Here is a 144,179-nt window from a genome sequence, read left to right as displayed (position 1 = left end):
TCATTTCCAATGTAACCACAAATATCATAAAAAGATATTTCATACATATTTTCTATGTTGTTATACTTGTCATTATACTGTGTTATCTTATTAATGAATTGCTTTCATTATGCGTCTCTTTTCAAGGTGATGGCGTTACCATTTTTGCCTGCAGAACATTTAGCCCTTGCCTTTGCCCATCTTGAGGATGAGTCCAAGATGATTCCCTTGTTATATAGTTGGGTTGACTATGTAGAGTCAACCTGGATTACGAACATCACATTCCTGTTTGACTCATGGTCTGTGTTCCGAAAAGCTGTACAAACCAACAATGATGTTATGAGTTGGCATCGTAGGATATATGCGAAAGCCGGCAAAGCCAATCTTCCATTCTATGTGCTAGTCAAGTCTTTTATATGATGAAGCCACTTCAGTTGTAACACAGATTCAACTGGTATTGAAAAAAGCTAAGAAGATACCAGAAAAAAAACAAATGCAGGCGAGAATATTCTCGGTGTGGGAAGAGTATCAGAACGGCATCATCTCCTTCTCAAAATTACTGAAACGTTGCAGCAGTATATATGGCCCGACAACTGAATGACAAGGCAATTTAATTGCATTATTATACCATGCATATTGTAATTATATTTTCTTCATGTAGACATGTAATAAAACTCCAGAATGTACATTTCGGAATAATGTTGTTGGTCTTTTGTTATTTATGAAACCTTTTCGAGCTATTCTTTCGTCTTACTGAGAGATCTCCTTCAGTTATTCTTTGGATGGTAATTTTTACTGTTCTAATCTGGGAAAAATATATGCCGTATTACATAGGGTGCTGTATTGAATATATTTCAATGCTGGCTCAATTGAATATATTTCAATGCTGGCTCAATCAAAGCATGCATACATATCTTCGATTATTTTAATAATTAAATCTGTTTCAAAACAACAAAAGTAAATATATGTAAAATGCAGTGTCAAATTAAATCTCTCTCTCTCTCTCTCTCTCTTATTTATGTGGAGGATAACAAAAGTCAGCAAAATTGTGCAAAAGTATGCCAATGCGATCGGCTGTCTCCCCCTCCCACCAAAAATGGCTTGATTGCCTGCATAATATACACGTTCAACACCTTTAAAAGCAAGCGACAAAAATTGAAATTAACACCAGTATTGGGTCTTGGAGAAGAGAAACTTACACAAACGACACTATTGTATCTGCATTCAGCTCCATTATCAAAAGATCGCAAAATGTATAGTTGTTTTGAGGGGATAACCATTTGTAATTTATCGGACACGTTAGTCATTACTAAATAATACCAAGAAATATGACAAGTAATTGTTAATTGGAACTATACAAAAATAATGGACTTATTCAGTTATTTAAACCTGGCGAACGTTTTTTTCTTCTTACTGGCAATGTGAATATTTTTTAAATTCCGTTTTTCTTGTACACTTGTAAATTAATTGGTGCGAAACAACAAGCACCTTGGGGTACGAAAAGACCAATTTCCAGTGGGTACAAAACGACTTTGGTACGGAATAACCAGGTACCGATTACCTGTACCAAGGAAGAACATACCTGTGTGGAACAAATCGTTAAGATCATCCTAAAACCCTGGTACAATAAAATCCTGCTGCAAGAAGAATATGTAGAGGAATATCAGACTGGCTCATGAATGGGCCATTGCTAGCATCCTACTGGAAAGACAATCGCATTGTCTACTATCTTCCAGTCAAAATACAGAGCGGCTGAATAAAAACGGAACAAGGACTCAGCTTCCTTGTACACATAGTGACAGATTATGTCAAATACATGGGAGGTGTGGACAGGTTAGACCAGAGCACAAGTCTGAATAAAGAAAAGAAAACCATGAGATGGTATCGTCGGATAGAGATAAAACTGAGAGAGTGTGCATTGTACAATGTCTTTGTCTTGGAGGGTTCAGTTATGGATCATAAATCACCCGGAAAAAGGGCAAGAGACTTGTCATTTCGCATGGATGTAGCCCATGAGTCGATTGGAAATATTCATCAAGTAAGAAGAGCCTTCAAAAGACCAAGACAACTGAACATTGATGAAGAAAGACTGGATGAGAAAGCACACTGACCTGTGCGAAGTGAAAGTGCTGACAGACTGTGTTAAGTTAAACTGTGTCGTAATGCAAGGAGCACCTGTTTTGTGGACTTTCATACAATTTTGTTGTTGTGGGGTTTAATGCCATTTTTCAGCACACGATAGGCCATGGACAGTATTAATAGTGGAGGAAGAACCCAGGAAAACGCTGGAAAGAACAACCGACCCACAAGAAGCTAATGGAAAGCTTTCTCACATACCAGCATTGGCCGAATCCAAGACTCGAACCCACGCAGACAGAGGTGAGATGGCAGTGATCCATAATGGAGAGCGCTCTAGACCACTCGGTGACCCTTAGACTTTCATACAAAGGTGTATTACTGGCAGTGAAGACTTACCTGTGTAGTCTGCAGGTGACAAATGAATAAATATTACATGTACAGACATTATAAATGATAGATTCTTCTATAAATTCAATTATTATGCTGGTGTTATTAGTTTAATTTAGTTGGAGATAAAAGAAAAACAGCTTTGTTATATTTATTGTTTTACTTCCGATTAACTTTAACTAGAATATGACTAGCTTCTACCTGTCAAATACCTGAAAGAAAGACTTGTGTTGCTACTGGAATTAATCACGAGTACATCTAGGGCCAATTGAACAAGTTTTGGGAACTTTCTAAGTTTTCTAAGAGGTAAATAGATAATTACTTGTATTTTACATGTTGTGTTACCCGTTTGCACCTGTATTTTAGCAGTTGTAATAGATATGCACATTTCAGTCAATTAGTCAGAAATTTTGTATTTTTAACCTTGATTTTGACACCTAATCCAGCCAGATATCTTTAAAATTGGCAAAGTTGTGTCATTTCGAAATCCACAAGTCCTTTTGCTTTACAACTCCAAAGGTACTTAGTGTTGAGGACTCTATGCTCCCAAAGTTAGTCAGTGATGAAAGTGTTAATATTAATGGGTGTAAACAGTGATTTATGAAACTTTGGAGCTACGTGATTTTGAGATATTTGATAAAGCCTTTAAAAAAAAATATTTGGATTTGATCATTTACAGATCGTGATGATGCCCCAAGTTTCATTGTGGAGAAGTTACCTGTGGCACCTTTTAGTCCATTTTCAGGAACCAAAGTATAAAACCATCTTTCTAAAACCAACTGCAAACGTTTACCTACTTGAGCATAATTTTTTTAATTGTATAATTAAATTTAAATTCTTTCAAAACTTTATGAAGGAGATTTTCATATTACAACATTTTGCATATATTTAAGGTAAATTTTGGCTTTTTGAATTGGCTTGTTATTGACGATGCAAAAATATTAGATGCATAAATCAGTTTGGGGGACTTAAATTTTTTTTATTTTTTTTAGCCTGGTGGGGAAAAATTTTTTTTATTTTTTTTAGCCTGGTGGGGAAAAAAGTACTTGAGTCAGGAACAAAAGACAGCAATAGTCAGACAGGAATCTGAGTTCAAGATACACCTGATGTTCTGGCTGAAAGACATACTGGATGTAATTCCAGCAACAGAATTGGATGTCCAGGACTTACAAAAACATGGCAGTTAAAGAAAGGTCAGTTACACTTAGTTTCAGTGCGTAACAAATAATTTCATCTTCAAGATGATTGATAGATATTCTGAAATGCTTTGAATAATTACTTGAAAATTCATACTGTAGAGCTTAAGTGTTTCCAGAACAACTCGTCTCATTTTAGATCATTGTTTTCCATTACCCGAGTAGGTGACATCCAAAGGTTCTGTCACATGTTTCTCCCATATTTAGCAGGTACAAGACTACTTGTTAAATTCTTTTCATCTGCTAAATTAGTAAAGTAAATGGTTCCAATGTCATGTGAGGTTTTTGACTATTAACAAGGAAGATCATATCAGATGCATTAAGATTTAAGGATTAACATTATTCATATAATGCATCATTCCATTGAAATGTTACATTCTGGCCAACATTATTGGTAAACAAAAGAGCAAAGAAAGCTTATTGCATTCAGGAGAAACTAAAGTACATGAAACCTCCATCTAAATGTTAAAACTGCCAGAACACTGGATCCAATTATTAGACTTAACCCGTTACCTCATAGAGCATAGTTATAAAGTGCAGCGCACTATAAATAGAACACCTGTTACCTATTCGACTCCATAACCGTAGGCCTGCCTGTTAACTGTTAAGCAATGTAGTGTATGTTAAGTTTAACAGCAATTTTAACCATTGTAAGAGTAAAGTCCGATTGTTATAGCTGTGTAACTATTTTTCACGGAGGAATTTTTTTATGTGCTTTAAAATCTTGAGAGAACTCGTTCACCGTCAAGTCAGTGAGGCCGCGTGACCAACCGTAGTTGCCATTTCTCATGCTCGAAATTTACAAGTTTTCGTCTGCATCTACATCACTAAGTCATCTGAATTTAATAATTTATAAAAACCAATTGCTGCTTACATCAATATCAGAGCCTTTACCTAAGTTATTGAATCTTTTGTAGTTGTGATTCTACTCATGAAAACTTTGTAAGTACTCAATGAAATCCGCGACCTCCATTTTGGAGAGTGGAGATTACAATCTAGTTACTTTAAATAGCAGATATCGACCAGTGCATAAACAGTGACCACATAATCTGACGTAATTGTCATTCGCAGAAATAAATGTAGCATCTAATAGGGTGTTTACTAAGAAGGTGGCGCTACGAAAACCAACTTAAAATGGCTGATGTGTACAGCAAGGGCAAGGCACTTCCATGCGAATGGAGTAGAGGCTTCCAAAGATGCTTGCATGAGGTAAAGAGTTAAGCCACATTATAAAAGTGGCGTGCAGCTTTTGCACGTCATGCCATTTCACCTCTGTCCAAATCCCATGTGACCTTGATGTGTCACATGATATAACACCGTTTTCTTCATGCACTCGACAAAAAGACATTTTGTTTTAGTCTGTCCAGTTTTGTAACAACTTTTATTAACATGATTGCTTGATATTCCAGGGCATGGTTAAGGAAGAAAAAACTCAATCCCAAATAAGGACCACAGGTATTGCTGTGCTCTTATTGGGTAACTTTTGAGTAAGAGATTTGAAGGAATGAAAACATTGAAAAAATTTGGGTCTGACGTTTCTTGTATTTTGTTGGCTGACTTATTTGTTAACATTTATTTACAGACCTGCAGGTGTTGATCACAACAGTACGTATATGGTAGCCAGTGTGTGTGTGTGTGCATGATTTAGGTGTTCAGTAATGTAGCTTTAACACATTAACCCCTGGAGGTTTTTGCCATTTTTGCCTGAAAATAGAGTAGGAAACACATTTTGAAAGCCATTTCTGAATAGACTCGAAAACACCAAAATCCCCGGTCAACTTTCAATAACATACTGCCTAGTTGTGTTAGAAACATAGTTTTTCATTGGCTATTTGACTCACGCATGAGCAGAAGGGTAAAAGTTTGACTTTGTTGGCTAACCAGAGATTTTATTTTCATATGGAGACCACTCTTTATTCCAAATGCCCATCTTATCCTGCTTTTTGCAAAGGCTCATCTATCTGTTTGCAGTTCATACCGGTTGGCCTTAGATCTGAGACCAAAAAGTCTAAAATTCATACATAAAATGGGATTCTGACCACGGGCGAATTTTGCGTAAAATAAAGTCGGGTCCAAAAAATGAAGTTTTTCTATCTGTATTTTGTAGTGCAACTAGATATTCCAGATTATTTGGTATCATTGTAGAGCTACATCTGTCTACCTTTCTATTATACCATCCACTTTAGTGTATCATGCATGACCAGGACTCTACAGAGCTCGACATTAGGCTATCTCCTGCCCCATAAAGGCGTCGCTAGGGGTTAATGTGTTAAAAACATTTTAGTCATCGCTACGATGTCTGCAGTGTGGCAATTTATAGTGACGTCCAGCACTGGGATATCATGCCACAGACATGTAGCACAGTGACTCCCACCCAGTCACATTATCCTGACACCAGGTTGACCAGTCCTAACACTAATCTCTTAATGCTGAGCCCCAAGTGAGGCAGCTACTAGTACCATATTTTATAAATCTTTGGTATGACTCGGCTAAGGGTTCAAACCTGCCACCTCCCACACCCGCAGCAGGCACTCCAACTACATTGGTCACAGGAGCAGTTACGTAGTCGGTTGAATTTGTGATGGAAACCCCAGGTTTTCAAGTCTTTTAAATTAATCATAAAGCCGAGTGCCTCGTTAGAATTGCCAACCTCAGAGATTGAAAAAGTACTGTAATTGCATGAAATGTTTCAGGCATAACTCTTATTCTCTCTCTTTCCCTCTGTATGTGTGTGTGTGATTGAATTAAATTTGAAATCTTGCTTTGGATTCTATAAATTGATTTGTATCTGAGAAATCAAGAAGTTAAAGCATCAGGAGTACCATCACTTTCACAGACTCCAGTGGTGACAACAGAAACATGAAAAATTTGGATAATGAACTTTGAAACAACACTTGTAACATTTTTTTAAAAACCTATTAAAACTGAGATAGAAATTAATGTAATTTCTGTTATTTTGTTGTTAAGATTACTTTAGAATAAATTCATACTATAGCTAGAGAAAGTATTTATAGGAACTCGGATGATATAAGGAGCAGTGTAATGACATTTGATAGAACTTAAGCCACGTTATCCACTGAATACCTATTAAGCTAACCTATGACATGTATAGTATTTAATTTGTTTCCTTGTTTAAACGTTATAAACACCTCAGTCCATATAAGGAGTTGGATGGGGTAATTTGGATCATGTTCCTCTTGAAATTATCAAACAAAAGTCGCATTGCTGTTTTCGTGGGGAAACAAAAATCTGCGATTTTCAGCAAACTTTTAGTGTTGTCCAGAGTTTTCCATTCTAGAATTGCTCAGGGTTTTCCATGCTAGAATTGTCCATGGTTTTCCAGTCTACCCTGGACATAGCCTGGAATATTAGTCCAAATACTCTAGCGTTTTCCATGTTAGAATTTTCCAGCGTTTTGCAGCTATATTTGTCCAGGTTTTCCAGCCTATCCTGGTCATAGCCTGGAATATTAGTCCAAATACTCAAGCGTTTTTCATGCTAGAATTTTCCAGCGTTTCCCAGCTAGAATTATCCAGGTTTTCCAGTCTATCCTGGACATAGTCTGGAATATTAGTCCAAATACTCAAGCGTTTTCCATGCTAGAATTTACCAGCGTTTTCCATGCTAGAATTGTTCTCAGTTTTCCAGCCTACCCTGGACATAGCCTGGATTATTAGTCCAAACTCTACAGCCAGGAGTTCATCTCATCAGTCTTTGTGTAATAATGAGGAACCTACATCAGAGAGTGGTTTGTTTGGGATCAGCTCCCAAAATGCTTGAATACTACAACTCAATTTTAATTTTAAAAGATTTTATACTCTGGGACAGTATGGGTATATATTTGTTAGGGGCTGGAACTAGGCAGGGCAGATACAATGTAGACCAATGCCAGAGAGGGTAGAACAGGAGGAACTGAGCAAGGCATCAGCTACCCAAATATCAAGCATTCTAGAGCCACAAATAAATCAAAAAAGTATTACTATATCGGGTAGAAATTGTCTTGTCTAGATGAAAGGGAAAAAAAAACTGACAGATGACCTCTGGATATTGTAAAAAGCAAGTGTTTGTTTCATTTAAAACTTATAAACGTCTATCTCAACAGTTACTATAAAAGATGGCTGAAATGTGGGAATTGATACCAAGAAATTCAAAGCTCAATCTACAAGAAGTGCTTCAACTTCTAAAGCCTATAGCTGATGACTGACTCTAATAACCATACTGGATGCTGCCAAGACATTTCATGTATTTGATTGCAGAAACGCATACAAATCTAAAGCCCGGATATCCTTCTGTTGATTGCTTTGAGATGCTTACAGTCCAGGATCAGACTGTAATATAATAATCTTATTACGACTACCCTTTTATTGACAAGCTATGAAGTATGCCAATTGAACCTTTAACAATTTTTATCGTATAGAAAATAATGGACCTTTCATCTGTGCATTACTTTCAATACCTGACAAAGCTAGAAGGGTTCAATTCTCACCCTTTGAAGACATTATTTATACATACATAGACAACTCCAGTGGCCTAAGTGAGCATCTGCCTCAGAAGCAGGAGGTCGCGGGTTCGAACCCCAACCGAGTCATACCAAAGACTTATAAAAAATGGTATTTCCAGCTACCTCGCTTGGTGCTCAGCTTAAGAGGTTAGTGTAGACATCGTTAGCTATATGACTGAATTTATACTTAGCTGACTGAATGTTTTCATCAACAAAACAGATTTCTTTGAATAAAGGATGTGACATTGGCAACGCTGGGTTTTACAGTGGCAAGGTGAAAGGGTAAGTCAAAGGCATCTTTTCCTTTCAAATCTTCACATTCAAAGAATGTCCCTCATCCATTATATTCTGAGGATTGCTCGGATGAGGGGTCCATTTTCCTGTTCATTAGGTAAAGAATATCAGCACAGCAACTACTGGAGGGTACCAAGAGTTTCAGCGTACTCATCAATACATTTTGTTGGTGTTTTTACAAGCCACAAGTTTACTGAAAAAAGCAGAAGATCAATCATACATCCAGCATCAATACTTAACCCTTAAAGTGCTATATTGTTTTGCAGCACAAGATCCCTCAGTGCTGAATTGTTTGAGATAAGAAAATTAATAAAACTGCACAGTTTTTAAACTGCATGCATTTCAATAAATATAGACAATAGATACACAAACCCTATATGAAAAATGATGGTGGATATATAAACTTTAAGATCAGCATAAAGGTATATGCGCAAGTTCAACATATTTGCATGTACATGAGCAAATACAGGTAAAATTGCAAGTTTTGACTGTATTTCATCTGTATTTTTGTTTGTTTTTGTAATGAAAAGCTTCAATCTATCTAAGAAATGTAATATTCTTTTGTAGTTCAACCATGTACATGCTACGCCTGTCACAATGTTATATCTAAATTGTGAAAATCACAGGTAAAGAAAAGGTAAGTTTTGTAAACATGCAATCCATGGATGTCAGGTAAATTTATACCCCCAGAGTCAGTAGTAAATGTTCATGATTTTGTTTTAGATTTGGCAGGTTATAAACTCGAAATTTCAGACGACCTTTCCAAGGGCAGGTAGCTTCATCAAAACTGAGGTTCATATGTGGTGAATAAACCTCAGCAAATGTTTTTTTTTGAATCGTTGGGCGGATCTTGTGTAAAGTGTCACCTTGATTGTTCTCGTTGTCTGGCAGGTGTAAATGACTTAAAATAGCTAGAAATCTATCCCTACACGTTTTTTTTTCTGAAGTATGGGGTTGATATCACATCATCAATAGCCCAGTATGAATCGAGATCAGATTTATGTACCAAAACCATTGCTATAATCAATGAGAGAGTTTTAGCTGCTCAGGTGTGACAGGCTGCCATCTTTTCATGCGACTGTTCTCCTTCAAGTCTGCCCCATGAACTCTCTGATCTGTAAAACGATTTGTTTGATCTACTATCAAATGCAATAACTCGTCATAAAAAAGTCTTAAGTAGTCGATAGGTTCATTATTTGCCATTTCAACGTTTAATTTTGAAGTACCAGTGAATGGGGGGCCATCTTTTCTTGTCCAGCCAGCATGTACATCCGACTCCAGTTCCATGTCGATTCCTTTCTCAAAATCACTCATGGGTATTTCCGTCAACACTTCACCAACTCCAATATTTTCATCCTCCTCAAATCCTTCAAAATCATTGTCGTCATCACAATCAGAATTCAGTATTTGTTGATAGAAATCACCATCGTATTCAGTGTCAGCCATTTTAATTTTTTTCAGGTACCATGTGCTGAAAAGCGAGTATTTGAAAAACTTCTTTGCTCAATGTTTAGTAATGTACAACAGAATGCTTGTTCCGGGCCTTTATAAACCAATCAAATATAGTTTTACAAGCAGTCATGGCAAGTTGAAGTAATAGGACCCGTACGTTGTTGCCTACCTGGAAAACAACTTAAGTCGCGACAAGCACTACGAGACCTCAAACATCAGTGCGACTATTGTCGTGACTAGCACTTTACGGGTTAGTTTATGTTTATATCATACCTGTTATTCTATCAGCAGTTGCACAAAAATACCATTTTGAAAGGTGTCTACCACACACCTGTTTATAGTTGAAAGTACCACTGAAAAATTAAAGACACTTTTAAAATCAATAAAGAAAAGTAACAAAAACTTGATTTTTTACTTCGTACTCTAAATCCACATTGCAGAAACCAACATGAACCAGTCTATTGTGAAAGGAAATTTTCCAAGTCTGCAAACTTGTAATAATCAGTCATGAAAGTAGAAAGACGGCAGCTGTACATCAGATCAGTACTCCTGAAATGTTGGGACTATATTATGTGCAGTATAAGAAATTAAAGTCAAATTAAAAGATGTTTGTTTTTAATTCACATAATCTGATCATGCACCCGAGTTAAATAATATTTATTTTCAATGTTGCAAAAATGCAAAAACCTTTAATTACTTGTATTTGGCCATTTCTTTAAATTAACGTTGAACATTATTAATATATTTCAAAATAAACTGATTCCTTGTCATATGCCAGAATCTGAGAGATAATTTGAAATCAGAATTATCACCTTAGTGAGTAAAAGTTTGTCAGTTTATGGGACTGCAGTTTGGTGGCAGTGTACTGTTTCACTTCTATGATTTAATTGCATCAAAAGATGACATTGTAATGTTACTTCACACAATCAATAGGGTCACAAGATTATAAAACTACAAGCACGCTTGTTTAGCACATTAACCCCTGGAGGTTTTTGTCGTTTTCGCCTGAAATTCGAGTAGGAAACACATTTTGAAAGCTATTTCTGAATGCATTCTAATACATCAACTTCCAAGTGATTTTCCAATAACCTAATGCCTAGTTGTGCTAGAAACATCATTTTCCATTGGCTATTTGGCTCGCACATGAGGGGGCGCTCACCAGTTAATATGTACTTTTGCGAGAGTGACGTATGTAAGGTGAAGTAGTTCACATTTAAAACATGCACAATGGAGAGAATGTTGGCATACCTCTATGCTACATTAATGTAATGTGGATGATATTTCTTTCGATATTGTACCTTTGGAAATTTTACATGATTTAAGCACTCTGCTAACTAAAATGACTGCTACCTTGTGTTAAAAAATCAGACTGAATTAGTCTAAAATACACTATACTTAGCAGCTATTAAAATAGGGAAAATGAATTTTGCCAGACTAGACAATCCCAGCTTCTGAAAGTGCAATGAATGAATAACCAAATATATAAAATGTAAAAAAGTTATCAGCTCTTTTTTCATACAATTTACTTCTTAAGTTCAGGAAGTGAAAATGACCAAGTGGAGCTAGCACTTTTTTGAAAGGTGCCCATTTGAAGTAAGTAAGGCCAAGCTGTATACTCTATAACCCATAGTACACCCATCAATCATACACCAAAATAAAGGGAATTAAAGGTTTTTTAATTATACCTAAGATATGCAAGGTCTTTTTTTAAATAGACAGTATAACCAATGAGGAAAGCTAGGGAAATTCTTTTTCTTTAAAATCCTAACCCTATGCAAAATATGAAACTGTAGAGTGCCACCTGAGAAGAAAGGTAAAAGTTGGAGTTCGTGGCTTTTTGTGGGTTTCCAAATGCCCATCTTATTCTAGGTTTTGCAAAGGTGTCATCTGTCTGCAGTTCATACCAGCATGCCTTAGATGTGAGACCAAAAAGCCTAAAATCCATACACAAAATCAGATTCTGACCATGGGCAAATTTAAGGTGGAAAAAAAATCAGGTCCAAAAGATGAGGTTTTGACCTCTGTATTTTGTAGTGCAACTAGAATGTCCAGATTATTTGGTATCATTGTAGAGCTACATCTGTCTGCCTTTCTATAATACCACCCACTTTAGTGTATCATGCATGACCTTGACGTTACAGAGCTCAGCATTAGGCTAATACCTCCTGCCACATAAACTCGTCACCAGGGGTTAATGTCAATCTCAATTCCATTATTCTTAGGATCTTTTTTCTCCTCTTGCGTATCAAATTCAACAATTGTTCAGAGGTTGTTGTATCTAATTCCTTTCATTCTCAAAGAAGATGGCAGTTATTATATTTTAAAATGTCTTAACCCGTTACCTCATGCAGGTGTCTTTGGACTCCTCTACTCCATTCGCATGAAGGCGCCTTTTGACGCCTCTACAAGATTCGCATGGAAGTGCCCTTTGATGCCTGCTGTAAACATCAGCCATTTTGAGTTAATTTTCGTAACACCACCTTCGGGGACCCCCCCCCATTAGATACTACATTTACTTCTGCGAATGACAATTACGTCATATCACGTGGTCGCTATTCAAGCACTGGTCGATATCTGCTATTTAAAGTAACTGGGTCGTAATCTCCACTCTCCGAAATGGCATCCGCGGATTTTGTTCAGTACGTAAAAAGCTTTCATGATTAGAATAACAACCACGAAAAGATTCAATAAATTAGGTAAAGTCTCTGTTATTGATGTAAGCATCAATTAGTTTTTATAAATTATCAAATTCAGATGACTTAGTGATGTAGATGCACACGAAAACCTTGCAAATGTTGAGTATCGGAAGTGGCAGCTATGGTTGGTCACGCGTCCTCACTGACTTGACGGTGAACAAGTTCTGTCAAGAATTTAAAGCACATAACAAATTCTTCCGTGCTAAATAATTACACAGCTATAACAATCGGACTTTACTCTTAAATTGTTCTACATGTAATAGATGTGTACCAAAAATGTAAAATGGTTGAAATTGCTGTTAAACGTAACATACACTACATTGCTTAACAGTTCACAGACAGGCTATGCGTATGCGGTCGACTAGGTAACGTGTTCTATTTATAGCGAGCTGCACTTTGTCACTATGCTCTATGAGGTAAAGGATTAATGTATCAAGTTTCAATGGATTTTTTTGTGTTTTAAAGCTCTAAAGTATCATTCCTTTGATACGTATCACAGCCCTTTTCTATTTCTAGACTTAATTGTTATGTGATTTTTTTAAAATGCTTTTGCCAACGAGATAAATAGCCTCCCCCCACCCAGATACATAGATTAAGAACACATTGATGTAATCTATTTCAGTGGATGATACTGAATTATACCAGACCAGGAGCAGGATATAGTATTAAATTGAGAATTTTTTTTTGAAAAGGTGGTTCACTGTAATTCAAATCAGGCTAATACTCTCGTTTTTTAACCAATAGTGATTCATTTTGACAGATGAAATGGGGGAACCTAACCATTTGACACCATCCTCCCCCAAATGGATTTCTTTATGGAATTGAATTAGTAAAATGTTTCTAAAGCCACAAAAAACAAAAACGTAAACAGTTTCCCCCACAGATCTCACCTATATGCTCTTGTTTTGATTTGACTAAATATTATTAAATGATTTGATGACTGTTCTATTATTTCATTGTGATATTACAATCTAATTAATTAATGTACACCATATATTGACGTTTTCATTTTCATTTTAATATTTGATATTACATACTTTTCGCACATTAAAATGTATATAATAATTTAATTGATGCTATATCAGTTCTTTGTAATTAGCATTACTTTGCACAAGCTGGTAAAATTAATATGCTTGCAAAACCTTTTAATTAGTGTTACTTTGTACAAGATTGTAAAATTAATATGCTTGCAAAACCTTTTAATTAGTGTTACCTTGCACAAGCTTGTAAAATTAATATGCTTGCAAAACCTTTTAATTAGTGTTACCTTGCACAAGCTGGTAAAATTAATATGCTTGCAAAACATTATAATTAGTGTTACCTTGCACAAGCTTGTAAAAATAATATGCTTGCAAAACCATTAAATTAGTGTTACTTTGCACAAGCTGGTAAAATTAATATGCTTGCAAAACCTTGTAATTAGTGTTACTTTGCACAAGCTGGTATAATTAATATGCTTGCAAAACCTTTTAATTAGTGTTACCTTGCACAAGCTTGGAAAATTAATATGCTTGCAAAACCTTTAAATTAGTGTTACTTTGCACAAGCTGGTAAAATTAATATGCTTGCAAAACCTTTTAATTAGTGTTACTTTGCACAAGCTTGTAAAGTATGCTTGCAAAACCTTTTAATTAGTGTTACCTTGCACAAGCTTGTAAAATTAATATGCTTGCATAAGCTTGTAAAATTAATATGCTTGCACAAGCTTAAAATGAATTAGGCATGCTTTTGCAAGCTTGCCACAATCTTAAAATAAGTTTGGAATTTTGTTTTGTGGAGACCAACAATTTAAATGTTTTGGTATTAATTGTTACTGCATTGTTCAAGGTCTTTTTAGAAGCTCTCATATACTGTATATTTTTAATTGATCTCAAACTGAGCAAGCAAGCACTTCCTCCTAATGCTGAACAAAAAACCTACTGCTTAAAAACTACGAGACTTTTGAATACATCTCAAGTCCCACTAAAGAACTCCTTCCTCAGAAATATTGGAAAGTACTCTTGAGGCATTCAAAACCCATCCATAGGAAAATTTAATCTGAAAATATGCTGGCTGAATGTGTTTACTTTTATATTAATTCCTTTGTTTTTTGTTCTGGATGAAACTAGTAGACACAAAGGGATTTATTTCAATTTTCTGGGAGAGTTGGACCCACCAGAGTGTTCGAAAGCTCCAGAAAAGTTTTGGAATACAATGCCTGCAAAGTTACTTAGTGGTGAAAGGGTTAAATGTGAAATTCAATAATAAAAATGAAGGTTACGAGTGGTTATCAGTCGGTGATATTGTGAAGAAAACTATAAATTCTAGTGGGTTTCATTTTAAAAAAATTCTTTGCAATAAACTAGGATAAATGCAACTCTTACATTTTCATTTCATTGATAATATGCCAGCTTGTATTAATTATTCTTGCAATAGTTTCTGTTTTGTTATAGCATGAGAGAATGCATATCACAGAAAATGCACTTGTCTTTTCGATCCCCTAAACAAATACATGCTGATAAAAAAATCTAATGATTCAGATGCCAGTCTACTGATCATTGTATGCAAATCTAATGGTTCAGATGCAGTCTACTGATAAATGTATGCAAATCTGATGATTCAGATGCCAGTCTACTGATCAATGTATGCAAATCTATGATTCAGATGCCAGTCTACTGATCAATGTATGCAAATCTTCTGATTTAATCTGTTTCTGTTATATATTTCTATGCCTGTCTCAAACATTACAAAATTAGGCTAAAATATATTATTAAAGCAGAGAATATCTCAACATACAGTATTGTAAAAAAAACTTTCAAAACAACACCATCTCAATATATTGCAAACTATTTTTAGAAGCACATATAAGGTGAATGCACTTTGTATTCCTAATGGAAAGTTTAAAAACTAATATTAGATTCTTTTAAAGACTAATCCAAACTTGCAACTGAAGGACTGACCAAAATTTTGTACATAATCTTGCAAATCCCTTCATTTGTACAATATCATAATCACATCCGCATTAAAAACAATTTGACAATTCTAGAACTTATCTAAGGCAGCTAATTTATTTGTTTTTTCTTCCCTCTAAATTTTTTGTTTCTATGCAGGTCAAGTTGGAGGCTTTGCAATGAATTCCTTCAGTTTGAGAGCTGAAGTATTGAATCCTCCCTGAAATGTCTTGTCTGCAGTGTATCACAAGCAAGATGTGGAGTTTTAATAGCCTATCCCTATTCAAACCAATCCACTTGCAAAACCCATTTTATCTGTATCAACCTTGGAGTTTGAAAACCATTTCATAGAAACAACTAGCAATATGACAGCACAGACATTGGTGAATTTACTGAAGAATGATCGAACTTACTCCCTTACTAAATTGATCTTTTCATTTTGTTATTGTGGCTTTTCTTAAGGTATTTTTACAAATTTCTCAGATTTAAAAAACAATCTATGACCAAAAGTTAACTGTATAAACGTTTCCACAAAAGTTGCTTGTCTGCTGATATTTTGGTTTGCTTGTCGCATATCTCCACATGAGACCAACATGAAAATCTGACCAGACTGAATGTGGAAAAGGCATCTTTAAATCCTACCCCCAAATTCAACTGGACATTTTGATGGACTTAAAATCACCCGTTTGTAATATATATTCATTTATAATAAAAAAATTGCAACCCCTAAATATGACTCTTCAAATAGGAGCAGCAAACACAAGTTTATCCCTATTATTTTCGATCCATTTTTAGACAAGTTTTTTCTTTCTTAGCAAAATCTATTTATAGTCTTTCTGTCAATGATCACTATCGCCACATCTGCACTATTGTGAATCTACTCGCTTAAAGCTCATCAGTCAAGTGAAAAAGTTCTCTTGCTGTGTTGTTATGTACATCAGTTTCAACTTAGTTTCCACTTCCTCAACACCTACAAGGTTTGTTCTCTAAGTTCAAGAGGCTAAACACTCAGCCTGCACTGCAGAATTGTTTCAACAAATTTGGGGTGTGAAAATCTGCACTGCATTCCATGCTTGACACTGGCAGTACTTGAAGTTTTTAATGAAGCACATTAGGGTATTGTCCTTTCACTGACTGCATTCCATGCTTGACACTGGCAGTACTTGTGAAATTTGTAATGACACACATTAGGGTATTGTCCTTTCACTGGAACTGTCCATATTTCAGCTGCTGTTGTCCACTATTATTCTTTAACGCAATGTACTTGAGAATCATTCACTCATTCCTTTGTCGGCACAGATGATTCCATCAATGTTGTTTCCTGGTTAACCATAATCAACAATGAAGTGTCAACATAGCGATTTTAGGCTCACAGTGAAAGCATTAAATTTAAATTACAAGGTCCTGGAATCTGTCACGTACACTTGCATGAATAATCTGCATAAACTGCACTGCTCTGACAAGGCTGTCAACAAACACTTCAGTTCTAAATCTTTGACGTGACTTTCTGTCACACTGGACCGGAAGAAACACTGCAGGAGCCTAAATTATGGTTCATCTCCCAAAAGCACAGCATCCCATGACATAAAAAATCCATCAATGTGTTGCATCATGATAATGTACTGTACAGTGAATCTCATCTGACTACAAACAATGGTCCAGAATTACATTTCTCTTGGTATGCTTATGCCTTGAATTGAGTATGATCTCTGAAGCAGCAGACCTGATACATATATTTATTATAGACTAATTGTGGCATATATATGACTACCAATTTTAAAAAAAATTAAAATAATGAATGCAGCAACTAATCTTTAAACATACTGCACTATTACTGACTGAAGTGCTTGGCCGTGATCATGGGTCCCAAAAGTGTTACATATATGCCAAAAATTAAATTAAACATTTTGTATGCACTGGTTATATATCTCAGAACTTATATTTAATGAATATTTATAAAACTGACCTCAGAGATTCATATTTTGACTTAAATCACATACTGAAAAAGTTAGGCATTTAACTTGGATGTTGATTTTTGCACAAATTACAAGTGGGTATATTGGCACAAACAATCATACTAATACACAATATCTCATTTCACAGCATCTTTAACTGAAGCTTTCTGTGCAATTTGACATAAAGGGGTAACGTGACATATAATGAACATATATAATTGGATATTGTTATCTGCAAAACATACACAAGATGAACATTTTCCTATTCAAATCTTCTGAAGTTCTTTTGCCAGTGATCTGTGGTCAGGTATATGTTTTTTAACCATATTTTGTTTAAAAACTACATTTCTTGCGCATATAACTTGGACACCAAAATCCCAACTAAGATGGCAAATAATCAATAAATTTTCAAATAAATTTAAATAAAACATATCTGATGTTGGAAAATGCTTAACTTTTTTATAAAAAAAAGTAAATAGAGGCAAAATAAATACATGGATGAAGAAATATATGTATTTATGTCAAATGGTTCTGCACATAACAGGAGATAAGAGAGATAATGTATCTTTGTCTTGGTTATGAGCGTTACCAAAAACGATAATGCTGCATTGACTGTATCTTCTGGACTAAGTACAAGTACCAAAGCCATTACTAAAATCCAAGTTAAATGCAGCTCTTATAATGCTGATGTAAGAAAATGGCGGTATAAAAATAGCAAAATATTAAGATTTATTTTATCCTCATCAACGCATGCAAAAATTATGATAGCCAATTCATGCTGGAGGTATTTTAATTATTACTGCAATTTTATACCTAAGTCGGGCTGCTCTAATATAAACTTTATTATAATTTTTTCACTTTAAATTGAGTAGCAGAGCAAGGTGCCGCTGATCTCGGCCAAGCACTATAGAATTAACATGACCTTTTCTTATCCCATTTAACCGTATGAAAGCAGTACAACCAAATGGTAAACAATCTAGTCATTTATATCTCTGATGACTAACAAAGAAACTATGTAAAACAAGATCTAGCAACTTGAGAATTTAGTCAGCGACCTTTACTGATTGTCCAAGAAGAAAAATGATTTGTAAACAAGACAATTATAGTGACATCTGATTTTTACTTCATTTGGGTTTATTTGAAAGTGTAATGGATAAACAAATCAAAGACAATGTTTAATAATATAATATTTGGGATATCCTATGACTGATGTCAGGTTGCTCTGACTATGTAGCAGTCAAAACCTTCAAAATGTCCGGAACACAGAAATTCAAGTGTGTGTGTGCGTATGTGTGTGTGTGTGTGTGTGTGTGTGTGTGTGTGTGTGTGTGTCCTTATCAGCAATTAATTAATTTGCAGGCCTAATATGCATACAGTATCCTTCAATGAGGCATTTGTACTATACTACATTATTTTTTAACATGATAGTGTACACAAGACTGACTTCAAACGACTGCGCCAAAACCAAACGTTTCGCATGAAGTTCCTTTGTTTCTGCCTTTTTACAAACTGAGCGCTAGCTGACATTCAACTGTATTACAATCAGAATGAGCTGTTATTCCAGTCATAGTGTATTCAATGGGACTGATGCATTCATGCCATCCCCTGGAGAAGCAAAATCCAAGTGGACGAAAAGATTAATCCAAGCAGAAAGAGTAATCCATGTATAACATTCTAAAAATTCAATGACCATTTGTACCAAGTGATTTATTTGGTCTTTTAACCTCATTTACCGATTCAAGTTTTCATATGTAGATGGCAACAGACTGTCATGCCGCAGTTCAAAACACTCTGTACCAGCTGCTACCATGAATGTTTTGCACACCACTAAGCACTGGGTTATAGAATCTGGATCTGAATTCAGTTTTATTTTTCTTAATACTGAACAATCTTTTACAGTCGGCACTAAAATGATAAAGAAGCTATATTCCTTTCATAACCTGACATCTTCCAACTGTGACTGGGTCTTTTAGCTGGGAAATAAGGTGCCATTGCACATCAACTTTGTCTGCGTGAAGTACATTGTCAGGTAGAATGCCAACTTGATACTTCTGAAATTCTCCTTCCAGATGATCCAAGGTAGACATTAGGGTGGCAACAGAAAGGGATATATATCTCTTTACAAAGAATCCTCACTTTATTGACTGTCTAATTTACATGTGCACCTGTAGCACTTAAAAACACTTCATCTCCATATAGGAATTTATGGAGCACTGTAACCACAGACCGTAGAATGATAATCTCTAACACCTTCACAGCAAGAGTAGAATTGTGTTCAGTGAGTTCTCTTGCTTCTGTACGAATAGCAATATCATTTTGGCTTACATGAGAGTCTATATCAGTTAAAAGCTTGGCTCATGATAATATTTGCTGCATCAAACAATGAAACGGCACTCTTCATAAACAAGCAATACAGCTTTGTAACTGGATCATTGTCAACATTTTTGAAAACCATTTCACTTTTCTTGCAAAGAGTGAACAGATTTTGTTTCTTTTGTGTGACATCTTAGTATCCATTTTGCTAGTTTTGAACTTGAAGAATGAGAAGATCCAGCATGCTTCTTACTAACTATATTGGTACTAAACATATCCTGTGAAGATCCAGCATGCTTCTTACTAACTACATTGGTACTAAACATATCCTGTGAAGATCCAGCATGCTTCTTACTAACTGCATTGATAATAAACGTATCCTGTGAAGAACCAGATCCAGCTGGTTCATTTAGTTTACTAACAGATTGGAGTTTTATGGAAGGAAATAGACTTCTCAAATAAATATACCATGAACGTAATTTCTTCCTTCCTGATGAATCAATCCTGTTTATTGTTAGTATTTCTACCTATACGTTCATTATGGTTCACTGTCCTAAACGGTCTGATGTACACTAGGTTCAATAAACTGACAATCTTATATTTATCAATATCTGTCCATTATCCGGCATTCTTGCAGTGACATGAACACTTCTAAACTTTAAAAAATACTACAGCATGCACTGAGATTGTGCATGATGATTATAATACAACCAGCTATCATAAACTCTTACTTATGGCAAAAATGCCAACCCTCAAGTTGTGCAGACTTCGGGTTAATCTTCTGAAACTTGAATAAAATTCTTGCTTTCAAATGTTTGGATGATTTAATATATTTTACTCACAATAAATACAATATTAGATATTCATAATTATTAGTCTAAAAAATTTAAACCTCGTCATTATCTTAGCACAAATTTGTAGATGCGCCAGTGCCAAACAATGAAATGAGCTACCTATTCACTTTAGAGCAAAATTTTAATTCATTCAGACCAATACTTCCACCCTGGAGTGGTAAGAACTGCAGAATGCAATATTTGCAAATAATATACCTCACCCCCTCCATTCATAACAAGAAGTATTGATTGTGCTACCATTGTTTTTCATATCTTTGTCCCGTGTTCTATCAAGTGCCTTACTGTTAGCGTTAAACAAATGCTAGTCCTACTAAGTAAGATACATCACCCGATATTTTTGTTCCGGCAATAAAACAAAACCAACATGTGCTATGTCTTACACTGTAGGACTAAAAGTATTGCATATGCTGTATCAGAGCATGCGGTTTAAATTTAAATTGTGGTTTTAATTTATTCAGATTCTTAATTTAATTTTAATCACTGCCTTTTAATATGCTTTGCTTGCTCATGTTTAAACTTGTGTGCTCTGTGTTTTATCCAGATGTGTTTTATAACAAACTAATCAGTGCTCATCTTGAGTTGTTGTTTTAAACCATGCCTACTTCAAATCTGGTCTTGTTCCGTACAAAAGCGAAATTTCATGTTCGAAAACTAATTCTCATATATATATATATATACAGGTATATCGAATAAAGAACTTGATTTGAGTACAAGTAAACGACAGTAAATTTTGTACGCGTTGAATTCGAACCTGTTTCTTGCATTCTGGGCACTTTTTCACAAGAGTTCTATCGAATCTTCGCCGCACAATCTTTCCCATTTTTTCACACGTCAAAGATTCATACTCAACGCATTTTGGTATAATAGTTTCAGCAAATAAAACAACCGAAGGCAAATTTCAAGGGAGATTAAAAAAATGTAAAATAAACAAGGTATTAACTACGAGCTAATGAACTGTGCGGAATCAGAGGACGCGGAACATATATTTCACTGAGGCTTCAAAGTCGAATTAACGTCAGGACATATTTTTTAAATTCCTTCAAATGTCATAAACATAAAATGAATACTTGCACAAAATACATTTACTACAAAAATCAGCATCATAATTACAGAAATTTAGATAAAATGACCATTGAAATGTTGATGCTTTTATAAATAGCTCACCTCCCATTTATTTGTACCCTCTTTGTACCCTCTTTGCTTTTAAAAACACAAATTCATAAAGGACATTTTTTAAAATGCACAAAACGTAGTCATTTCATTCACTGATTTGTAATTTCTAACTGATTGTCGCCACGAAGTCGCCAAACTGTCGAACTATTGGCTTTTCAACGCAAACTGAAGCTCCCGATATAACAAAATAAATAAACAAAAATAACAAAAAATAAACAATCCCGCTATCAATTTCCGGTTTCTGGAATTGTCACTTTCAGTAAAACCTGCGTCGACTGCGTCAATTATCTATGATGTCCAGTTGTAATATTTCTAAAATAAATGAAATAAGAGGAACTATTGTATGCATATGGTCAAAGATATCTGAATCCAAATTTTACGGAATTATCGAGATTTTCCAAGACGGTGAACGACATATGTTACTTGGAAAGATAGACTGGCCCAAGCAAACATGGCGATTGTGTTGCTAAATAATCCCGTCCGAATCGAAACGCCAAATATTTGAGAGTTTGCTGGAACCCCCCTTTAAAAATAAAAAAACAAGCAATTACAGCATAACTAAAGATGCATTAATTAGGATTCCATAATTAGGTATTAAAAAATTTGGCTTTAAAATGACAGGAGTGTTCGTTTGTTTTTATATTCATGCTTTCACACAAACATACAATCGCACACAAGGAAAGGAATTGCTTATAGACTCACCACTATACTCTCTCATTCACGCAAGCATAATACCACACAGAAGTGACAAGGGGTGAAAAAGGTATCAAAATGTAAATTATTAACAATAAAGACACAGAATTACGTGCACAAAGTTTCAGCAAATATGGTTATTATCTCTGCTTCAATACTTCTGAGTGATACCGAAAGGCCCGTTAGGGTTCGATCACAAAAGGCGATAACATAAGTGTCTTCGCTTCACTGATTTTTTCCTCTTTGGATCGAGTTTCGTCAACCAGCAGAAATAACAAGTTTAACATCACCGATGGAAAAGTGAATCTTCACATGCCCCACCTTTCACATCACACAGGCAGCGGACCACGTAGAAAAGTGTAATTAGTGGCCGGAATTTGCATTTCTAAGCTCAGTATTGTTCAAAGTAACTACTTACAAGACTATACGTGCTTAGCCCGTACCATAGTCGTGGAGCGAACATATGCAGAAAACAACGAGACCGCACAATTGTGTGCAAAGCATCATGGGAGGCCAGTATAGAAGGCTAAAATCTGTGGCTAACAGCTAGGACTAAGATGCGAAACTATCATCCTAGGGTGACAACGATAGTAGCTTTAAAAATGAATCCAGTTTGTAACAATAACGATTGACATTTTCAGAACACGTTGATTACACTATGCAAAACAATTGTTTTCCTGGGTAGTAAGCGTTATTTCGTAATTGCTTATGCCTAAAAAGAATGGAAATTGGTATTATTCCCCACAAACTTTGCTTTTGTGATCAGGACAGTAATATTTTGAAGTTTACATATTTTCAATGAGAAAACGGGCAATTTTGTGTCTTTTCGTTCACATAAAGTCAGAAAAAGCAATATATGAATACAAATTGACATGTATTTATACTAAAGTAAAACAAAAATAACCAAAACAAGATTTAGAAGTGAGTAGTTTTTCGAGATTTGCGATTATACTGTAGATCAATTTCAGGAATCAGCCCCAAAATGTAGTCTCCCATCAGGTTCTCGTTATACTGTCCATGGCTGCGGCGTTCAAAGTCAAATGTATCCTGGTGGAAGCGCTTGCCTTGCTCCACTAAGTACGCTCATATGTTCTCCTTGAATTTATCAAGATGAGCATCAATGATATGGACTTTGAGGGACATCTTGCAGCTCATTTTGCCGTAGTTCTTCAGAGCCAATCAGCTCCAGGTAGTTTTTGGCCTTGTGATTGCCCAGGAAGCCCCGAACCACTGCGTCAAAGATGTTCCAAGCCGCTTTCTCCTTACCAGTGAGCTTCTTATGGAATTCATAGCACTCCATGATCTTCTTAATATGTGGTCCGACGAAGACACAGGCGAAACAGACCAAATTAACTTCTGCCCAGATTAAACCCGGGTATAGTTTGGCCCAGGCCAGAGTATACGCCGATGGAAAAAGTATCCTAGGCTAAACTATGCCCGGGGGTGTAAAATAGCCTGGGCCAGACCATACCCCTTCAGGCCAGAATATGCCCCACTTGTATATTAAATTAATATTTACTTTTCAATTGTCAACCATGGAAGAATGCCAAGTCTCATTTCATGTCTACGTAGGCATCCAAAACTGATATTCGTAACCGTGCCTTTTCTTCTACTTTAATTTTTTGGGGGGTTGGGGTGTTTGGGGTTTTTGCTTTGGGTTTTATTGTTGGGGGTGGGGCATCTTTGCTAATATTCGGATGATTGTTTAATGTAAGTGCAAAATAGCAAAAACAGAAGTTTCTTCAACTAAACTCTTTAGAAAAAATATGAGACTTTAGCAATATTATGTTGTTACTTCTTGGGTGTTACCATCTGAAGATATACATGTTTTGCCATTAACGGGCACTACCGTCAAAAGATAAAATTTTTTTGCCACTAACTAGATACGACCGTCAGAAGTTATAAATGTTTTGCCACTAACTGAGGATATAAATATTTTGCAGTTGATGTTGTACTTCTGCAAATAAATACACACTTCTATTTATGTGAAATATCTTATTCATTCATTTAGCTACGCAGGATAATAAAAGCTTGATTTTTTCAAATTAATTGATAATAGTATACAACTAGCGTGTGTAAATTCACCGATGACACTTTGCATGCATTGTGGGTATGTTAATTAAGTGAAGACATTAAGTATACAACGTGTGAACATGCAGATTGACAAAGATACTATGTAGGCGATCTGGGACTGTAAATTAAAAGAAGATATTGTGTGGTCGATGTAGGTACGTAAAATAGGTGAGGACATTATGCGGGCGATGTAGGTATGTCCAATAGTAAGGACATTATGTGGGTAATGTAGGTATTTTCTATAAATGAGGACAATATGTAAGCGATGTATGTTTGTAAAACAAGTAAGGACATCACGTAGGCGATAATCCATACGAGCAGCTAGTGTCAACCCTTACACTCGGGGAAGTAACCGGTTAGGGGCTAAAACGCTGGGGAGGGTATCAAAACATGTAGGCCCAGGAATACGTAATTTTATTGCAGTTTTCGGTATATTATTGCAGGTAATTTCTTATCGTTCTGGTCTTTACCTGTACCAGGAAAACATGAACAACAATTATCACCGCCTTTTCTGAGTTTATTGAAGCATGTTTTAGCTTCAGCTTAATAAATAAGAATACCATTGTGATTTAAGAACTAGAACATATTGTTGGGAGTGTTGGAAATATAACAGTTAATCAATATAATTGGACTGGAAGAATGTGAGGTATATATTTATTAGGACAGAACTTTTAAGTAAAAGTATTACGATTGAAATTTATTCTAAATTGTATTAAAAGTAATTTTTCATTAATTTGCATTGAAAATAATTTTGCACTAAAATATATGGAGATAAAATTGATATGTCTGTGTAATATAACTGTATGCTATTTTATAAAGATTGCACTTTACAAGCAGGTGTAGAAACCCATACAATAATACAATACATTTCGCTCGTAACTAAATATCAACAAATTGTCAGCACAAAATATACAATACATTTCGCTCGTAACTAAATTTCAACATTTATTAGCACAAAGTACATTTTGCTCGTAACTAAAATTCAACAATTGTCAGCACAAAATATATTTCGCTCGTATCTAAATATCATCAATTTAGATTTGGAGGGAAGCTGCAGAACATACAAATTATTATTATATCAATATTGGATGCATTGAGCAGATGGTTCACACGATCGCCATGGAAACGTTCAAAGGGGCATGTTCTCACTAAGACTGAGCAAACGAAAAACTATAAATAGCGAATCAGGCTTTCGAAGAATTAATTCGTTGCTCGAATCAGAACAGCTCTGTCATTTCCTTACATCGATTCCTTACCTCATTCCCCAAGATGTAGTCTTATCTTCACGATTATTGGTGACACCCTTGTTATGATACAACACATATCATAACAGTTGGTGGAGAAGAAACAAAAGAATAGTGAAGATTATCACGAATAAGGGTGTCACTTCTCATAATTATAATCTACGGAACAGACTCACACCGAAACTCTTGCAACCATCAGACTTCACACCGCCGCCCAGCTATGCTGCTGCATCAACTCCGGAGCGACTGGACAACTCTTCTGTCATTTTCGTTCATTTTGCCCACAAGAAGGGTCTATTCTGAAACATCAACACCAGGTACATCAGAATTACTTAGACGATTTCCAGGATAAAATTTATACATCGCCGGTGATAATTCTTCTTGCAGTAACACCTGAAATTCCCAACATATCGTATGCATACTATTCCTAGTCCAGCCCCGAATTCGAGCTACCTACAACCCAGGGTGAAATACATATATCCATGCAAAAAATAGATTTCCATGGGTCCAACAGCTACATCTACGCCAGGCCCCAAGTCAACGACAGCCGCATTGACAGTTTTCTCCCCAGTAATAGTGACTTTAACTTTTACCCATTGTACTCTTTCTATATTACAGACAATACGTGTATTGTTTACTGTCCATTAATATATAATTCGTTTCTTAGGAAGAATATTTCTGGGCTGTGGTTATTTTCACATAGGTATGTTTTTGTATCATCATATTTTGTTTCTTGAAATGTAAAATTACAAGGTTAGTGCGTTAAGTTCAAAATATTTCCAAAAGCGTATCTACTATATGCTGTATTTAATTTGTTATTTAGTATTAATAACATTTTTTATACCTACTTCAGTAACATTTATCGCGTTTGCTAAGGTTTCTACTACAATGAGTGTACATGAACCCACTTTTTTAACACGCATTCCATAGACAAAGCTTTTACATCAAACCTGTTCGTACTGAAATTTAAAACCAGTGTATACATATTTCGCTGCATAAACACATGACAAGGTCGTACCGTATTTGCCTATCTTATGGAGAATTGTAATTTCCGCAAAGCCGTCTCAAACATATTGATGCAGATGTTTATTTTGTCAGCCCAGTTGGGTTCGATAATGTTATTGAGGTTTCTTTCTCATGTTTTCATACGAATCGTATGAATGTGTACCTTATGGTAATGTGTCTTGGCGATACCGCCATAGAAATGGCTCGAATGTCTTCAAACCAGTCGGAAGAGGTGCTTCCTTCCCTGGCTTGGCAACATCGAATGATGTTGTCGTGTTGTTCATTATATATGTAGATATGTATGTTAAAATGCTAAATTAGTCAAAGTGCCGAAGTGGTTGCTCGAAACCGAGTTTTCCGCGTTGCATAGCTCTCATAAGACATGAGCAGCTATTGGCCTAGGGGGCCCCGAGTGGCCGATTTTCTAAAGCGTACTCCGTTACGGATCACTGCCATCTCATCTCTGTCTGCGTAGGTTCGAGTCTCGGATTCGGCCAATGTGGGTATGTGAGAAAGCTTGTCAGTAGCTTCTCGAGGGTCAGTGGTTCTTTCAGGGGTTTTTCCGGGTTCTTCCTCCACCATTAATACTGGTCGCCATGTATAGCCTTTCGTGTGCTGAAAAATGGCGTTAAACCCTACAACAACAACTACAAAAGCTATTGGCCTACATACGGACAGTTTCTAAGGCAAATTTATTTGAAACGATAACGGCGATACATTCTCTTTCATACGTCACAGGTAACGTCGGTAATGTAAGTCCATTTCAAAGTTGCACTGGACCTCACCGAACCAGTGTTACGATTATAATGATATGTTCACTTATTACTCTTCGGTTGGTTTAAATGTGATTTCTATTTCATGCACGCGCAGGTCCAGGTTTGATTGCAAGTGAACAGAGGTCATTGTTATTAGGGTAGGACTAACACAACACTCACATTTTCACTTTCCTTACTCTTGGTTAATATCAAACGGTTAATACACTCAAATTTTCACTTTCCTTAATATTGGTTAATAACAAATTCTTACGCCATTCTGTTCGCAAACATTTTACTTCAATGTCGCTGGTATCTCATTGTTAATAGTATGTATGCATTAGGACGATAAATTCAATATCGGTTCACTAGTAATACCCAGAAGAATGAGAATTCATTTCACAACACGTGGCTGAAGCAAAAATAATTACAGCAGTCACCCATAAATATGTTCTGCTGATGTGACACAAGTAAAAATGATAATAACAACAACAAAAACGAGTAAACTAAAATATAAAAAGAAAAATAAAGAAAACAAGAACTGCATATTAATATTAGTTTAATAATTATTTAACAAGACAAAGTCGTAATGTAAATAACAGAATTTTATTGTAATATTTAAAACTTTCTTTTGTTGTCATTGTATCTTTTCAATTTTTATTTCTGTCGTGCCATGCTTTTTTGCTTGTAATTTTGAATTTTATTGAATGTCGTGAAGTGTCTTTTCCATTCTATTTTTATTTGAATTTTACTAAATACTTTGCAATGTACTTTTCAATATATCTATTTTCTTCTTTTTTGGTTGCATTACAATGAGTATTTTGTAGCTTTCTCGTTTTATTTCTGAACTTCACTAAATGTCTGGCAATGTTTTTTCCATTGTATATTTTGGATTTTACCGACTGTTTCAAATATTATTGTATATTTGATCTTTCACCTTTTTGAATATAATTTATTTTTCCTCTGTCGAGCCTCGAGGACTCGGCTCAGACCCTGAAGGTATTATTAGGACAGAACTTTTAAGTAAAAGTAATACGATTGAAATTTATTCTAAATTGTATTAAAAGTAATTTTTCATTAATTTATATTGAAAATAATTTTGCACTAAAATATATGGAGATAAAATTTATATATCTGTGTAATATAACTGTATGCTATTTTATAAAGATTGCACTTTACAAGCAGGTGTAGAAACCCATACAATAATACAATACATTTCGCTCGTAACTAAATATCAACAAATTGTCAGCACAAAATATACAATACATTTCGCTCGTAACTAAATGTCAACATTTATTAGCACAAAGTACATTTTGCTCGTAACTAAAATTCAACAATTGTCAGCACAAAATATATTTCGCTCGTATCTAAATGTCATCAATTTAGATTTGGAGGGAAGCTGCAGAACATACAAATTATTATGATATCAATAATGGATGCGTTACGCAGATGGTTCACACGATCGCCATGGAAACGTTCAAAGGGGCATGTTCTCACTAAGACTGAGCCAACGAGAAAACTATATAAATAGCGAATCAGGCTTACGAAGAATTAATTCGTTGCTCCAGTCAGAAAAGCTATGTCTTTTCTTACAGCGATTCCTTACCTAATTGCTCAAGATGTAGTCGTATCTTCACGGTTATTGGTGACACCCTTGTTAGAGAGTCTGAATTCCTTCTCTATCTCTCTATCTCTCTCTCTCTCTCTCTCTCTCTCTCTCTCTGAACGTGGTCAAAGACATGTCTTATCTTATGAGTAAGCCCTTCTCATAGCAAGAGATGAGAAGAAGGTTATGATGAAAATCATATTATAACATATCGTATCATGATTCTTGATTCCTTCTTCATGTTATGTATGTATGTATGTATGATCATTCCTTCTTTAAAGTTTCCGCGAATATCGATAAATGGCTATGTATTGACACTACCTTACCGTGTGCCACATGATTAACCCTGTCTCTGGACATGAAGAGTATATATATATATATATATATATATATATATATATATATATATATATATATATATATATATATATATATATATATATATATATATATATATATATATATATATATATATATATATATATATATATATATATATATATATATCCGTGCATGCCTCAACCAAGTGCACTCCATTTGAGGTCATGTATGGACGGAAGGCCAAGCTTCCTATAGACCTCAAACCTTCAGAAGATGACAATGTTGGCCCCATGCTCCTTTCAGATGATGCCTTCACTGATGCTTGCTACGTTGACAACCATCCATAAAAGCTCCGTTCAACAGTCAGTACCAACATCCTCTCTGCCCAGGAACACCATAAGCGTGCCTTTGATCGCTTACACAACAGAACAAAGACTTCACTGCTGGTTCCACTATTTATATCAAGAATCAGCGCCGTATTTATCGCATGTGTTCAAAGATGGAACCACCCACTGTGGAATCCTTGAGCAAGAGACGAGTAAAATTTAAGAACAATAAGACTGACAAGATACTGAGCAACACCTACCACGCCAGCAACCTTAATATTTACCAGTATGAACAGGCTTCTCCACCACTCCAGTGCCCCGATGATTGTCCGAGTGGCCCTGCCAATGACTGCCCAAAGCAAAAGACACTCAAAAGACCACTTGAAGAACCAGACAATGATGACATCTATATCTCACTGAAACACAAGCAGACCAAGACTTTCAACCCACTACCAAGTTCAGGAAGAAAGTATCTTAGCACCACTCTTGGCCTTACGCTTGGTAAGGTTGTGTACTATGGACGAACAAGGGACTTTTGACAACCACGGCGTATATACAAAAAAAGGTGATGGCAACTGCTACTTCCGGGCCATCAACTACATCTTAACAGGATCAGAAAAGAACCACTCCCTTGTCAGAGATAAAGTCATCCACCACATGAACACAGACTTGACAAAGAACTACAGGAATACTTGAACCACAATGTGAATGAATATGTAAATACCTCTGGCATCTCTCGTGATGGAGTCTGGGAAACAAATGCATAGGATCATGGCCACAGCGAATCTATTGAGTTGCGACATCGTCATCCACACAAAAGTCGGCAACTCCATGGATTGGTTGACTGATCCCGCAAGATTCAATCTGCAGTCAACAACAGAACATGCACTTAAACAAGCATGATCATTTTGATGTTGTTATCAGTGTTTAACTTTGAACATTTATAATATAGCGAGGACTTGCCAGTCTTAGTAGTTGAAGTTTCAGGACGTCATGACTTTTATTATATTATGAATAGTCAAATTAATTGAGCACTATGTTACAATTGCATTATAATATTTTAGATATGTGATTTTATTTTAATGTGTAAACACTACTGAGAAGTGTGGTAGTAATCTTTGATCTTTGTGGAAGTCTAATATTTTTTACTGATTAAAGTTTTTCTGGTTGACGTAATAAAAGTCTGTGTGTAGAGTTATACGATTTTAGTTCAGTTAGCTTTCTCACTTAACTTATCTGACAAAGCGGAATCCTTGTGTATATCGCTCAACACTATTGATATCATGGGGGTATAATTTGGCCTGAGGGGTATGAATTGGCCTAGGCCATAATATACCCCAGGGGTATATATTGGCCCAGGCCATACTATACCCGGGTATAATCTAGCCCAGGACGCTTTAACCCCAGGTATACTCCTGACTGGGGGTGTATACTATTGCATGTTACACTGGCTTTGACTTTTGCCCAGACAGCTTTGTGAAGAAGTCTCGAAAGTACTTGAAATCTGCCGGCTCCTTATCTAGAGTTCTGACCAATTGTTTCATAAGGCCCCGTCTGGTGTAAAGTGGTGGCACTGCCCCTTACATGGGTCCATCAGTGTCATCCATTGGACTTTGTTCCTCCCCATATATAACTCGGTCCGCTGTGGCCAGTTCCGCCTGTGGTAGTGCGCCTTGGTGTCACTGCTATCCCAAAGGAAAATATATCAGGGAAACTTGGTAAAACCGAATTGGAGACCCATCAAGAATGGCACCATTTTGAAGTCTCCGATGATCTCCCAGCCGTAGGCATCATACTTGAAGGCGTACAGCAAATTCTTGATGTTGTTGTAATCCTCCTTGAGGTGCACCGAGTGAGTCAGGGGAAGGGATGGGTACTTGTTTCTATTATGGAGCAGCACGGCGTTGAGGCTCCTGGATGAGCTGTCAGTGAAGAAGCGCCACTCATTCTGGTTACAGACGATTCCAATTGCTTCGAACATACTGGTCATATTGTGGCAGAAGCAGAGCCCATCTTGATGGGTGAAGAAGCTGAAAAAACCTTTGTGACCCTTCCTCTGATCTGCTACTTGCACACTTTCATCCTACAAGTTCCACTGTCTGAGCCTAGACGTCAAAAGCTCGGTATTGGACTAGGTGAGACCAAGATCTCTGATCAAGTCGTTGAGGTCTTTTTGGTTGGGATAGTATGAATTTCTCTCCTCTAGCTCCACCGCTGAAACTGTCACCTAGATCTACAACATATTCCTCGCTCTCTGACTTGCTGGTCTTTTTTAAAGACGACTGTTCTCTCTCCGGAGGAATGGGTACGGGGAGCTCAGGGCAGTGTGGCGCCGGGGAAATGGACGATGGAAGGTCCGGAAACTTGATAGCAGTGCATTTTTTCCAGTCCGATGTTTGGAAGGGTCCACTATGCAGAAGTAGCAGTTGCTTGAGTGGTCAGTGGGTTCCCGCCAAATTTTTGGGATAGCGAACTTCATGGTTCTCTTTTCCCCTCTGTACCATCCTACAAAAATACATTTATTTCACCCATGGCTAACGTGTAAGAGATTCTCGTAAAAATTTTCATATATGATATATTTTTTCAATAACAGTGAAAATTGCAAAACATTTCAAATTTAAAATCTTTTACAATTGTAAAGTTTTAACAAATTTTATAACATAAAATTCCGAGCAACAATTGTCAATCTTACCTTCCAGAGTTTTTGCAGTGCTCGCAGGCAGGTGAAATGAGGTGCCCAGGGTTTTCTTGATCCTGGACTGGCATGCCAAAATATGCCTTTTAGGCTTCAAACATCTTAGCAGATGTCTCCACGGAGTACTTTTTCACTCTTGTCTTGATAAACTGGCCACAGACATAGCAAATTGTGTCTGCCGGATGCTTGAAGCCACTTAATGTTATATGAGGAAAATGCATCTATGTATCCACTTATGCAGCTGGAACTAAACTGAACTGGTTGGCTTAAGGCCCTTGCATTTATACTACTGGAATGTTCTAGAAAGTTCTGGAAGTTACCCCAAGTTTACTCAGCACTGAATCTATCTGGAATGTTCTGGAAAATAGGTGAATTTCAAAATATCACTGTCCTTGTTACAAAAGCAAAATATGTGGGTATTAATAGCCATTTTCTATAATTTTGAGGCATAAGCAATTAAGAAATAATACTAACTACCCAAGTAAAACAATGTTACAAGGTATCATTATTATTATTATTATTATTATTATTATTATTATTATTATTATTAAACAACGTTTCGTCAGATGACGTCATAATATTGGAATGTAAGCATGATGTTTTCCTCCCAATGTAGGTATTGTATACATTTTTGTTGTCGTTGAGTTTAATTATAGTGACGTGCGCACAATTGTGCATGTGCCACTTTTTTCTGACTGCACCACAGCATGCTAGTTGTTCCTGGGGAATGGAATGGTGTCACCTCCCCCAGGCTTTTATGGGTTCAAGGAACCCTGATAGTTTGGCCTCAATATGTGGGTCCATAAAGATCCCTTACAGTTGAATGGTTGGCTGTCATTAGTGGGAAGGAGAGCTAGGGAACGGTCCTGGTTGCTTCAAATCGTTGGTTTCTTGTTGCATTTGCCTGATGTTTTTTGCGTTTTTTATGTACTATTTTTCTTTCTTTTTTTTCTATTCTTAAAATGTTCTAAAAAGGGGGTGGGTGGTGTTTTATGCTGTGTATAGAGGTTGTTAGTATAAATCATGTCTGAAGATAGATTTTCAAGGTCATTGTGGTATTACTAATCGAGGTGTTTAGTGTGTGCTTCCTACGTTATGTTATGTATAAGTTTTTAGATATTGCCTCATTAAGTTAGTTATTTATTAAAGTTATTAGAGATTGAATGTTATTTATACTTTATTTAGCAAGAGACCGGAGTCGTTAAGGACATCTAGGACCGGAGTCCTAGCTGATTACTTGGTTCGTTAAGGACATCTAGGACACCCGATTTTGCGGTTTTCTTAGTTTCTGATAGCTGCCTCGTAAGTGAATTATTTATTAATCTTTTTATAAAATTGAATGATATGTTTTGGGTTTTTATGTGGGGGCTTCTAAATTTATTTAGCTAGTTACTGGGGGTCTTTTGGTTTTGTGGGGATAGTAATTATATTTTGTTCCTAAGTCCTGCTGAGTCTATGAATTTATTTATATTTTTATATGCTGATTGTTTATTTTTTTATTAGAGTCCATAACTAGATCTGGGTATGTGTGTTGTGATCCAACATAGTCCGGGTATTTTTGGTTGATTTCGTTTGCCAGTACAGGTTTTAGTACGTTTTCTTGTCCTTTTTTATTGCCTAATTCGGTAGCTTCAATGTTAATCCTTGTTGGTTTTTGTAACCATGGTGATTTGTTCTTGTCTGTATTGTTTCTTACTTGTTTTTTTAGTAGAGGTATCTTTTATCTTAGTTCAAGGATTACATTGCCACTTGGTGTGATGGGTATGATTTTGGGTAACAGACATCTTTACACTTGTTTATAGCTATTTTGGTGGGATGGTTGTCTGGGTGGGTATCTAATCGAATGGAGTATCGGAGGAGTAGTTCTTGCCTACGTAATTTTAAGGTTAGATATCCTGTTAGTGTTTGTAGTTCTTCTAATGATGTTGAGGGGAGTGTTCCTGTGCATAATAGTAAGGCTTTTCTCTGGATAGTGTCAAGATTTTGTAATACAGCTTGCTTAGCAGAGTTACATGTTTGGCAACCGTAATCCAGTTTTGATCTAATTAGGCTTTTATATATCGTGAGGAGGGTTTCCTGGTTGGATCCCCAGTCAGTCCCTGTGACGTTCCTGAGTAAATTGAGATCTTTGTTACAATTCTGGATGAGTTCTTCAATGTGCTGTTTCTATGTGAGGTGGTTGTCAAAGAACATTCATAGGAATTGTTGTAATACTGTTACGTATTTGATTAATTGATTTTGTATATAGAAGTTTGGATAGACTAGGTTGTTATTTCGTTTGGGGGTGAATATGATTTCACAGTTTTTTCATGAGATATTTTGAAACCCCATTTGTCCGCCCATCTCCCTATGTTGTCTAGGCTCTGCTGGATTTCTTTAACTACTGTTTTATTGGCAGGATTTCCATTCCTCCATATGCCACTATCATCTGCAATTTGTGACAAGTTTGTTTTATGTGGAGGCTGCATTGAGGTCAAGGTCGTTTACCATTAGGTTAAATAGTAGGAGACGTATTATACTGCCTTGCGGTGTTCCATTGTCAAGTGAAAATTCTTCCGAATGGGTGTTGCCTATTCTTGTGGTAATTTTCCGGCCTGTGAGGAAATCGCCTATCCAGTTGAACAAGCGTCCAGTTATTCCATTAGTCCATTGGTCCATACTAGGTCGAACGCTTTTTCTAGGTCTAGAAAAACCGCTATGATATTGCGATCGGTTTTCCTATGTGCGTTAAAAGCGAGTTTGATATATGTTTCCAATCTGAGAAGTTGGTCAGTGGTGGACCGTTTGTTCCGAAAGCCACATTGATTTATGGAGACTAGGTTATTGGTTTCTAGGTGGTGTTTTAACCTCTTTGCGATTATTGTCTCCATTATTTTGCAAATATTGTTCGTAAGGGAGATGGGTCGGTACGAATTTATGTTGTTGGGATCTCTACCTAGCTTTGGGATTGGTATTACTATGGCCTGTTTCCATTTGGTGGGTAGTTGGCCTTTATCCCATATCGTATTAAAGAGTTTGATTATGGCTATTGTTATATCGATAGGTATTTTTTATATAGATAATGTAACCATCCCTTACCACGGGATGTTTCGTTTTTGGATCGTAGGGCTATCTCCCATTCGTGTACTGTGATGTCGCTATTTAGGTGAGATTCTTTTGTTCCTTGGTTTTGAAACATTTGAGGTTGGGTTCCCTCCATTAGTTTTTTGTGTTCTTGAAAGTTTTTGGTGTGGTTATTGTTGCTACTCATGTTCGAAAAATGCTTCGCTAGGATGTCTGCCTTATCTTTATTTGTTATGGTATTTTTAATTTTTGGGGCTGAGGTAGTTGCTTTCCTTTTTATGGCTTCTATCTTGTCCCATATTTGTTTTGAATTTGATTTTAGACTCAGTTTAGAGCAAAAGGTTTGCCTTAGATTAATTTTAGCAGTTTTTATAGTTTGTTTTAGTGCTTTTTCTTTATCTTTATCTTGCTGGAAGTAGATAGAATTTTTGGTGCGTTTATATTTATTTTAGGCCTTTTTTTGTCTTTATGTGCTATAGTGCACTGTTTGGTCCACCATGGTACAGGGTTTTTAATTTGGATATTAGTTGTCTTTGGGATGCATCGGTTTGCTGCCTCGATAATTGTGTCTGTTATGTTATCATAATACAAGTCAATATTTGGGCTTTCTAAGTTATCTGGATTTACTCTAGCTAGTAATAACTGGAATTGGCCCCAGTCTGCCTGTTGGTACCTCCATTTAGGTGGGGTTTCGTTTGAAATGTGTTGAGTCTTTGTTTGAATATTGATTGTGATGGGGAAATAGTCACTTCCTAACGCATCTTTTTGATCCACCCACCAATTTGTGATTTGAGCAATTTTTGGGGTAGTGATGGTTAGGTCTATGGCTGAGAGAGTGCCATCCTCAGGGTTTAATCTAGTGTTCGACCCGTCATTTAAGATGACCAGATTATTCTCAGTTATCCATATTTGAATCATTTTCCATCTTTGTGCTTTCTTTTCACCTCCCCGTAATTCACTGTGTGCGTTGAAGTCGCCACAGATAATTAGATTGTTGTTGTGATTGCCTTTACTGAGATTGCGTTGGTAGGGCAGTTATTATTTCATAGTAAATTAGTGTATCTATAAAATAAATTGCTAGTCCACCCCCTTTCTGCCCCTTGGGTCTGTTTTTAAAGATTCCCTGGATATAGACTTGTTGTTTGGGCAGGCATTTGTGTTCTTGTGTTATGAGGGTTTCCTGTAGGCAGATTACGTCTGGTTTTACGGCCGTATTATTCAGTTTGTTCTGCAGTTCTGATAGGTTTTTAAAGATTCCTCTGCAGTTCCGTTGCCAGATGGTGTTTTTATTATTTTTTGTACTATCCATTTTTGAAGTTGTCTTTATCTGTTAGTCTTGTGGTCCAGTCAGCTAGTATGGTGAAAATGGTTTTGAGAGTTTTCATTATGCTATTGAGATCTTGTATTAGGGTTCCTGTTGTTAGGTTCATTACTTCCTGTATTAATTCTGTGTTGGGGTGTGTGTTAGGTTTGGGGATGTTTGGGGTGACAGTTTTGTTTGTATCAGGAGTGTTATCAGGGTGGTCTTGGTTTGTTACAATGTGGGTTGTAGTTTTTGGTTCTTTTGTTTCCTGATTAGAGGGTATGTTTTGTGGTGCACTTTTTTCGCTTCTGATTCTAAGTGGAGAGTTTTTATGCTTATTGATTATTTCAGAAGTAGATTTTGGTGTGTTGGGGTTGTTTTTACAAATAATGTTTTTTGGCAGAATGGTAGGTGAGGTGCTTACATCTTGGTTTGAATCTACATCTGAGGGCATAGTGCAGGCATTTGGTGCAAAATCTTGGCCTATTTATGTAGTTTTCCAGTTGATGGTACACTCCTGACTGTCCTAGTGTTATTATTGAGTGTATTGGTTCGGTAGCCTCTATAACTGCTTTGTTTGTTTCTTCTCCCTTGTGATCTTTAAGACGATAGACTTTGGTGGTCTGTGTTCCATTTGCCGTGAGTTTCTGAAGTAGGAGTTCATTGCTTATGTCCTTGTTGTATCTGTTTAGTGCTATTACTTTTTTAAAGATATTGGTTTTAGTGGGTTCAGCCAGATTAGTTGTGGTTTCACTGTGTTTGGAGTTCGAAGTGACTCGTGTTTTCCTTTGAGTGCTATGTTGTCTCTCTACTTTGATCTTTATTGGGCCTATAGTTTCAATTTGGATAAATGTTTCCACCTGTTGAATTGTGATGCATTAGGCAATCAGGTAGTTTCGCCTTGGTCTTATCAGTTTGAATTATCCAGTGTGAATGTTGGCCAGTGCTGTCATAATGCTATTGGTACTTAGACTAGTAATTATGTTGCACCTTCTGCTTATGTATATGATGTGTTCGATGGAATGATAATTGTGAATTTTATTTTGGGGGTTCTGTTGTTGTTTTATTTCCTGTTTTGAGTTTGCCTTACTTGTGGGGTTTTGGTTTGGTTGTTTTGGGGGTTTTAGCCGGCCCTTGCCTTTACATGGGTATGTGTTTTGGTGGTTTTGGGTTGTTTGGGGTCTTTGGGTTGCCTTATTAGTGATGATGCTGGGTAGTTTGGTAGTGTCTAATTCATTGGATCTGTTCCCATAGGTTGGTGGTTCCCTTGCTGTTATTATCCCAGATGGTCCAGGAGATTGGCTTGAGTGTATAGTTTCTTTCCTTATGTTTTGATTTATTGTTGTTTGCTTGATTTCCTGTTGTTGGTTTGTTTGCATGTTTCTAGAATTGGTTATTTCATTTTTGGTGAATTTTGGGGTGCTGGTTATGGTTATGTGGTCTAATTGTGGGGAGTTTAAGGTAAGTAGGTTACTATCAAATTCATTTGTTAGGTTTGGAATAGTGGTGTTCATATCTTCATTTGTGTGTGGTTTTTCCGCTTCCTTGAAGAGGATATGCGATAGTATTGGCATTGTATTTATATTGTTCCCTGGAGAGTAGTTTTGTATTTCTAGTAGTTTCTGTTGGTGGGGTGGGGGTGTTAGTTATGTCTGCTGGTTTGTGGTTTGTTTGGTCTGTGTTTGTGACCAGAATTTGGGGTCCCAGTGTGATGTTGGTTGAAGTGGAGTTTGCTGTTGTTGGTACAATGTGCTTTAATCTTGCTTGTTTTACATGATTTATTGATGCTGTCTGGAGTTGTGATACATCCATTATTTTTACTAACTTGATGATAGGGTTTGGTGGCTTGTGTGTTTGCGTGTTTGGATTGAATAGAGCCATTTGTTTGGACCTAGTTTGCATTCTTCTACTTAAATTGCGTCTAACATTGAATGATGACTTATCTTTTGTTTTTGTCCTAACGCCCAGTCTGCTGTTCCGCTCCATGTCTCTCCTTTGTTCCTTTGTTTTCTGTTGCGTGTTCCTATCGTTCTTTTGTATGAGAGTTCCTTTGTTCTGTGCAATTCCTTTGTTCACGGCTTGGCGGGTTGCAGATCGTTTCCTCTTCTTAATCTTATTTCTTTGCTCTTGTTTTCCTGTTCCTTTCTTCTATGTTAAGTGGTGGTGGTGGTGGCCGTACTCATTAGAACTTTTAAAATTATACATCAAGCCGGTTTTACACAGTAAACAAATCAAGCAAACTGAGAGATAGTTTTCAAACTTGATTGTATATATGGGTTATTCATCAAAACCTCTCAAGGTAGATGTTTAAGAAAGTCACGTGCTATAGCCTCTCAATGTCGATGGGTATTTATGTCATCGAAGACCTTTTGATGATGATATAGTTTTAAAAAATAAAAGTGCTTAGCGAGGATGAAAAATCAGTGCTACTAAATTTTTGTTGTTGTTGATAAAGCAATTTTGGTTTCAAAGATGTAATGGAAACATATTATGATTTCGGTTTCTGAACTTTTAAATGTAACTCTATAGCTAGTGGTCTTTACCCTCATACTTACCCAGAAACAACAACAATATATATATATATATATATATATATATATATATATATATATATATATATATATATATATATATATATATATATATATATATATAAGCTGTACCTCGAAATGCCGGATAACTATGGCTAGAACTTCACCGCGAATTCATTTATTTGACAAAATTTTAGTTTAATACGTGATTTATGAGGATGCGTATAAAGTTCCAGCAAGAAATATTCACAATGGGCCAGGAAGCACACAACTTCCTGAGAAAGAAAAACAAAACCCACACATACAAGAGGAACACAAAAGGACAAATACAAGTCGAAATTATCTGGAACGTTTATTGCTGCGAATGATGAAGTACTTTTTTTAATACAATATGAAAACACTATCAGGTCATAAAAACGATCGATTTAACCGCCTATTTTTTATTGTTTAGCATATATATATATATATATATATATATATATATATATATATATATATATATATATATATGCGAATGATGAAGGACTATTTAAAAAATTACAATATGGAGAAACTATCAGGTCATAAAATTGATCGATTTAACAGCCTATTGTTAAATATATATGTACCTGTTTTTATTGTTATCCTTATTTTTAAGCTATGCACCAACTGTGGAAAATTATTACTTTGTTCTACCTATATTTACACAAGTGAAATAACTAAATGATTTCCACACTATTGTAGCTGTATTACATTTTTTTTTAAAGTCTAACTGAAATAATACTATCTTACTCTTGCATTCTCTTCTGGCCAAACATTTTACCGTTAAAAGGTAAATTCTACATTTGTTCCATTTTAGCAACCGGACCAGATTAAAGTCGCGCAGATCGTTGGAATTTAAAATTAAATATTATCGCAAATGACTATATGCTGAAAATTACACCGGCAAAGTTAACGAAATTCAGCGAATCGAGATCATTTGGAAACATAATAAATCTTCATATATTGTAGAATTTTCTAAGCCTGAATCTGTTTCAAAAGTGTCAGAAACACCCATCCTTTTTTAATATGATACATTAGTTTTCATTCTTTGGTTCATTTAAAATTTATATTTTAATACGAGGAAAAGCTATAAAATCCAAATAAGGTAGAAGCAATAACAATAGAAAACGAATTGCTGGTGAGTTTATGAATTATATAATATTCTTAGATTATGATGAACATACTGGTGTCATGCATAATCATTGCTGATTGTGAAAACTGCGCATGGAGAAAATTAAGGTTTTGTGTTTGTTAAATGGCTAACAAGGTACGTAGAACTACGACTAAAAGATCAATAAACACGAGCGCGCTTGTGTGTGTGTGTATGTGTGTGTAATTTTGATTTTAACGTGGCTTTAACAATTTTACAGTCATAACGCTACGATGTCTTCAGTGTGGCAGTTTATAGTGTGTCTAGCACTGGGGTATCTTGCCGAAGACATGTAAGATGATGTCACACCCAGTAACATCTTCCTGACATGAGGCCGATCGGTCCTAACACTAATATCTTAAGGCTGAACGCCAAGCGAGGCAGATGCTAGTACCATTTTTAGAAGTCTTTGGTACAACTCGACCGAGGATGGAACCTCGCCCATCCGAGGCTAACGCCCTAACCACTTAGGCCACCGGGGCGGTCAATAGGGACGAGTTGAAACAGCTACAATCAGTACGTCATTTACTGGTCTTAATTACGGGGTTATTTAAACTAGACATTACTACAATATATGTACACGCTTCATTAAGTTTAGAACTGCACAACTAGAAGATTGGCTAATGAAGACTTTGTCAGTAGCAAGAAATAGGTGATGGATACCACTCTCTTCCATCGTGTTCTTATGCTTTAGACGAAATAAAACATTATACCTCATTTTCTTTTCAGGTGTAACGTTTATAAATATAATCAATTAACGAATACAGATAACCCGCGATTCTTTAAAACAAGTCCTTCGATTATGTTTTTCGAATTTTGCTATCTCTGTTAAGCATTATGTAATGACAGTTCGCTCTATATACATGTTGTTTTTCTTATATAAGTGATATATTACAGCCAGAGTGTAATACATTTCGTCGTACATTTGATAACGATTGTGTATTCTTGTCATAAAAATAAATATAAAAGACACACACACACCCACAAAAACCCAACGTAAGTAGGCCATTATGTTATATGGACAGCATGTTATATATGCATGGTGTATTTAAATCTATGTTAGTCCACTATCATCTGGCTGTTTACTCACATTCCCAAGGCTGTCTTCGCATTCCACTGTTTGACAATTCACTTTGTTGACGGTCTGTTGGCTTCTAGTTCAATTCGCGTTTAACCGTCTATGCGAATGACTTTAGGTTGTCGTTCAAAACAGACCGGCGTAATTTATCTTGAAGTAGTGTTGAGATTGGTGCAGCCATCGAGTCATGGAGAAAGTCCAGTACAAGCTGTTTGTTAAAACTGGAGACAAGCTGTATAGCGGTACCGATGCGAACGTTTTCATCATTTTGTACGGGAAAAATGGAAAGAAGTCTGACACTGTTGCGTTAGATACGTTTTTACACAATGATTTCGAGCGAGGTCAGCTTGACGAATTTACAATTCAATGTGAAAACCTTGACGAAATTGGCATGATAGAGTTGTGGCGTGATGATGCGGGCATTGGCAGTAACTGGTACGTAGAGACGGTGAAGGTGGTCAACCAAAGGACAGATGAGGAGTTTATTTTTCCAATTCTTCGGTGGATAAAGGCTAACTATCATTACAAGATTGTGCATATTGATACAAGTCTTCCCGGGGATGACCCTTCTAAGGAGCAAAGAGAACAAGAACTGTTTGAGAAAAGAAAGGCATATATCTTCAAGGACGGATCATACCATCTTCCTTCTCAGGTACGTCAGCATATGATAGTTAGCGTTGAGTGCAGCATATACATTCTTGCTTTGAGAATAATTAGTGTCATTAAAGGGAATGTAAGGTATCTAGTACTGTGGGAAAGGCATTCCCTAACTTTTGTGCGCGTTCCCATTCCTTTTTTTTTTTGCGATCGCCATTGTCCCCAACCCCGAACTGAGGAACATGCGTTCCCTCATTTCTTTATTGCGTTCTCTCACTTCTTTATTTAGCACTACACGGGGGAATGCTATCCTTTAACTATCTTGTAATATCAGGTGCTCATCTTATCTCCTTGCAGTGGCCACTGGTGTTTATAGGTCCCATGATTGAGTACTGACTATTCCGAATTAGGGAGAACTCGGCGTAAGTCTAAGTTAGGAACAACTCTGACTCAACCCCGACTCATCTCCGTTTCATGTGGTTTGATAAAGAACAACTGTGACCAATTTTTATAGACAAGTCAGACGAATATTTCGTAGACAATTCTGACAGAACAATATGGAGCCACAATATTATTAAATTACGTACCTTTGTTCAAAGGATTAATATCACGATGTTGATGAAAAAATATAGGAGGTAAGTACCTATTAAGACAAACCTGGCATATGTAATAAACTTCCTTGCGGCAGTGTACTTGTCACAATGTTTCGTATTTTATTTGGTTATATTGCAATTAGTTTTTATTTGGCTGCCATATCGCAGAGCGTAATTCAGTACAGCTCAAATGATTTTCCATTTCCCCATGCATCATTTCAGGGCAATTAATTCAGTAGCGTACTAACCAGGGAGGTGGGGGAAGGTGGCGGATGGGGCGGTTGCGCCAGAGGTCTTGGGGCTCCAAACTTCTTTGGGCCTCCATCATCGCTCCGGGCGCCTTTTTCCCTTAGTACGCCACTGAGTTAATCGCATCCATGTTTACTCATGGCAGAGTGTCACGTACGTGGAAAATAACCACCGCCACTTCACGTGCACATATTGAGCAACTCCACCGCTGAGGACATGTAAGACATTATCGATTGATATATGATTAGCTTAAAGCTTGATTTGTTTACTGTGTAAAACCGGCTTGGTGTATAATTTTAAAAGTTCTACTGAGTGCGGCCACCACCATCACCAATTAAAATAGAATAAAGGAACAGGAAAAAAAAGAACAAAGAAATAATACCAAGAAGAGGAAACGATTAGATAACCGCCAAGCCGTGAACAAAGTAATTGCACAGAACAAAGGAACTCTCAAACAAAGGAACGATAGGAACACGAGCAGCAGAGGGGGCGAATCCCACAACTTTTAGAAGCCTCCAAACGCCGAAATAAACCCTTTAAACGCGTTGACGCTGTAAACGTAATTGTCGCGGCGTTTTTATTGTCGTCGTCAGAAGGGGCGCCGCCTACAACTTCCAGACGCCGAAATAAAACCGCGAGGGTGCATCGTTGTAAACGTAATTGTCGCCGTTGTTGCTGCGTGCTGTTGTCGTCGCCCCCTCTGCTGCTGTGAATTAAAAATTTAAGTTAACAATAATGGCCAACATCGGAGAAGCACATTCCGCTAGACTAGCTCGAGAGCGACTAGAAGCAATAAAAAAATTTCTTCCTATGAGAGATTCTGTAAGACAAAAATTACAAGCGCGGCAAGAAGCACAAGTTGAATTTGCGACAGGTGTGGAACAGTTATTTAAACCCGTTACAACAGCTACTGAGAAAGCTGCGGCGGTCACTGAAAGAGCTTTACTGGGAGATGCTAGCGATGAAACAAAAGGTATTCTTCCAGTGCTAAAACAAACTGTCGCGCAGACAAAAAATTGCTAGAAGAACTAAAAAAAAAAACAAAAAAAACTTTTACAAGACCTTCCAGCTGACATAGCTGCAGCTCAACCCAGCGAAGAAATACTTGAAGGTATTGAACAAATTCGTACTGAACTCGCGTCTAAACCAATAAAGGAAAATACTGTACTGATTGCAAAATTTAAGAAGAATTTTATTGAAGATATTAAAAATACTAAAAGAGAAGAATTGCCTGAAAAAATATTAATTAGTATATTTGATAAATCTAATATTTAAAACCCGGTTCAGAAAAAGTATCCGACGACAATATTATTAAGTGGATATATCGCATATATAAAAACGAAAAACAGGCCAGAGATGATGATTTAGAATACAAAATTCTTGATGAAGAAATAAAGAGCCTTTAAAAAAGAAACACTGAAACAAATAGCACCCTAGCAGGAACCTTCATATCAGTTTCCTCCACCTCTGCAACAGATAGAACAACAACAGTCTTCTTCGCCGGAACTTAGAAAAGAGGAGTTTCTTAAAAAAGCAAGATCCTTATCTAAGAAAAGCACAGCAGAAGAAGGAGCAACTGGCAGTGGTTTGGGAATTTGGTAAATTCGCGATATCCTGTTTACAGTGCATATTATGGAGATGGACTTGGAAATATTATTCAAGGATTGTTTATAAGAATAGCTCCAAAGGCGGGGCCAATTGCAAAACAGTTATCATCAAAAGCTATTGATATTATTAAAGATAAAGCTCCTGGAGTAATCAGTGATGCTGCCGGCAAAGCGTTCTTGGCAATCAAAGAGAGACTAGCACGACTAATACGCAGAAAACCTCAGATGGTAAAATTACCAAGCACCGTGACATGCCCGCAGATGTTAGCAAAATAATAAACGAAAATGCAAATCGAAAACTAGCGTCGCTGATACCTTCCAAAGAAATAGTAAAAGATATAGCTTCAAGTTTAATAGCGGGAAGTGGTCTTCGTTTTAGATAATAATACATTACAATAAGATGTTTCAACGCGTATCCAACGTAGCATTTGATATGGATAAACCAGTGAGAATGGATGAATCCTTGCGCGATTATCAATATTATTCCTATGACGCAAAGACACCCAACGCGCAGGGGAGAATTGAATTTCAAATTCACGATGAACGCTGCTGGGGATGCAGTTGTGTCCATGAACGAAAATTTCAACTTGGGTTTTGCCGCGCGTCGAGCAATGCTGAACGGCAACGAAGAGTTTTCCTGTGCTATTCCACTATCTCATATTTTTGGATTTTGTAGAAATGTCCAAAGGGTTATATTTGGTGCCAAGCATACAGTAGTGCTCGTCAGAAAAAACTCTGATAATGATGCAATATGGCGAGCTGATGGAGTTGATCCTGGTAAAGTAGTGTTAACAAAACTATATGGATGCCAACAATGACTCCATTAGTCACTGAAGAACAACGGTTACTTTCTTTTATGGATCAAGGTGGAAAATCGTTGTTATCATGGTTAGCAATGACAACAGATAGCACTTCTATTAACTCTGCTGGATTGTTTACGTGGCAATTGGGATGACAACAGGGAATATCATCATATATTTATCGCGTTTCAGGCAAATTCTAGAATAAATAACCAAGAAGCAAGTCCAATGATATTTGACACATTTTGAGTTTCTGAAGTTTCATTAAGAATAAAGGGACATCAAGAACCTGCTGAGGACATTAATCTAAATTTTGAACAAAATGATGTTGTACGGGCATATTATCGATTGATGTCTTATGATGGGCGTGATCAAAACGTTGACACTGGGTTGCAGATATCTCAGCGTGATTTTACAACGTTGTATCCGATCTATTATTTTTCGCTGGAGCATTTGGATTTATTCAGAAAATCTGTCGTTGATATAGTTATTCGAGCTCGCCTGGCTCGAGTACCAAAAGCAGTAGTTGGTCCACCAGCAGTTCCTGGAGGTGCTAGAGCAATTGCGGTCATCCTCAGTGACAAAGCAATGTTACTTGAAGGTGCTGGTGGTCGAATGAGAGTCGTTGATGCACCAGTGGAAAACATGTAGACAATTTGATCAATCGCAAAGTTATAAGAAATGTCATACAGTCACGTTAATGTCACTCTGACTCCTGGTCAGGTCAAGAAATTACAATCGAAGAACGCGAGCACATGTGGGACAAAAATAACACTAAAACACGATCAAATCGCTAATGGTGGTCCAAACAAACTGTCATTAACTAAAACACAACTTCATCATTTCAATAAGGCAAAGCAAGCGAAAACTGGGAATAGCTGCTGCCGCCCCAGCTGTTGCCAAAGCCTCCGCGCTAGGAGCTGTTGGAACAGCTGCTGGAATGGCACTAAAGAAAGCCACTGGGAAAGGATACAAAGAAAGGGACGCTGGTTAAGACTTCCAGGAACTCCGCCGTCATGGTACCCAAAACGGTTCTAAGAGTTTTTACTCCGATGTCCAATTTTGATTTGCTCGATGCTGTTAAACAATTAAATATAAAAAAATTCAGAGGCGTCTTTATGCGAGATCAACTACCACGACAACCGAATAATCCAGAAACCGGAATTATTAATCTTGATAACAGCGATGGTCCAGGAACTCACTGGGTCGCTTACGCGATCGATCCACGTGGAATCATCTATTTTGATTCGTATGGGTTAGCACCGCCAGTTGAATTTCTCCGATATACAAAAGACGTCCCTGCGAAAGTGTGGTACTCAACTCTACCAACACAAACACTGACCGATCCTTCGATATGTGGCCAACAAGTATTGAATGTTCTTGATGCGATATCAGCGTCAACCAAACCACCTCACAAAGTTGTGCACGAGTATACCACGGGTCGATTTGAACAGTTTCCTATTAAATGATGGTTGATATCTACGGAAGATCTCTTCTCAACAGAAAAGTGAAGCGCGCTGATATAGATTTATCAAAATATGCGACCAAAGATGAAATGATAATCTTTTAAGTCTGACTGGGATAGACCCAGATGAGGTTGTTATTTTTCAGGACCGGCACGGAAAACTAAAAACCAGCGATATCAAATGACATGAAATAATTCGTAGGGTTATTGGAGCTACTCCGGGTAACATCCCTGTGTTCACTGATAGCGGAAAAATCAGAGATTCGCTGATATCAACCGCGGCGCTTCGAGATGATATGCAGAAAGTTGCAGTAAAAAAAAACGGTGATACAATGACAGGTGAACTCAGCATGAACGGAAACAAAATAATCGTTTTAAGAGATCCAACATCCCCGGAAGATGTTGCAAACAAACAATATGTTGACACAGGCGCTAGCGCCATTGACGATAAACTAACCACGTTGCGGACTGAGTATGATGTTCATGTAAACGCGTTTGCAAGACTTCAAAGAAACTTTCAAAAAACCGATGATGCCACGGATAAGTTCTTTGGAACTCCTCCCGTCATCGACATGAAGCTTTCTGATATCAAGACCAACATTGACACAATCAAACAAACACAGCAGGATATCGTAGAAGGGGATTCCTGATATCGTTAACAAAACCAGTTTGATTAAAGTCCCCACTGGAGTTACTCCCGGGCATATTGCCAACATAGTATACATGATATCATCTGGATTTGCAACATGGTCTCGACAAAATAATACTATCAAATATACAGCAACAGTCACTGGAGTGTACAGACTGTCTGTGTTCAGTACCGCTAAATTTGAAATCTTCACAACATATCCCTGGAGACATTCCACTGACAAGTATTCCTGGGTTGTAACTATCATATTAAACAAGGGAGCCGAAGAAACATTTATACTGGAATCCGCCGACAAGAAATTAACCGCAACATCTTACTGGTGGTGTTTGGAATTTGTAGCTGAAACGCCTCAATTGGTTACTGCGTAAAATAATAAAATGGCATCGGATGCGCAACAATACAGATATGATCAAGTACGCGAATGGCAGTCAGAGTTACAAAATACTATTAACGAATGCACAGCAAAGGTAAAAAAATACAAACGGCGTGTAACCATGTTAGACACAATAGTATATTCGGTGTCAGTGTTAGTTGCATCCACAGGAGTATTATTGTCTGCGTTAACACCAGTGACAACTGCAATCGCGGTCACAATTACAGTTTCAGCATCAACGACAATTGCAGGAGTTGCTAATATTATCGCGAAAAAAAATATCCTCATGTGCGCTAACAAAATTGCACGAGTATGAAAAGTTAAACAGCGCGGCCACGAGCACCTACTCGAAATTGTCGTCGCTGATATCATCCAGTCTTGATGATACAACAATATCAGATTCCGAATTCGCGCAAATGGCAAGGATGTATGAAGACTACACTGGTCATCTGAAGCGACAGCAGATAAATAACAATGTCAACGGAATTACTTCAACAGATAGTCACAAATACAAGCCCGGCGCGAACATCTTTGTTAACAGTAACCTCAACTAAGCCAGAATTCAATATTAATTTTCCAACTGCGATTCCAGTAAGCGAGATCGCGTTAGCACAATTACGAGTATATCACAGTTGGCCCAATATCAGATCAAAGTCGTTTGGTGGATTGCCAGCGAATAATTCGTTTGTGTTTGCATATAAAAATAAACCCGATGGTACACCAGACTGGAACGTCATTGGGTTATCAACCGGGTCTTATCAAATCGGAGAAATCAATGAAGAATTACAACGTCGAATAAAAAATATTACAACAAAGGAGTCCAAAATGGCAATAACTGTTCATGAGCCAACGCTGTCTTCTGCCATTGAAATAAACACCCCAGACTACGCCGTGGATATATACAATAGTTCGATCAGAACAGTGTTAGGATGGCCTGAAGTTGCCGCACAGACACGACCAATACGATAAAGTCTGATTAAACAACGAACACACAATCATACCATGACATTACACCATCATACAAACAACGTCTGGATGGTATAAAAAATGCAGCGTTGGGTAGTGATTTTGGCTTCTACCGTAAGGACCATTTTCGGTGGATTTTTATTTATGAACAACTTCTCACAGGAGGAACTAAATCCGTTTTTATTGACCTAAGAGATATTATTGAATATTTTAAAACCATTAATCAAGAACATAAAACACAATTAGAGCGACTACGGCAGCGCTTCCAAGAACATCTTTTTGATATAACAAGTTCACGCAGCGAAATCATTACGCGGATTGAAATATTAAATCAGCCTGCCGCCGACATGGAATATATTAACCAGCGAGCAATTCAGGCAACAATTGATCACACTGATGACATAAATCGCTATAAACAACAATTTCTAGCCCATTATTCACTGACAGAAGCCACTCTGCCAAATTTTAAACTTCCCGGATATAACGTGCCCGAGTTAAGAAAATCCGTCACCGACCTCATCAATGAGTTCTTTGATGACATACTCGCACAACACAGAAAAACATTACCGGAGCCAACTATCCTCAGACACAATAATAATATTTCGGGTGACGGCCGGCATGTATCCCCGGGCATCGTAAATATAACCGAAGTGGTCGTGGTCAATCTTGTGTGTGATGTCATTGATGGCAGTTACAGCACGGACACGACAGTATCAAATCAAGCCCAGCAAGGATTTATTCTTTATTCATTTACTCCGAAAGATGTACCACCTGGATTTCTGATTGTGCAAGAGCCGATCAATCCAATCCGGTCTATCTGCGATGTCATAATCCGTGGCTGACCAGAATAAATTTCGCGCTGACAGACCAGCGTGGTCATCTTCTTGATTTTCGAGGTGAAACACTACATATTAGTCTGCTAGTAAAATGATTTTCAATCCTAGGGATTTTTCAGTGAAAAATTAATTTTATTTTATATTTTCTGCAACGCTGGCAAATTCACTGAAATTTATAGGGTAATTACTAGTAAAAATCACAGAAATCGTCCAATTTGCTAATTTGGAAAAGTAATTTACTAGTAAAATCACAGAAATCGTCCAATTTCTCGATTTTGATAGGGTGTTTACTAGTAAAAATCATGCGAATTTAGTCAAAAGCAAAAAAATATATATTTTTACTGAAAAATTGTTTACGATTTCACAATTATTTAAGCAAGTATTATATAATGTATCACCGCGTAAAATGTTTCATACATAACAAAGAACTTATTGATGAAGCTGTCAGCGGGGGGAAAGTTACCCCGGAAAAAATGAATACGGCAACGACGATTTTATACTGACTGATACACAACTACAGCAACTAGCAAAAGATCATATTGTGATCGCGCATTGCTGTATACATCAAATCCTCGAATATATACGCGTATTTAGATCTTAGATTTATGAATATGTATCACCACATAAATGTTTTCGTGTATGACAAACAAGCGATCGAGCAAGCAGTTAGGACTGCATTTGCACAATAAAAAATTAACGTTAAATTCATTATTGACGAATACGGAGACGAAGACTTATTACTAACACAGCAACAGTTAGATAGTCTCAGACGCGAGCATATTATTTCAATTGTATGCGACAGAGATCAAATTCTCAAGTATGCACACTCCTGCATTAAACCCCACCGACTAACGAAAATACTATCTCCTTGATGAAGTCAAGGCTGATGCAAGTAAAAAAAGTGATATTTTTTTTTTACTTTCAATTTCATTTCCAAGTACGTGACTTCTAAGTAAATCAAAGTGAGATATTTACTTCCTTGATGCTTGACTTTGTCAAGGTGAGGTATTTACTTCCTTGATTTCGTCAGCGTTGATTTCATCAGCGGACATACAATCCTTTAATCTCCTTACACGAGTATTTATTATCTTTTTTATTTCATACTCTTGAGCTAATTTCAACCTAATCTTTTCAATTGCACGAGACAATGAAACAAATTCATTTATTTGTGCTTCTTCTGCTGTAGCCAGCGATTTATAGAAATTGTTCTGAATTCTTTTTATAAATCGATACTGAGCAGGAAGAATATAACGCCCTGCGCATTTAGCTTCATATAGTGATTCAAAATCAGACATACTTGTTTCAGGATTTAGTGATATATTAAATCCGCGCTCTTCTAATTTTTTAATAGCAACAATCACATCATTGATATTTCCGTAATTCATATATATAACATTATGTATTTCAAAGAAAAAAAATGGACACCACATCTCCTTGAGTCTCTGGCTTATCAAATGATAGGCTACCAAACTCAGGAGCGGAAACACGACACCCATGTGAGCCCCTAACCTGTCAAATAACAGTCTAGAGAGCCCAGAGGGTGTGTTTGCGAAAGACGAGACATTCGCCATGTGAGCCCCTAGCTTACCTAAATGATATGCTTGCAGGTTTATATAGGGACAGTACAACATATAGTATTTACACTATTATACATAATATTTACATTTGTAAACTCCTAAAGTGCAACAGCATTTTAGCAAGCTTACAGTAGGACAGTACAACATATAGTATTTACATGTACTTACAGTAGGATATTGTATAGTAACTAAGGACGGCACAGACAGATACGGGGTTATATTCTACGCCCAACAAAGTTGCACACCCTCCCCCAAAATCAATCCCGCTGAGTGGCAAAATGTCACCCGTTAGGGCGATAACGCAGAAAGTTGTGCAACTTTGATGGGTTTCGAAAACCCCTTACATAATTCGGACGCTATAGTATATAAACCGACTGATACTTGGAAGTTCAAAAATAGCTCACTCGGTTTTACGTACTTGTTTTCTTAAATATAATCGCAGAAAAAATACAGATGAACCATAAAACCAAACGAATGTAATAAAACAAGGATTTTATCCGTGAAAAAAATATTATTTATTATACGCCCGCCCGTGTTGACAGTTTTTGATAAAGTCACCTTGACGAAGTCAAAGGGGAAGTACTTGGAGACCGTATAGGTAACACGGAGAACCGTTTACCCGTTTGTAGTATATTATCGTTAACAAATTCTAAATTTTAACACAGAATTTGAAAAATACCTGTACTTGTAAACGCGGAAGTGTTATAGACTGTGACTTAATTGTTATGCCGCTCGGGTATTGCACAATCTCAAGGAGTGTTGCGCAATCACACTGACGAAGGGAGGCAACTAATTGCATGAGATATGCTTAACGGAGTTATCTTCCATTTTACATTAAAAATCTTCGGATTTTAGTGAAGTAAATAATGAAAAACAATCCTTTGTTTATATGCTTTTAAGATGGCAGACTTGTATCTTTTTTCTGCGACTTTTCGTACTGAGGGTTCACCAATATCAAAATATTTGCCGGCTGAGTTCATCGATTGAAATATTATTTCTTCATTCGTATCTAAGTTTATGGATACAACTCTCTTGGCGCTCTTATTACTACAGCCAGTATTACCAGACCTTCAATTTTGGCTTTGTGTGACAACCCTCAGATTGGATAAACTATTGTCGGTTGTCCCACCGTTGATGTGATCGATAACAAGATCGTCTTGGATCACTCCGTTAAATACCTCGAACACGAAGCGATGACAAAAATACTTCTTTTCCCCAACAGTAAATCTGAGATAACCAGTATTACTAACAGCACCAACTGGTTTTTTCAACTCGCAATGTCTGACTATTCCCTCACGATTTGCTTCGTAGTTATCAATGATAGGATGTGAGACAAATTCTTGGCTCATTTATATAATAATATATTTGTCTAATTTATAATTTGTATGAAAACTTAGTTATATAATCGCGCTCGCATTTTAGCGCAACGTTGTTATTTTTTTTTTGTTATAATATCTTTCAAGTTCACGGTATCTCTTTCCTCTGAAACTTGCACATAACTGTGTTTTACCCTGACCCCAACACCACATCGCAGATACGGTATTGGTCCTAAACTTCCCCTTCGGACGCTTTGGGAATGTGTCCCGCAGAATTCTTTTCTGCAGAATTTATTACAAGGAATTACGGATCCGACTTGAAGCCACTTGCATTTATTCATTCTATATCTAATATTTTCTTATTTAAATGTTTGTCTTAAATATAATATGAAGGAGTTTGAAAGATTATCTGCCATTGGCACTAGGAAAGCTTCCAGATTCGATCTTGACAGACTAACCCCTGACTCGCGGAGACGAGCCCTGACTGATCTGTTTGATATTATCAGGAATGCCAAAAAAGAATTTCGTAACGACGGTGCATCTCACGTGTGGTCGTCATTTAAAATTATACCCAACATTGACGAAGTCAGTGTCGCTGACTCTGTCAAGGACGCTACAATGAATGATGCACGAGCGAAAACAGTTATTGATTATCTCTTTGATAATCAGAAATATTTTTTCAAAATAAAATTTATTGTGCAGCAGAGTCCGATACTTGGATTATCCGTGACTAAAATGACCCTATCCTTGCTAGCGGAAAGACTGTTCTGTTAAGTAAAGATTCCAAACCAGGAATGCTGACTGGGATTGATAAACCATATTACGCTCGAGCGTATCCTGTGACCGCAGTCATTTACGGAATCTATCCGACAAAAAACCAAAAATCAATAAACTTACCCCAATGAGATTGTCAAGGCTGAATTGTGTAGCCGAGCGAGTAATGGAACATTTTAAAAATGCGATGCGCGGAAACGGTCTGACTGCGTTAAGACAGTCCAAGATATCAGCGTGGGCTGAGCGAGTGAAGGATATAGGAGCATCAATAAACGATGTTGCCGAGCTAGAAAAAGCTTTAAGATTTCCCATAACCGTAACAACGATAACAGAGGAAGTATTATACAAATCGAAATATAATCGATACCGAGCTCCAATAAATATCATTGATCATAACGCTCACGCTTGGACTAACGCAGTTACGATATTTCTGCGGGATCGTGTTGTGAAATATTATCAGGGGAATATATTTGATTTTATTAAACAGATAAGCAAAAACGACCCTGTGTCGATGTGGTTGTTTAAAAGTTCCGAAGATGGCGAGTATGATCAATTAGTAAAACCTAACGGTGACTCATTCCGGACGGAATCTCTGCAACAACAAATGAAAAAACTCGCAGAAAAATATATGAAAATCGAAGATTTTATAAACACTGAGCAGTTATTAACTAATTGTTTTACAGTTCCGAGTGTTGCCGCTCACACCGCCAGAGAAAGAAATTCGTGGAGACCAACCCGAAGTGAGTTTCTCGAAGACATACAATTGAGGTGTGTCGAGTATGGACATGGCGGTTTGTGGAATACCGAGTATGACTACAGCGAGATGATATCAGTTGATACGATTGCGTGTTATCCGGGAAGCTTTCTCGGGATGGGCGAGTGTAACGAATACTTTAAAAGATTTGGACATCACACGAACTCGGTGACACGAGTTGCTATAAACGGTCCTTTACCCGATTTTTCCCTGGCAGGATTTGCTCGTGTGACGTCGTTTGAATTTGCTAAAAAACTTCATCCATGCTGTTATGTTTGGTTTGGCAGACAGTTTAGTGAAAAGCGTTGGGCACCAATAGTGTTATTGCGATATATGCTTGACAGCCGAATACTGGTCTCGTTGACGGTCAGTGAAGCAATTATATCATATTGACCGCAGACTTCAGTTTGGTTGCCAACACCGGAGCGTATCAGTCTTGATGAAGTCATTGAAGAGTATGCACGAGAGAGCCCAAATACTCCCATGGGTGTTATTGTCGGTGAGGTTCCTAAAGTTCTTAAGATTAAACTCAGCAATAGTGAAAAAACAGCAAAAGATCTCAGGAGAAGAATAATCGGTAATTTTACCCAAGGTGGTGCATATGATGATAAACTACATCACTCACGATTGATTATCGATGACGCTGAATTAAATTTTATAATTGCTGATGCCACTGCGAGAAATATATTTTGTAATCCGGAGGACGCACTCTTGTCCGACGGGGGAAAGTTGGGCGCAATTGTAAATTATATTAGCGGAGAGTCACCTCAATACACACATTTAAGATCTTCGATGCTGGCTTATGTTTCTATAAACTTGCATTCAATGATAAATCGATTTCCTGACACTGCAGTTAGAGTTGCAACGGATTCATTTTATATCAGTAAAAGATATTCAGAATCACTGACTCGTTTTACAAGCAATGATGAATCATGGAGTTCGTGGAGAATAAAAAAGGAGATGTTACATGGATATTGTGAATCCGCTGATGTTGAAATTAAGGATGATTATTGCAAATCAGAATTATCAGAAATGTCGAATGCACCATCTGTAAATGATCCAATCACTAGACACAAAACCGTTTATTTGAACGGAACGGGTGGTTCTGGTAAGACAACTCGAGCGATTGAATTATTTCGAAATTCAGATATGATTGTGCTAACACCAACACACAGACTTGCCAGGGAGATGAAACAACGAGGAGTCAATTCTTGCACTTATCACGGCTTTTTCAAATGCAGCGGTGGTGTATGGACTCCAGATCGAATGGGAACAAAATATATTCCTGGGAAAATAATTTGGGATGAGATATGCACAGTGTCGTTAGATATATTAAAATTGTTCCTGGATTGGCTGCTAACAAAAAATACAGCTGTGATAATGTGCGGCGATCACGGTCAGCCACCACCTTTTCTTGGTCCATCTTCGCATTTATGGTTAAAAGATTTTGTTGATTATTATGAAGAAGTGTCTGATGATCATAGAGCACTTGACGCAAAGTTGAAGGAATTTAAAACATTAATCAGATTACAACCGAATAAAATTTAATGTGAAATCATGCGCGAAATGATTCCTGAAACTTCAATGAGCGACTTTTGGAAAACATGGAAACCAGACGATTTGATAGTGGCAAGTAGAAAGATAGTCAGAGACACACTTCAAAAGCAGTTATTTCAATTACAGCTGGAGAAATTTCCAATGTTGCCAACGCCGCTGTGTCATAGACCAGCTGATACGCGGTTACAGAATATAGATGTTGATATTCCTGGAAACATGATAGAGTCAAGGGAACAGAATTTAGTATTGAATGATATTGTGCTAGTTGACATTGATGCTGTCAAAGAGGCACTAAAAATGAACAAATCCCCGTAGACGCTACGATACAAAATGACCATACATTCATCTCAATGACTGACTATCAGTGATACAACTGTCTGGATCGTTGATGATCGAATTGAGTGGTCAAACTTGGTTTACTTGGCTGTGTCCAGAGTCAGAAGAATATCTCAACTGCGAAGAATTGTCTTGGAAGAGTCAATAACTGATAGCGATGAGAACAACAGTGACATAATAAAAAAAAATTAGCCGGTTACAAACAGAGTGACAAAAAAAATTAATCGCGATTTCGACCTTGATGTTGAATTTATTAACGCGTTAAAACAACAGCAGAATAATCACTGCGCGAGCTGTAATTGTATAATGTTATGGCAGTATTCGAGTAAACACCCAAGACAATTCACCGTAGACAGAAAAGATAACAATCTTGGTCATACACGACAAAATGTGAGGCTGACCTGTCTTGAATGTAATCGACGTAGAGGCGCCAGCGCCTTGGGTGCTAGTTAAGTGATCGGGGCGGCAATTGTGTGTCCTCGAGAATTACTTGTAATTGCTCACGTGTGAATCCACGTTGAGGAGCAGTCGAATCCAACCTGTAGATTGCTGGTCCACCAGTAGATCTAGTTATGTTAGATATCTTGTGTGAGGTAATACTCCAGATAGGATCAGTCGCTCTTTTTTACCACCTTCAAGTTCACCTGGTTCATATAAATATCTCACAGTGGCATCACCCAGCGCTGGCTGCGCTGAAATACCACGTCGTTGCACAGGTATATGTTTTTTAGTGACCGCGTTGGCAGGTTTCATGTTGGTTGTTCGAGTAATTTCATTATTTAACGCAGCTATCACGCTTGGTAATTTTGCACCCATTCGCGCGATCTCTTGTACTGAATGAATTCCTTCTCGTACTGATATCCAAATAACCGCTCAGCAAGTGTTCGATTAAATCGCTCAACAATTGCCTGCTCACGGTGAATTGCAGTATGCCCTCGTCTGATGGTAACGTTATGTTGTTTCATCAACGACGATACTGCGCCTTGAAATTCTTTGCCAGGATCAACTTGTAATAGATTTGGCCATCGCAGACCACCTTGTGGTCCAGGTCCTCGTTGATAAATTCGTTCAAACGCAGAAGCAACCTCAGATGCTGTTTTAGTCGCTAATGGTTCCGCATCTTTGTATCTACTTGCAACATCAACTACAGTTAACGCGTACTTGTATGTTCGACGACGAATGGTATCATGTGGCAGAAATAATATATCAGCCTGATGAACTTCATTTGGCACACTAACATCGAAATGTGCAAAGTGAATTTGTTTAGGCAGTGGTTGGCAAATTTGCCATATTGCCTGTTTGGATAACCAATTCTTAGCAGTATCGCGTGTAACCGCTGCTACGTTGGCAACCTTGCCGATTGCTGCGCTACCTCTCCAGTATCCTCTTGGGGAATAATAAATTGACTCCATTATAATTAATTATCAGTGCCTAATACAAGCTTAGATTTCATCGCAGATTTTATTAACCAGCTATCTAACTTTTCTTTGAAAGATTTATCAGTGATGGCATTTAACGCGTGAATTAATTTCACATCCGCGAGATGCCTATCTTGTAGATCCTTACTTCGGTAAGCTACATCATGGACATGGCATGCGCTATCGATAGCATTTATCGGGTACTCACCTGGATTGGGTTGATTTAAGGCATCAAGCCTGATATCAAGTCGGGTTCCAGGACCACAGTAATTATATCCTGGAAGATGTTTTTCTCCTGGGTGTTTAGCCCACATAGCCCCTGGTAATTTTCCTAACTTGGCCGCGATATCACCTCCATTTTTTTTTACTCGACGCTGATTTTTGTTTCGGCGCTCCACCTGACGAAATAAATTTGAACTTCGCTGTGCCACACCGCGTACATTTGCCTGTAAGCGCTTGTCGATTATTTTTTGTTGTAGTGGTTGTTATGTTTGCTGTTGGGGTACGTGTTCTACATTTCACACAATATAAATCTATATTATTTTATAATATATCTAATGGAGATCACTGACTTTTCTGCTACAAAACGACGAGAGCCAATCAAACATAACTCGGTGCTACCAAATTCAATTCGAATGATAATTATAGGCCCAACTGGGAGCGGTAAGATGCAGTTGTTACTTAATTTAATAATGAAGTGGATGAAGTGGGATAAGTTGTACTTGGTAGCTCCATCTGTGGACGATCAGCGATGCTACAGCGTTTTAAAAGATTTTAACGAGAATGCAAAATCGATAAGCGGCGACGATGATGCTGTTGAATTTACCACTGACATCGATGAAGCACCAAGTATTGATGATATTGACGGGAGCATCAATAATTTAGTCGTGTACGATGATGTGATGTGGATGAACAATCAAACCCTGCCAGGATACTTTCACGCGGTAGACATAAAAACTCTGATGTGATTTACGTAACCCAGCGATATACACAAATCCCAAAAGTGATCAGGGATAAATGTAACATTATTGCGCTGTTCAGCGGCGTTGACACACACACATTACGAAATATACTTCAGACTTGGTGCAGTGGTGATATGGATGTAAATAAGTTTAAACATTTCTTTAGTCGTGCTCAGGCAAAACCACATGGATTTGTAACGATAAATTTACATGATCCTCGAACTCGGTATGGAGTTGGGTTAGATACAATTTTCAGCTAGAGAGCAGCAAAGGGGGCGACGACAACAGCACGCAGCAACAACGGCGACAATTACGTTACAACGAAGCACCCTCGCGGTTTTATTTCGGCGTTTGGAAGTTGTAGGCGGCGCCCCTTCTGACGACGACGACAACAAAAACGCCGCGCCAATTACGTTTACAGCGTCAACGCGTTTTTATAAAGTTTTTTTTCGGCGTTTGAAGGCGTCTAAAAGTTGTTGGATTCGCCCACTCTGCTGCTACACGTAACAGAAAACAAAGGAACAAAGGAGAAACATGGAGCGGAACAGAAGACTGGGCGTTAGGACTTAAACAAAAGTCATCATTCAATGCTATACGCAATTTAAGTAGAAGAATGCAAACTAGGTCCAAACAAATGGCTCTATTCAATCCAAACACGCAAACACACAAACCACCAAACAACCCTATCAATAAATCAGTAAAAATATTGCATGTATCACAACTCCAAACAGCATCAATAAAGTATGTAAAACAAGCGAGATTAACCTAGTCGTACCAACCACAGCAAACTCGAATCCAACCAACATCACACTGGGACCCCAAATTTTGGTCACAAACACAGACCAAACAAACCACAAACCAGCAGACATAACTAACACACCCGCACCCCAACAACAGAAACTACTAGAAATACAAAACTACACTCCAGGGAACAATATAAATACAATGCCAATACTATCGCATATCCTCTTCAAGGAAGCGGAAAAACCACACACAAATGAAGATATAGACACCACTATTCCAAACCTAACAAATGAATTTGACAGTAACCTACATACCTTAACTCCTCACAATTAGACAACATAACCATAACCAGCACCTCAAATTTCACCAAAAATGAAATAGCCAATTCTAGAAACATGCAAACAAACCAACAAAGGAAATCAAGCAAACAACAATAAATCAAAACATTAGGAAATAAACTATACACTCAAGCCAAACTCCTGGACCATCTGGGATAATAACAGCAAGGGAACCACCAACCTATGGGAACAAATCCAATGAATTAGACACTACAAAACTACCCAGCAGCATCACTAATAAGGCAACCCAAAGACCCCAAACAACCCAAAACACCCAAAACACATACCTAGGTAATGGCAAGGGCCCGATAAAACCCCAAAACAACAAAAACAATCCCACAAGTAAGGTTAACTCAAAACAGGAAATAAAACAACAACATAAACCCCAAAACAAAGTTTACAATTATCATTCCATCGAACACACTATATACATAAGCAGCAGGTGCAACATAATTACTAGTCTAAGTACCAGTAGTATTATGACAGCACGGGCCAACATTCACACTGGACAATTCAAACTGATAAGACCAAGGCGAAACTACCTGATTGCCTAATGCAGCACAATTGAACAGGTGGAAACATTTATCCAAATTGAAACTATAGGCCTAATAAAGATCAAAGTAGAGAGACAACATAGCACTCAAAGGAAAACACGAGTCACTTCGAACTCCAAACACAGTGAAACCACAACTAATCTGGCTGAACCCACTAAAACCAATATCTTTAAAAAGGTAATAGCACTAAACAGCTACAACAAGGACATAAACAATGAACTCCTACTTCAGAAACTCACAGCAAATGGAACATAGACCACCAAAGTCTATCGTCTTAAAGATCACAAGGGAGAAGAAACAAACAAAGCAGTTATAGAGGCTACCGAACCAATACACTCAATAATAAAACTAGGACAGTCAGGAGTGTACCATCAACTGGAAAACTACATAAATAGGCCAAGATTTTGCACCAAAATGCCTGCACTTGGGACACTATGCCCTCAGATGTAGATTCAAACCAAGATGTAAGTACTGCGGAGGTCAACACAAAGGAGAATGCCACACAATTAAACAAAAATGTGCTAACTGTAAAGAACACCATTATCCTAGATCGGCAGAATGCAGATTTGCAATAAAAGAGAAACAAATAGTGGACTTGATGAACGAAAAACACCTCACCTATCATTTTGCCAAAAACATTATTTGTAAAAACAACCCCAAAACACCAAAATCTACCTCTGAAACAATCAATGAGCACCAAAACACTCCACGCAGAATCAGAAGAGAAAACATTGCACCACAAAACATACCCTCGAATCAGAAAACAAAAGAACCAAAAACTACAACCCACATTGTAACAAACCAAGACCACCCTGATAACACTCCTGATACAAACAAAACTGTCACCCCAAACATCCCCAAACCTAACCCACACCCAAACACAGAATTAATACAGGAAGTAATGAACCTAACAACAGGAACCCTAATGCAAGATCTCAGTAGCATAATGAGAACCCTCAAAACCATTTTCACCATACTAGCTGACTGGACCACAAGACTAACAGATAAAGACAACGTCAAAAATGAATAGTACAAAAATAATAAAATCACCATCTGGCAATGGAACTGCAGAGGAATCTTTAAAAACCTATCAGAACTGCAGAACAAACTGAATAATACGGCCGTAAAACTAGACGTAATCTGCCTACAGGAAACCCTCATAACACAAGAACACAAACGCCTGCCCAATCTACAAGGCTATACCCAGGGAATCTTTAAAAACAGACCCAAGGGGCAGAAAGGGGGTGGACTAGCAATTTTTTTAATAGATACACTAATCTACTACGAAATAATAGAAGTACCCCCTAACCTAAACATCAATAATAGCATCGAAATAATGTCAGTAATGATAAATATAGGAACCAGAAACATTCAAATAATAAATGCATACGACCCAGGGGATACCTTCTGCCCTACCAACCTAATCTCACTAAAGGCAATCACTAATAACAACAACAACAATCTAATGATCTGTGCCGACTTCAATGCACACAGTGAATTATGGGGAGGTGAAAAGAAAGATCAAAGAGGGAAAATGCTTGAGAAATGGATAACTGAGAACAATCTGGTCATCTTAAAGGACGGGTCGAACACTAGATTAAACCCTGAGGATGGCACTCTCTCAGCCATAGACCTAACCATCACTACCCCAAAATTTGCTCAAATCACAAATTGGTGGGTGGATCAAAAAGATGCGTTAGGAAGTGACTATTTCCCCATCACAATCAATATTCAAACAAAAACTCAACACATTCCAAACGAAACCCCACCTAAATGGAGGTACCAAAAAGCAGACTGGGACCAATTCCAATTATTACTAGCTAGAGTAAATCCAGATAACTTAGAAAGCCCAAGTATTGACATGTATTATGATAACATAACAGACACAATTATAGAGGCAGCAAACCGATGTATACCAAAGACAACTAATATCCAAAATAAAAACCCTGTACCATGGTGGACTAAACAGTGCACTATAGCACATAAAGACAAATAAAAGGGCCTTAAATAAATATCAACGCACCAAAAATTCTATCTACTTCCAGCAATATAAAGATAAAGAAAAAGCACTAAAAGAAACTATAAAAACTGCTAAAATTTATCTAAGGCAAACCTTTTGCTCTAAACTGAGTCTAAAATCAAACTCAAAACAAATATGGGACAAGATAAAAGCCATAAAAGGGAAAGCAACTACCTCAGCCCCAAAAATTGAGAATACCATAACAAATAAAGATAAGGCAGACCTCCTAGCGAAGCATTTTTCGAACATGAGTAGCAACAATAATCACACCAGAAACTTTCAAGAACACAAAGACTAATGGAGGGAACCCAACCTCAAATGTTTCAAAACCAAGGAACAAAAGAATCTCACCTAAATAGTTACATCACAAAACATGAATGGAAGATAATCTACGATCCAAAAACGAAACATCCCCTGGCAAGGATCAGTTAGGTTACATTATCTACAAAAAACTACCTATCAATATAACAATAGCCCTAATCAAACTCTTTAATAGGATATGGGATAAAGGCCAACTACCCACCAAATGGAAACAGGCCATATTAATATCAATCCCAAAGCTAGGTAAAGATCCCAACAACATAAATTCGTACCGACCCATCTCCCTTGCAAACAATATTTGCAAAATAATGGAGACAATAATCGCAAATAGGTTAAAACACCACCTAGAAACCAATAACCTACTCTCCATAAATCAATGTGGCTTTCGGAACAAACGGTCCACCACTGACCAACTTCTCAGATTGGAAACAGACATCAAACTCGCTTTTAACGCACATAGGAAAACCGATTGCAACCTTATAGCGGGATTTTTAGACCTAGAAAAAGCGTTCGACCTAGTATGGACCAATGGACTAATTGCCAAATTAAACCAATTTGGAATAACTGGACGCTTGTTTAACTGGATTGGCGATTTCCTCACAGGCCGGAAAATTACCACAAGAATAGGTAACACCCATTCGGAAGAATTTTCACTTGAAAAGGGAACACCGCAAGGCAGTGTAATAAGTCCCTTACTATTTAACCTATTGGTAAACGACCTTGACCTCAATGCAGCCTCCGCAAAAATAAACTTGTCACAATTTGCAGATGATAGTGGCATATGGAGGAATGGAAATCCTGCCAATAACACAGTCGTTAAAGAAATCCAGCAGAGCCTAGACAACATAGGGAGATGGGCGGACAAATGGGGTTTCAAAATATCTCATGAAAAAACTGTGGCAATCATATTCACACCCAAACGAAATAACAAACTAGTCTATCCAAACTTCTATATACAAAATCAATTAATCAAATACGTAACAGTAGTAAAATTCCTATGAATGTTCTTTGAGATCCACCTCACATGGAAACAGCACATTGAACAACTCACCCAGAATTGTAACAAAGATATCAATTTACTCAGGAACATCACAGGGACTGACGGGGGATCCAACCAGGAAACCCTCCTCACGATATATAAACGCCTAATTAGATCAAAACTGGATTACGGTTGCCAAGCATATAACTTGGTTAAGCAGCCTGTTCTACAAAAACTTGACACTATCCAGAGAAAAGCCTTGCTATTATGCACAGGAACACTCCCCTCAACATCATTAGAAGAACTACAAACACTAACAGGAGAACTACCCTTAAAATTACGTAGGCAAGAACTGCTCCTCCGATACTCCATTCGATTAGATACCCACCCAGACAACCATCCCACCAAAATAGCTATAAATAAATGTAAAGTTGTCTTCAAGTCCAAAATCATACCTATCACACCAGGTGGCAAAGTAATCCTTGAACTAAGAGAAAAGATACCTCTACTAAAAAAACAGGTAAGAAACAATACAGACAAGAACAAATCACCATGGTTACAAAAACCACCAAGGATTAACACTGAAGCTACCAAATTAGGCAATAAAGAAGGACAAGAAAACTTACTAAAACCTGTACTGGTAAACGAAATCAACCAAAAATACCCGGAATATGTTAAAATATATACCGATGGATCAAAAAGAAACAACCCACCAAGAACAGCAGCAGCAATAGTCATTCCAAAATTCAAAATACAAACGGGATCCAGATTACCTGACTATTGTTCCATTTACACCACTGAATTCTTGGCTATACTTGAATCACTACAATGGATCAAAGACATCCAAATACCTAAAGCAGTCATTGTAAGCGATTCCCTAAGCGTTATCAAATCGATCCAAAACCGCAATACACACTCTAGGGAACAATTCCCCGACAGACCATGCCAATTAATCGACGATATCACCACAGCACATCAATTAGTCGAGCTCATGTGGATACCGTCGCACATTGGAATCTCTGGCAACGAAACAGCAGACAAAGTTGCAAAAACCAAACTAGGAGATCAAAACTCTATCAAGCTTAACTATAGCTCTACAGAAGCAATAAGCTTCGCACAAACATATATAGACCAAACATAGCAAGATTTTTGGAACTCCTCCACAAAAGGTAAAAAGCACCATGAAACCAAAAAAAAAACGTAGATAGGAACATACAGCTACCTAAGGGTACCTATTTAGAACAGAATACCATAAACAGTATAATAACTGGGAAAACTAAACTAGCAAGCAGTTTTGGAAGGTTTATTGGACCCAAACCAGCAACCATTAACTGCTTTAACTGCCACACCACCGAAGATCTACACCACGTATTCAATATATGCCCAAAATATCAACCCGCTCGGAAAATATTTATCAAAAACCAAAAAGAGATTGGATCACCACACACATACCCAGAGTTACTTATGGACTCTAATAAAAATAAACAATCAGCATATAAAAATATAAATAAATTCATAGACTCAGCAGGACTTAGGAACAAAATATAATTACTATCCCCACAAACCCAAAAGACCCCCAGTAACTAGCTAAATAAATTTAGAAGCCACCACATAAAAGCCCATAACATATCATTCAATTTTATAAAAATATCAATAAAATAATTCACTTACGAAGCACCTATAAAAAAAACTAAGGAAACCGCAAAATCGGATGTCCTAGATGTCCTTAACGAACCGAGTAATCAGCTAGGATTCCGGTCCTAGATGTCCTTAACGAACCGTGTAATCGGCTAGGACTCCGGTCTCTTCCTAAATAAAGTATAAATAACATTCAATCTCTAAAAACATTAATTAATAAATAATTTTAAGAGGTAATATCTAAAAACTTATAAATAACATAACGTAGGAAACACACCCTAAACACCTCGACTAGTAATACCATAATAACCTTGAAAATCTTTCTTCATACATGATTTCTACTAAGAACCTCTATAAACAGCATAGAACATCCCCCCCCCCTTTTTAGAACATTTTGAAGAAGAAAAAAAAATGCAAGAAACACCAGGCAAATTCAACAAGAAACCAGCGATGTAAAGCAAGCAGGACCGTTCCCGAGCTCTCCTTCTCACTAATGACAACCAACCATTCAACTGTAGGGACCTTTATTGACCCACAGATTAAGGCCAAACTATCAGGGTTCTTTGAATCCATAAAAGCCTGGGGGAGGTGGCACCATCCCCTTCCCCAGAAACAACTAGCAGGCTGAAGTGCAGTCAGAAAAAAGTGGCACATGCACAACTGTGCGCACGCCACTATAATTAAACTCAACAACAAATGTAGATCACTTATGGAAATACTTAAACGTCGGAGTGATTGCGAATCGGGTACCAAATGAATACTCATCTGTATGGCAATTGTATAGTTTGCCCAATAAAAATCATTTTAATTGAATCTTGTATATTCACTGGTTTCGTCGTCTCATAAGATGCATACGTGTATCCTATTATTAAAAGAAAAAGAAGATATAATGAGATACGCATAAATAAATTCCAAATGACTACCATTCTCAGATAATGGGAAAAATAGAAATTACATATTCTGAACTGACATGTGAACCCTGAAGCGTAATACCAACAACAACAATAACACCAACAACGCGTGTTTATGAGATTTTGAAATACACACTATCGCGCGAGCTTAGAATCTGATACAGTAAAGAATTCTGCGTGTGGCACGATCACGGACATCAGTGGTTATTGTAAAGAAATCGAAACCTAGGTGGATACTTGAACACTCTAAGAAATATTGTATCTTTTGATGTTGTCAATCCGTCCGACAGTTCACAGTTCATAATATTGTTTCCAAACATTAGTTCAAATTATCCAGCATATACACTTACCAGACGTTGTGGGTAAGTCTTCTCCCTAGGGTCTTTCCGTGAGATCCACTACCATCCCAAAAACTTACACGTTACTTTTTAAATTGCGAATTACGAATGGGTAAGATGAGGGGGAGAGGAGAAAGAATGGGTACAATTCATTCAGCAATAAGACAAGCTATTCATTTTGTTTCTATAGCAGTAGTATCAGCAGTAATAATAGTAGTTGTTTTTGAAGTTGCGATTGTTGTCGTTTATGATATTTTCCGGAACATTTGACAAAGAAAATTTGTGGATGAAATTGGCACCTTATTTATGAGTTTTTCTTATATTTACACAGTTATCCAATAAAGAGACCCCCCGCCCACAAAAAAAAAATTCGATCAGTAAACATGAATAAAGACAGTAGTGTCCTATGGTTTGCCCATTTTGGTCAAAGAAAATGAACATTTTTAATCTTTAAAATATCGTTTTTTTAAATCCAAGGCTTATACGTTTTAACATCATATAATGTTTAACATAGGGAACTAAAAATTACAATGCAAGTATATGTACTTCTGTTATATTTCACTGATAGTGATTCTGTGTCTTATATGATGACAACGTGCATTTTGAAAACATTTTAATACGCTACTGCACGCTTACTCAGATTTTATACAAACATTGGCTGAGGGGATTACTGTGGTCAGCTTGTACTTCGAGAAGAAAAAAGGTTTCTCTGTATTTCCACCATCCACAGATACAATGGAAGGTTTCATCATCCGTGGTTACTATTCCTTGTGGATTGCTTGCACTTCGACAGGGAGCAAACCTAATAATTTTACCAGTCAAACTGTCAGAAGCCAGTGTCACTGTGACATAAAGAAAAGAAGTGCTTTTTGCACACTAGCATTAGTTCAACATTCCATACGGGGGCCCAGAGTGGCCGAGTGGTCTAAAGCGCAAGCCGTTACGGATCACTGCCATATGACCTGTCTGCGTGGGTTCGAGTCTCGGATTTGGCTATTGTGGTTATGTGAGAAAGCTTGCCAGTAGCTTCTCTTGGGTCGGTGGTTCTTTCTGGGGTTTTCACGGGTTCTTCAACCACAATTTATTCTGGTCGCCATGTATAGTCTATCTTGTGCTGAAAAATGTCGTTAAACCCTACAACAACAACATTCCATACGTGGACCAAACTTTGTGGATGATTTACGCATGCCATAATAAAGACCTTCGTATCTAGGTGAAACGTCAGAAGACGAGGTCACTGCGAAAGAAGAAAAAATGGTTTTTGCGCACAGTAACATAGATCTACGTCACATGCCTGGACCAAATGTTTTGAATGGCCTGCACTATAAAAGAAGTATATTGATTCTTAGGTCAACAGATTAAAGGTAAAGGTCGCCGTGACTGCAGGAAGAAAAATAGTTTCTCCACTATGTTGTTCATATTGAGTCCTCAACAATTCTGTATAAATGCCTTCATACATTGCACAATAAATAGCAAGACAAATTTTGTTTTACTGATAAGCTTAATTGTCACTCGCGTGTATTTAAAACGAATCGTGTACAGAATGAACTGGAACATTAGTGTTATGTGTTTCTTTGCCTTTGGGTTTGAGGTTAATTAAGCGTACACCATTATTAGCTTCCAAATTAATGCAACATCATTGAGTAAATATAGATTTGTTTCATATTTTGTTTTTTTGCAGGTGAAATCTATGCCAGAAGATGAAGCCTTCTCGTTTAGTTACAAAGTAAGTTATTTTATATTCTAGCGCATATACAATCATCAGAATTCTAGAGAAGACACTGATTTTATCTGTTTGACTGAACATCTGGATATTTAATGGTAATAATAAATGCAGTCAGGAAACTGCATGTCACTTTTCTTTTTACTGGAAGATTGCCAAAGTTCAGTATCCTATTTCAAGTATGGCAGACTGATCTCAGAGCTCACTTTCTTCGTCTCTGTTTCACTCAGTAGCTCCATGTTTCAATAAATATCTGAATTTAGATTTTAAATATGCAATCATTTGGCATTAATATTGATAGATTATAGTTTTAGGCAAACGTGCGTAACTTTTGTCTCACCGTCGATGCAAAAGGCAAGAAATACTCTACACAGTAGTAATTGTGTTTTCTACGTGATCATTGTTTGATGGCTGGCTGGCCGCTTTTAGTATAGTTGTATTGACAATTTGTTTCTCTTCATACAATCTAAACTGGTACAGCAATACATTCTGCCGCGATACTCTATAAAGTTTAAAAATCTACATCGGCTTAAAAGTCAAAGGTCCAGGTCACGGGGAGGAGGTTCAAGAATCTACATTTGTAGCCAGCTGACTTAACATCACATTTGAAATTTGTACGTCATCCACGCGTGCAATTGTTATTTTATACTTTCAGTGGAACATTTTGAAGCTGAAGGCAGAACTTATTGTTACCAGCAAGATTATTATGTTGACGAGTGGGAACTGGAAGAGTTTGATTGATCTTAGAAATGTATATACAAAGGAAATCTTCTATGAACCCTCGGTAAGCAATTTATACATATGCCAGTAGGACTAGCCTTTACAGTTCACAATGGGGACTTTCACAACTCACATTAAAAGCATTGGAAGCTCTTAAAAAGTCTTTGTAATTAAACTTTACAGAGCTTTAGGAATCATGTTTTTGAGGGACCCAACCCCATGTTAGTATTCAGCTGAAAGATAAAACTGTCGGCCACTTTGGTCATTCGGTAGTGTTACTCTTTATTTATAATTTTTTCAGGTTACACTATGTTTTCGTTACCGTTGTTCACATCGTCACAAGTGCAGGTATTATGCATGGCCAGATTTGGTTAGGCGGGATACTATCTGCATGACTTTACTAAACCCGGAAAATTATACGTACCGGGTCTTTCCGTAAGTTGTGATTGATGTAATAAAGAAAAAAAAGATCAACATTTTGTGTACCTTTTATCACAAATCTCAAACACTACCCCTAATGCTCATACAATTTCCTCTGTTGTTGCCAATTCAGTGTCTTCTATTTTTATTTTTATGCCATGCAGAATAACTATATCATTTGAGTTTAATGAAGTCACAATCTTGATTTGTAAACCTGACCAGTATGGAGTTCCAGTCCACCAAACAGTCAGAAGCTCTGATCCATGCTCCAGGCATAACACTATAAACAGGCTGTAAAGACATTGCTTAGCAACGATGAATAACATAAGTACTACCAAAAACCAGTAGTAGATTTATTTGTACTGTATCATGGGTATAATGGGTACAATCAAAAGAGGTGTACAAAATGAACCATTCTCCAGAAAGGGAATATTAATATCTCTCTCATTGAAACTAAGTTATTGTAGATGATATCCATCAGTACTATAACCTGACAAATTAAAATTTGAAATGAGGCGTGAACATGGCCTCTCATGTATTTAATTATAATCTTCCTTTGAAATGAAGGTGTACATCGATAAAAGCGACCGGTTTTAAACCACATGGTACCATCTACTAACTGTATATACTCGTTTATCAGTCGAGTCAAAGAACAAACTGTAAAGGCCCAGCTGGGTCTATTCAATTTGTTACGATTGACCTGTCGGGAAAAAAACGACATAGATCCCGATCTGACGGCGCAATATAGGATAGCTGGTCAGGTTAGTGTTATCTGCGGGGGGGGGGGGTTGGGGGTTGGAGGGGGCTCAACATGGAAGTGATTATACAGTAATTAAAAGGCTCCGAAGCTTCTTAAAAAGTAACGAGGCGTAGCCGCTAGCTAGCGGGCCTAGCAAACCTAAACGACCTTACATCAAGACATATCTAAGTGAAATCGATATGACCATGCTTTGATGTCTCAGAAATTGTTAGTATAATATTCATTGTGTCTTTCTTCAGCTGACAGACAAGACAAAACTACATCGTTGATGAAATTTAAACGTGGTACTTTCCATCTATATTGCTAGTCACATGACTACCCAATCTCGTAAGCTTATGTCCATGACATCCGAACCCCAATAGGGACGTGATATCAACAAGCAAAATAACTTTCCAGTATTGTAGAAAAATTCAAAAATGTTAAAAGAAAGTCGGGTAATGTTTATAAAAAACCGAAGAAAACAAAAAACTCAACATATTTTTTTTCGAGAAAAATTACTAGAAACCTCTTTCATAGCCTGGAGAAATTTCGATTCGTCAAGCAGAGAACAGATGTCAACGGGTTAGTCACGAGACACGTAGTTGAATCTGTCTTTCTTTAGGCTGATTTGATAAAGGTTTCTCCCGAGAAAGCAATTTCCTACAGGTATAAGCTATGTGTAACTTCGTCCTCTATTGCTTCTGTATTGAAATTGAACCTTATCCCGTGTCGGACGCATCAGTTCACAACACGACCTATTTAGGCAGCCCTGGCAACTTTGGGATTGGTCAGCTGATCAACGCTTTCATTTTGAGCTTTCAATTTTATTTCTTGTCATGAAACCCAGGCAATTTTATTGCATTGTCCTTCCCGAGATAAATCCGTCAACGGACAAGCCATGACGGAGAAATTTGGAACGCATTACTTGTAAAAGCCTATTAACCCACGGAACGGTCGTATCTGTTTCTTGATTTTAGGTCTAGTAACATCTCTGAGTGCTTCAATTAGGTCAGGGTGGGGTTTTAACTGCACTGACCCGCTTACTTGTTGGACTTCGTATTCCAAGTTAGAATATGCTATGATACATATGGTGGGTTCCGTTTTGATATTGGCCTTGCGGAGTGTGTCGAATAAGGTGATTAGGTACCTTCAGTTAACTCTGTAAACAAACTGACGTAATCAATTCTCTCTTTTCCAACACCGATGGAGCACCCTGGGTGAGTTTCGTACTGGTATCTACTTTCGGTTCCTCACTTGACTGTTCTTGGAAGACCGCAGTACATATTATGTTCAATACCCATTTGCCTGCTTTTTATGGCAAACACTCCACGGTCGGCAGAATCACGCCGGGCCTATACAATTATGCTAACACGTTGTCAGTCGTCTTTTACATACTCAATTGACCTACCCAACTGGATTCGTGCGCCGCCGTAAGCAATTTAAGCTTGAATTTATGAGACAATAAATTGAAAGAATGTTCTACCTTCAAACATGATTAACTGCCTGTACATTAACCTTTGCCAGTGCACAATTTTCAAATTTCTCCCTCATTTACAATGTTTAATGGCACCAGACTCATTTTTCTCCGCAGTTGCGCTCAAGGATGCGTCCTATCCTTGCTCTCGCGTAAAATCATTGCGCGAGATAACAGTCACAACTTCAGGAACTTTCAACTTACGCTATGGCATTTTCTCTATCCGCGCTTGATACCAAGTTTTCACCGCTTATATAATGAGAAACCGAAAATCTCACACGGTTCAGTGTCTGGAGTCCTCGATATTTCCGATCGTTATGCGTTGTTGATCTGGAACTATACCATATAATCATCTCATCCGCGTAGAAGCCGTGCAACGGAGCTATAACTTCTTTCGAAGATGCCTTTGTCGATCATATCAACATTACAGCGCGAGGGCACCTCTGGGGTTTAAACTGGATATGCTTTTTTGTGTGTATATGATTATGCCATTGACCTAGATGAAAAACTTTATTGACCAGGAAATGTTTTTAAAACACAACCCCTTGGCTTCTAAGTCGTCTAAGTATAATCTTTAAAGCATGAAGAAACTGAGGTTATTATTGATGAAATTAATTCTCAAGCCATTGGAGAAAAAAAAAAAAAAACACCAACGCAGATTTAGGGCAAAGTCATTCCAGATGCAAGAAAGTTGAGCTTGATATTTCACGTTCGAATCGTTCCATGTGTCGAGGTATATTCCACGCCAGATTATGTTCCGTCGTGGACGGCATTAAATGTGAAAAAATTACGACGACTTATGTTTCGAATGGGCTTTCGTATTTGCGCATTCCGCACGCGATAACACAGATTAGCGTTGAAAATAACAACAACAAAACCGGGGTAAACTCAAATTTGATAACAGAATTTCCCGAACCGGTTTCTGAGGCAACGTTCCGAACGTTCGATGAATTCATCTCCGGAACCGCTGTTAATGCATTCGCTTGAAACAACGGCTTTTATGCGAAGCAACCATTCCTACTGTTACAAAGCAAACATTCATAATTTCAGACTTCAGCTGATCAGTTGTTGCTGAACAACATCGATGGACCATTACGTGCGGATCAAATATATTTCCCGGTTGCTTTGCCTGAATGGCAGGCATAAGATAAAAAGTTTTAACGAGAACATTGCTTATATTTAATCATCACGCAGCAGTTGCTTGACGACGTTGACGTTTATTGGGGGAGGGGGCGCTGTAAGAAGCCACAGCGTACGGTCATGCCAGAATCCGGCAAAATTATTTTGAAATTTACCACTGTTCAAGTTTCGTATGCGATGTACGCGGACGTTCAATGACTGAAGGTTTACGTGAAGCAAACTTCCTTACACCCCTCGCATTGCGGGTCTGGTACACTGTTGTCAGATGTAAATAGTAACTGAGCCTCAAATTTAATATCGCGGCCAGCCTCAGTTGAGGTGTTTCTTAAATCGCTTGAGCTTTACGCTAAATGGATCCTAAAATAGCTCGTCTCGCCTGTGGACATAATTATTACCCTTGAGGACATGAGCAAGTCTTGTTGCTGAGACTAATTGCTGTATATACGAAGAGACTTTCAGTTCCACTGATGAAAAATGCATATCCATGTGACATCACTGGCACGTACAGAGGAGCCGTGCACGGTGCATGAAACCTAGAGCCGAGACAATACTCCATTACAACAAGAATTCCAGTTGTGCTTAATAAAATGCGCCGTGTACAGTGACCACTTGATCATGCAATTAGTCGCAACGGCAAGGAATGCACAAATAAGTGTAATTCGTATTCAGCATGGAAAAATAAGTGTCGTTAAGGCTGTCCCAGCTTCAGTTCCTTGATTTGCTATAGTTCCTCAATTCCACCTTGGACAAACTCGTCAACAAACGTGCGTCTGGATTTCTTTACAAGCGGACGTCAATCTGTTCAAGGTTGAGTTGCCTAGGATGAGCTGCATTTGAGTTGGAACTTCTAACGGACATCAATCAATATCTGTTTGATAAACGTGGAGTCTGTGGAAATGATTTTAATGCCAAGACACCGTGGCTCACGTGAATAACCCGGGCGTGGATGGATACCCCACATTCACGAGCAATTACCTTCTGTACCTGGATCAAAAGAACATGTATACATGGGCGATGATGCCACATATACCAATAGTTGAGTTTTTCAGCGGATCGATCCCGCGCCATGGATATACAGAAACACGTACATGGGTACAATAGTATCAGCGAGATCGGATACTTCTTCGATGTCGACCTGGATTATTCGTACGAGTTTCACCACGTGCAAACCGATTATCGGTTGGCCTAAGAATTGATGTTGATGAATCAGTCGTGGCTGTCACTGTGTCAGTGTGCTGTCGTGTACGATACATCGAGCTTCCACATCGGTAAAGTTCACCGAATGTACCAAGCTGGTTCGAAGTTTGAGCCAGAAACTGAATTTTAGTGTCCATGTACGAGTGTGTGTGTACGATATCTGCCGTGTGACAGTTTATAGTGATGTCTAGAGCACTGTGGCGTCATGACGCAGCCACGTAGCATGATGTCCCACCCAGTCACATTATCGTGACACCAGGCCGACCAGTCCTAACACTAACCTCTTAATGCTGAGCGCCAAGCGATGCAGCTGTTAGTACCATTTTTGTAAGTCTTTGGTATGAAACTGTCGGGGATCGAACCCACGACCTCCTTCATCCGAGGCGGACGATCTAACCACTAGGCAACCGGAGCGGTGTCCATGTACGATAATAAAATATTAAGGAGGCAAAACGAGCTCCACGCGTGGCTGTAGAAAAATATATCCCGCACAAAAAATACTTTGAATGTCTACATCAGCAGCGCAAGATTACACATACGGAAAACATGGCACTGACGTGTATGGGTTTGTCCTCGTCGATTCTCAAGCACTGAATTTTAAATTTCCCGGCGAAGTCACCAATTTTGTGTACGGGCATCACGTGATTGAAGTCCGAGAAGGCTTGGCCTAAGTTTTTTATTTGCGAGAACGATTCCCAACTCTTCTCGCACCAATGCTCCTTTTGAAGGCTTTACCTCTCGTTGTTGGACTTCGGATGGGTCTGGCGCTAGATCATAGTGTTTTTGTTGTCCTGGAATAATAATCCGATGCGGGATCGTGAATGGATTGACGGATCATACTGGGTCAGTAGTAACCCATTGTCCGTTTTTAAGCTTTCCCTGGGGTGTACAGATGCCCAATCAAATTGTCTTCAAGTAAGTGAAGCGCCGTGGTTGCGGTGGCATCGCTCTCATGACCTCCACGGTTTAAGTCTGCATTTCATCAGATAATTTCAACCCGATTGTGTGTGGAATTTCATTGTTCAACACGGCTATGACAGGCGAAGGCACTCCATCCTCTCGCGAGGTCGATCAAAGAATGAACAATTCTTGCATGTACTGGAACCCGAATGAGCAAGTATGCCGTTGAGTCATTTGACGATAACGTGGTCGTTCTGCACTCTGATGTGTCCAAGACGAATCGGCATATGGTGTTTTGCCAAAGAGACAGGAATGGTTTCAAGAAAATGCTTGGATCCACGTGCAACAGCTAGTCACGTGAATAAATACGTTCGAACGTGTGTGCGACACGTGTTAAATCTTTGAACGTCAGCGGCTCCGTTTTTCTATGTGTATCTTCTGGCTACATACGCGACGGTTAACACATATTTGTATTTGGTCCCGTGAAATCGATCATGTCGGAGAACAGGATATCCGCCTGGTGAATTCGTTTGGAGCTCTCGCATCAACAAATCAACAGGAAATATATCTTGAGTCAGGTAAACAAATCTGCAACAACGTTTGTTTGGCCAGCCTCACTCTGGCAACGCTATTACTAACTTTTGCCATACTTGTTAACTTACCAACGGATGCTTTACCCTTCCATCAACCTGAAAGACTGTAACATATTGCGGTCAAATTCAAGTCAGAATTCATGTTTGTTTTATCGGGGCTTTGCCTCAAATGAGTGTAATTTGTCCAACAAATGCAACCTTGGCCTCAACGACTCATTTGATGATTCATTCTTTATACGATAGCCGGTTCCATGATCGTGTTCAAGCCATGAATGAAACCACATTAGCGCCTCGATGTACAGCGATTTCTTAAATATTTTGTACTTTATACCATGCTTATAACATGCAGCATCTACGAGATTAACTGGTTCTTGTGCGTGCTGCACCTGGTAGTGATGCATCTGGATAAGGTTTGCCTGTCGAGCAAATGCACAACTCTGGTGTAAAAAGTGGTTAGAGCGTCCGCCTCGGTTGCGGTAGGTCGTGAATTCGAATCCCTGCCAAGTAATACCAAAGATATCTGAAAATGGTTCAAGAATATGCATCACCAGGTGCTCAGCATTATGAATTTAGTGTTATGACTGGTTGTACTGATGTCAGGATAATGTGACTGGGTGAAACATGATGATATATGCCTGCATCATGATGCCCCAGTGCTAGACATCACTATAAACTGTGACACTGCAGACATCGTAGCGATATGACTGAAACATCGTTAAAGCTACGTTGTAATCATACACTCGCGTACATAGCGATCACGTTATTAATTGAACTGTGCTGGATACTCACAACGATCAACGCTAAAGAAATCACGGAAGTGGAACAACAGATGTGAGATGATACCACTTAAAGAGCATATATACTTTCAAAATACGAGAGCATGGATAAGGTTGTAGATGCTATTTGCAGAATCGTCACCGGAACTGTTGGCATGGGTATTGGTAGAATTTGAACTATAGCAACTGTCCTGGGCATTCCAGGTGGCGTTGATGTCGGAGTTATAGCAATAACAACTGGTATTGCTGATGCCGCTGCAAACTAATTCATTACAACCATCCCAAACGAGTACATATCTATTCAGAAATACTTAGAGCAGAAGAAATTAGTCTGAATACAAATACTAAAATATACTCAGTGGTCGTCGAAGATAAAACCACTGCCACGGCAAAGTTCGAGATGGTGGTGGTGGAATGGAAAACATCAGATGATTCACAAAAACACAAAACTGCAGGGCAGTACCGAAACAGGGGTGGGATTTACAAACTGTACAAATCTAGTAAACGGTTCAAAACTAATTTGCCATGATAATCGCAGAGGGGGTTTCACTCGCGCGATGCGTTCATTGGCACGCACTCGAGTGAACGTTTGTGCCGAGAGGCAAAGTCGTTGCGGCCGGGGGTGGGGAGGGGTGTGTTTGAAGGCTTTGACCCAGATCGGTATATAAATCTAAAAGTCCTATTATCAAACAACTGGAATTTGGATGGACCACAAAGTCACTGCGAGATGCATGTAATTATTCATCTTTTCATGCCAAGCAAGTGTATATACTATTATTAAGTATTGATCTAAATAGTTTCCTTATTATGACCCAGGGGCTATATGACTATTTCTTGTTATGACCCAGGGGCTATATGACTATTTCTTGTTATGACCCAGGAGCTATATGAATATTTCTTGTTATGACCCAGAGGCTATATGACTATTTCCTACGGGATATCGATTAATGGTGCAATTAGATTTTAACTCTTACGGGTGAGGTACCTACTCCTTATTTCGTCTATCCAGTACGGCCATAACGGCAATAAACGTCTTAACGGCTCGACCTACCTGACCATAGCAGCTTACATGGATACACACACATGTATATTCACAAATATACACACATGAACATACACGTATTCTTCAACTGTGTTCTTTCTTATATGCATAACAATTTATATGGATTCAGTTGCTTTGCTACATTTGTGAAAATTGTTTACTCTGACACGTTTGTTGTTCGTTATTGTTCTTACCAAAGACAATAGATTTGCATTTGACTTGCATGGTGAAAAAGACACTTTTTACTTCTAGGGGACAAAACGCTGGGGGAATGATCTGTGTTTTGGACAGCAGCGGATTGCTAGTGTGAATCATTCATTGATTGAGTTATGTACGAAACTTCCAGAAAAGTGAGTATAACCATCATCAGTTGGACAAGTGATAACTTATTTGACGAAGGATAAACATTTCTGTTCATTAGCGTAGCATTTTCCGTGTATCTTGCAAGTTTTTCACTGGAAAATTATACCGCTTTCTTAGAGGACATTTTAAGCTGATCGTAAAAGAGCACATAAAATTGGATGAAATATAAGCAAATTATTACAACTTAAAAGTTATACATATTACAAAGGGAAAAGCTGTCCAGTTGTCCAGCAATTATTAAATTATGCATCTCCTTATCAAAAATGGTAAGTGCAAAATGTTATTTAAGAAACATTTACTTTAAAAGAGGTATCCACTTCAATAGATAAAACATCTGTTTTCGATGTGCAAGTGTGGTTGATGTATAAACTTACAACATTATAAATAGGTCGTTATATAATAGATACCTCATGATAAATATTTATAAAAAAATCAAAAATAAAGAAATACATGGCCTATTTTACACTTATTATACAATGTTGACCAATAAAACATCTTAATCAACATTTCTACAATGATATCGAAATTTTAAACCATACTTTACTTTATTAACTGTGACATGCATTTCTCAAAGTGTATTGTGCGACATAAAGACCCTTTTTGTTCTCCATGAACTGAAAAGGGAGACACTGAAAAGGGAGACAAATAAATTAATATTGAAAACTGACCAAGATAAGTTCCGAAAATAAAGAGAAAATGTAGCCGAATTTATGGTTCAAGTCTGAATAATTATACAATATCTGACATTATTGAAGCATAGCAGATGTCACTATGATTTGAGAAAATTTATGTAAATAGGAATTCAGAGAGCTTTATAAAAAGCAAGATGCCGAATAATTTAGAAACGATTGAGAATATGTTAGACTTTATAATCATGTCTTTAGGGAAATACTCTTTCAAATTGATGTTCCAAATGCAACATAAATGTGCTATCATGTTGATTCACGAAGCTACAGTGGGTCGTGACTATAATGCTATTTATAGGAGACAAGATAGGTCTACTGTGATATAGATCTGGTCATCTAATACATTATATAAAAAAAACATACTTCAGCCAGCATAATGAGACCCATGACCATACCCATCTTATATCAGTGCCCGTGTTATACCGATGCGCATTATAATAGGATCACTATACCCGAGTTATATAGGGCCGCATTATAAAGGTTTCTATTCATATTGTAAAAGGTAGGTCATGGTGACCCACATTTCTTGCTCATTTGATGATTGTATTTTTGTATGATCAATTAGCACAGAGCAATCATAACATATTGCATTTTGTGGAACCATATTAAACTGTGAAATTCTCATTTTCAGTTCAATTTGCATGATATTAAGAATCACGACAATTGAATTATTTGCACTTGGTAACCATTAATGTAGTCATTATATGGCTTAAGTGCCTTCCTTATAGTATTTTGATAGTGTTCATACATGTAATTTTGAAAAGGTTAGGTGTAACAGATGAAATGTTGCGACCATTGCTTGAGGGCTGTACACTGCAGCAAGTCATTGACGCCAAGAGACTTTTCATTTGTGACCTGAAAATTCTGGATGGCATAAAACACAAGAAAGGCTTTTATGTAAGTATTTCATTACGTATTTACTGTACGATAGATGAATGGAAAATGTCTAGAATCCCATTCAAACTGATTTGTTGATCACAAGCAGATGTAGAATGTGTAATTACAATATCCAAAAATGTTTTCTATCTAGTAGAGAGCTCTGTATCAGAAAGAATATTTTATGTCCATTTATCCTGAATACAGTTTATGTTGTGATCGGGTAGGTTTAAGTATTTAAGACAGAGACATGTGCATCTTTAATCTTGTAGATATCCTTAAGGTTTTTTGCATTTTTATTTCAACATCAAAATACCATTTAGCCTCAACTGCATATTGCATACCGTAACTGTGACAGGTGAGTAAATATACAGCATTACGTGTAGTATAATGACTTTTTAACTCGAAAGTATACTGAGGTTGGTATAAGTGCATCCAAAGATTTTAGATTTATCTATTTTGATGCAAAAGTCCAGTTTATGGTATCAATATGCAGTTCTTTATTTGCGACTAATTTACTCTTTCCCATTACAATAACTTTTCATCATCAATGGCCTGCCGTTGTGTCATATGTGACGTGCAGTCAATCTCTGGAGTAATATACAAATATTGTCCATAATGGTTTAAAAGTTTCTTGTCACCAATGTCCGAAGATATACAGAAGAAAGGAAGTCCTAAATAAACTTTTTGAGAAAAGCCATCACAATCCGACGGATGCATCCACCAATGGATCCAAAGGTCAGATTCCATGGAGTTTGGCATTTTTGTTCTCAATGAATACTAATGCAAGTTGAATATACTCTTCTTCTTCCAATTGTTTGAATACTGCAGATTATGAAGATACTAATTTACTGATGTCAGGAATTTCATTTGAGAATATACCGAATCCAACGATGAAACGAAATCCATCACCAGTCGATATGAATTCATCCGACTCAGCCTGCTCCACTCCTGACTGGCTCTGGGAAATAAATGTCGATTCATCAATCTTTTTGGACATCTTTATGATCCCACTAGAAACTATTTTATCAACAATACGCCAATCCAGTTAATCCTGAAACAAAAAAAAAAACTTGTAAAATACCACGGTGGTGTTATACTTGTAGATTTAAAAAATTGTTTAGTTTTTATCATATAATAAATAATTCTAGAGTTCTGGAGGCATTCTTGTACCCCTATTCTCACGTAAGACTTAAATTTGGTTTGGAGTTTAACTGCTAATATAAGTTGAATTCCAGCTACATGAACTATTATGTCATCTAAAGAGAATGGAACGGCTGTAAACCTTATAAGGTGATATTAAACCGGGAATGATAATTTAACAAGTTCCAAAAGCGCCTGCACTGGCATCTAATGCGTATATAACCTCACACCGACAAGACATGGTGATCAGTTGAACCAATGAATCAACAACAAATGAGTTAGTGAGAAATGGATAACGAAACCGATAAAGGACAAGAGGTGACTGGATCACCTCAGCAGATGGCAGGGAACGACTCCATATTCCTTCTGGCATTAAAATCCCTTTGAAATAATGTAGTTTCTAGCAGCTATTTTAAGACCGAAGCTATCATGTGTTGCATCATATTACTGTCTTTATAAATGAATCAGTGGAATGACTGCTTACTAGGTGCATTTGTAATTGTGATTTGAAAATCATCCGACTTTTTCCGTTAACTCTGAAAACCGATTATCTTCAAGATATGCCTTAGAAAACGTAGAGGGTGGTTTAGTTATCACTGTCTCTTTATCCTGTTGTAATACGTGATCAAAATTACACATATTTTGCAATGTAGATTTCAAGCGATTTCAATGATCTCAAATTACATCAGCCATACTAATGTGTATAGTTCACAATATCTATTATTTCTCTCAATCCAGATATGCCTACCTGTCACATCTAAACTGAGCAAATAGTTTCCTAAGGAAATACGATAATCCACTTGAGAGGTATTTTTCCGGTCCTAATTCCTTTTATGCTATAATACCCATATGTATGTGGGTTGTTAATATTACTTTGCCAGTTTTGTAGTGTTGAATCCTTAATCCTGTGCCAAAAATAGTGCGAAAAATTGTTTTTCGTCTCCAACATCTTGACTTAGCCAAACATACCCAAAACCGAAACGAAATAACATGTCATTAACTTCGGTGCCCAGGTGACACGGTTTGTTTCATCTAATCTATTCAGCATTAAATAACATTGGTGTGGGTATCGAGTTGAAGGCATTCTTACGATCTTCAACCAGTATTTAACGCGACGTAAAAGATACGAGGTACAAGTGGATAACTTCCGCACTCCTCCAACACAATCGCATCATTGGTAGATTTAGGAACACCTAAATACTGTTTGCAAAAAGTGTGTTGCACAATTTCAATATCCACTAAATTCATATCCCCAATTTCTGACCCATGACAAACAATTGGTTTTATCACCCAATCAACATTTTTAAATGCATCCTCTACACTAAAACAGTCGAATCGGTTTTGCTAATTCATAATCTTTGAAGTTGCTTTCTTTGCCTCAGCTGCTACTATTTGCTTTCCTTTCGTCCAAACCAACTTTGGGATGAAAAATAAAACCATGTATTCGTAATAAGGTACATAATTCAATACGACCTTCTTTTAAAACCCATACCTCCTTTTGCTTGAGATATCCCCCATTTCTGAAAACAATGATTTTACTTTTATTGAGGTTGACCATCATATCAGTTTTATCACAAAAGCGTTCGATAACATTTGTTTGGTTTTGAAGTAGTTTTACTGTATCGGCGCAATTAGCAACATCATCAGCGTAAAGTATTGCGAAAATATCATCAATATCTTCCAAAATAAATACACCTCTGTTGAATTCTAGCTTCAGTTGTGTAATCAAATCATTAATAAAAAGGGAGAAGGAAACAAACATGATTGGGCTTAAAACACAACCTTGCCTTGTACCTGATGTATATTTTAAATAAGTAGTAGTTAGATTTCTATGCATATCTATCAAAATGTTTACTATTTACCATTCATACCCTTACCTATTATTGACGACCATACTATATCATGCTCTAATTTGTCTAAAGCTTTTAAAAAATCTATAAAAAGACAATAAAATCTGCCTTTTCTTTTGGATATATATATTTCTGAGCTGAAGCCTGAATAATAAAGATATTGTCACATGCTGAGTATTTTTTTTCCTAAAGCCTGCCCGTGTTTCGTCTAAAACACAATTATCTTCCGCCCACGTGTACATACGAGTATTTAATATATCAGTAAAGACTTTGCATAGAGTATCAATAAGAGAAATACCTTTGTAATTGTTTGGATCGTTCTTGTCACCGCATTTATATATAGGACAGATGATCCTCTTCTCACACTGTTTGGAAAATTAACCGGATTCAAATCTTGTGTTGAATAGAGCGTTATGGTTGGTAAGATCGTTTCCTTCGTGCACTGATTAAAACGAGTAGGTATCATATCAGGTCCAGGGATTTTGTTCTTTTTTATTTTAAGTAATCTTCTCATAATTTCATCATTTGTAGTTGTAATATTTAAATCAACATGCAAGTGAGGTAGTTCTTCACTAACAATATTGTCAGAGTCATCCAACTCACACACAGGCTCCATCAATAAAGATTTAAAGTATTCATACCAGGTTTTGGGGAAGATATATTCTACTTCTTTTTGAGAATAATGCATTTCCCGTTTCAAAATATGCCAGAAATGTCGAGCGGTTTTCCTTGCTTGAGTTAATTTGTTCATCTGGAATTTTCTAGTGTATTTTTTATTGAGTGCGATTCTTTCTTTAAAAGCTGTTTTATACTCTCAATGCAACTTAAGGTCAGCTCCAGCATTTGAGAATCTAAATCGTCTTTGCCAGTAGTTTTTATTATACTTCGCCTTATTGCATTATTTATACCATCAAAGTGGTTCCTTCGTTATTATTTTAAGTGCAGTACCTCTGGTTTGCAAAACTGAACCTATATTCTGATACAGTTGAACTAATATTCTGAGAGAGAAGTCAGTATCAGCTTCAAGATACCTGAATACATCATTCGTTATGTCTTCAAAGGCTGTGCTAAACATTCTTACAAATGACCGTATATTGTCTTCAGTAAGACGAAAATGTTTCCATTTAGTAACAATACAAGTATGAATATTAATTTTCTCAACATCACAATAGGTTTGATGATCATTAACATCCAGAGTTTAGGAAACATTATCTTCATTTAGCAGATGCTGAGCTAATCTAATTGAACAGTATATTGGAACATGTATTGATTCATCTCTAGTACCTATCCCAAAGCTGGTGATATACCTAAATAGTTCAATGGAACCTATTATATAGTCAACTATGCTGCAACCGTTATGAGTTATGCGTGTGAGCGGATCGTTGTTATCATTAGAGAACTTTCCATTCATAATATGAAAATATTAAAATTTCCACATAAATCTATTAACGAGAAGCCAAAATTGTTATACACTTTATCGTCTTTTGAATGCATCTGCATTGAAAAATTATCTGTATCATAATCAACACTGCATCCATACACAAAATCAACATTGCATCCATACACAAAATCAACACTGCATCCATACACAAAATCAACATTGCATCCATACACAAAATCAACACTGCATCCATACACAAAATCAACATTGCATCCATACACAAAATCAACATTGCATCCATACACAAAACCAACACTGCATCCATACACAAAATCAACATTGCATCCATGCACAAAATCAACATTGCATCCATACACAAAACCAACACTGCATTCATACACAAAATCAACATTGCATCCATACACAAAACCAACACTGCATCCATACACAAAATCAACATTGCATCCATACACAAAACCAACACTGCATCCATACACAAAATCAACATTGAATCCATACACAAAACCAACATTGCATCCATACACAAAATTAAGAGTATCTTCAGGGTTAAAAATCTTCAAAATTAGTAATTCTAGCATTAAAATCTCCCGATAAGAAAGATAACAATTTCTATATTGGCTTTTGATCGTAAATAACCTCTGGCTTAATAATTAAATTCCATCTTTATTAATATTGTTATATATTGGAGAATATTCAGGGGAAATGTATGTGAATACCATAATGCACCTATTATTGGAAATTATGTATCTATACTCATGATGAACACCATATTTAACTTCTTTAAACCATGGCGCACATTATATTGACTTGTATTGTATTTTGTAATATGGGCAGGTGGATTCAATTACTGAATAAAGTATTATTATTATTATCACGAAGAATTTCGACTCGAATTCGCTTTCATAAATTCGCCATTGTTTTTCCAAATATGGAATTATTCATGGGCTTGAAAAAGTCCTCCTGAAACTAATTTGTAGCGTCCGTTTCCTATTCATCTGTATGTAGGGCGTTATCCATGCTTTGTTAGTGAAATTCAAGTATTCGATGGACTTTACTTGTGCGTATTCCTAATCATAAATAACACTGCAGATGTTGTACACGGACACCATATTTATTTTGTGGTCAAGAGATTTAGGACAAGATTGGTACATTTTGTAAATTTACGTACTGATTCGTTCACGGATATAAACTGACGTCGGAGCACTGACCACGGTTCCGATGGTAACAGATGTGTTTCGTTGTTTGCGCGCGTGCATTGTGATTTGCCACTGCAATTTCACAACGAAGTGAGTCATCGACAAACAGATGTATGTCAACATCAGTGAGAAATTCGAGCTCGATTTTAAGTTTTGAGAACAATGCAACCCAGGCCATTCGAGGTGACGTAACATACATAATGTGCAGGGTCTAACTCATATATCAGTGTCACAAAATGCTTCAAAAACATCAGCAAGCAACAACACGTCAGTGTCACAAAATGCTTCAAATACATCAGCGAGCAGCAACACATAAGTATCACAAAATGCTTCAAATACACCAGCGAGCAGCAACACACCGGTGTCACAAAATGCTTCAAATACACCAGCGAGCAGCAACACATCAGTGTCACAAAATGCTTCAAATACATCAGCGAGCAGCAACACATAAGTGTCACAAAATGCTTCAAATACACCAGCGAGCAGCAACACATAAGTGTCATGAAATGCTTCAAATACACCAGCGAGCAGCAACACATAAGTGTCACAAAATGCTTCAAATACACCAGCGAGCAGCAACACATCGGCGTCACAAAATGCTTCAAATACATCGGCGAGCAGCAACACATCAGTGTCACAAAATGCTTCAAATAGATCAGCGAGCAGCAACACATAAGTGTCACAAAATGCTTCAAATACACCAGCAAGCAGCAACACACCGGTGTCATAAAATGCTTCAAATACACCAGCGAGCAGCAATACATAAGTGTCACAAAATGCTTCAAATACACAGCGAGCAGCAACACATCAGTGTCACAAAATGTTTCAAATATATCAGCGAGCAGCAACACATCAGTGTCACAAAATGCTTCAAATACATCAGCGAGCAGAAACACATCAGTGTCACAAAATGCTTCAAATACATCAGCGAGCAGCAACACACCGGTGTCACAAAATGCTTCAAATACATCAGCGAGCAGCAACACACCGGTGTCACAAAATGCTTCAAATACATCAGTGAGCAGCAACACACCGGTGTCACAAAATGCTTCAAATACATCAGTGAGCAGCAACACATAAGTGCGCAAATAAAGATCATGATAGTAGCCCATGATTGTTTGTTCAAATGTGGATTAACTTTCTTTGCATGCTTATATTCGATAGTAGAAATACCGTCACGCAACGATATATTCCAACATAGTGTGAGCCCAAATTACCCATTACTGAGTATGGTACCAACTCGAATACGATCAGACATTGTGCATTTGTATCCAATAACATACAATGCATTGAAGCATTTGTAAATACCATCAACAATTTTTGTTTCGTTGTTTTCAGCAATAGGTTCTGAGAATCTTGTCTAATGTTTGTCCAACTCCAATGATTGCGTTGTTCCTCTTCTTCTGCTCTGTTGTACATTATTTCGTAACACTTTTGAAGATTGGCGAGTGTGGATGCCATCGCGCATTAAAATATCAAATTCATTTACCCTTTATGATCGTCACTACTTATGCTACTATATTCGCTTTACATTTCAATTTCATCCTCTTTATCTATTTAACTATCTGTATTTATTCTTGTCTTGAAGAATATAAACTAATGTATTGTCAGTTTTTTTTCTGATAGTATTCGATAAGTTGACATCATTGCTTCTCCAAAATAATTCCTATAATTCCTACGTTAACAAATTTATCAATATGTTCAGAAACTCCTTTTGGAAATCTTTGATAATTATGTCTGGTGCATTTAATCGAAATAGTTATTTATTCTTTTCCATAATATTATATACATTCTACTGATCTGAAGTAGTGATATCACGATTGTACATACCCATAAAATGTTTCAAAATACTACACGCATCTGTATACATTTCCCCATTTATATATTCCAATGTAATTGTTTAAGATACATGGAAATATCACCGCTGGGTTTGTATTTGTGAATTGGTTTGTTGGAGATTATTAGGACGCTACCAGTTGTAAGCTCTTGCATGCTAATTTCTTATGATTAAGAAAACGCAATCAGTCCATATCAATTACAATGGTTTAATAGAACCCTATATGAGCCCCTAGTGTGTCAAGCGACATACTAGAGGGCCTATATGTTAATGGTGGCGCTATACAGTTTCGCATTTTGCATAGGGTTAGGAATTTAAAGAAAAAGAATGTCCCCGGCTTTCCTCACTGGTTATACTGGCTATTTAAAAAAGACCTTGTATATCTTAGGTATAATGCAAAGAACCTTTAATTCCCTTTATTTTGGTGTATGATTGATGGGTGTACTATGGGTTATAGAGTATACAGCTTGGCCTTACTTCAAATGTGCACCTTTCAAAAAAGTGCTAGCTCTACTTGGTCATTTTCACTTCCTGAACTTCAGAGGTCATTTGTATAAAAAAGAGCCGATAACTTTTTTTACATTTTATATATTTGGTAATTCATTCATTGCACTTTCAGAAGCTGGTATTGTCTAGTCTGGCAAAATTCATTTTCCCTATTTTAATAGCTGCTATGTATAGTGTACTTTAGACTAATTCAGACTGATTTTTTAACACAAGGGAGCAGTCATTTTAGTTAGCAGTGTGCTTAAATCATGTAAAATTTCCAAAAGTACAATATCCAAAAGAAATATCATCCACATTACATTAATGTAGCATAGAGGTATGCAAACATTCTCTCCACTGTGCATGTTTTAAATGCGAACTACTTCACCTTACATACGTCACTCTCTCAAAAGTACTTATTATCTGGTGAGCGCCACCAATAAAACCAAACATGTCTCAAATTGTTTGCGTGCCACGCAGGGACGTCATTTCAACTTTTTTCGGAGGGAGGGGGACAAAACTTGAGGGGGGGGGGCAAAACTTGACGGGCTTATTAATTTTTGTATATGGGCTAAAACAAGTTTACAGCACATGCAAACTGGGGGGGGGGGCAAGTGCCCCCCTGCGACCTCCCAAAATGACGTCCCTGGTGCCACGCACTTGTAATTTACAACAAACTTACATCATCAAATTCCATTTTTTCATGTACATCCAAATTCGGCATCGTCATCTCCTCAATCATTAAGAAACATTATTTTCCGACAGTTGGACTAAAAATGTTAATCTTACCATCGGTAGTTTTTGGCGCCTTTTCTCTCTCAGCCACTGACTAATAGTATGCTTAGAAAGTAAAGGAACAACTCTTATATAAAGTAAAGAGGCTGATGGATAAATATGTGCGCATACCTTCCACAAGAAGCGAATATACAAGCCACACCATTTTAAATTACAACTGCATGACTTATTATATAACCCCTTGTAATAGTAATCTTGCATAGCCAGTGCAATAATTCAAGTAGCTGCGATATCAGTGAGTCACGATTTTGGCTGGCTTCTGTATGAAGAGAAGCAATAACGCTTTGAGATTTGGCTCGCCGGTATTACTCATTATTTAATTAAATCAAGAAAACAGCTTATTTCTAAATAAATATACAAAATATACAAAATAATTGACTACATCTCCATACAGGAGTCAACTGATTGGCCAAAATACAACAGACCGATTCAGTGTAAGGCTCCTTATCGACGGCCAACCATCACAAATGCTGCCACCATGTACAGCCATTGTTGAAAATGTATTTGTCACACCACATTCTCAAAGACATGCAAAATATTAGTAGTGAAATGATCAGGTCCCTGCCTCAGGACATTGAGTCATTGGCTACTAATATAATTTAATATAATAGCGGCATTCCATGATACATGTCGATGTACGTTCAGAAATACGGCAGTATATATATATATATATATATATATATATATATATATATATATATATATATATATATATATATATATATATATATATTGTTTTTAATTTTTAAACTCTATCAATTTTCTCAGATGTGTGTTCCTATTGCATTATTCCTGGTGAATGGCAACCAGGAGCTGGTTCCTATAGCAATACAACTGTACCAGCAGAAAGGACCAAACAATCCCGTAAGTTTCTTTTCTGTAGGCCATTGGCCCATTATACAACAGTTGCCTAAGAGTTTTTTTGCAATGTAAAATGCCATATTATAACACAATTACCAGAGAGTGAGTTGGAAAGAAAAGAAATATGAGCAAGTACACTAAAACTTTGATTAAGATGAAACGGGAATAACATCAGAAAGCCCTCATATTATTTATGGGTGAAAGAAATATTGTTTTAAACACATTACTTGTCTTTAATTATTGTTGATAATGTAGTTAAATATCCATTTGATCTCTTCCATCGAATGCTGAAAAAATATTGTGGTAAGTGTCTCAAATTGTGTGTAAAATTATACCCAATGATATACTTTGTCTGCTTTCATTTTTAAGTAATGTAATGTATTTGCTGTCATTTAAATAACATAATCTCAATATGTTATAAAGTGAAACATGAATATATCAAACTTTCAATATATCTATTGCTAAAACAAATCGTGGTCCATGTTATCATTAAAAGCTAGTCATGACCAATGTTATCAATAAAAGCTACTCATGTACCATTTTATCATTACGAACCATTTCATGACCTGTCATTACTGAACCTACTCATGACGGATGGTATAATTAAAAACCATTCATTGCCCATGCCATTATTAAGCACAGCTCATGTCCCATTTTATCATCAGGAAACACTCATGGGCCATGTTATCATTAAAACGCACCAATGGCCAATGCTACCATCAAAAACCATTCTTGGTTCGTTTTATCATTAAAACAAGCACTCATGGCCCATGCTATCGTTAAAAGCGACTCATGGCTCATTGCATCATTAAAAACAACTCATGAACCACGTTATCACTAAAAAGAAACACTCCTGTCTCCTGCATTCCTTAAACACCATTCATGGCCATGTCATCATCAAAAACAATATATGACCCATGCTAGAACCATTCATGGGCAGTGTTATCATTTAAAACCACTCGCGGACCAAAAAATCCACTCATGGTTCATATTATCATTAAAAACCACTTGTGGGCCATGTTATCACTAAACCCCACGCATGGCTTCATGTTATCATAAGATCCATTCATGCCCAATATCACCATTAAAAACTACTCATCATTAACAACCATTTCTGACTCATGTCATCATAAAAACAACTTGTGGCTCATGATATCATTACAAACAGGTATGGACCATGTTATGATTAAGAGTCTCTCGTGGTCCATGCTATCAATGAAAACCACTAATGGTCCACATGATCAATAACATATCTTGATAAACTTCGCATATAGATGAGCACTGAAGTAAGATTCTTTGTCCATCTTTCGCTACTCGGTTCAGTTCTCTTCTTTCTGTCCATTTATTGCTCAATCCAAAGGATTCTTATCCTTCGTACATCATAATGCTGATATATCAAGTGCATATCGTTTACAGGTTTTCCTGCCGACAGATCCCCCATACACCTGGATGCTGGCGAAGATGTGGTACAACAATGCTGATGCAGCATACCATCAGGCTCTCACTCACCTGGGTAGGATAGCAGTCATTTCTTAAAGCACTGAAATCTTTATTATCTCACTCACCTGGGTAGGATAGCAGTCATTTCTTAAAGCACTGAAATCTTTATTATCTTATTCACCTGGGTAGGATAGCAGTCATTTCTTAAAGCACTGAAATCTTTATTATCTCACTCACCTGGGTAGGATAGCAGTCATTTCTTAAAGCACTGAAATCTTTATTATCTCACTCACCTGGGTAGGATAGCAGTCATTTCTTAAAGCACTGAAATCTTTATAATCAAGCAAACTGCAAATAATCAGACATGTGACCAAAATTGGACAAAATCTCGCCCTCGATAACTCGCCCATATTGGGGTCCAAAAATTTAGACTGCAATATACCAAGTGCACTAGTTACAGAGGAACCGCAACAAAACGACAAAGGGGATGCCATTCCTGCTGGTCATCGAAAAGAAAAGCAAGAGATGGGGGTTGAGTTACAGAGCTGTTTAATGATTCAATACTCCTTGTATAATATCGTTGGGAACAGTTGTCAATAAAGAGTTTATCTAATGAAATCCTTTGCTCTTTTTGTATAGATTACCTTTAATTTCAATTACCATAACCTATATTTTCCACGAGGTCTCACAAACATCACATGTATGCAGAGAAATAGTGAATTACGTCACTAGTTTTTCATATTGTTGACTTCTAAAAAAAGATTTCAGGGACATTTGTTTTGTTAAACAACCGTCGACGTCGAAATCCGGTTTTTAAAAATTACTTCATTAGTAAAATATTGATACCGTGATTTGATTGCAATTTATTGTGAAACTTCTCATCCCTGAGGAAATGTCTTTGTGTCAGTTCAGGAATTATAAGCTGATTATAAATGCAGAAAATAGCTTCTCCATAGAAAAGCGTATCTATGCATTCTCCATAGAAAAGCGTATCTATGCATTCTCCATAGAAAAGCGTATCTGTGCATTCTCCATAGAACAGCGTATCTGTGCATTCTCCATAGAACAGCGTATCTATGCATTCTCCATAGAAAAGCGTATCTGTGCAACAAAGCTTCTTATTCACTGCTCATTTCTCTTGTTCAAAATAATGGCCTTACTGTCTTTGATCATATTTGTGAATAAGCAGGTTAATTTCAAGCAGTCTAATTATAGTACTTAATAATAATTAGAACAGTTTTCGATTGATCAATTGAAATGAGTTGACCTGACACATGACCGTGACCGCTAGCTCTTATCCAGGTAGGATTTTTGCCTGTCTTTATACTTTTCTTTTAGTCCATCCTGTTATTTGATTTGATACAACAAAGGTACTTACAGTGTTAATACAAAGCAAGTACACTTTTAATTGAGTATAACAATACAATACAACAAAATTCTTCCGCAAGTCGGAGATCAAAACAAGGTCGTCACTTAATTAGGTTCCCTCAGAAATGTGTGTGTGTGTGTGATTTGGATTTTTAACGTAGCTTTAAAATGGTTTCAGTCATATCGCTGCAATGTCCACAGTGTGCCCGTTTATAGTGATTTCTAGCACTGGGGAATAATGCCGCAGACATGTAGCATCAAATGCTGCCAGCAATAGGCATTGGTGATGTTTTCATTGATAATAATGTTTTCGAATATTTTTATTTATAATGATGAAGATTTTTGTTTGGAAAGAAAATGTAACAAATTATACCACTGTTTTTAAAGGTTGAAACCTTCATGACGTTGATGCAAATTTTCCGGTACTAACACCATTTCTAAAACTAGCGATATATCACGGCTTTATTTCCCAATTTTGATCACTAGTTTCTTTACCTCTAACAAACAGAGGTACTTGTTTTTTATTTTATTGCAAAACGAACAAGATCCATGCCTGGCCCCACATTAAAAGCGTGTTCGCGATTTATACTGGATTGAGTTATCGAGGGAGTCACACACACACACACACACACACACACACACATATATATATATATATATATATATATATATATATATATATATATATATATATATATATATATATATATATATATATATATATATATATATATATATATATATATATTCTTATTCTTGTTCTTAAAATTTACAAACAGTTTCTGATGAAAAAGCAAATATTTATTGCCGGTTTTGAAATAATAATAATAATAATAATAATAATAATAATCATCATCATCATCATCATCATCATTTCATTTTTCAGGTTTTACTCACTTGCTGATGGAGGGAATTGTTGTAATCACCCACAGAAATCTGTCGCAGTCTCATCCGCTATTCAAGCTGCTTGCGCCACACTTCCTATATCTTATCGCTATCAACACGTAAGATACATTTATTTCTTTCTTAAAATATTTGGTGTCAAGGTAGACACGTAATTAGTATATTGTACTTCTATGGGTGATGCCGGGATTTCACATAACTTAAGATAATTTCATTTGGTTTGCTGCTATGGAGCACAACAAAGTTGGACAATTACAATTATATTGTAGCAAGGCTGTTGGAGAAAGGTTCATTGCTCCTGAACACACCAGGGTATCTAATCCAGAATCATCTGACTGTATGATTCATACCCACACTCAAATGTTCATTAAACCAAAAGAGAAGATGTCCAGAATCTCCACAAGTGAAATACAGCAAAATCCCCAAGCTGAGGAGTCTCAACTTCGTTGCATGTAATTGCCAGTTGTTTTGACGTTCAGAAGATCTTGTGAAATTTCCATTATTTCATATATCCTGCAAAAATGATCTACTTATGTTACCCCAAATTGTTTACATGTAATTTGTTATAGAGTAAGGTGAATCACTCTCATCTGTGTAAACATTTTGGAGAGAAAACTATATAAAGTTAAAAGACCTTTGAAGGATAATTAGAAAATTATCAATGTTGCCAATTTCATGTAATTCTGCAGTGAAGAATGGTATAAGAACATCAAACCTAAGGCAAATACAAAGTTATAACGGAATAAATTAAGTATAGCACTGTCTATATATAAATGTCAATTAATACATTGACCATGTATAAGGTAAATGAGAAAATAATTACACAATGAAAGAATGCAAACGCACAAAGGCTACATTATGTGTTCACTTTACGCAGATACATTGCATTAAGATACAAACAAGATGCAGATTAAAATAATAGAAAACGTTTAAGCTAAACAGGAATGAATCCAGTTCACTTTGTGTTCCAAGAATATTGCCTCATTTCTTTGTAAAAAAAGGGAAACTATTTTGGCTCCAAACTAATTTGCAAGGAAATACTTAAATATTCGGATGTGGGCTAACGTAGTTTTGCATTTTCTAGAATACAGAAGCTTTTTAATTATCTGCAGTTAATTTATTCTGTGAACTGAAAAAAAAATGTTTGCAACGGCATGGGATACACCTGAACGGTTGTTGTTGTGACACCCTAATGTAACACCTTTAGTACATGTACCACAAAATTACAAACACTCACCAACTTACCCGTGAGGCCCATTATATATCATCATTAATTTTCATCAATTTGTCGTTGTTGGACATTGTTTCTTTTCTACAGTCGTGCTTTTGAGTTATTGGTGGCTCCAAATGGCTGGATAGACAAGACCATGAACGCTGGATCTGACGGACTATTGGACCTCGTCGCAAAAGGGTTAGTATTCAGTGTAGAATACTTTTTCTTCTCTCAGAAATCAAAGGTTACTTTTTTTTATAGGAGTCATTAGTAGATGCATGTACATATTTCGACATACTGCATGCAACATGTTATCTTAATTACTGTTGATGATGTTAGGATCAAGCTTATTAGGAAAATACTCTGAAACTCTGACGTTGTTTTACGGAAGCATAATTCATAATACTGCCATTTGAGACTAGTGCATAATGCATTGTGTAATTTGGTATTAAGTTAATATTTGTTCAGCTTAATTTAAAAGTCTACAAACCAGCAAAAATCAGCAACATTACTCGTCATTCCAAAATTTTAACTCTTTCTATGTTCTACCCAGACTAGATGGAGGATAGGTCAAGTTGAATCCCAAGTACAAGTTATTTTACTTGCATATGGTCACAGGTAACTAAGTAATTAATGAGCTGCAGAACTAGTCTATTTGTGGTATGATGGTGGTATATTAATTACTTTATTTTAGAAAATGAAGCCCACTCACTAGTTGAAAATAATTACTGGAATTAATTAATCTGTTTTCAAACGAGGTTTGCATATCGATAATGTATGCCTATTAGTAGGCTTGAAGTCACAGCTATTCTTAATCTTTTTCTATTATCGCACTGAAACTACTTGATGTAAATGAGAAAATAACAACAAATCAGATTTTTATTGTGGGCACTAGAAAGAAATTTTTATCAAAACAAGTCATGCATCATACCATTTTCATTTTTGCTTGAAAGGTTCCTCTCAGATCAATCATTCTTAAGATGTAGGACTGATCTGATTATTTTAATATTTTCATGATGGTCTGTGGGAATTTCGTTTGATTGTCTGTGACCACATATCCTGTACGGTTGGATTTCTAGCAAGTTAAAACCTGTGTAGAAACTGAATAATATTTAAGACCAAGAGAGCGTTACAAAAAAGGGGTATGGGGTGTAGAAGAACTCCATCTCAGCCCATTTCATTGAGGAGTGTTAATTATTATTGTGATCTGATTGACTGATTTACATTGGTAACAACCCTAAACAGATATTGACACTTAAAGCTCTACACCTTCATATCTAGACCATACACATGGGTGGCATATTTAAAACTGTGTTTCATGCGGACAATAACACAGATATACCCGATTCCGAAACCTCAATACATGTATTATGGTGCTGAGAGATTTAATATTTCAGTATCTGACACCATACATCAAAACAGAAATATCTTATTAAATCATGATATATACCATCTTGATAGATACGTTATATTAAGGATTAGTTTGTTACCCACAAAGTCAATATAAACCACAATAAATTTACTATAAATATCTTTTTACGAATCTTAAACCATTGACTAATTATTGAAGTGTTTTTAACGTTTCAGTTTCAAAATGTGGAGGATGGATGTACACGGCACTTTGCCAGAAGATCTGAAACGGAGAGGGGTAATTTGCATAAGAATTTTCCAGTAATCTACTATAGAGTTTAGAATATAGATAATATAGATAATTTTGTTCTTTTATGATTATGGTGCAGATACATACTCCATGCAAGTATGTCATAAAGAAAAATATGAACTATTTTTTTCTTGTAAATCCTGGCCTAGGTTTTATTGAAACTAAGCAACATATCTTCATCTACTATTTCATTTTTATTTTCACAGTTTTTATTTCGCATTTTTCTGAATATATTTAAAAGTAATTGATACATTTGAAATTGTAACGTACATACTATTGCTTTCATCATATTTATAAAAATAAGATTTCTTTTCAGATTAACCTAATTTAAAACCCAGAATTTTGAAGAACTTTCTGAAAGGATGTTCATTGTAATATAGTCGTATTTACCCATTTATGATATTATGACATATAATCGTATTTACCCATTTATGATATTACGGGATATAATAGTATTTACCCATTTATGATATTACGGAATATAATTGTATTTACCCATTTATGATATTGTGAGATATAATCGTATTTACCCATTTATGATATTACGGAATATAATCATATTTACCCATTTATGATATTACGGAATATAATCGTATTTACCCATTTATGATATTGTGGGATATAATCGTATTTGGGGGCGCTCACCATTTTTATGTACTTTTGAGAGAGTGACGTATGTAAGGTGAAGTTGTTTGCATTTAAAACATGCACAGTGGAGAGAATGTTGGCATACCTCTATGCAACATTAATGTAATGTGGATGATATTTCTTTGGATATTGTACCTTTGGAAATTGTACATGATTTAAACACACTGCTAACCAAAATGACTGCTCCCTTGTGCTAAAAAATCAGCCTGAATTAGTATAAAGTACACTATCCATAGCAGCTATTAAAATAGGGAAAATGAATTTTGCCAGACTAGCCAATACCAGCTTCTGAAAGTGCAATAAATGAATTACCAAATATATAAAATGTAAAAAAAAATGTTATCTGCTCTTTTTTATACAATTTACCTCTGAAGTTCAGGAAGTGAAAATGACCAAGTGGAGCTAGCACTTTTTGAAAGGTACACATCTGGAGTAAGGCCAAGCTGTATGCTCTATAACCCATTTTACATCCGTCAATCATACACCAAAATAATGGGAATTAAAGGTTCTTTGAATTATACCTAAGATATACAAGGTCTTTTTAAATAGCCAGTGAGGAAAGCCGGGGAAATTCTTATTCTTTAAAATCCTAACCTATGCAAAATATGAAACTGTAGAGCGCCACCTTTACCCATTTATGATATTATGGGATATAATCGTATTTACCCATTTATGATATTATGGGTAATCGGTTCATCTTCTCTAAATTTGCCTGCCTCCCTTTTGGAAATAAAAGCAGGGAAAACATGTTATGTGTGCCTTCATCCGTCACACTGTTATTTAACGTATTTAAAACTTCCCAGCCATTTCAGCTTAGTAGTTAATGTATATAACATGTAACTAACCCTTACCATCATCAATATAAATTGTATGAAAAAATATATCCTACTCACCCACCCCAAACATATTTTTATAAAACGTTTTTGGTTACAGAACACAATGCTACTGCACCTACCAGAAGATTTCATAAACATTTCCCAGCACACAGCCCTCTTCTAACACCAAGTTAAAAAAAGAAAGCAACACCTATGCCGGAGCATTCACCACACAAATTTTCTTAGCAAATTTCAAAGTCTCATAATTCTAAAATCTAACCTTCGAGCTTTCATTGTTGTAGCTTGAACTCGTATTGGAGATGAATGCATGAGAGCTGGGTCTGAAAAATCACACTACATCGAAACTTATTTTACAAACAAGCCAGTCAATATTCTTTGATAAATACAGTTTAAAATTTGACACTTCGGGTTCATTGAACAGATACCGGAGTGTGATATCAAATTTCGCCAGAATCATTTAAACAGCACTGCTGGCAGCAGCTGGGATAGAATATCATAATGGATAATAACCATATCAAAGTATAAATGGGCAAGTAAAATCAATATATAGGTTTCATGTTAACGTTCAGATACAATTACCTGACCTGTTAATCAATCATTTAATGGAATGCACATTACATAGATGAGAAACAATTTAACTTTATCTGCAATAACTATAACATTCCTGCTCATCATGACTACATACATATTAATGAAAACAATCAAAATCTTCTTGGCAATGGGCCTGAAGAACATACAACTGTCCATCAGGGTCTTATTGATAATGTGCCTGAAGAACATACAACTGTACACCAAGGTCTTATTGGCAATGGGCCTGAAGAACATACAACTGTACATCAAGGTCTTATTGATAATGGGCCTGAAGAACATACAACTGTACATCAAGGTCTTATTGGCATTGGGCCTGAAGAACATACAACTGTATATTAGGGTTTTTAATTGATAATAGGCCCGAAGACCATGCAACTGTATATCAGGGGTTTGGAGAACCTGCTCCAGTTTATATGAAAGATGCATATAAAATGATATTATACTTATAATGCTGTGACATTTAAATACTGGAACAAACTGAAAAACTGAAAAAATACAATGACTGATGACAAGTCATGCAATAATAGGATGTGCATGTTCCTTCTCTGAAAGACAGTAATGGTTGACAGAAAAGGGAACACATTTGGACTAAGTCAGATATCAAGTCTCTTACGATATGTCTGTTAAATGCTCTTTACAAAATAGAAGATATGCCATAGAGTCAAGTCTTATACGATACGTATGTTAGATGCTGAAGTACCAAACAGAACATCTCTTACATGGTATGTTTCCATTTTCAAGACACTGAGATCAACGTTTTTTAAAAATGAATTCTTGATGAGCAAGGCTGAAATGTAGAATAACAATTAAACATTACAATATGATTTCAGCAATATGATTCTGGTTCAAGCATTAGATTATAGCAAATGATTACGGAATTTCGTATGCCTAGTGATATGACGATTAAATCTGCCAATATTATTGGATTTTTAGAAAGTAATTAGATACAGTTCAGATAGAAATAAACACTGCTATCAATGCTGAAATGGTAAAATATTTAATACCAGCAGCTCATTAGCAGCCTGTAACAGTTCTTTAAAAGAGGTTGTTAAGAATTATGTAGACAAGAAATGCTACCAATCTATGTAGTGCTGTTTATTTAGTTAACCGAATTGTCGTCAATAGTATTAATTACTAGTTGAATCTCACCACAAATTTTACTATGACCTTAATCACTACCATTATTACCATTTTCTCCACCTCCTGTTAAACCTTTATGGATTATATAAGCCAAGACTTATACCTGCTAGCACACACACACACACACACACACACATATATATATATTACAGTAAATCTTTCGTTTCTTGGTTTTGAGAGTTGTTTTAACTTTTTACCTAAGGGTAACAATTCTCAGACACTTAAAATAATGTTAATAAATGTTCTCTATTGTTATTTTCTAAAGTCGTTGAATGTCCATATGCTTGTACTTTATTAATTTCATGAAATTGTAATAGTGTTGCATTTAAGTTTTGTGATTTACATCTTCTGATGTTCTGCATTTGTCTACTTAGTCTAGATAGTTACGTACCAGCATTTGATATCACTGGGTCTTTCTAATTTGACTATTTTAACAGTATTATATAACCAGATAATTTCTATTTTGTGCAGCATGAATAATGTGTGCTTTGTCGATGGAAATTTTCCACTTAAAATTATTTCATTGTAGTCAACTATATAGGCTTGCTTTTGTCCTACTTGCTGGTGTTAAATGGTTAATTTGTTGTAAGTGCTTCTGTTTCTTTGGAATTTGCATTGGTTGTATGACTGTAGCTGTTGATTCAAGCAGCTGTTTATTTTATGTTTCTTGCAAGAAGAACGTTTCTTTATCTCCCTATAAAGAGCTGTCAACGTTTGTCCTTCTTGCCTTACATGTTTCAGTCTGTATTTTTTAATTTATCCACAAATTTAGAATCTGAATGTTGACTTTATCTTGAGCTAATTTTTAAAACTACTTTCCACCTGAACGAGAAATATGTAAATTGATTGGTCTCGTTCGTCATGAATATAATATAAATGTTTTCACCATTAACTTGGTACAGTTTTAAAATATTTCTAGATAAATTACTTTTTCCCTAATATTGCATTTTTTTTAGTGCAAAAATTGCATAGTAATTGAACAGCATTTTTTGAAGAGTTTCAAATCTTTTTTCTTTATTTGTTCTCATTGATGAGATATATCAACTTGTTTACTTTTCATGCATGCCATTAGCTCTATTACTCTGTCACTCAGGGCCACAGCTCGATGTCTTCACTCTATGTATTTTGGTGTTTTCATTACGGTGGGGGGGGGGGGGACAGAAATGACATACTTCACTTTGTTTTATTTCAAATTATGTAAGAAAAAGTAATTTTTGCAGGTGTACAGTCAGAATGTTTTACCAGGGTACCACTTCAGAGACGATGCCCTGCTCTTGTATGATGCAATCAACAAGTATGTTTCCAAATACGCCCACCTCTATTATGGTAAGTGTTACTATTAGCAACGAAAATATATCCATTCTGACTAGGCTTGGTAAATCTTTCTTGCTCATGAGAGAGATTTGTTTATGAAGGTACACAAAAAATCGAAATATTTGCATTCCAATTGTATATAAAAATCCGGGCAAGTTGAATAAGATTTTACTCTGTCAGCAGGATTCTTAGTTTGTCATGATTGCCAGACATAGGATTTGTAACTTACTGGACATGGGATCTGTAATTTCCCTAGATTGCCAGACATATGATTTGTAACTTGCTGGACATGGGATCTGTAATTCCCCTAGATTGCCAGACATAGGATTTGTAACTTACTGGACATGGGATCTGAAGTTTCTCTAGAATGCCAGACATAGGATTTGTAACTTACTGGACATAGGATCTGTAATTCCTCCAGATTGCCAAACATATGATTTGTAACTTACTGGACATGGGATCTTTAGTTCACCTAGATTGCCAGACATAGGATTTGTAACTTACTGGACATGGGATCTGTAATTCCCCTAGATTGCCAGACATAGGATTTGTAACTAACTGGACATGGGATCTGTAATTCCCCTAGATTGCCAGACATGGGAATTTTCAAGCTGTACCCTCCAATTGCGAGTAAAACACATCTCCGATTGCCTTGGAAGAGGATTTTGGCATCAGTCTTATATACGTCGTAAACTGATATATAGTAACGAGCTGTGTTCAATAAGGGTAGTGCTAAATAGTTAGGCACAAAAATGCTCACATTTATTTTGTACAGCATTGAAGCATTAAACTAATACTAATTAAGATGGCTGACTAATTGCGTGCAGGATGATAGTGCTCAAAAACATTACTTTTCATCAAATTTCCAGTAGACGTAATGGATAAATTCTTGAGGTTAGCATCATCAACCATCAGGAAAAATATCTAACAAGTTTTTAATTTACATGAACGTGTTACCGATAAGACACTTTACTGAACTGTTTTGAACTGGATTTTATGCTATGGAAAACAAGAAACATGTTAGGAGAGTGAATTAAATTGGAGTTTTATCCATGCTGCATTTGCTGTTTTCGTATGACTTTACTGTCGATCCAAGAGATGAAATTGAGCACATCATTGGTACTAACTTGCAATGCAATGTATCACCCTGTCAGGAGTTGTGTTTTGTATGTAGTTTCGCTATACAAATGCAAGATATTGATTTATATTTCACTGCCTGCGTTATGTTCTAGCACAACCAATGTGTAAATGAGCAGTACATTAATAGCAACAGATTATTAATTAACAAATAGTATTGCGATAGTTATATTAATAATATTGCATCATGTGCGAACAATAAACCAAAATACCCTTTAAATACATCTACAGATATTTCGAAAGGAATGTCCACAAACCAAAACACCATTTAAAGCAGGGGTCTCAAACTCAAACCACCCCGATGGCCGCATGAGAACATTTTCGATGGTTCAAGGGCCGCACCACCTTTGTTATCTCTCATGACGCCTTGCAACGCCTATCATTTTGCGGGCCACAGGATACGGCTCGGCGGGCCACGTATTTGAGACCCCTGATCTAAAGACACATAAAAGACCTTCACAAAGAATACTTGATGAAAGGAGTATAATTAAACATTTGATAAACTAAAATATATTCCTACAAGTTCTGTCATCTGCAGTTTCGAAACTGTTGAAATATTGCTACGGACCATCATGCGGAACGGATTATACGCCATGCATTACGTTGTATAGGTCTTAGTGACCAATATCCTCGACCAATTATTAGTAAACCTACTTACCGATCTGAAAATAACTTTGACGGTAAATGTTTAGGTATTGATGTACCCAATTTTGAACATCAATCAATTCTACAAGGATCTTGTTGAGATTCCTTGGACACCGATAGATAATGTCACTCAGTGACACTTGAAACAAGCTAGACTGCAAGTCTAGAATAAAGAATAAGAGATAATATACATGTGAAAATAAAATCTCAACATTCTTCTAAAACGTAGAGGAATACTGTGAGCAGTCTTATTCAAAAAGGAAAGAAAGGTCTATAAGATATCGTAGGTCAATGCGTCAATACAAAAATGAGTTTTGAAAATATTCTAGCATATAGTACCAATCCCCAACTGTTTAACAGTTGTCAAGTAAACAGTTACAGATAGCAAAGAAATGTAAAACCTCTAATGCGAGTGCACAACCAATGTTGATACAGGATTCATGAAAGTAACTAACAGTTCTATTACTGTTTTAACTTCGATATTTAGATAATTTGTATCTATGAAATAAGTAGAAGCCACTCAGTCTGCAATTCGACCCATTAAAAAATTAATATGTCTGTCAATTTCTGAAATCTTTTCATCATACGAAATCTACTGGTAAAGCTGGAATTTGTGCTTAATTTTTAAAAATTGGCGTTCACTGTATCAATAAAAGCATTGCAATGATTATGAACTTTGCTATCAAAGCTGGGTTGCTTCAGACCAGTATAAGTCAGCTCAAGTAACTGCTGTCTTCAGAAAGATGGCATGAAATGATAAATCAAATTATAGGTCGATTTGTAGTTCTTTCCATATCGTCCAAAACTACTAGGATAACATGTTCGTAGTGTTACAATCTCTAGTGGCTTAAACTGCAAAACAAGGAGGAGCTATAGTCATCAAGTTTTGTATAATTTAAAATATACATTATTTTCCTAAAATACCAAATAAAAGAATTAAAATAAGTTACCTTGGTTAATGAATTCCTTAAACTCCTAAATGTTCTACCAATTCCAATACATCCAAATAATCCGAATACTTTCCAAATGTATTCCGATGAAAACTGTGATGTCCTTATTTACCAATATCACAGGCAGAATCACTATGTTTATAAATCTAAATGTCCTTGAATATTTCACAATAAATCCAATTAAAATCCAAATGTCCTTGAATATTTCACAATAAATCCAATCTAAATCCAAATGTCCTTGAATATTTCACAATAAAAACAATATAAATCCAAATATCCTTGAAGGTTTTATGATAAATTCATCCAGCTAAAATTATCCAAATGTCTTTGAATAAATGGTACAGAACTGTATTTCCAACAAATGATATCAAATTTAAACAAGTAAATCAAACTATCGATTTTTCTCTTCCATGTCCAGTGCAACGTCAAGAACAGTAAATTCTGTATAAAACTGTCTTTATGTAGGAAGACAGTACAATGTAGCAACAAAATAAAATACAAAGCTTTAAAATGAATCAATAAAATTTCTGAAATGCTCAAATTCATTTTTAAAAAAATCAGCTATTTCAGTCTACACAACAAATGTTCTCCTTGGATAACGTGATATTATTTTGAATTGTTTCAGTACATCGACCTTGGACTTTTATGAATGAAACCAAAATACGACCTATATGACTCATCTGTAAGAGTACAAACTATGATGTTTAGAATGTCAGCATTACAAATGTTATTAACTAAATGAACCCAAATACAATCAGTATAATGAATTTAATACACACAATACAGATATACATAGCATAAGCTACTATGATTGCTTTTTATCAACACATAATTTGTTATCTAAACGTCAACCAGGTTTTATAAACATCTGCTCCTGCATAATGGTTTTATAAAATGTTGCGCAAACTTGGTATCAAGAAACTGATAACGGGAATCTTATTGCTGTGTCACTGCAAACTTTAGGAAGGGACTTTACCTGGTCAAACTTTTCTACTACAGAAATTGGAAATATATAAATTTTCAGATAGACCACCATCTTTCTTGAAGCTCATTTTCAATAAATAGATCTCAAATTACTTGTTTTAATAGCATTTTAAGAGATCAGCTCTCCAATCAAATGTGCAGAAAAATTTCATGCAAGCTATTTCATTTCAACAGAATAAAACATTTTTATAAAAAAAAAAATCGTTATGCCGTCCATTTCAGTTTGCTGTCCAGCAGTTTATCCATCCAAGTTTTTATACTAAAACTTACTAAATGTGGTTATCTATATTCAGATTTTCATTTAGTAGGATTGTATAATGAGCATTGACAAAGGAACTAATATTAGCATTATTATAATGTACGGGATGTAACTCAGATCAAGATAAATCTTGTAGAACGTGATATGATATAAAGTTATCCAATATGTGGACCAAGTTTTGAACGATGGAATGGGATTGAGTGAGGGTGGATTATTTTGATTTTGCCCTCGTAATACACCCTTATTAGACAATATGCATATCTGCAGAGTGACACAAGAAAACACAAATCATGTTCTCTTCAAAGGGTACTAGAAACCATTTTTTGTTTGCATCGTTGATCAGACATCTGTGTATTATAACGTACGAGCGGAAAGTGATTCTTTCATGTATGTGAATGGTTTATCAAAGTCACAAATTGTAATTTACACTTTTAAAGAAACTTTTGCTACTTTGAGTCTATGTAAACCTTTTATACTGATACATTTTTACTCTAAAAGAGTCGTGCATTTTTAAGGCCAATTAGGTGGTACACTAGATGGTCACAAGCTTGTCTTGATCAAGCTGGGTTTTTGTTGCCAATGATTTTGTTGAAAGAGGTCTTGGGTTCAACCTTGTTGGCAACTAGGCCTGCTTGTTTATTTTACATGCTTAATGTATACTTGTCAGAGTTAATACAATACAAAAAACAACACTTCAAATATGCTATGATTTGAAGACCACGTGGCTTTGTAGATCAGGCCACTGGGTAAAGGGAAAAGAACTGTCTCTATATACTAACAATTTGCAACCAAATATGCTCTTTCATGATGGATGTTGTCTAAACATAGATCTTATCATAAAGTAACTTAATAAATCCATACATTAAAATTCCGGTCTTAAACGAGAGAAAGCCTTCCAAAACAGTGGTCTTTCAAGCAAGGATTTTCTGTATTAATTCCTTGAGATGAATATTAAAAAAAGAAACAGTAACAAAGAAAAAAGTTGCTATTTTGTATTAAATCTCCTTCCTATGCAGATACACCTGAGAAAATAGCAGGAGACTGGGAGCTCCAGAACTGGAGGGAAGAAATGACCAAGCCACGGGAGCAGGGAGGATGTGGTCTGCAGGTAAATTAGTACTGTGCTTCTTTATTGGAATGTTGCAACCATATTACAAGTGAATATAAATTTATTAATGGACATACACACTGCAAGTGAAAGTAATTATATTCAAGGGGATAAAAACTTAACCACGTTGGAAGCGTATATAACATTATTAACGGTCACACAAACTTTAACAACATTACAAGTGAATATAATTCTATTGATGGGCACAAAAACTATAACAACGTTGTTAGTGAATTTAATTCTATTAATGGATACAACAAATGTAACCACATTACAAGTGAATTTAATTCCATTAATGAACACAGAAATCTAACCACATTGCAAATGAATATAATTCTGTTAATGGGCACATACATTGCAAATACATAGCAAGTGAATATAATTCTTTTAATGAGAAAACAAAAAACTGCAGCCACATTGCAAGTGAATATAAACCTATTAATGGGCAAAACACTAATCAAATTGCAAGTGAATATAATGTTATTAATGGACACAAACATTAAAATACCACATTACTAGTGAATATAATTCTATTAATGCGCACAAACACTGCAACCGCATTGCAAGTTAATATAATGCTATTAATGGGCACAGAAAACTGTAACCACATTCCAAGTGAGTATCATATTGTTAATGGTTATCATAAAACCTTAACCACATTAAAAGTGAATATGATTTTGTTAATGGGCACAACAACTGTAACCACATTTCAAATCAATATAATGTTTTTACTATTCATTATAAAATTTAAGCACATTGCAAGCGAATATAATGCTATTAAATGACATATTAAAATGTAACCACATTGCAGGTGAATATAATACTGTTAAAGGGCACAATACAGTCTCATCACATTGCAGGTGAATATAATACTGTTAAAGGGCATAATTAACTCTGATCACATTGCAGGTGAATAGAATAATGTCGAAGGGCACAATTAACTCTCATCACATTGCAGATGAATATAATACTGTTAAAGGGCACAATTAACTCTCATCACATTGCAGGTAAATATAATAATGTCAAACGGTCACAATTAACTCTGATCTTATTGCAGGTGAATAGAATACTGTTAAAGGGCACAATTAACTCTCATCACATTGCAGGTGAATAGATTACTGTTAAAGGGAACAGGCTAAATCGAACATACACCGTTCGTTTTGGTAAAGTGATGGTAATCACCAAACACCATCACCAAACACAAAGTCTACTAGATTGTGTTAGAGCACCTTGATGTATATAATGGCCTGAAGTTATTTCTTCAGTTCTATTAAAGATTAGACAAGCTTTTTTCTATGCTTGGATATATTTGATATGCGTATAGATTGTAATATGTCACTAGTCCTAATTGCACTGATGAATTTATTGACTAAATCTGTTTTCATACACGTCCAAAATGTTGTGGATATTTAATTCATATTGTGTACCCGAGCTTTGTCATGATTCTAACAAATAAATAATACGTTTACTAAACTTCAAATCATTACCTGATCTTGTTTAGGAGTTAGTCAATTTTTCCTTTAGAAATGAACAGTTTTGCAGAACATTATTTTGCCAGTTAGATCACATGACAGACTGCATATACTGATAAAGAGGTTTTTGATCAAATATTATTTGTTCCTCTTTCGTGCTCAGATTTTGTAATCACTTATTGTTGTGTTCAGATATAATTTGAGATGATTTTTTTAATAAAAAATATTCATTTATAAAGTACTGACTGACGTTCTGGACTAAAACACTAATTTGGGATTATAAAGGACTCATTCTACGAAATTCGGGATTATATCATTATGATACATTACGGCACACAAGATTACTGGAATTTATTTCTACATATTCTATACTTTTGGACACTGATATGACATTCATGATTATTAGATATTTAATTCACAATCATGTAAGAGTCTTTGAATCTTTACTTTGTATGTTACTGAAATAAATTATTTGTTAAATTTTACTCAAAATGTTCGTTTGTATCATTTTTGTTATACAGTTTAAGATCACAGAGTTGTAAGAAACATATAAGTTGTTATGCTGTGTTTACGTTTATACTTCGTTGAAAATAATCATCTTTGAGTGCCCATGTATATGCACACGTTTGTAGTAATATATTCTGCAAAACTGCCATGATGTCTAACTTATGTGTGAAATGTAATGTCCAGATGGAGATGTGGACATGCAAAAACAAAACTAGAGATAAAGAATTGTGAAAGAGAAAGGTTATCAAGATTGTTCTCTTTTGCGGTCTGTAAGCAATTCATGAATATTTTCTCAACCAAGATCCGATTTATCAAGATTTCGCTACGTCAGATCCCTGTTTGGTCTATCCATCACAAGAAACATGCTGTCTAGGAAATCTTTAAGCATTGGTATTTCTATTGGGCAATACTGAGATGGCCACTTGTTTAGATATATCATTATCATCAGGAAAATCAACGTGTACTGGTTAGTTTACCATGATGAAATGATGAACGTGTGGGCATATGGAGTTTCTCGTGTCTGTTCATCAGGATACAGTTTATCAATCTTTAAAACAGAACTAGTCCCACAGGTTTTAATGGATTGCCATGAAACTTGGTAAATATAATGACCATCAACAAAAGCAATGTACCTCTTAAACATGTTTTTGAGAATTTTTTCCTTTTGTTAGCTTAAGCTGAATCTTGTGAATAAATCAATTCTTATTTTAGATGATTTGTCGTTTGACTTGAAGCATAGTATATTACGAACTTCATCAGATGGTTTGTATGTTGACCAATCATTGTAGCCACGTTAGTTTTTGGAAAAGTTACAGGACATCGACAGTTCAATAAAGTTGGCTGCATTATATGACAAAATCTTGTTATTTCAGCTACGATGAATTTCAATCATACTTGATGCATGTTATGATCATTGTCTTATGATGTGCATATATTGACTCCCACTATTTTTGTAAGATTGTCTGCCCTTTTTGATTTATAGATATGTAGAACGTATGACTCTCTTTTGACACACCATTACTTTAGTGTTGTATTTGTTTCTTTGTTTGTTTGTTTAAGCTTTTCATTGCAACCCAGATGACTATTTCATTTTATAGGGTGTACCAGGAGAGAATGACAAATTCACAACAGTTGATCACATTATCCAGACCCTGACCTGTATCATATATACATGCAGTGTTGCTCATGCTGCCGCCAACTTTCCTCAGTACGATGAGTATGCTTTTCCACCAAATTATCCTGGTCTGATGAAAGGAAAACCCCCATCATCTAAGGTATGTCTCCTTAAATTTATCATCGTATGAGCTTCGCAACATGTTTTCAGGTGGGTTAGCTCCTTTGGCAATAAGAAAGAATTTTTAAAATTATTGTGGCTATCTTTAACTTACATATTTATAACTTGTGATGCTGGTATGATCATCCACATATAACACCCTTGAGTCTATATTTCTTGCGGTAACCTATGAAGGTAAGATTCGTACAGGCAAACGTTCTCACATACCCACAGTGGTCGAGCCCTGAGACTTGAACTCACGCACATAGAGGTGAGATAGCATCCAGTATAAGATTGTTTTGAGCTTGTATATACATTTATACATTAATATACAGTTGGATGTATTCAAAAATGGTGAGATGCTGTTATACAATAATAAGGCCAGATGTTATATAACACATTTCTTACTACTGTACTGCTCCGGTGGCATAATTTTTAGAGCGTCCACCTCGGGTGCAGGAGGTCGTGGGTTCAAACCCCACCTAAGTCGTACCAAACATATATAAAATTGGTACTTGCAGCTGCCTCGTTAGGCGCTCAGCATTAAGAACTTAGTGTTAGGACTGGTCGGCCTGGTGTCAGGGTAATGTGACTGGGCGGGACGTCATGCTACATGTCTGCGGCATGATGCTCCAGTGCCAGACATCATTATAAACTGCCATACAGCTGATATCGTAGCGATATGACTAAAAAATTGTTAAAGCTACGATAAAGATCCAAATCACACACTCTTACTCTTGTAAGAGCCTCTGATCTCATATACCAGATGTTATATAACCTACATGTATTACTACTGTAGCGACCCCTGACAGCAGTTTATATAGCCCACATTTCTTACTCCTATAAGATCTCTTGACAGAGCAGGATGCTATATTAACTACATTTCTTACTATAGGAGCCGCTGACAGAGCAGGATGTAATTAATAATCTGCCAGACAAACCCACCACACTGGACATAATGATTGTGACCAAGATCCTCAGCAGTCATGGAACAAAACAGCTTGGAGACTTTGAAGTCCAGTACATATTTGATCCCAAGGCCATGAAAGTCGTGGAAGAGTAAGAATTGATTATCAAGTGGACTCAATAACCTCTCATTCTTTTTCTTATGTTTTTTATAACCCCACCCTCCTCCGAGCTATTAGAGAGAATTGCTGCTGTGAAGGTTGTGGTGGTAGTGTGAAAAACGTCAAACACTTGCAAAAATTAAAAAATAGTACTCAAATGTATATTGCTGATAATATGAAAAACATCAATAACTGAAGTGGAAATAAAATATAGAAGTTAAGCATACTTCTTAGAGTGCTGTTGTAATGTGGAGTCAATATTCTTAATTTGAGAAAATAATTTGAACCTTTTCTTGGAAACCTTATATATATATATATATATATATATATATATATATATATATATATATATATATATATATATATATATATATATATATATATATATATAAAATTTTCAATATTTTCAGCTGTTAACAGCAGATGCTGGATCACAAAATGCAGATTGGACATGCAGAAAATAAATATGACTGTTTTCATTCATGAGCATCTTTAGCTATTTATAGAAATTATATTAATAGGTTGGAACTTATCTCTGACTCCCTGCCAGATAACTCATTTACATAATATACACCTAAATATAACAGTGTATTCTCAGATCTAGCATGACATAATCAGAAACACATTATATTTAGATGATAATCCCATTGGGTAGGGGACAATTTTACTCAGATGGTCAAAGTACAAAATAAGATATTCAACATTCATTTGTAGTCATTTCAATTTTTCTTTTTTCAGGTTTCAGAAAGAACTGGCAGAGATCAGTATAACAATCAAAGGAAGAAACAACCAGAGAAACCCACCTTATCCATTCTTGGACCCAGACCTTGTACCAAACTCGATCAGCATTTGAAATTTCTTTTCAGTTTGGTTCATTTTCAATTCAATGTTTTCTGTACACTCTCTGATTACGTGCACTGACCTGATTCAAACATTTGCTGTCAAATGTCTGAGGAACTAGATTGCCCGATACATTCTTCTTATAATTGGTTTCCTCCCTTCGATTAGATCATAAAGCCAAATAAATGTAGATACGTTTTAGAGAATTAGCAGCCAATATTATTATCAAATTTGAATTATAAGATTGCTTCAGGTTATATGGCAAATATTAAAAAGTGTGTTGAAGAAAGCAATACATGCACTCCAAAAACGGATTTATTTGTGGGAAATATCAGAATTTTATGACACTTTATTTTTTGTCTAGCTTGACAAGATATTTGATAAAATATCCTTTTATTTATACTGTTATCAAAAAGGTATGTTTATTTTGGTGATTTAGTGCTAAAAATGGATGTAATTCTTTTTTATAATGGATTTATTTATATTGCAAAAATGATACATTCTGATCCCATTATTACAAACTCAAACTGCAGACAATGTGAGCCTATTTCTCAATTCGTCTTTATGTTGCTTGTTGAAATTTGTGGGAAAATGAGAAAAGACAATGATATGAATGAATTACTATAAATAACACTGAACATACATTAAATCAATATGCTGACGATACTAATATATTTTTTGCTTGTTGTGAAATAATTCTTAATAAAACTGACAATTTGTGTTTGGGTATTATTGAAAACTAATCTTGGACACATTGCAATCATGAATCATTTAAAGTTTCTGATGTAATTATTTAAAGTTAGTACATGTTATTTGGGATTTAAATTTAACTCGAATAATTCAAGTGACAGATCAATGCTTAAAAGTTGGAAAAACGAGAGAATAAAAACTTTAATTGGAAAATTAGTATAAATAATCATTCTTTTATTTAGATTCATTCTTTGCTTGATTCACACCAATTTCTCAACAGAAAAAAAATGAACAAGTGTTGTTTTCTTAATAGATGTTATTTGGAAGTTAATAACAGATCATGTTAAAAGACGGGTTCTCCCATGATTATATGTTTAGAGGCATAAAGATTATTCAAGTTAATACTTTTTACTGCATTGAAGATCTTGTGGTTGAGAATGCCATTTATGATGAAAACAATAGCATGTCTTTACTGTGCACTCATTTTTAGAATATATTTACTTGGTCACATTAACCACCTAGGGGCCATCCATTGACTACTTACTCAAAAATTTGGCAAAGTTTGACCCCTCCCTGTACACATGCATACTTTTTTACACACCCCACCTCCATACGCATGTTTGACACACACACACACACACACACCAATTCTATGGAACGGCCTATATTTAATCCACGCAGAAACTATAAAGGATTCATAACATTAACGTGTTTAATAAAACGGATAGTCCACCGACATTGAATGTCTGGCTGCATCAAAGATATAAGCTGCGTAACTTTAAACAGTTTGTCTAGTGTCCGCTAAAATTCAAACGCCAACTAAACCAGTCGAACAGATTGCTTATTAGACAAATTATTATCGAGGTTTCACCTCCCCTTTTCTATGCGTACATACATTTTCATTAAACCCCCCATATGCATTTGTGTTACCCCCCCCCATCCCCTCTCCATGCATACAAACTAAATGGACAGCCTCTTACTGCTTCAAAACTTTTAGCAACAATGTTTGGAAAAATGTAGTCAATTCTTTTTGTGCTTCTAATACTAACTTAAAAGTCAGTTTTGTATCAAAGACTGGCAAACACACATTTGCCATACATTTTGAAAAATATAAAAGGGTGCATATATTCTTAGTGTTATTGCTGAAGAAAAGAGTATGTGTCTAGACAGGAGCAGGTAGTTTGGATATATAGATACACTGTTTTATTTATTTGATGACATTAATGATGTAAAATTGAGACAGTCATTTTAAAATATTGCATCAAATATTTGTGTACAAAATTAGTTTTACAAAAAACCAGCTTATTTAATAATAATAAACGAGTTATTTGTCAACTGAAATGCAATCAGTTATACATGTTATTTTGGCACAAACAAGGTAAATCATTCATGGATTATGTTAGAGCATTGATTGAAGAATAATTTCTCTATTAACAAAAATTTGTCAAAACTATAACATTTGGAACAGATTATCCAAATATTATTTACATTTTTTTACAGTTATAAAGGCATTTGATGCACATCAAATATTTAAAACCATATGTTGACTGAGAGTTTGCTAATCTTGTTCATATGTTAAACTCGAGAAATGTATCTCCAACGTAAAACAGATCAGTAAAAAATTGTATTGTACAGATGCCGGACATGCATACTGTTATGTATAACTGTATTATGTGTATTCTTTTTTAGAATAATAGTTTTTGTAAGAGTTATTTAGCCAATTACATTTTAATACTAATAGCTGATGATTGTAGTTTGCCCTTTAAAGATGCGTCATGTATCAAATGCATAGATTCATTCATAAAGTTCCACGGTTGAGTCCTATTGTGAGTACAAGTAAACATCACGTGATCTGACAAAGACAAGAGTTTTAGTTAAAGGCCATGCTGACCTAATTTCCTGATCTTGTTTACTGATAGAGATTTCGAAAAGCCAATACGAGTCATTCAGGCCTCATATTGCATTTTCTCTAATGCATTTTACTAACCTATATAATTATTTTATATTAATTAGCCACTCATATTAGTACCACCAGTCTTGGAAGTTATAGAGAATTCATTTATTTAATTTAAGTTTTTGTTGCAATTACAGTGCTCTGTGTATTCAGTTTAAGTGGAATAGTAGCTGTCAAGGAAATACTGTGAATTCACTTTAAAACATTTGGAAATTTAATAGCTGTATAGAATTACTGTGAATTCATTGAAATACATTTTGTGATTATATTATAATTTTCTTCTGTTATGTTTACACATCAGTACATTATTGACCATCATTCAGAAGAAAGTAGTGAATGAAAATACAAGCCGTTGTATACAGTATGTCAACTAGCCAAATGAAAGCATAAATCAAAACACAAGATGCTGTATACGGTGTGCCAACTAAACAAATAAAATTAGCCAAAATAACAAGATTGTCTTGCACAGTATGTCAGCTAGGCAAATGTAATTGAATGGAGAAAAAAATTGTTGCATACAGTATGTCAATCAGAAAAATAAAACTGCCTGAAAATCCAAACTGAATCTTAACAGAATGTCAGCTAGAGAAATGAAATTGAATGAAAACACAAACAGTATGTTCAAGAGACAAAACGGTGAAAATGCAAACTTGTTCAACAGTCTGACAGATAGGAATATCAAATTGAATAAAAACGCAGGTTTGTTCTATACAGTAGGTCAACCAGACCAACCAAATTGGTAAAGACAAACAACTTAACGTAAAAGGCAATGAAAATTTCACAAGTCGAATTCCATAGTTAACATCAGTGCTCCCCAGCCAGACTTTAGCAATTTTCAAGCTCAAACATTTATTATCACTAATATAAATGAATACAGTACACCTCAGAAAACAGATTACAGGTGTAATCAGAACTCAGAAAATTGGTGATCATTGTACAGTGACGGTCTTGAGATACTCTTGCATTGTCAAAAAGCAGTACTGACCTTAGGTAATATAATACTATATTCACTGATGAATCACTGCGGCAGTGCTCATGTTTAATTAATCTTAGACTATATTCACTTATAAATCATTACAGTGGTGTTGACATTTATTTAATCTTTGACTATATACACTTATAACTCGCTGCATTGTGCAATCAGCACAGATAACTTAAAACTATCTATATAGCAACCCATCAACAGAATGAATTTGGAAGTAATAAAAAAGACCAAGTCATACTATTAACGTGTGATGTATCTAATATTGTTGCAACACCCATTTTCGAGTATTATGTACTCATTGTGATATTAATTTTTAATATTAAAGTAGAAAAGGAAAGAAAAGAACACATTATTGGCAAGGTGATGCTATATAATATTAACAATGGGGTTTACTGCTAAAGCATAATTTTGAGGTACTCCTAGTACAGTTACCAGCATTTGTGCACGTTTAGCCTTTGGTGAACTTTGGCTCAGCCGTTCGCATTTTATCAACAAAACAAAGTTTCTCTATGCCTTGTTAAGAGACCAAGGTTTGGTTTATATATACTAACATAGCAATAAAGGCTATTCCAAAGTCATCGCATTGTGCATGAATGTCGGCAACTGGAACTAGGTCTAGAACAAATGCTTGAAAAAGGTTTAATGGGATTGTTACTATTGTCACCCAAGTTGTCGATTCGTGACTTCATTGAAGATTTCTGATTTTATGCGTAAATGCTTGTTAGGGTACGAGGGTTTGAAGGGACTACGAGGATCCATAATTTTAGTTATGAAAGCTCTTGCATGATACTTGCGTAACATTTTCAAGTATTTTGCCTAAATGAATTGATGTTTGCATACTGCCTTTATGAATATATTTTGGAACTGAGGTGTAATGCAAGAATTTGATGAAAATCTAATTGCCGATGGAACCGAAACGGTTATTTGGAAAAGCAAATTTTCAGATTTATGAATGCTGATCAATTTTCTGTGCTAATAGTACCATATACCTTTTTTATTTTCGATTGTGGTATTTATATATTTTGATACTACAATATATTAAAATTTGATTTTTCACTATTCTTTATTTATTTATTTATTTAATCTTTTACTTGTTCCAGTTTACCAATACAATTTGTATTGCGATATAATTCTAGCAAGTGTAGTTTAATTTATGTTCATGGAACAGACTGGGTCAAAACATTTTGTTCAAGAATATTACACAGAACTATTCACCGAGGACACGTTTACTGGTGGCGGGGGGCATATTTCACTCTAATGAAGGATACTTCTATTCATGTCTTAATGGAAGTTTCAGAATTTAGGCCCAAAAGAACATCAAGATTCTTAAAGTAGGATATATCTCATGGGACTGTATCTAGGTTGTCATGGATATAAAAGCTCCATAAAAATGTATGCATGATCTTCATGCCAATGTTTAGAACGTTGTCCTAAAAAGACTATTTTGAACGTAGGGAAGTCCTAAAGTGACTGTTGCCATGTCATAATGGAGCCATAACTCAGTTACGACACCTATTCCAAGCTACTGCATGCTATTTTAAGCAATCCTTAAATGGCTATTTTGAAATGACTCTTACTATATCCCTATAGAGTCGTATTTAATGTATATTTGCGAACAAGCATGTGAACAGACCAAGAGAATGAGATTCTCAGATAGACGGTTCTTATTTCTTAAATCTTGCTTAACAAGTTCGGCACACACAAATAATATAAAGAATGGCAACTATTTATGCAAAGGGTTATGATTCGGTAATTTTTTCAAAGAACATTGTTTCTCAGAGATATCTTACACTGGTGTTAAGAGTATTTTCATTTAATATATGGTACAAATGACGAAACAAAACTTAGATAATTATTTAATGAATTTATTCATGTACGTAGTTGCAGCTTTTTAAATAACAAACAGCAAACATACATAGGAACTAATATGTATATAACTGTCTTGAATGATGGGGCATTGTTGGGTAATGCTTCAGATTCGATCGTTTCTATTGTTTCAAGATGATTCTATGAAATTGTGGTGGGTTTACCAGTATTCGTGTAAATCCGGCATGAGCAACTCTAATAGGGCATGAGCCGTCTAAGTCACTTTTTAAAGCCACAGCCTATTCTAGGTTACGTGCTGGATCTGGCCCTGCATGCCGTAGTTTACCCATAACTGATAAAGTTGATGCCTGCTCAGTAGTATGCAAAGCTTCTCTTTACAATGGATTTTGTTGCGGATTGTTCTGGATTGGATTCCTTGTGTTTGTTCCATTCCATGGTCAAGCATATTGATTCCGATGGGAACAGTTGATCTTTCCTTTGTGAGCAAACATGGTGGATAGCAACGCGTAATTGAGTTGTGAATTCAAAGCCTATTTTTGAATGGTCAAAAATGTGCTTAGTTTGATTGGCAGGTTAGAACTATCTATTCAACGGCCAAATATAATGAATCATTACAATAACTGAAAAAGATACATTTACATTATTAATTTATTTTTTGTAAACACATGAAAGAAATAGTATATACCGATATATGAAACCAGAATAATAAATTCCTACCAGCAAACAACATCGCATTTGCAGCCTCCTGACCACAGCATAACATAAATCGTGCTTTCATGTCCTGACAACTGAAATATCTGCTGCGTTGTCATGTCGCTATGATTGGTTGTCCAGACAGTGAACTTGGTGAGCAAATTAATTTGTTGGATGCTGTCCACTGGATTTTGAAAGCCTGGTCAGTGACGACACCTGATACAATCAAGAAGTGCTTTTAAGTTGCCTGATTCCCTATTAATGTGGGTTCGATCCCCGGCCGAGTCATAACAAAGACTTACAAAAATGGTACTAGCAGCTGCCTCGCTTGGCGCTCAGCATTAAGAAGTTAGTGTTAGGACTGGTCGGACCGGTGTCAGGATAATGTGACTGGGTGGGACATCATGCTACATGTCTGCGGCATGATGCCCCAGTGCTAGACATCACTATAAACTGCGACTTGCAGACATTGTAGCGATATGACTGAAAAATTGTTAAAGCTACGTTAAAAATCAAAATCACATCACATCACATCCCTATTAACGCAAAACAATGACGATTGTAATTGAAGATGATGATGATCCCTTTGTTGTACATGTAACTTGTATTGTGTGCTTCAATTTTGTCGATGATCAAGAACAGAATTTTGAGTTTTTTATGTTTTAAGTTTTATATAATATGTTTTACTGATATTCGTGTTCAAATTCAAGCCTTATTTACAAACTCAGAACACTTGTGAGCTATATCCTGGGCATTTCATTGTGCCTTAGGTCAAGTGAAATTAGCAAGAGGCAAACAAAATTATTCATTCCTCTTATCTGTGGAATCATTTACAGTGTGATCTGATGTAATTTGAGAGGACACGTATGAGAAACCAGAGACTTCAATATTATCCTGCTACAACAAAATCACAACATGAATGAAGTGAAAAGTGTATAAAACACGGTAACACTTTCAAACAATACAAATGACGTATAGAAGAGTCTAAATTCTGTACAAATTATCTAAAATGATGCAACAATAGGAACTGGCAGAATACTTTAACGGACGGTTATTGCATGTAGAAAGTAATGGATCGCACTACTAAATATATATATGCAGCGCAATAAAAAAACGGTCGAGTTTATGGAGAAATTATCAGATTATACACAAAACTACTCCATGGAATTTTACATCTTCTAGCAATTTTAACTCTGTGAAAGCTGAAATAGGAGTACTAGATTTTTGGAAGATATAATTTTAAGCTTTTAAAATGAAAACAAAATAACCAATACATACAGAAAACCTAAGGGAAAAATATACTTTATATAAGGAACAATAAGCGGAAGTAGATTCAAATGCTATTACATATCCAAAAATAGGAAAACGTATGCTAAAGAATGCAACTTGCCTTATTTAAAGTTATCAGACCACTATGAAGTTACACTCTTCGATAAAAGAGTAAAATAGACTTGAATTTATTTGTGTTGAAAAATTACGAATTTCCTAATAAATTCTGTTGATGGAAAGAATATCTTTACTCAAATGTATACTTAAGTGTACAAGTACATGGAGCTAAGACCGAAACTTTCACTATAGAAACATCTCTGCCAGGGTTGAGCCCATCCATGCTCCGTTATGTGATCACAGTAGAGGTTTTATGCAAAAAGAATAACAATCATGATAATATGAAAAGAATTAAAATATCAAATCTAAAAATAAATTAAAATTGCCACAGCATATGTGTCTCTGCAAATTATTAATAAAATTAATTTTTTGATTTCTCTTCAAAACAGTTCGAGAATTTTTTTGGACAACTTTAGCAAAACATCTGATTTTAAAATAAATCAAGAAATATTACTAACAGGAAACTGGATTATAAGGAGACGTACTCTATCCTGATAAATTTTATAGTTAAAAATATTTTATGATGTGGTCAATTGACTACAGTAGAACATAGACAACATGTAGTTAATATTATATATTGAAAATTACATCCTCAAAAAAATATAAAAATATAAAAACCAAAAACTGATAAGATTGTTGGCAAGACCAACACATTTTTGACTCGTAGAAGATCAATCATTCTGTAAATGTTCTGACCTTTCAAGGAAAATTGAATTAAAATGATGGTGAGGCAAAGACCCAGTAGATTTCTCCACTAGAAGAGGTTTACATTATGGGCAAATAAACACTGGGATCAAATCGTCATGCTTTTGACATATGTTTAACAAATTAAGTGTGTCGGTCATTAAATCTCTTGGTTGTTTACCAGTTGTATTTAACAATCACTGTTTGATTTTGTTGTTGTTGTAGGGTTTAAGGTCATTTTCAGCACAAGATAGGTTATACATGGCGGCCAGTATTAATGGTGGAGGAAGAACCCGGGAAAACCTCTGGAAAGAACCACCGACCCACGAGAAGCTATTGGCAGGCTTTCTCACATACCCACATTGTCCGAACTGTGACTCGAACCCATGCAGACAGAGGTGAGATGGCAGTGATCCATAACGGAGAGCGCTTTAGACCACACGGGGCCCCTATCACTGTTTGATGATAGTAGTACAAATAAAGTTGATGCATTTAAGTTTTGGGCAGTATCGGACTGCATTAAAAAATAAAAGGTGACATCAATTATTTGTTCACTAGCAGCTATAACAATTGTAAAATACGATGTAAAAAGCACCGTATTTGATTAACTTACCATAATACATTTAACTGCAAGGTATCAATTTGTATTTGTTGTATTTATTACATGTATTATGGCAACACCACCAAGCAAGAGGAGATGAGCGGAGATCAACCAGCGTAAACCAGATTTGCCTGCAACTGTTTGAACTAATATATAAATGCATATTATAATAAAGTGAAATAAATACAAGCCAATATATGTATTAATTTATTTCAACCATTATTGAATATTTAGAGAGATAATACATGTACATGTATGCGGCATGAAAACATAGTAAAATAAAAATGTGCATCGTGCAATTATCTGGAAAACTCCAAAAATTGGTCATATTCACTAGGAACAAACTAGGCTTGATTAATGAGTTCGAATTGTACAATTAACAGAAACACAGAAGGGAAAGTAGATTTAGAGAACATAGATATAACACACAGATAGCTACAAAATATTATACAGACAGGGACCCATGCAACCTTGGAAAGTAAAGGGCTCAGTAATGTGGCACGCAAGAGGTAGACAGGCCTGCAGAGGAGACAAAGGAAATCGGGTACATAGCACATGGACAAACAATAGTCTCCACACCCACACAAAAAATGTACATATACTATCCACAAACACAAATGTATCCTAACAGATAGTTGACTTCATCTGGATATAAACATATCCCCATTTAATGAAGTGGAATACTTCCAGTCTTTATTTGAACTTGTGGCCATTGTTTTGGGTTTTTCTTACATGCATTTAAAAAGTTAAAATTGTAACAAATATTATTTCATACAGAGACAACAAATCGATATCGTTCTCTTCAAACTGGAGGAAAGTGATGTCAGGGTGCTGCTCCAAAACATAAGACCATTCTGGAGCAATCCAAGCAACAGAAATGAAAGGCCCTATAAAACAATTTCTACAAATGTCTATATTGAACAAGGAACAAGAACAAGGAAATTTTGAAAACAATGGAATATCAGTTCATCTTTCCATTTTCATTTATTGGTCCCCAAACTATTTTGATGATGGGAGGAAAATACAGAAAAAAAATTTGACAGAACCCCCCATCCACCTATGAAACAGAACCAGCTGCAAAAACAAATGCTCAGCATACATACAGTACAAAAGGAGAACAATTTCCTATTCATTTTTCTTTAACTTTGTACTTTTTTGATTCATTTTTTACTAAAAGGTAGGTCTCCTCAAAATCTTTCTCAGTATTAATATATCAATATCTCCCATATTGTGAGACTTCTCTATGCTACAGGTTTTCCTATCTTTGTTTGTTATTTTTATACTAAAGTTTAAAAGTAACAATGAATGAAAATGAGACATAAAACAAACAAAAATGGGATACAGCAAATGAAAATATGATACAGCAATACACAAATAACATACACTGAACAAAAAAGAATCAATGGCAAGGATACCTGGCAGTAATAGTTAACAAATATCATGGAAAACATCCAATAGGTGCAATGCAATCCAAGGAGGTGAGTACCATCTATATTTTAAAAATGAAAACATTACAACCAAGGAGCAGAAGGAAAAGGAACATTGAGAAATGGACCGATACCAGGATAAAAAATTACACCACTCCATCAAAAAACTAACACTAAGAAACAAACCACAAGTCATACCCTATTCAAAACATATATTTAAACCAATGTTTGCTCAAAATTCTTTTGCTTTGTGTTTTTTTTTTGTTTTTTTTTTTTTGTTTTTTTTTTCTTTCAATACCTGAACCAGATCTTGTTGTGGGGATGGGGGAGGGTCATACAAATGTAAGAAAGCTTACAAGTTCTGGATGAAACGAGAACACCTCAAAGACCTTGTAGCTCAAGGTCATAAGGGGTGCACAAATAATGTCAAATTATGCAAACTATAATATGTCCTAGAGGAACCATCCCATGAAAACTGAGATGTCTCTACGTCGACACTTAACTCCGTAGAAAGAGAGCAAACAAAATGTGGAAAACAAGTCAGACAAAATTATTCAGATCTGGAAGAATTTATACATTTCATCTCCATTTGGGGTTCTCCAAAAACAGAAAGAGCACGCACACAACATGGTGGAATGGCCAATACAAGGGGACACACACCAAATGGCCAATACCAAATGCAACACCACCATCGCTTGCTAAAAATAATTAATAAACCCAAAACTTTGAATCCAAAGGGAAAATGGAACAATTGGGAGAAATGGAATCACAATGGAAATGAATAGGAAAAAAAACTCTTTGGAGAAAAACCAAAAGCAGGAATTAGTACAAAAAGAGAAGACATTTCAAACAAAAGAAAACAAGACGGCCAAATACGAGAGGAAAATGTACATTAAACATTTATCTTTGAACCATATCATAACTAAAAGAATTTTAATTCAAAACTGTCTCGAATGACATCATAGAGGAACATATCTTTTGAATGATATTGCTGAATGCAACAATATTACAAGTAACTATATATATATATATCATAAAACAACCTTGTGGAAAAATCGCAATACAACAATTTCAAAGGTAGGCTAGTACATGCGAGGAAAATAAATGGATGACACATACTAAACGTGCACATGTCACTGTAATATCATAACATTAAAATTTATTGAAAAATTTCAAGATTTTACTCAGAACTATTGAACAGACAATTTTATAACTGCAGGTAATTTAGGTTGAATCCAAAATGGAAAGCTTGAAGGGATATCAGAGATAGATAAACTAATACGAGAGCCAATTTTAAAAAAAATTCACTAAAAATGTATCAATCATCCTAGTGAGAACAGAATTCACAAATACATATGAAAGAACTTAAAGATTTAGACTTGACAGATTTTATATATCTGAAATGGGAAAATTACGTGTAGAAAAGATTGTAGTATGGAAAGAAGTAAATATATCTGATCACAATGCATTCACTTTGGAACTAAATACAGAGAAGGACAAATTGGGCCCTAGGAAATGAAAACTAAGCAATTTAGTTTTAAAAGATTAGCATGAAAAGAAGATACATATATAAAAAAGGAAATTATGAAAATTGAAATGTACAATGTTCTAGATGAATGTAAAAAGTACTAAAGAAGTCACTTTTAAAATAAATATGGTACAAAATATAAATAATAATACATTTTGTATCAAAGCAAACAATGAATATAGTAAATTAGAGGTAGTACTGAGTGAAAACACTCCCACTGTCATCATGGTACCAAAACTCTTCAATATGTAGCATCAATTTTCCTGTGTCCTAGGATCCTTGGCAATATGACTTCTTCTGCAAACCATTTATATTGCTTTCTATAATAAAATAATAATAATAATATAATAATACCACCATTATCTTTCAGTGAATATCTATAGTATCATTTTTCTTTCTAAAAAAGGAGTCAAAAGTACTGTGTACATGGCCTTGAGCATACCTGTATAAAAGATTATCCCCCACATAACTTTAGATAAAAAACAATATTTAACTCTTAATGCTGAACACACCAGATTAGTAAGGACACACTATGGCACAATGAACACACCAACACGTCAGATTAGTAAGGACAGACTATGCCACATTGAATACACCAACACATCATATTAGTAAGGACACACTATGCCTCTCTGAACACACCAGCCCATCAAGTAAGGACAGACTATGCCACATTGAACACACCAACACATCAGATTAGTAAGGACAGACTATGCCACACTGAACACACCAACACATCAGATTAGTAAGGATAGACTATGCCACATTGAACATACCAACACATCAAATTAGTAAGGACAGACTATGCCACATTGAATATACCAAAACATCAGATTAGTAAGAACAGACTACGCCACGTACAAGTATCAAAGACTAAATAAAAGACTTTCTTTTCTTTTGGTCCAACTGTCATAAAAGACAACAGGCCGAAAACATACAGGTATGAACACTTTTGCTGGATGTCAGCAGATTTAATATTTTTTTAAATATAGATTGGTTAAAATCTATTGAATTCTCCAAATAAATACGTACCGGAAGGCCACTCTTTCAAACAATTGATGCCATTTATCTTCATAAATTTTATTTGCCAACTCGGACCTACATGTAGCAAGAGAAAAGTACCAGTGTTTACGTTCAAGGAAATAAATAAGTGCTTTCATTTTATGCTAAGCAGTGAATTACATGATTTTCTAATTAAAATAATGATATTTCACTGTAGTGAAAAAAAACAACAATTTTTTCACTACAGGAACTACTTTTGTGGGTCAGAACATACTTACCTCCCTTTAATTTTGTTCCTTAGCAAATTCATCATTAATAATTAATTATTAGCAGATTGATTATCCATGTCTGTTATCCTTGAAACTTATAGTTTGTTATTCTGGAAATATCAGTTAATTTTGATCAGTCTTATGTGGAACTAATTTTGTGCACAAGTACACATAGCACAGCAGAATATGTATGTAAAAAGCTAACATTACCGTAAGAAATCTGCTAATTCACTGTGTCACAAACTTTAGGTAGCCAACGTATGTGAGCATAAAATAAAAAGAATATTTGCTTGAAAAAAGTGAATAACGGATTAATTTCATCTCGTGGGTGAAAAGCTCTGCTATTTTCATGAAAATACTGAGTTATTCACTCGTTTCAAGCAAATATTCTCTATTCATTCAATACATATCTCATGAAGGAAATGGTCTAAATTCACAAAAGTATGTCAAGCACATTTACATTAATTTTAAATACAGTGTAGTATCAAATGTAAAATCTGTTAATTGCTTTTGTTTTTCTCCATCCCCCTTCAAATTATTTACATGTATCCTTCCCCCCCCCCCCAAAAAAAAGTGAAATGATCAGCCTGTAAGTATAATCTAAATGCAGCTCACATATAATCACACATGGCTGAATTTACAACCTAACTTCCTGAAATAGCATATAAAATATTGTTAAGTATATACAATTAACTGATAACCAGTCGATATAGAAATTTTTAAAAAATTCCATGTGTGAACAGTGCTATCAATATAAAAGATTAAATAAAGTTCATACGCAGAATAATTTGATGAGTAAATGCAAAGTACCAAAAATACACAATGCATTCAACACATCTCATAATCCATTTACTTAAATACTCACTTAAACCATTCTTAAAATTGCTTTCTCTGGTGCCTTTGGATAGGTCTTTACATCTGTGATAATCTGCTGTATCTGTCTGAGGTCAGGTGCTCCAGAATGTGACAGATGTCTGCCCCAGCAGGGTATCGTCATTTTCTGGCTGCTAGCCACCACCAGATTGCAAACTACATCATCAACTCAGTGGGTCGCTTTCTCAATTGCTGTCCAAGTCAACAACTGGGTTGTCTTCTGGATCACAGTCTAAGTCATTGGCTGGATCATCTTCTGCATTGCCAACAAAGTGGTAGCTTATGTTGTCAACTGAGTCAATTTCAGGAGTGCCGACTAGATTTTTGCCCAAGTTATCTATGGGATCACCAACTAGTTCACAACCTGTGTCATTGCTGTGGGCCACCACTCCCTCAAGTTGACAGACAAAGAGGGGCAGAATAAAGAGAAAAGAGATATCTTTAGTTACTGTCTATATACTTGCAAGACCATGATAACAATTTAAATATTTTCATGCATTCTGAACAGGCCTTGAAGCGCCCCTACTCGGGTCAATGAAAGACAAAGTTCCTATCTTTTTCGAGATTCCCCTTTCTTGCCTTTTAAGGGCCAAATGTGCTTGCTCTGGCTGGGTGGGTTTTCCTGCTTCACTTTGTAAGGAACTTCACATTACATTTTATCATGCCACACCACCAGTGCAACCATGTACAGTTGGCCCATCATTTATTAACCAGCAGGGGGAATCATGTGACTAAAACCTAAGACACTAGATGGCGCAATAAAGCCTGCTAACATTCACAATCAAGAATTGAAACATGATTGAAATGAAAATTATCATCCTTGTTTTATCCTTACAGACCATGTGCAATACATGCTTTAATCCACTGGTGCTTAGGATCATTGTCCTGCTGAAGGTAAAGAAAAAGAAAAGGTAGCAATGACCTCTCCATTATAACAAACAAAAAGCAATAAACAATAAGCATTCACAATCAGGTCTAAGATCAAAATACTACTACTACTTATAGTAAAGATTTTATTTTCAAGGGACCACATACTTGATTAGTTACAATATAGATTCTGATAGAATGCAATAATTCAAATTTCCATTGCAGCCGCAAACTTGACTTGTTTTAAGGTAGGGATGTATAAATGGATACCTTAATTGAACATAGATATATTTACATGCATATTTAAAGTTTTGATAACACTAAATTTTTATTAAATACTTTTGTAGCCCATGTAGGTACTCTTTATTTCCAATATATAAACTGCTTTTCAGCACATTATTTAAAATATTTCTCATAACTATAAATAACGAAAACGAATTTATATTAAAGAAATGTTATTACCTTGATGACAATGATGTCTTACCAAAAGACAATTGTTGACATTCTTATTTTGAACATTTTTATGACTGAATAAATGAATATATGGATTAAAATTGAAACTAAAATTAATATCTTAAACATTTATTTCACCAACAATATTTGCAAACACTAACGAGTTTAATACTTAATGATTGGGAAAATTCCCTGTTGTCCTGCAATAGCAGAACATAGACAAAATATCCATCAAGCCGTATAAGCTACCACCTTGGCTTGTGTAACTGAAAATTAATATGCTTATTAAAGCTTAATTAAGAATGTTACTGTTTGATTAAATGCTGCCTTTTATGCAACCCACAGCAAATTCTTTAAAATATTTCTTATACAGTCACATCAATGACTGACAAACCCCTCCTTTCAAGTTAATCTCAAAGAAGAGTGCTGCTGCCCCAGATAAGATGGCCACGCTAAAGATAGCACCAAAGAAAATGGCCACTCCAAATAAGATCACTCCTGAGAAGACTCGACTCCTAACAAGAAGTCACCCAAAATGGATGGATTGGTACCACAAAGTATGCAATACTCCCTTGTCTTGTATTCTATCTTTACATTTTTTAAAGGTAGCTACAAATTTAATATCCTTAATTTGCTAAATTTAATTGGATTCTGCCCACTGATTTCAAATTGGTCAAGTTTAAATAACGTTTCCCAAACTGCAAAGTCAATTTAATTATTTGTCTGGAATTTTTATTCTGGGAGCAAAGTCTGAATTTTTCCAAAACTGCAAATCCCATTTCATTTCTGTTTGTCAGAAATGTTATTTGGGTCACTCCGCATTAAATCTGCAAGTTTCATAATATTCAGATATCCAAGATGTTAACAGGGGGTTGAATATTTTACATTGATTCTATTTGGAGTTTTCTTCTATCTACAGAAATGCTATAAAATGAGTAAAAATAAAGCTTGACATGTATATGTGTATTGGTTTATTTAATGTACATCAGATTTGAGATGACATATATTGCCCCAGGGAGAAGCCCTATTGTTTTGGGGGTCAATGGTCAAGCTTTGCTATAAGCTCATGTGGTCATGGGCATTCTGTGCAATAAACCAGGATATATAACAGCCAGGGTCATGAAAGTCATAGTACATTGCCCTTGGTGAGAGGAGGAACCCTATTATGATTGACGCCTTGAAGGAAAACATTGGAATACAGTGACAACATGCACATAATTTTCACAGTATTCTGGTCTTTATTTTCATGAGTTATTGAGTGGGTGGGGTGCTACCTTTCATCTTTACAATGAGATAAAATACAAACTTTTATGCACAAAAAACTACCGGTAATCAGCAAAATGTCATTTAATTCTCCATTAGGTAATTTTTTTTATACCGTACATGCATAATGGTATGGCTATTTTATCATCCCTCATTAAATCCTGACCTCTCTGGTGAGATTTTCCTATTCCACATTGGTACTTCCTGCTTCAGATTTTTATTAGAATAAGCTAGTTGCTACCCAGGTTCGGCTGAAATGTTAATAGTGGGCTCTAGCTGTATTAGAAATCTCTATTTTGCATTATGAATACTAAGCTTTGTGAAATCTGCAACATTTAACTGTTTACACATGATGACATCTAGTAAATATTAAGACATTAAACAAAATAGTATCATTGTTGTTTATCGCTTTGTATCTAATTTAATACAGGGATAGATACATTAGAAAGCTGGAAGATGATGTTAAGGCTCTCAAGGAAGATAATAAATATTTACGACGGAAAGAAAACTTGGAGATATTCTCTGCAGGAAGTATATGGAGAACAGTAGTCAAGTGTTCAAGAAGTCGAACAGCCTTCAGCAGAGGGAGAATGCAGCAGTGTTTCTGCTCAGCAGGAAGATACCATTGGCAACATAAAAAAGTGTGCATTCACTTGAAATGCGATCAAAACGTTTTAAAAGTTTTATGTCTTAAGATCTTCACTAAGGATGAGGTAAAGATTTCTTCAAGAACAGGAAAGAAAGAAAAAACTTAAATGAGGAGGCACTGTAAGACCTCCACTTGATATGGAAAAACTGACCTAGCTGGAACTGCTAGTTCTTTAGTGTACCACAATGGACAAGGAGTTTGTCAATGAGTACTAAACATGTGCTTCAATTTTAAAAAGGATTGGCATACTTGTATTTTGACATTTGTTTGTTTCTAGAAAACTAATCTGCAATGCAACATTTAACCTAAAACTGTATACATGTACTTTGTAAGTTTGATCAGTTATTTCCAAAAGTTTGTTAATAATATTTTCATACAATTCTTTTTCATTTTCTGAAAACATCAACTCCCATGTTCTTATGATGTTATGGTGGACAGAATCAGACTGAGGCATGCCTTAAACCATGCCAAGAAAGCAAGCCATGCAGGATTTACCCTTACTGAAAAATTGCTACCATTGGTGTTTAATGAAAAGGAAATGGCCTTTTCCCAAGGTCAAGGGCTGCTGAAATCTAAGGAAGGAGATCTAAGGTCTCCCTGAGACAAAACACGCAAGTACTGAACCCTATGTAAAGGTGAGATGCATTACTGATGAGCATCGTTATCCACAATTTGTGAGAGTTTCTTTTTAAAGTTCTATTTGTATAATTTGCTTTTGGTTTTATTTGAAATATATCATATTCCGTGAATGATATTTGGCAGCAAATATAATTAATGCATGAAACTGATATTTCAACAATATATGCTTTCTCTGCATATGTTAATAATATTGTAACAATTGATTTATCTGATTATATTCCTTCGTTTTGAACCATGGTGGCTTATTGGTTAAGGTACCGGACTCGTGACAGGGTGGGACTTTGATTCACATGTACGTGTCCTTCTCACTTTCTTTTCCCTCAACACAACATAACATTAAACATGTTGCTGTGCTATAAAGCCACCAAACCCCCAAACATTTTTTATTTAAAATTTGTCAGAATTGATATGCTAAAATATGACTTAGTTTTGAAAAGTGAGCCACTGTAGCTCGGTGGCTGAGTGTCATCCTTGTAATCCAAGAGGCAAAGGTTTGGTACTCAGAAATGGGTAAGCTGTCTTTGCGTATCCTTGGGGAAAAGTACTTAGCTCCCATTTCCTTGACATAATATAGCCAATAACATGTGTAATGTGCCATTAAACAACAAAATAACCCATCCATTTTCATAACGTATTCCCTACAAATTAATATCAAATACATAAATTAAAATCAATATTTTTACTTTCTTCATTAAATGAATTCATTTTTGTTTACCATATACTGTGTATCTTTATTTCAGAATATTTGAATGCATGGTGTAGTCAATGTGGAGTAATAAACCCATCAATGACTGAGTTGAATGATGCTGTGACTGAAACCGTTAGTTGTTCGATAAGAAAATGTAGACAAAACTTGATGATTGCAGAATCACAATAAAACATCTTTGTTCAGCAGACAAAGAACATGGCTGTGTTGCTATGAATGATTCTGCCAACAAATGTATTTGTGTTATGACGTTATTAAAATCAACTACACTATTCCTCTATTTTTTTTCTTTCATTGCTTCATGAGTAAATTAGCTGGATGTACATTTTTCAAATAATATGCCTCTTGCATATTAAGCTTTGTTTGAAATGAATATAAAATATGCCCATACTCAAGGTCTGGTTTATGCCAATGTTTTACGCCTATAATTTTGGGTTTGCTTTACGATTGTACTTTTGTATGGTTTACATCTGTAATATCACTCTGATATGTTTTACACCTGCACTTGAATGTTTTATGCCTGTGATTTACACCTGTAATACACCTTATTACATTTATGTATCTGAATACAGGCATACTAATTTAAATAATTCGTCTCTGTATATGCCTAAAGTACGCTAGTATTATACTTTTCTCATAAACCAAAGAGAACCCATATTTTAGGTGCAGAATACGTCTGTCGTACGCCTATGATTGCTGTTGCTGTTGCTGTTGGGTTTAACGCCATTTTTCAGCACACGATAGGCTATACATGGCGGCCAGTATTAATGGTGGAGGAAGAACCAGGGAAAACCCCGGAAAGAACCACCGACCCTCGAGAAGCTACTGGCAAGCTTTCTCACATATTCACATTGGCCGAATCCGAGACTCGAACCTACGCAGACAGAGGTGAGATGGCAGTGATCCGTAACGAAGAGCGCATTAGACCACTCGGCCACTCAGGGCCCCCGTACGCCTATGATACAGGCGCATGATTTCATATGGGTAGCAAGTGTGAATTACATGGTTTTGCAGCACTAATGACCGGAGTACAAGTTAAGGTCTAATGATATGGATCCTGTATAATAAGTACAAAACAAAATAGATTTTGTTCCCTGAAGACATTATTTTCCAACCAATAATGAAATTTTGATTGCCTTGAACAAGTAAATCTTCTAGAACTCTTGTCCTTGTAAGCATAGGGTAACTGCCCTTGAAGCTGAAAATAAGAACTTGCAGACCAAATGCCAGTCTCCAGAATATGAAGTCAGGAACATCAGGAGCTGGATTCATCATATTAAAAGTTCACTTTGTTCACCTTGTTATGACAATAAGTCGGTTACTGTAAAAAGGGGTGATATCATACTTATAAATGATGCTCAAGAAGTTTAAGTCAGTGAAATTCAGACACATTCCATTATCCTGACCTATTTATTAACACAGATATATTCACCAGTTGAATGTTAATAAATTAAAAATGGGCAATGATCTTTTATCTTAAAAGATATGCTGCAAAAATAATATTTTCCATATTCATGCCACCTAAAATACAGACTTCCAATAGCATCTTGTTTTGCTGTTGTTGAACAATAAACCATTTTCAACTTGAACGTGTTAACATAATGTGAACTGGTAGAATGAAATGATATTTTCCGATAAATAAAATACACATCATTAGTTTGTCTAACAATAATAATAATAACGAGGACTTTGCATAGCACCTAATCTTTAGAAGCTCTAAGCGCTTTACAACACTAGACAACACCTATTAAGATAAAAGAAAACATTAATAATATTACAAAACAGTATAGAAAACGATTGTTCACCTTAGTGGAAAACTGAAACAACTATGCGTTAAGCTGTGTGTCTCTCATGTAGCATCACTGAAGATGACAAAACTACAACTCCGCCATTTCAGTATGCGAGTTTTGGTTCCATATATTTCTTGATAGAATGTTACTTCTGTTTCAGCTCAACCAAAGAAATGTAGACCAGAGAAACCAACCCTCATCATTTTTGAATGTAAGATCTAAGAAATTATTGTATTTAATAGCAGGCACTTCCTCCACTTTCGAACTGAAATGCATGTTGTGCATGTGAAGTGTTAGGTCACTTTAAGATATTACATAGGATGAATCAAAAATTGTTTTTAACCATTTCTTCATTATGGACCAGTTTTCCGGTCCAGGGGAAGTAAGTCTGCAAACACTATGGACCGCTTTACTGGTTTGGGGCAGTGTTCTTCTCTAACGTTATAGTACCCGACTATACAAATTTTGGGGTACCTGTAATAACTTCCTACTTGTAATGTAGATATTATATTTGGATTATCTCGTGAGTTTAGCTCGTATACGATTGGAAATATCGAACAAAGTAGGTACTTTTAACGACTTTTCTGAATGGTGAAATTTGTATGCAAAATGGTGGAGTTTGAAGAAAGATCAGATGAGAGTGAAGTGTCCGATTTAGAATTATCAGGATTTCGACCTAGTAAAGTTGGATGAAAATGAGAGAAGGCATCTGGAGACGCAATGGAATGTGCTTGTGGATGACAGTGATGGCGATGAAGAGGACTTTGAAGGTTTTGAACCGGAGGAAGTGTACGTTCCACGTGATTTTGTTTGGATGAAGTTTGAAAACCAAAAAGAGAGAGTTGGACCCACCAAAGTGTTAAATGGCTCCAGGAAAGCTTTGGAATATTTTCAAATATTCTATTCAGATGATGTTTTTGGAAACGTCTGTCTGACGAATTTGAATGCGACAATCAAACGTGCCAGAGGCGATACAGGTGTGTGGACAGATCTCAATTTGGATGAAATCAAGGCATTTTATGGAATTTCAATTATTATGAACACCATGAAATTTGCCAGGGATGAGTTGTATTGGTTGGGAAGTGATAAGCACTGGCTTCTGGGATCCAAAATTGGCCAAGTTATGTCCAGAGATCGATTTTTTCAGATCAGATGCTACCTGCACTTCATTGACGACAGGTGTGTTGCAAATGACAAATTACACAAGATGAGATATTTGTTAGACCATTTAAGACATGAATTCCAGTCTGAATATGTCCCTTACAAATGAGTTACAGTTGATGAAGCAATGGTACCTTTTAAAGGGAGACTGAGCTTGAAACGATACATGAAAGATAAGCCGGATGAGTTTGGAATAAAGATATGGGTTCTGGCAGACGTTTTGACGTCATATTGCTTTAATTTTGACGTTTATGTTGGAAAAAAATGCAGAAGTTGTGAATGGAAACCTTGGCCCGTCATCTAAGGTGGTAATTGCTCTTACCAATCCAATTGACAATTTCTATACAAGCCCTCACCTGGCTGATTACCTGGGCTCATGGTCGTTCTGTACCAAAGTCGATTTGTGGTCATTTCGTACCCATGGTGCTGGTTGTTTCGTACCCAGTGATATAGTCATTTCCAATGTAACCACAAATATCATAAAAAGATATTTCATACATATTTTCTATGTTGTTATACTTGTCATTATACTGTGTTATCTTATTAATGAATTGCTTTCATTATGCGTCTCTTTTCAAGGTGATGGCGTTACCATTTTTGCCTGCAGAACATTTAGCCCTTGCCTTTGCCCATCTTGAGGATGAGTCCAAGATGATTCCCTTGTTATATAGTTGGGTTGACTATGTAGAGTCAACCTGGATTACGAACATCACATTCCTGTTTGACTCATGGTCTGTGTTCCGAAAAGCTGTACAAACCAACAATGATGTTATGAGTTGGCATCGTAGGATATATGCGAAAGCCGGCAAAGCCAATCTTCCATTCTATGTGCTAGTCAAGTCTTTTATATGATGAAGCCACTTCAGTTGTAACACAGATTCAACTGGTATTGAAAAAAGCTAAGAAGATACCAGAAAAAAAACAAATGCAGGCGAGAATATTCTCGGTGTGGGAAGAGTATCAGAACGGCATCATCTCCTTCTCAAAATTACTGAAACGTTGCAGCAGTATATATGGCCCGACAACTGAATGACAAGGCAATTTAATTGCATTATTATACCATGCATATTGTAATTATATTTTCTTCATGTAGACATGTAATAAAACTCCAGAATGTACATTTCGGAATAATGTTGTTGGTCTTTTGTTATTTATGAAACCTTTTCGAGCTATTCTTTCGTCTTACTGAGAGATCTCCTTCAGTTATTCTTTGGATGGTAATTTTTACTGTTCTAATCTGGGAAAAATATATGCCGTATTACATAGGGTGCTGTATTGAATATATTTCAATGCTGGCTCAATTGAATATATTTCAATGCTGGCTCAATCAAAGCATGCATACATATCTTCGATTATTTTAATAATTAAATCTGTTTCAAAACAACAAAAGTAAATATATGTAAAATGCAGTGTCAAATTAAATCTCTCTCTCTCTCTCTCTCTCTTATTTATGTGGAGGATAACAAAAGTCAGCAAAATTGTGCAAAAGTATGCCAATGCGATCGGCTGTCTCCCCCTCCCACCAAAAATGGCTTGATTGCCTGCATAATATACACGTTCAACACCTTTAAAAGCAAGCGACAAAAATTGAAATTAACACCAGTATTGGGTCTTGGAGAAGAGAAACTTACACAAACGACACTATTGTATCTGCATTCAGCTCCATTATCAAAAGATCGCAAAATGTATAGTTGTTTTGAGGGGATAACCATTTGTAATTTATCGGACACGTTAGTCATTACTAAATAATACCAAGAAATATGACAAGTAATTGTTAATTGGAACTATACAAAAATAATGGACTTATTCAGTTATTTAAACCTGGCGAACGTTTTTTTCTTCTTACTGGCAATGTGAATATTTTTTAAATTCCGTTTTTCTTGTACACTTGTAAATTAATTGGTGCGAAACAACAAGCACCTTGGGGTACGAAAAGACCAATTTCCATTGGGTACAAAACGACTTTGGTACGGAATAACCAGGTACCGATTACCTGTACCAAGGAAGAACATACCTGTGTGGAACAAATCGTTAAGATCATCCTAAAACCCTGGTACAATAAAATCCTGCTGCAAGAAGAATATGTAGAGGAATATCAGACTGGCTCATGAATGGGCCATTGCTAGCATCCTACTGGAAAGACAATCGCATTGTCTACTATCTTCCAGTCAAAATACAGAGCGGCTGAATAAAAACGGAACAAGGACTCAGCTTCCTTGTACACATAGTGACAGATTATGTCAAATACATGGGAGGTGTGGACAGGTTAGACCAGAGCACAAGTCTGAATAAAGAAAAGAAAACCATGAGATGGTATCGTCGGATAGAGATAAAACTGAGAGAGTGTGCATTGTACAATGTCTTCGTCTTGGAGGGTTCAGTTATGGATCATAAATCACCCGGAAAAAGGGCAAGAGACTTGTCATTTCGCATGGATGTAGCCCATGAGTCGATTGGAAATATTCATCAAGTAAGAAGAGCCTTCAAAAGACCAAGACAACTGAACATTGATGAAGAAAGACTGGATGAGAAAGCACACTGACCTGTGCGAAGTGAAAGTGCTGACAGACTGTGTTAAGTTAAACTGTGTCGTAATGCAAGGAGCACCTGTTTTGTGGACTTTCATACAATTTTGTTGTTGTGGGGTTTAATGCCATTTTTCAGCACACGATAGGCCATGGACAGTATTAATAGTGGAGGAAGAACCCAGGAAAACGCTGGAAAGAACAACCGACCCACAAGAAGCTAATGGAAAGCTTTCTCACATACCAGCATTGGCCGAATCCAAGACTCGAACCCACGCAGACAGAGGTGAGATGGCAGTGATCCATAATGGAGAGCGCTCTAGACCACTCGGTGACCCTTAGACTTTCATACAAAGGTGTATTACTGGCAGTGAAGACTTACCTGTGTAGTCTGCAGGTGACAAATGAATAAATATTACATGTACAGACATTATAAATGATAGATTCTTCTATAAATTCAATTATTATGCTGGTGTTATTAGTTTTAATTTAGTTGGAGATAAAAGAAAAACAGCTTTGTTATATTTATTGTTTTACTTCCGATTAACTTTAACTAGAATATGACTAGCTTCTACCTGTCAAATACCTGAAAGAAAGACTTGTGTTGCTACTGGAATTAATCACGAGTACATCTAGGGCCAATTGAACAAGTTTTGGGAACTTTCTAAGTTTTCTAAGAGGTAAATAGATAATTACTTGTATTTTACATGTTGTGTTACCCGTTTGCACCTGTATTTTAGCAGTTGTAATAGATATGCACATTTCAGTCAATTAGTCAGAAATTTTGTATTTTTAACCTTGATTTTGACACCTAATCCAGCCAGATATCTTTAAAATTGGCAAAGTTGTGTCATTTCGAAATCCACAAGTCCTTTTGCTTTACAACTCCAAAGGTACTTAGTGTTGAGGACTCTATGCTCCCAAAGTTAGTCAGTGATGAAAGTGTTAATATTAATGGGTGTAAACAGTGATTTATGAAACGTTGGAGCTACATGATTTTGAGATATTTGATAAAGCCTTTAAAAAAAAATATTTGGATTTGATCATTTACAGATCGTGATGATGCCCCAAGTTTCATTGTGGAGAAGTTACCTGTGGCACCTTTTAGTCCATTTTCAGGAACCAAAGTATAAAACCATCTTTCTAAAACCAACTGCAAACGTTTACCTACTTGAGCATAATTTTTTTAATTGTATAATTAAATTTAAATTCTTTCAAAACTTTATGAAGGAGATTTTCATATTACAACATTTTGCATATATTTAAGGTAAATTTTGGCTTTTTGAATTGGCTTGTTATTGACGATGCAAAAATATTAGATGCATAAATCAGTTTGGGGGACTTAAATTTTTTTTATTTTTTTTAGCCTGGTGGGGAAAATTTTTTTTAATTTTTTTTAGCCTGGTGGGGAAAAAAGTACTTGAGTCAGGAACAAAAGACAGCAATAGTCAGACAGGAATCTGAGTTCAAGATACACCTGATGTTCTGGCTGAAAGACATACTGGATGTAATTCCAGCAACAGAATTGGATGTCCAGGACTTACAAAAACATGGCAGTTAAAGAAAGGTCAGTTACACTTAGTTTCAGTGCGTAACAAATAATTTCATCTTCAAGATGATTGATAGATATTCTGAAATGCTTTGAATAATTACTTGAAAATTCATACTGTAGAGCTTAAGTGTTTCCAGAACAACTGGTCTCATTTTAGATCATTGTTTTCCATTACCCGAGTAGGTGACATCCAAAGGTTCTGTCACATGTTTCTCCCATATTTAGCAGGTACAAGACTACTTGTTAACAAATTCTTTTCATCTGCTAAATTAGTAAAGTAAATGGTTCCAATGTCATGTGAGGTTTTTGACTATTAACAAGGAAGATCATATCAGATGCATTAAGATTTAAGGATTAACATTATTCATATAATGCATCATTCCATTGAAATGTTACATTCTGGCCAACATTATTGGTAAACAAAAGAGCAAAGAAAGCTTATTGCATTCAGGAGAAACTAAAGTACATGAAACCTCCATCTAAATGTTAAAACTGCCAGAACACTGGATCCAATTATTAGACTTAACCCGTTACCTCATAGAGCATAGTTATAAAGTGCAGCGCACTATAAATAGAACACCTGTTACCTATTCGACTCCATAACCGTAGGCCTGCCTGTTAACTGTTAAGCAATGTAGTGTATGTTAAGTTTAACAGCAATTTTAACCATTGTAAGAGTAAAGTCCGATTGTTATAGCTGTGTAACTATTTTTCACGGAGGAATTTTTTTATGTGCTTTAAAATCTTGAGAGAACTCGTTCACCGTCAAGTCAGTGAGGCCGCGTGACCAACCGTAGTTGCCATTTCTCATGCTCGAAATTTACAAGTTTTCGTCTGCATCTACATCACTAAGTCATCTGAATTTAATAATTTATAAAAACCAATTGCTGCTTACATCAATATCAGAGCCTTTACCTAAGTTATTGAATCTTTTGTAGTTGTGATTCTACTCATGAAAACTTTGTAAGTACTCAATGAAATCCGCGACCTCCATTTTGGAGAGTGGAGATTACAATCTAGTTACTTTAAATAGCAGATATCGACCAGAGCATAAACAGTGACCACATAATCTGACGTAATTGTCATTCGCAGAAATAAATGTAGCATCTAATAGGGTGTTTACTAAGAAGGTGGCGCTACGAAAACCAACTTAAAATGGCTGATGTGTACAGCAAGGGCAAGGCACTTCCATGCGAATGGAGTAGAGGCTTCCAAAGATGCTTGCATGAGGTAAAGAGTTAAGCCACATTATAAAAGTGGCGTGCAGCTTTTGCACGTCATGCCATTTCACCTCTGTCCAAATCCCATGTGACCTTGATGTGTCACATGATATAACACCGTTTTCTTCATGCACTCGACAAAAAGACATTTTGTTTTAGTCTGTCCAGTTTTGTAACAACTTTTATTAACATGATTGCTTGATATTCCAGGGCATGGTTAAGGAAGAAAAAACTCAATCCCAAATAAGGACCACAGGTATTGCTGTGCTCTTATTGGGTAACTTTTGAGTAAGAGATTTGAAGGAATGAAAACATTGAAAAAATTTGGGTCTGACGTTTCTTGTATTTTGTTGGCTGACTTATTTGTTAACATTTATTTACAGACCTGCAGGTGTTGATCACAACAGTACGTATATGGTAGCCAGTGTGTGTGTGTGTGCATGATTTAGGTGTTCAGTAATGTAGCTTTAACACATTAACCCCTGGAGGTTTTTGCCATTTTTGCCTGAAAATAGAGTAGGAAACACATTTTGAAAGCCATTTCTGAATAGACTCGAAAACACCAAAATCCCCGGTCAACTTTCAATAACATACTGCCTAGTTGTGTTAGAAACATAGTTTTTCATTGGCTATTTGACTCACGCATGAGCAGAAGGGTAAAAGTTTGACTTTGTTGGCTAACCAGAGATTTTATTTTCATATGGAGACCACTCTTTATTCCAAATGCCCATCTTATCCTGCTTTTTGCAAAGGCTCATCTATCTGTTTGCAGTTCATACCGGTTGGCCTTAGATCTGAGACCAAAAAGTCTAAAATTCATACATAAAATGGGATTCTGACCACGGGCGAATTTTGCGTAAAATAAAGTCGGGTCCAAAAAATGAAGTTTTTCTATCTGTATTTTGTAGTGCAACTAGATATTCCAGATTATTTGGTATCATTGTAGAGCTACATCTGTCTACCTTTCTATTATACCATCCACTTTAGTGTATCATGCATGACCAGGACTCTACAGAGCTCGACATTAGGCTATCTCCTGCCCCATAAAGGCGTCGCTAGGGGTTAATGTGTTAAAAACATTTTAGTCATCGCTACGATGTCTGCAGTGTGGCAATTTATAGTGACGTCCAGCACTGGGATATCATGCCACAGACATGTAGCACAGTGACTCCCACCCAGTCACATTATCCTGACACCAGGTTGACCAGTCCTAACACTAATCTCTTAATGCTGAGCCCCAAGTGAGGCAGCTACTAGTACCATATTTTATAAATCTTTGGTATGACTCGGCTAAGGGTTCAAACCTGCCACCTCCCACACCCGCAGCAGGCACTCCAACTACATTGGTCACAGGAGCAGTTACGTAGTCGGTTGAATTTGTGATGGAAACCCCAGGTTTTCAAGTCTATTAAATTAATCATAAAGCCGAGTGCCTCGTTAGAATTGCCAACCTCAGAGATTGAAAAAGTACTGTAATTGCATGAAATGTTTCAGGCATAACTCTTATTCTCTCTCTTTCCCTCTGTATGTGTGTGTGTGATTGAATTAAATTTGAAATCTTGCTTTGGATTCTATAAATTGATTTGTATCTGAGAAATCAAGAAGTTAAAGCATCAGGAGTACCATCACTTTCACAGACTCCAGTGGTGACAACAGAAACATGAAAAATTTGGATAATGAACTTTGAAACAACACTTGTAACATTTTTTTAAAAACCTATTAAAACTGAGATAGAAATTAATGTAATTTCTGTTATTTTGTTGTTAAGATTACTTTAGAATAAATTCATACTATAGCTAGAGAAAGTATTTATAGGAACTCGGATGATATAAGGAGCAGTGTAATGACATTTGTTAGAACTTAAGCCACGTTATCCACTGAATACCTATTAAGCTAACCTATGACATGTATAGTATTTAATTTGTTTCCTTGTTTAAACGTTATAAACACCTCAGTCCATATAAGGAGTTGGATGGGGTAATTTGGATCATGTTCCTCTTGAAATTATCAAACAAAAGTCGCATTGCTGTTTTCGTGGGGAAACAAAAATATGCGATTTTCAGCAAACTTTTAGTGTTGTCCAGAGTTTTCCATTCTAGAATTGCTCAGGGTTTTCCATGCTAGAATTGTCCATGGTTTTCCAGCCTACCCTGGACATAGCCTGGAATATTAGTCCAAATACTCTAGCGTTTTCCATGTTAGAATTTTCCAGCGTTTTGCAGCTAGATTTGTCCAGGTTTTCCAGCCTATCCTGGTCATAGCCTGGAATATTAGTCCAAATACTCAAGCGTTTTTCATGCTAGAATTTTCCAGCGTTTTCCAGCTAGAATTATCCAGGTTTTCCAGTCTATCCTGGACATAGTCTGGATTATTAGTCCAAATACTCAAGCGTTTTCCATGCTAGAATTTACCAGCGTTTTCCATGCTAGAATTGTTCTCAGTTTTCCAGCCTACCCTGGACATAGCCTGGATTATTAGTCCAAACTCTACAGCCAGGAGTTCATCTCATCAGTCTTTGTGTAATAATGAGGAACCTACATCAGAGAGTGGTTTGTTTGGGATCAGCTCCCAAAATGCTTGAATACTACAACTCAATTTTAATTTTAAAAGATTTTATACTCTGGGACAGTATGGGTATATATTTGTTAGGGGCTGGAACTAGGCAGGGCAGATACAATGTAGACCAATGCCAGAGAGGGTAGAACAGGAGGAACTGAGCAAGGCATCAGCTACCCAAATATCAAGCATTCTAGAGCCACAAATAAATCAAAAAAGTATTACTATATCGGGTAGAAATTGTCTTGTCTAGATGAAAGGGAAAAAAAAACTGACAGATGACCTCTGGATATTGTAAAAAGCAAGTGTTTGTTTCATTTAAAACTTATAAACGTCTATCTCAACAGTTACTATAAAAGATGGCTGAAATGTGGGAATTGATACCAAGAAATTCAAAGCTCAATCTACAAGAAGTGCTTCAACTTCTAAAGCCTATAGCTGATGACTGACTCTAATAACCATACTGGATGCTGCCAAGACATTTCATGTATTTGATTGCAGAAACGCATACAAATCTAAAGCCCGGATATCCTTCTGTTGATTGCTTTGAGATGCTTACAGTCCAGGATCAGACTGTAATATAATAATCTTATTACGACTACCCTTTTATTGACAAGCTATGAAGTATGCCAATTGAACCTTTAACAATTTTTATCGTATAGAAAATAATGGACCTTTCATCTGTGCATTACTTTCAATACCTGACAAAGCTAGAAGGGTTCAATTCTCACCCTTTGAAGACATTATTTATACATACATAGACAACTCCAGTGGCCTAAGTGAGCATCTGCCTCAGAAGCAGGAGGTCGCGGGTTCGAACCCCAACCGAGTCATACCAAAGACTTATAAAAAATGGTATTTCCAGCTACCTCGCTTGGTGCTCAGCTTAAGAGGTTAGTGTAGACATCGTTAGCTATATGACTGAATTTATACTTAGCTGACTGAATGTTTTCATCAACAAAACAGATTTCTTTGAATAAAGGATGTGACATTGGCAACGCTGGGTTTTACAGTGGCAAGGTGAAAGGGTAAGTCAAAGGCATCTTTTCCTTTCAAATCTTCACATTCAAAGAATGTCCCTCATCCATTATATTCTGAGGATTGCTCGGATGAGGGGTCCATTTTCCTGTTCATTAGGTAAAGAATATCAGCACAGCAACTACTGGAGGGTACCAAGAGTTTCAGCGTACTCATCAATACATTTTGTTGGTGTTTTTACAAGCCACAAGTTTACTGAAAAAAGCAGAAGATCAATCATACATCCAGCATCAATACTTAACCCTTAAAGTGCTATATTGTTTTGCAGCACAAGATCCCTCAGTGCTGAATTGTTTGAGATAAGAAAATTAATAAAACTGCACAGTTTTTAAACTGCATGCATTTCAATAAATATAGACAATAGATACACAAACCCTATATGAAAAATGATGGTGGATATATAAACTTTAAGATCAGCATAAAGGTATATGCGCAAGTTCAACATATTTGCATGTACATGAGCAAATACAGGTAAAATTGCAAGTTTTGACTGTATTTCATCTGTATTTTTGTTTGTTTTTGTAATGAAAAGCTTCAATCTATCTAAGAAATGTAATATTCTTTTGTAGTTCAACCATGTACATGCTACGCCTGTCACAATGTTATATCTAAATTGTGAAAATCACAGGTAAAGAAAAGGTAAGTTTTGTAAACATGCAATCCATGGATGTCAGGTAAATTTATACCCCCAGAGTCAGTAGTAAATGTTCATGATTTTTTTTTAGATTTGGCAGGTTATAAACTCGAAATTTCAGACGACCTTTCCAAGGGCAGGTAGCTTCATCAAAACTGAGGTTCATATGTGGTGAATAAACCTCAGCAAATGTTTTTTTTTGAATCGTTGGGCGGATCTTGTGTAAAGTGTCACCTTGATTGTTTTCGTTGTCTGGCAGGTGTAAATGACTTAAAATAGCTAGAAATCTATCCCTACACGTTTTTTTTTCTGAAGTATGGGGTTGATATCACATCATCAATAGCCCAGTATGAATCGAGATCAGATTTATGTACCAAAACCATTGCTATAATCAATGAGAGAGTTTTAGCTGCTCAGGTGTGACAGGCTGCCATCTTTTCATGCGACTGTTCTCCTTCAAGTCTGCCCCATGAACTCTCTGATCTGTAAAACGATTTGTTTGATCTACTATCAAATGCAATAACTCGTCATAAAAAAGTCTTAAGTAGTCGATAGGTTCATTATTTGCCATTTCAACGTTTAATTTTGAAGTACCAGTGAATGGGGGGCCATCTTTTCTTGTCCAGCCAGCATGTACATCCGACTCCAGTTCCATGTCGATTCCTTTCTCAAAATCACTCATGGGTATTTCCGTCAACACTTCACCAACTCCAATATTTTCATCCTCCTCAAATCCTTCAAAATCATTGTCGTCATCACAATCAGAATTCAGTATTTGTTGATAGAAATCACCATCGTATTCAGTGTCAGCCATTTTAATTTTTTTCAGGTACCATGTGCTGAAAAGCGAGTATTTGAAAAACTTCTTTGCTCAATGTTTAGTAATGTACAACAGAATGCTTGTTCCGGGCCTTTATAAACCAATCAAATATAGTTTTACAAGCAGTCATGGCAAGTTGAAGTAATAGGACCCGTACGTTGTTGCCTACCTGGAAAACAACTTAAGTCGCGACAAGCACTACGAGACCTCAAACATCAGTGCGACTATTGTCGTGACTAGCACTTTACGGGTTAGTTTATGTTTATATCATACCTGTTATTCTATCAGCAGTTGCACAAAAATACCATTTTGAAAGGTGTCTACCACACACCTGTTTATAGTTGAAAGTACCACTGAAAAATTAAAGACACTTTTAAAATCAATAAAGAAAAGTAACAAAAACTTGATTTTTTACTTCGTACTCTAAATCCACATTGCAGAAACCAACATGAACCAGTCTATTGTGAAAGGAAATTTTCCAAGTCTGCAAACTTGTAATAATCAGTCATGAAAGTAGAAAGACGGCAGCTGTACATCAGATCAGTACTCCTGAAATGTTGGGACTATATTATGTGCAGTATAAGAAATTAAAGTCAAATTAAAAGATGTTTGTTTTTAATTCACATAATCTGATCATGCACCCGAGTTAAATAATATTTATTTTCAATGTTGCAAAAATGCAAAAACCTTTAATTACTTGTATTTGGCCATTTCTTTAAATTAACGTTGAACATTATTAATATATTTCAAAATAAACTGATTCCTTGTCATATGCCAGAATCTGAGAGATAATTTGAAATCAGAATTATCACCTTAGTGAGTAAAAGTTTGTCAGTTTATGGGACTGCAGTTTGGTGGCAGTGTACTGTTTCACTTCTATGATTTAATTGCATCAAAAGATGACATTGTAATGTTACTTCACACAATCAATAGGGTCACAAGATTATAAAACTACAAGCACGCTTGTTTAGCACATTAACCCCTGGAGGTTTTTGTCGTTTTCGCCTGAAATTCGAGTAGGAAACACATTTTGAAAGCTATTTCTGAATGCATTCTAATACATCAACTTCCAAGTGATTTTCCAATAACCTAATGCCTAGTTGTGCTAGAAACATCATTTTCCATTGGCTATTTGGCTCGCACATGAGGGGGCGCTCACCAGTTAATATGTACTTTTGCGAGAGTGACGTATGTAAGGTGAAGTAGTTCACATTTAAAACATGCACAATGGAGAGAATGTTGGCATACCTCTATGCTACATTAATGTAATGTGGATGATATTTCTTTCGATATTGTACCTTTGGAAATTTTACATGATTTAAGCACTCTGCTAACTAAAATGACTGCTACCTTGTGTTAAAAAATCAGACTGAATTAGTCTAAAATACACTATACTTAGCAGCTATTAAAATAGGGAAAATGAATTTTGCCAGACTAGACAATCCCAGCTTCTGAAAGTGCAATGAATGAATAACCAAATATATAAAATGTAAAAAAGTTATCAGCTCTTTTTTCATACAATTTACTTCTTAAGTTCAGGAAGTGAAAATGACCAAGTGGAGCTAGCACTTTTTTGAAAGGTGCCCATTTGAAGTAAGTAAGGCCAAGCTGTATACTCTATAACCCATAGTACACCCATCAATCATACACCAAAATAAAGGGAATTAAAGGTTTTTTAATTATACCTAAGATATGCAAGGTCTTTTTTTAAATAGACAGTATAACCAATGAGGAAAGCTAGGGAAATTCTTTTTCTTTAAAATCCTAACCCTATGCAAAATATGAAACTGTAGAGTGCCACCTGAGAAGAAAGGTAAAAGTTGGAGTTCTTGGCTTTTTGTGGGTTTCCAAATGCCCATCTTATTCTAGGTTTTGCAAAGGTGTCATCTGTCTGCAGTTCATACCAGCATGCCTTAGATGTGAGACCAAAAAGCCTAAAATCCATACACAAAATCAGATTCTGACCATGGGCAAATTTAAGGTGGAAAAAAAATCAGGTCCAAAAGATGAGGTTTTGACCTCTGTATTTTGTAGTGCAACTAGAATGTCCAGATTATTTGGTATCATTGTAGAGCTACATCTGTCTGCCTTTCTATAATACCACCCACTTTAGTGTATCATGCATGACCTTGACGTTACAGAGCTCAGCATTAGGCTAATGCCTCCTGCCACATAAACTCGTCACCAGGGGTTAATGTCAATCTCAATTCCATTATTCTTAGGATCTTTTTTCTCCTCTTGCGTATCAAATTCAACAATTGTTCAGAGGTTGTTGTATCTAATTCCTTTCATTCTCAAAGAAGATGGCAGTTATTATATTTTAAAATGTCTTAACCCGTTACCTCATGCAGGTGTCTTTGGACTCCTCTACTCCATTCGCATGAAGGCGCCTTTTGACGCCTCTACAAGATTCGCATGGAAGTGCCCTTTGATGCCTGCTGTAAACATCAGCCATTTTGAGTTAATTTTCG

The 144,179-nt window shown here is 36.1% G+C and overlaps 1 protein-coding gene and 1 long non-coding RNA gene across 2 annotated transcripts; one reads left to right on the top strand and one right to left on the bottom strand.

Moving 5' to 3' along the window:
- Window positions 1-41,857: 41,857 nt before the first annotated feature.
- Window positions 41,858-109,954, top strand: LOC149796777 (allene oxide synthase-lipoxygenase protein-like). The gene is made up of 14 exons (XM_089960645.1): window positions 41,858-42,322; window positions 68,024-68,068; window positions 77,319-77,416; window positions 78,880-79,012; window positions 88,469-88,564; window positions 89,978-90,074; window positions 92,256-92,373; window positions 93,591-93,683; window positions 95,073-95,133; window positions 99,581-99,686; window positions 104,666-104,757; window positions 107,834-108,010; window positions 108,905-109,068; window positions 109,815-109,954. The coding sequence occupies exons 1-14, from the start codon at window positions 41,858-41,860 to the stop codon at window positions 109,927-109,929; spliced, it is 1,860 nt and encodes a 619-aa protein (XP_089816771.1). The 3' UTR covers window positions 109,930-109,954.
- An 11,942-nt stretch (window positions 109,955-121,896) lies between these two features.
- On the bottom strand, window positions 121,897-125,227 carry LOC149796776 (uncharacterized). The gene is made up of 3 exons (XR_016421457.1): window positions 123,828-125,227; window positions 122,724-122,789; window positions 121,897-122,011 (listed from the first exon to the last, which is right to left on the bottom strand). It is a non-coding gene; the product is annotated as an uncharacterized LOC149796776 (long non-coding RNA).
- Window positions 125,228-144,179: the final 18,952 nt, after the last annotated feature.

Source organism: Sinohyriopsis cumingii, chromosome 6 (assembly GCF_028554795.1).
Source record: "Sinohyriopsis cumingii isolate HCF-2022 chromosome 6, ASM2855479v2, whole genome shotgun sequence".
Classification (NCBI taxonomy): domain Eukaryota; kingdom Metazoa; phylum Mollusca; class Bivalvia; order Unionida; family Unionidae; genus Sinohyriopsis; species Sinohyriopsis cumingii.
This window is presented reverse-complemented; position numbering and strand designations above follow the sequence as displayed.

Coding starts and splice junctions, on each gene's coding strand:
- LOC149796777 (XM_089960645.1), top strand. CDS start 41,858: ATGGAGAAAGTCCAGTACAAGCTGTTTGTTAAAACTGGAGACAAGCTG. Junction 79,013..88,468: donor AACACAAGAAAGGCTTTTAT/GTAAGTATTTCA, acceptor CAATTTTCTCAG/ATGTGTGTTCCTATTGCATT. Junction 109,069..109,814: donor GCCATGAAAGTCGTGGAAGA/GTAAGAATTGAT, acceptor TTCTTTTTTCAG/GTTTCAGAAAGAACTGGCAG.